The sequence below is a fragment of the Medicago sativa genome, chromosome 3 (assembly GCF_051527215.1).
Source record: "Medicago sativa cultivar Bolivia chromosome 3, Bolivia_mono, whole genome shotgun sequence".
NCBI lineage: Eukaryota > Viridiplantae > Streptophyta > Magnoliopsida > Fabales > Fabaceae > Medicago > Medicago sativa.
Window position 1 is genome coordinate 11,032,077 of NC_140751.1, and position 137,924 is coordinate 11,170,000.

The 137,924-nt window shown below is 35.7% G+C and overlaps 8 protein-coding genes, 6 long non-coding RNA genes, 1 other non-coding gene and 1 pseudogene across 18 annotated transcripts; 8 read left to right on the top strand and 8 right to left on the bottom strand.

Annotated features, from left to right (window-relative positions):
* Nucleotides 1-23,267: 23,267 nt before the first annotated feature.
* On the bottom strand, nt 23,268-24,035 carry LOC146935678 (uncharacterized). The gene is made up of 2 exons (XR_015030323.1): nt 23,841-24,035; nt 23,268-23,737 (listed from the first exon to the last, which is right to left on the bottom strand). It is a non-coding gene; the product is annotated as an uncharacterized LOC146935678 (long non-coding RNA).
* A 1,859-nt stretch (nt 24,036-25,894) lies between these two features.
* LOC146935679 (two-component response regulator ARR9-like) lies at nt 25,895-28,180 on the top strand. The gene is made up of 5 exons (XM_085750791.1): nt 25,895-26,243; nt 26,709-26,812; nt 26,931-27,008; nt 27,554-27,624; nt 27,746-28,180. The coding sequence occupies exons 1-5, from the start codon at nt 26,156-26,158 to the stop codon at nt 27,906-27,908; spliced, it is 504 nt and encodes a 167-aa protein (XP_085606917.1). The 5' UTR covers nt 25,895-26,155; the 3' UTR covers nt 27,909-28,180.
* Nucleotides 28,181-30,494: 2,314 nt separating this feature from the next.
* Nucleotides 30,495-37,345, top strand: LOC146935680 (disease resistance protein RGA2-like). 3 transcript variants are annotated; one of them, XM_085750797.1, is made up of 5 exons: nt 30,495-30,597; nt 32,169-32,280; nt 33,113-35,602; nt 36,304-36,393; nt 36,894-37,345. In XM_085750797.1, exons 3-4 carry the CDS (start codon nt 33,114-33,116, stop codon nt 36,365-36,367), a joined length of 2,553 nt encoding a protein of 850 aa, XP_085606923.1. In that variant the 5' UTR covers nt 30,495-30,597; nt 32,169-32,280; nt 33,113; the 3' UTR covers nt 36,368-36,393; nt 36,894-37,345. The 3 variants fall into 3 exon arrangements, with proteins under 3 accessions (XP_085606923.1, XP_085606922.1, XP_085606924.1); XM_085750796.1 differs by having other exon boundaries at nt 32,182-32,280; XM_085750798.1 differs by having other exon boundaries at nt 32,196-32,280.
* Nucleotides 37,346-42,413: 5,068 nt separating this feature from the next.
* Nucleotides 42,414-49,578, top strand: LOC146935681 (putative disease resistance protein RGA4). Its single transcript, XM_085750799.1, has 5 exons — nt 42,414-42,567; nt 43,893-43,980; nt 44,315-45,873; nt 45,923-47,023; nt 47,696-49,578. The coding sequence occupies exons 3-4, from the start codon at nt 44,316-44,318 to the stop codon at nt 46,924-46,926; spliced, it is 2,562 nt and encodes an 853-aa protein (XP_085606925.1). The 5' UTR covers nt 42,414-42,567; nt 43,893-43,980; nt 44,315; the 3' UTR covers nt 46,927-47,023; nt 47,696-49,578.
* A 10,711-nt stretch (nt 49,579-60,289) lies between these two features.
* LOC146935682 (uncharacterized) lies at nt 60,290-62,668 on the bottom strand. The gene is made up of 2 exons (XR_015030325.1): nt 61,089-62,668; nt 60,290-60,572 (listed from the first exon to the last, which is right to left on the bottom strand). It is a non-coding gene; the product is annotated as an uncharacterized LOC146935682 (long non-coding RNA).
* A 50-nt stretch (nt 62,669-62,718) lies between these two features.
* LOC146935683 (uncharacterized) lies at nt 62,719-65,005 on the top strand. The gene is made up of 2 exons (XR_015030326.1): nt 62,719-62,837; nt 62,917-65,005. It is a non-coding gene; the product is annotated as an uncharacterized LOC146935683 (long non-coding RNA).
* Nucleotides 65,006-65,815: 810 nt separating this feature from the next.
* LOC146935684 (uncharacterized) lies at nt 65,816-68,214 on the top strand (annotated as a pseudogene). The gene is made up of 2 exons (XR_015030324.1): nt 65,816-65,961; nt 66,517-68,214. The product of XR_015030324.1 is annotated as an uncharacterized LOC146935684 (transcript).
* Nucleotides 68,215-73,871: 5,657 nt separating this feature from the next.
* LOC146935685 (uncharacterized) lies at nt 73,872-74,372 on the bottom strand. The gene has a single exon (XM_085750800.1). The coding sequence runs from the start codon at nt 74,334-74,336 to the stop codon at nt 74,055-74,057; it is 282 nt and encodes a 93-aa protein (XP_085606926.1). The 5' UTR covers nt 74,337-74,372; the 3' UTR covers nt 73,872-74,054.
* A 6,120-nt stretch (nt 74,373-80,492) lies between these two features.
* On the top strand, nt 80,493-81,716 carry LOC146935686 (uncharacterized). Its single transcript, XR_015030316.1, has 2 exons — nt 80,493-80,923; nt 81,034-81,716. It is a non-coding gene; the product is annotated as an uncharacterized LOC146935686 (long non-coding RNA).
* An 810-nt stretch (nt 81,717-82,526) lies between these two features.
* Nucleotides 82,527-83,364, bottom strand: LOC146935687 (uncharacterized). The gene has a single exon (XM_085750792.1). The coding sequence runs from the start codon at nt 83,360-83,362 to the stop codon at nt 82,712-82,714; it is 651 nt and encodes a 216-aa protein (XP_085606918.1). The 5' UTR covers nt 83,363-83,364; the 3' UTR covers nt 82,527-82,711.
* A 3,634-nt stretch (nt 83,365-86,998) lies between these two features.
* Nucleotides 86,999-87,783, top strand: LOC146935688 (uncharacterized). Its single transcript, XR_015033099.1, has 2 exons — nt 86,999-87,266; nt 87,362-87,783. It is a non-coding gene; the product is annotated as an uncharacterized LOC146935688 (long non-coding RNA).
* An 18,363-nt stretch (nt 87,784-106,146) lies between these two features.
* Nucleotides 106,147-111,068, bottom strand: LOC146935689 (serpin-ZXA-like). Its single transcript, XM_085749081.1, has 3 exons — nt 110,917-111,068; nt 107,977-108,601; nt 106,147-107,252 (listed from the first exon to the last, which is right to left on the bottom strand). The coding sequence occupies exons 1-3, from the start codon at nt 111,066-111,068 to the stop codon at nt 106,503-106,505; spliced, it is 1,527 nt and encodes a 508-aa protein (XP_085605207.1). The 3' UTR covers nt 106,147-106,502.
* Nucleotides 111,069-114,243: 3,175 nt separating this feature from the next.
* LOC146935690 (uncharacterized) lies at nt 114,244-115,784 on the bottom strand. The gene is made up of 2 exons (XR_015030327.1): nt 114,704-115,784; nt 114,244-114,550 (listed from the first exon to the last, which is right to left on the bottom strand). It is a non-coding gene; the product is annotated as an uncharacterized LOC146935690 (long non-coding RNA).
* Nucleotides 115,785-116,007: 223 nt separating this feature from the next.
* LOC146935691 (serpin-ZX-like) lies at nt 116,008-117,791 on the bottom strand. The gene is made up of 2 exons (XM_085750801.1): nt 117,372-117,791; nt 116,008-116,877 (listed from the first exon to the last, which is right to left on the bottom strand). The coding sequence occupies exons 1-2, from the start codon at nt 117,789-117,791 to the stop codon at nt 116,095-116,097; spliced, it is 1,203 nt and encodes a 400-aa protein (XP_085606927.1). The 3' UTR covers nt 116,008-116,094.
* Nucleotides 117,792-120,188: 2,397 nt separating this feature from the next.
* On the bottom strand, nt 120,189-120,716 carry LOC146935692 (uncharacterized). Its single transcript, XM_085749082.1, has one exon. The coding sequence runs from the start codon at nt 120,714-120,716 to the stop codon at nt 120,189-120,191; it is 528 nt and encodes a 175-aa protein (XP_085605208.1).
* Nucleotides 120,717-137,251: 16,535 nt separating this feature from the next.
* On the top strand, nt 137,252-137,358 carry LOC146935693 (small nucleolar RNA R71). Its single transcript, XR_015033743.1, has one exon. It is a non-coding gene; the product is annotated as a small nucleolar RNA R71 (small nucleolar RNA).
* The last annotated feature ends 566 nt before the right edge of the window (nt 137,359-137,924 follow it).

The window sequence follows — 137,924 nt, forward strand, 5'->3', positions numbered from 1 at the left end:
TGAGCCGTCACAAAAACCCTAGTTTCTTCTCCATCATCCACCAAAGAGGGGTGATTTAGGGTCAATTTTTGACCCAAATCACCCCTCTAACTCGTTTTTCTATTTCCCTTTTATTGAAACAAGTGATTTTCACATCTATTTCGTTTTATTTTCTGATTTCGTCGTCTTCGTGCGACATTGGTTGTTCGTCGTCTTTGTGCGACGTTGTTTGTTTTTCTTGTTTCTCTCAAGTATTTGATCGCTTCAGATTGTCAGATCAGCTTCGATCCAGTGCAGATTCAATCAATGACTTCAAGAATCATAGGATAATTCAATGGGTTCATTGAGATAAGATTTGTTATGATATGGAAGTTAGAAGCTACGAGGATTAAGGAATTTAATTTGACGTTATTGAGAAACGATATTGCAGGTTGCATGTTGATCATAGAGGATTGTTGTACAAAGTGTCGGTGGTGAAATATGGGGTCGAGGGTAGTCACATTAAAGGAGGAGGGAGTAAGGTTTCTGGATGGTGGAAAGATTTGTGTGGTGTCAGGGAGGGTGCATGTGTGAAAAATGGCGGGTGGTTTGAGCCAAGTTTGTTTTGAAGAGTCGGCAATGAAAAAGTACTTCCTTTTAGAATTATTTGCGGCTAGAATTAGGTTTTTGACGGTTAAGGTTTAGTCACCTATTTGATTTGTTTTAATAATAGTATTTTTGTAGTTGAAATGGAAAGGTTAGGGTATGGGTTGAGGGTCAGGGGTGGAGGAGGAGGAGACTCTTTGTGTGGGAGGAAAAACAGGTAACCGAGTATGTTTCTTTGTCGAATAACTTTGTTGTGCAGGTTAATGTTGAAGACATGTGGATTTGGAATTTTGATCGTAAGAAAGTCTATTCGATAAAAGGAGTTTACTATATTTTAAAATATCATAATTTGCGTTGAGAACTCTAAACAAGAGGATCCCAACAAAAGATAATCTCGTGGGTCATTCAAGCTCTTTGGTGTGCTTAGGTGGATGTGTGAATGATAAATCTATTAATCATCTTTTCTTGGATTGTGATTTCTTTGGTCACATTTGGTTCCATGTTCTACGGTGGTTGGGAATTTCAGGTGGTCATCAGTCGGATATTTGCATGCATGTCTTACAATTTGATGTTCTTATTTATTTCAGAAAGACATTCCACATTGTTCCTAGACGAACTAGTTGGCATTCAACATTGTATCTAGGTCTGTCATACCCTAATTTTGGACCTAAAAATACTAACTCAATTCTTCTTTTCTTGCATTACAAGCCATTTGAACTGTCTCTGATCAATTGCATCTTTCACTGCATTTTATTTCAATACTATTTGCAAAATTCACATAGAAGGGTATTTTAGTCTTTTTCTATGTCAAAATTTCTTTCAGTCTTTTAAAAGTTTGTTTGAGTCTTTTTACTTGGTTTGAATAAGTCTCTGTTTCATTCTATATCAAAATCCATTTCAAAAATTGCCTTTTAAGTCATTTTGAGTCAGTTTTGCCCCTGGGGGCATTTTAGTCTTTTCATGTGTCAAAACTCTGTCTAAACTCTTAAGATTGTCTCTGAGTCTTTTAACTTTGCTTGTATAAGTTTTGCTTTAATCCCTTGTTAAAAATCAATTTTTAAAATTTGCATCTGAGTCATTTTTAGTCGTTTTAGCCCCAGGGGCATTTTGGTCATTTCACACGAAATTTTGGCAGAGAGAGGTTACTTTAAAGTACCTCATTTATGCCATTGGTTCATTTTAGTCCGTTTTGTCAATTTTAATCGTTTCACTTTACGTTATTTTCCACTTTACGAATTTTAATTCAATTTTATTTTAAATTTCATTTTAGTCCTAAAGTTTCTAAAATTGCATTTTGGCCCTTTACGTCATTTTATGTTAAGACTTTTTTTTTTATTATTATTATTTTTAGGTCAACTTTTCGTTTAAGTCCTTTCTTGGTCAATTACACTTTAGTCCCCAAAGTTCCAAATATTGCAAAATGGTCCTTTTTGTCCAGGTCATTTTTTTAGGTCCTTTTTTATTTTATTTTGCAGGTCAGTCCCTTAAATTCTCAAAATTGCAAAAAGGTCCCAAAGTTCAGAAACAGTCCAAGGCCGAGCCATTTCAAGTCCAAAATCCAGGTGTCAAATTCCTATTGGTCCAGTAGTACACTTGGCAGCCTATAAAAGGCCCCAATCATTGCCATGCCACTCAGAATCACACAACTCAGCAAAAAATCATCACAAACACAAAACAGATTCTCTCTCTTCTCCAAACAAATCAAAATCGTAACCGTTTTCCCAAATTCCCCAAGAACACGAAGAACACAATGAAGAACCCTAATTTTCCAGAACAAGGAATTGAATCAAATTGAAGCCAATCCACTACAATTCTCAGAGATTCGCATTCGAATCTTCATCATCGAATTGGTAGAACTGCAATTCAAGCACAAACCCGAAGGAATTGTGCGATCACAGTTCGAAGGAGAGAGAAGAAGAGAAATTGAGGCAAGATCAAATCAGTTCGAAGAAGAAGAGGATCAAAACACCGATTTATTTTCGGTTTCGAAGCTTACCAGGAGAAGCAGAAGCTTACTCAAGGATCTCACGTTCGAATCTCCAAACAAATCCAGGTATATTCAAAAAACCTTCTCGTTTTGCTCATAATCATCATCGAAGGTTTGAATTCGAAGATAAATGGTGAATCGAAGAAAGATTTTGAAAAGATTCGAAGAAGTTCAAACGAAGCCCTAGAAATGTAAATCGTCCGAGATTCACCGTTTATCTAGGTTCAAGTCCATAATCAGTGAAGAAAGTAGTTCAAATTAGGGTTTTATTTCAAGAAATTTCGAAAAGAAAGTTGAAACCCTAGAAAACCGTAAAGATCCAAAATCAAACCTGTGCAAAACATGTAGATCGAAACGTTTTGAACGTTCTTCTTCAAAGGACACGTAGATCGAAACGTTTCGAACTCTTTTTCTCCAAAAACATCAAGGTCGAACGGTTTGAACAACTTTCTTCAGAAAATAGCAAAGATCGAAGTGTTTCGTGTCCGTTCTACGTTAATTTGTGGATTGATTCATAGTTTACGGTTTGAAAATCATGATTGTTGTAAGAAGAACGATGAGAGAAGACAAGAGAGAACGAGAGAGTCTGAAGAGAAGAAAGAGAAACCTAGGTTTAGAATGAAAGTGGACCGGTCTCCACGTTTTTATAAGAGCATGAACCAGACCGGTTCACCTGAACCAGTCCGGTTCACCTTCAGACCAGTCTCTCTTTCATTTTTCAACGTTAGATGCTAGCAGTGATGACGTGGACGGTGTGGATGTATTGTTATTGTGGTCTTGATGTGCCTTATTGTGTGCCTTGCGTCCCTGGCCTTTAGATCTAGGGTTTCTTAGGAGTTGGATCAATCCAACGCCTCTGAGGCTGTTGGAGGATCCAAGATCCACCAAGAACCTTGGGCCTGGGTCCCTTCTTACTGGATTCTTCGTTTTTTCGCTATTTCTTGCTATGTGCACCACTGGATCTTATTTTTACACCCCTTGTTCATTCAAAATTTCTTTAAAAAATTCCAAATAAATCTTCATGAGTTCCTGATGATTTCTTGATGTTTTTATAACATTTTTGCATTTTAAAATTGATAAAAAAAAATAATGTGTTAATTTTCTTGCCATTTTGTGATGTCTTGTGTTAAAAATTGATGAAAATTTGCTTGATTCCAATTCCAATTTCTTGATGAATGCTTGTGATCTATACCACTTGATTTTGTGAAGTTTTAGCTACTGTTTGTGTTTGATATTGCTGTATGAGTATGAATCTTGATTGGTTACTTAGCTTACAAGTCACTTGTGTAAATAAATAATGCAAACATGCTTAAGTTTGCTTTAAAAAATGTCAAGTTAACCATGTTACCTTAATTCCCATTCCAAAATCTGATTCTAAACCTTTAAAAGTGTGTTGGAATGTGAGAATTATAGGTCACATGAGTCTTGCACCTTATGAGCAAATTTTAGTCATGCTTTGCACTCTTTTTTGCCTTTATTTTGGGTTATTTCCTATGCTTTGTGTTGTAGTATTTCTCTTGCTTTATTTCTTTTGATATTACCATGTGTCACTAACCATTTCATTTCATGTCCCATATATTTCATAAGCATCCCCATTTCATCTCATGTTCATCTCTATTTTTCTTGCAATTTAATTTGTACCAAGGCTTAGAATGTAAAGACTTAGGAGCTTTTGTAATATTTTACTTCATGCAATTTTTAATTTCTTGCAAGACCATAGAATGTATCTAGGGTATGATGTAATAAGGACAATGGACTCTAATGATGTACACCGACACAAGCACCGACACATGCACACACATCACTTTAGGTATATAGCTAGAATATGCATGTTTAGATGTATGTTTAGGATTGTATGTTTAGATGAATGTTTAGGCTTTATACTTAGAAAAAATCAATTTTCCAAAAAAAATATATGAATAGCATCACTCAAATCTTTTTCCTAAAAAAAACCTTGGGATCAAAATCCCATTGATTTTCCTTTCTATTTTCTCAATCAAATCTCAATGAATCTTAATCAAACTTAGAGTTCTTTTGCAAATGACTAATTCAACCTCACATTTTTACAATCTCATGCCCTTGAGGCCTCTCTATCTCATTCTTCAAATTCCAATTTTCAAACTTAAAATCAATCAACAAAAACAAAAACATTTTTGGAAGAGAACTACGGTGGATTTGATCCCTTAAACGGGTACGTAGGCAAGGAACAAAATTCCTTCAATTCAAATAAAATAAAAATCCAAAAACATTCTTCTCCCTCCAATTCTTCACTTAGAATACCTTTAGGCTTAATAAACACTTTCAAATAGCATTTAAAAAAATAAAATAAAGCGCGCGCGTAGAAATTAAAGACGGTTCCTATAGGATACTATAGTCGTTATGGGTGCCTAACACCTTCCCGTAGCGAAAACAACTCCCGGACCTCGATTCTCAAGGGTTTTGCTTACTTTTTCCCTTCCCAAGAAAAAATAAGATATCACCGGTTAAAAAGGTTCAAACATAATCAATGTTTGACACCCGAAAACCAAGATAAAACAGCTGGCGACTTCACTGGGGAGATCCGAGAGTTACGCCTAGTCTTTATTTCCACGCTTGCGCTCTTTTTACTTGTTTCTTTTACTTGTTTTCCTATGTGAATAAATGTTTAAATTCTTGCAAACGTGTGGGGTGAGAATATCAAAAGTCCTGCACCCGGGCTGAGTGAACTTAGGATTTAGGAGGGATATAGTCGACAATTCATTCCGGGGGTTGCCTCGTGTTTTGGATTATGCGATCAATCCCACATAGTTGAGGCATTTTAGGGGTGATGTTGTCGGCGCGTGTTGGCGCGTTTAGGCACTTTACTTCTAATTGTTCTATGACGCTATGAACCGTAGATAACCAAACCCATCCTTGGCCATTTTCTAGGACGTAGTGCGGAGGCTAAACCGAGTGTTGTCTCGAGTTTTAGTCGTCACGCGATACTACACTCAAGTTAGACCTTCCACGGATAATCATGGAGCGAGTGTTTGTCTCGTGACACCGTGATATACGTCGGAGAGGTTGCAACTTGGGAACCTTTTTAGAACCCGGTTACTATTTCCTAAAGCCCTAGATTCACCGGACACCGTGTCCACCCGTGACTCCATGACTTTGAACTTTAACCCACCATGTTTTCTCCGAACTTGAACATAATCATGCATTCATGCATACATGCATACATGCATACATGCATAAACTTTTTCCATGCATTGTTATCGAAGGGCTTAGACAAGTTGAATTTGTAAACATTGTAGGAATGAAGAAAACTAAGTCCTACAAGTTCAAGGAAGTGGATTTGGCTAGTTTGAGGGATTTGGCACTCAAGATCGAGGATCCGACTGGTTTCCGACATCGTTACGGGGCTTTACTTACTATTCTCCAGACTAATGTGGATGAGAAGCTTGTGCACACTCTAGTGCAATTCTATGATCAGGAGTATCGGTGCTTTACTTTCCCCGACTTTCATTTGGTGCCTACTCTAGAGGCTTATTCTTCCTTGATGGGTCTATCTATTGCTAAGGGGGTACCTTTCTCAGGACCTGAAAACCCTCCTACTCCATTGGTTATTGCTAAAGATCTCTATCTCAAGACCATCGATGTCTCCAAGAATCTTGTCACTAAGGCACACATCCGAGGGTTCACTTCAGAGTATCTTCTTGGGAAAGCCAACCTCAATACCACTTGTCAGGACACTCTTGAAGCTATTCTTGCACTTCTCATCTATGGGCTTATTCTTTTTCCAAATCTTGATGACTTCGTGGACATGAATGCTATTATGATCTTCCACTCCAAGAATCCGGTTCCTACTCTGCTAGCTGACACATACCATGCTATTCACGATCGTTCCGGCAAAGGTCGTGGATATATTCTTTGTTGTGTGCCTCTCCTCTATAGGTGGTTTATTTCGCACCTTCCGGAGTCTTTCCACGACAATCCAGAGAATTGGTCTATTTCACAGAGGATTATGGCTCTCACTCCTAATGAAGTGGTTTGGCTCACTCCCGCTTCTAGAGTCAAGGAAATTATCTTTGGTGGGGGGGAGTTTCTTAATGTACCTCTTCTTGGTACCCGGGGAGGAATCAATTATAACCCAGAGCTCGCCTTGCGACAATTTGGTTTCCCGATGAAAGAAAAACCCATCAATCTCGCTACAGCTCCTTACTTCTTTCACTACTCCAATGCTCCCACGGGAATTAGAGAGGATTTCATGGATGCTTGGTCCAAGCTTCGGAAGAAAGAGGTGAAGCACATGGGTGTAAGGTCCGGCGTTGCTCATGAGGCCTATACACAGTGGGTGATAAACCAAGCTGTGGAGATTGGTATGCCTTACCCCTCTATGATATATGTGTCTGCATCTATTCCCACCATGCCTTTGCCTCTACTCCCACCTACCCAGGAGATGTATCAGGAGCATCTAGCTATGGAGAGTCGGGAGAAGCATCAGTGGAGGGCTAGATACTATGAGGCTGAGAACTTGATCATGACTTTGGATGAAAAGGATGAGCAGCAGACTCATGAGGTCTTGACATTGAAGAAAGAGTTAGCTAAGGCTAAGAGAGAGATTGAAGAAAAAGATAGGTTGCTTATGAGGGACTCCAAGAGGGCTAGGGGTGCCCGTGACTTCTATGCACGATACTGCAGTTATGAGTCGGAGTCTGAGGATGATACTTCCACTTCCTATGCTTGAGGATTTCTTTTTTCCTGTTGTTATTTCCAGTTGTTTATGTTGTTTTACGTTTCAAAGTCTATCCCTTGGCTCCTGTAAAACTATATGTTGGTTGTTAATTGTTGTTTAGTAATGTTTACAAGTTTTTAGTTTGTCTAAAACCCTTCGATAACACATAAAAAGAGTCTTTTGCATATGCATTAACACATTTCATGCATCATATGCATTCATTGGTCACAAAAAACTTCTCTCGTGCTCATTGCCTCCTGGTTTTGTCCGCCGCAGTCTGAAAAGTGGCTCGTGTTCGCAAAGTTTATCAATCAGATAGAGTTCATCAAACAAGATTTCACAAGAGAAGAATTATGGCTAACTTTGAAGAAGAAAATGCTCAGCTCCGTGCCGAATTGGCTGCTATGAAAGAAGACTTGGCTAAGGCTCATGACGCTATGTCCGCTATGATGGCTGCACAGGAACAACCAGCCACATCTATCCCAGTTTCTACTGAAGCAATTCCATCTATCCCACTGTCTACTGTGGCTACCGATGCTCGGTTTGTTATGCCCAATGGGCGTCCTTATGGACTCTCAGCTTACTATTCTCCTAATACTGCTGCTGGTGTCTCTGGTGTTGCCGGTCAGGGACAGATTCCCGTATCCACTGCTATGCCTCAAGTAACTGCTGTTGTTACCGACCCTATTGTACACACTGTGCAACAGGTGATTGATGTCGATACTCCGCGTGGACAAAATCCTGCAATGGAAGCCATGAAAAGACAGTTAAGGGAGTTGGCTGGAAAACTCCGTGAGGTCAAGGCTAGCCGGGGAAACAATGGTGTTCCTGCTAAAGCTCGTGACCTATGCTTGGTATCCCGATTTGAGGTTCCTAAGAAATTCAAAGAGCCAGAATTTGACAAATACAATGGAACTTCTTGTCCACACAACCATGTCATCCGGTACGTCCGAAAGATGGCAAACTACGCAGATAATGACGCACTAATGATCCACTGCTTCCAGAGTAGCTTGGCAGATGATGCAGCAGATTGGTACACTAGTTTGAGCAAAGACAACATCCATACTTTTGAGGAACTCGTTGCTGCTTTTGAAAGTCATTATGAGTTCAACACTCGTCTGAAGCCAAATAGGGACTCCCTTAAGTCCTTGTCTCAGAAGTCAGATGAAATCTTCCGTGAGTATGCCCAGAGATGGAGAGGGGCAACTGCCCGTGTTTCTCCTCGACTTGATGAGGAAGAGTTAACACAGACATTCCTGAAGACCCTGAAGAAGGAATATAAGGAAAGAATGATAGTCTCTGCTCCGAACAACTTCTCCGACATGGTTACTATGGGAACTCGTCTAGAGGAGGCAGTCAGAGAGGGTATCATTGTTCTTGAGAAGGGTGAATCCTCAACTAGCGCACCAAAGAAGTACGGTAATGGCCACCATAAGAGGAAAGAATCTGAAGTAGGGATGGTATCTGGTAACCCATCTGCAGCTGCTACACAATTACCTCTGCCTTACCAATACATGCAATACTCTCAACATCCTTTCTTCCCGCCATTCTATCAGCAATATCCCCTGCCACCGGGTCAACCACCAGTGCCCGTCAATGCCATTGCTCAACAAGTGCAACACCAGCCTCCTGTTCAGCAACAACAACAGCAGCAGCAGGGTCCCCGACCCAGACCTTGTTTTCCACCAATACCTATGCGGTATGCTGAGCTGCTCCCAACTTTACTTGCTAAGGGACACTGTGTCACTAGACCAGGCAAGCCTCCGCCTAACCCATTGCCTCCCAGGTTCCGACGTGATCTTACATGCGAATTCCATCAGGGTGCTCAAGGCCATGATATTGAAGGTTGATATGCTCTGAAATATATTGTGAAAGACCTGATAGAAAAAGGACGGTTAACTTTCAAAAACAGTGTTCCTCATGTTCTTGACAATCCACTTCCAAACCATGCTGCTGTTAACATGATCGAGGCTTTCGAAAGAATCCCCGGTCCTCAAGAGGATCCCATGTTGGATGTCCGCAATGTTGTTACTCCTTTGGTGCCGCTACATGCCAAACTTTGCCGAGCTTCTTTGTTCAATCATGATCATGCTTCTTGTTCAGAATGTCTCCAAAATCCTATGGGCTGTTGTGTGGTGAAAGATGATATCCAGAGTCTGATGGATGACAAACACTTGATCGTCAGTGATGTATGTGTGATTGTGCCAGTGTTTCATGATTCCCCTACCAGAAGTGCATCCCAAACAAGGAATGTTGAACCTTTGGTGATCAGGTTACCTGGTCCGGTATCATATACCTCTACAAAAGCAATTCCTTACAAATACAATGCAACCATGATTGAGAATGGAGTGGAAGTGCCTCTGGTATCCCCAGCTACAGTTGATAATGTTGCTAGTGAAATTACAGGCCTGAGAAGCGGGAAAGTCCGTCCACCCTTGTTTCAAAAGAAGGTGGTTACACCTATTGCCACAATAACTCCACCAGTTGCTCCTCCTATTGACAAGAACACTGGCCCATCAGGCCAATCTATTGAAGAGTCTAATCTAGACGAAATTCTGAGGCTTATTAAGAAGAGTGACTATAAGATTGTTGACCAGCTGCTGCAAACTCCGTCAAAGATATCCATCTTGTCTTTGCTTATGAGCTCAGAGGCTCACAGGAAGGTGTTGATGAAGATACTGGAGCAAGCTTATGTTGATCATGAAGTCTCTGTGGATCAGTTTGATGGGATAGTGAGTAATATTACTGCCTGCAACAACTTGGGGTTTGGTGACGATGAACTCCCCGAAGCAGGGAAACACCACAACTTGGCTCTGCATATCTCGGTACACTGCAAGTCTGACATGATATCCAATGTGTTGGTGGACACTGGATCATCCTTAAATGTAATGCCTGAATCTACACTAAGGCAGTTGAGTCATCATGGAATTTCTCTGAGGGGAAGTAGCTATTTGGTTAATGCTTTTGACGGATCTCGCAAAGATGTTCTTGGGGAAGTAGACTTGCCAATCACCATTGGTCCTGAGACATTTCAGATTACTTTCCAGGTCATGGACATCAATGCTTCTTACAGCTGTCTCCTCGGAAGACCGTGGATTCATGACGCTGGTGCAGTAACTTCTACCTTGCATCAAAAGCTCAAATTTGTGAAGAACGGTAAGATTGTCACTGTGCATGGTGAAGAAGCATATCTGGTTAGCCAAGTGTCATCTTTCTCTTGTGTTGAAGCAGGGTCCGCTGAAGGGACGTCATTTCAAGGCTTGACTGTTGAGGGTGCAGAACCCCGAAGAGCTAGTGCTAGCATGGCTTCATTGAAAGACGCCCAGAAAGCTGTTCAAGAAGGGCAGGCTGCCGGCTGGGGCAAAGTGATTCAGATTTTGGAAAACAAGCGTAAAGAAGGCCTTGGATTCTCCCCGACCTCAAGTGTTTCAACAGGAACTTTCTACAGTGCTGGGTTCATCAATGCTATTGCTGAAGATACTACTGGAAGTAGTTACGTGCCCACATTTTTTGTACCAGGAGGCACTGTGAGAAATTGGGAGGCCATTGATGTTCCCTTAGTCATGCATGCTTCCATGTAATGTGTCTTGTTGCTTATGTTTTTTTTTTTGTTTTCAAAATAACAATCCTTTCGCTCTGCCCAAGGCGAAAGTGATATCATTGTAAGGGCATGTTTGTTTCGGCATTGCCGTTATCAATAAAAGTTGTCGTCTTTCTCACGACTCTTTGTTTTTTTTTTACTCTTTAGTGCCTTTTTCTTGGAAATAATGGTAATGCCAAAAAAAACCAAAACATTGATATTTTCTTATTAATTTCAAAAATCTGCATGAAAAACTTTTTCTAAAATCATTCCAATCATATTATGCAGATTGAACCACAATAAACCCATTGAACACAGTGACCCTATGGTTCCTCCAAATTTTGAATTCCCTGTATCTGAAGCTGAAGATGAGGAAGATGATGAAGAGATACCGTATGAGATTACCCGACTGCTTGAGCAAGAAAGGAGAGCCATTCAGCCTCACCAGGAAGAGATTGAACTCGTCAACCTGGGTACTGAAGAAAACAAGCGAGAGATCAAGATCGGTGCTGCACTAGAGCCAGAAGTGAAAAGGAAGATTATTCAGCTCCTCCATGGTTATCCAGATGTCTTTGCATGGTCCTATGAAGATATGCCGGGTCTAGACCCCAAGATTGTGGAACATCGGATACCGACAAGACCTAAATGTCCTCCTGTCAAGCAGAAATTGAGAAGGTCTCGTCCAGACATGGCTCTTAAGATCAAGGCTGAAGTACAGAAGCAAATTGATGCGGGTTTCCTCATGACAGCTGAATATCCTGAGTGGATTGCCAACATTGTACCAGTGCCAAAGAAAGACGGGAAAGTTCGAATGTGTGTTGATTACAGAGATTTGAATAAAGCCAGTCCAAAAGATAACTTCCCATTGCGTCATATTGATGTGCTTGTTGACAGTACTGCTCAATCCAAGGTGTTCTCTTTCATGGATGGTTTCTCTGGCTATAACCAAATACGAATGTCACCTGAAGATAGAGAAAAGACGTCTTTCATTACTCCATGGGGAACATTCTGTTCTAAAGTAATGCCGTTTGGCTTGATAAATGCTGGTGCTACCTATCAAAGAGGTATGACAACTCTATTTCATGATATGATTCACAAAGAGATTGAAGTATATGTTGACGATATGATTGTGAAGTCAAGTGATGAAGAGCAGCATGTTGTGTATTTGAAAAAGATGTTTGAAAGACTGAGAAAGTACAAGCTGCGGTTGAATCCTAACAAGTGTACATTCGGTGTAAGATCTGGAAAGTTGCTAGGCTTCATTGTCAGTCAAAGAGGCATTGAAGTTGATCCTGACAAAGTCCGAGCCATCAGAGAGATGCCAGCCCCTCAAACTGAGAAGCAAGTCAGAGGTTTCTTCGGGCGTCTGAATTATATTTCAAGATTCATATCTCACATGACTACTACTTGTGGACCAATTTTCAAATTGCTCAGAAAGAATCAGCCTGTTGTATGGAATGATGAATGCCAGGAAGCTTTTGATAGCATTAAAGAATACCTGTTAGAACCACCTATCCTTGTCCCGCCAGTGGAAGGAAGGCCTTTGATTATGTATCTGTCAGTGTTAGATGATTCAGTGGGTTGTGTTCTCGGTCAACAAGACGAGACTGGTAAGAAAGAGCATGCTATCTACTATCTGAGCAAGAAGTTCACCGACTGTGAGACTCGGTATACAATACTTGAAAAGACTTGTTGTGCTTTAGCATGGGCTGCCAAACGCCTGCGTCATTATATGGTGAATCATACAACTTGGTTGATATCCCGAATGGATCCAATCAAATACATCTTTGAAAAGCCTGCTGTTACTGGAAAGATTGCACGTTGGCAAATGTTGTTGTCTGAATATGATATTGTGTACAAAGCTCAGAAAGCAATCAAAGGAAGTATCCTTGCTGAGCATCTTGCTTGTCCACCTCTTGATGATTACCAGCCAATTAAGTTTGATTTCCCTGATGAAGAGATTATGTATCTGAAAGCAAAAGACTGTGAAGAACCACTGATCAATGAAGGGCCAGACCCCAATAGCAAGTGGGGATTAGTGTTTGATGGTGCTGTCAATGCTTATGGTAATGGGATTGGAGCCATCATTGTAACTCCACAGGGGCATTACATTCCTTTCACCGCTCGAATAACTTTTGAATGCACAAACAATATAGCTGAATATGAAGCATGTATCTTGGGCATTGAAGAAGCCCTGGATCTGAGAATTAAGCACCTTGATATCTATGGAGATTCTGCACTTGTTATTAATCAGATAAAGGGTGAATGGGAGACTCATCATGAGAAGCTGATCCCTTACCGTGACTATGCAAGACGTCTGTTGACATATTTTACCAAGGTTGAGCTGCACCACATCCCTCGGGATGAGAATCAGATGGCTGATGCTCTTGCTACTTTGTCTTCCATGTTTCGTGTCAATCACTGGAATGATGTGCCCGTAATCAAAGTACAACGTCTTGATAGACTCGCTCATGTGTTTACTATTGAAAATATGCCAGATCAGGCTGAGGAAGATGTGAATGATAAAAAGCCTTGGTATTATAACATCAAACAATTCTTGCAGAATCATGAATATCCACCTGGTGCTTCCAACAGGGATAAAAAGACTTTGAGACGATGGGCTAGCAAATTCCTTCTGGATGGAGAAATCCTATACAAGAGCAACTATGACATGGTCTTGTTGAGATGTGTTGACAAACAAGAAGCTGAGAAATTGATGCATGATGTACATGATGGCACTTTTGGGACCCATGCTTCGGGCCACACCATGTCAAGAAAACTGTTAAGAGCCGGCTATTACTGGATAACTATGGAGCGTGACTGCCACAAACATGCTAAGAGATGTCACTAATGTCAAATTTATGCTGACAAGATTCATGTGCCTCCACATGCTCTCAATGTTATCTCTTCCCCATGGCCATTCTCTATGTGGGGCATTGACATGATCGGAAGAATTGAACCAAAGGCTTCCAATGGACACCGTTTCATTCTAGTGGCAATTGACTACTTCACCAAGTGGGTTGAGGCTGCCTCCTATGCAAATGTGACCAAGCAAGTGGTTGTCAGGTTTATCAAAAATAACATCATCTGTCGATATGGTGTTCCTAACAAGATCATCACTGACAATGGTTCCAATCTGAACAATAGCATGATGCAAGCTTTATGTGAAGAATTCAAAATTGAGCATCACAACTCTTCTCCTTATAGACCTCAGATGAATGGTACAGTTGAGGCCGCTAATGATGTAAGATTTTCCTACATGTCATATAACTATGTACACGTGAGTATATATAGGATCGTTTCCACAGGGAGTTACGTTAATCATAAGCATTTTCACAATAGTTCACGTTAAGGGTTTGGATATAATTTGTTTGTTTGTAACACTATATCCATAGATGACACTAAAGTAAAAACGAGAGGGGATCGAACTATTTCGCTTGCGGTATAAGATAACGAGCAAGCATAACAGCAGCAATCTCTCGATCGATTAACAGACTCTAGCTTTATAACCAATAATATTACAATCATTTCTACAATATCCTTCGTGTCCAAAGCGACATCGTTATTTCCAAGTTAGCGTTTAAACATTCGTGTCCAAATTCCTTAAACGATAACAAAGTCGATCGGATAACTTAATCGACCGTGTCCAGCCTGATTAAGTATCCGAAAGCATTAAAATCTTGATTAAAAGTAATTATCAAAGGTTTACAAACTTGTCAAGAGTGATATAACATAAGATAGATTGTTATTCTAGTTCTAGATTCAAGAGTTTGTGTCCAAATCATCTTGAATCTCTTTGAAAGCATTAAAAGCAAGAATAACAACAATATTGAATCATTAAGCTAGAACCTTATGTATTAAAAGATCAAAAGATTACATAATAGCTTGATTGTTACCTCAATACTACAAAGAAGGTGATAGTTACATATAGACATGTAAACTAATGCAAGGAATGAAGGAAAGATGAAGATTCCATGCCAAGATCCTTGATGTCTCAATGAATCTAGGGTTGAATCTACTCCTTAATCACTTGCTTTGTGTTTCTCTCTATGAAATAGCTCTAACCTCTCTCTAGAAATGTATAAAATGTTTCAATTAAATAGTGAATAGTGTTAGAGAGAGGGAAAAGTTATATTTAAATGGGCTGAAAACGTGACAACTCGCGTAAGCGAGCAACATCTCGCGCAAGCGAATTGCATAAATATCAAGCTCTGACCAATGAAGTCTTGCCACGTAGCCCTTAGCCTTGATGAACTTGCATCTCGCGTAAGCGACATTAACTCGCGTAAGCGAATATGCTTCAATCTTTAAACCGCCTTTGAGCTTAGCTTGAGCGAACTAAAAGCGAGATGAGAAGCGACATGATTAGTTGCTCCCTGGAACTTTCTCGCGTAAGCGACTCATACTCGCGTAAGCGACATGCCAATTTCCATGAGCGATATGAAAGCGAACTGGAAGCGAAATGATAAGATGCTCCCTGGAACTTTCTCGCTTAAGCGAAATGTTCTCGCTTAAGCGAGTTTTGCTTGGCTTAGAAACTTGAGTTTTGGTCCTTGCTTGTCATTTCCTGCATAAATTGAGTAGAATCAGGCATGTAAAGCATAAATGGTATAAATACACAATTGAAAGCTTTTCCGTAGATAACTTGCATAACAAGTCACTAAAAATGCCTCTTTTAACGCAAGAAATATATTACTTTTGAGCACTTATCAGCTAACAAGAACATCAAGAAGATTGTTCAGAAGATGGTCACTACTTACAAAGACTGGCATGAAATGCTACCTTTTGCCTTGCATGGTTACCGTACTACAGTGCGCAGTTCAACCGGAGCAACCCCTTTCTCTTTGGTGTATGGTATGGAAGCAGTTCTCCCTCTGGAAGTGGAGATTCCATCTCTTCGAGTAATCATGGAAGAAAAATTAACTGAGGCTGAATGGTGTCAAAGTCGTTATGATCAATTGAATTTGATTGAAGAGAAACGTATGGATGCTATGGCTCATGGACAGTTGTATCAAGTGCGAATGAAGAATGCTTTTGACAAGAAAGTCCGACCTCGAGAATTCAAGGAAGGCGAACTTGTATTGAAAAGAAGGATAAGTCAGCAACCAGACCCAAGGGGCAAGTGGACACCTAACTACGAAGGTCCTTATGTTGTCAAGAAGGCTTTCTCTGGTGGTGCTTTGATTCTTACACACATGGATGGTGTTGAGCTTCCAAATCCTGTTAATGCCGATATAGTCAAGAAATACTTTGTCTAGAAAGAAAAGAACAGCGTGGTAGGTCGAAAACCCGAAAGGCTGGCCTAGGCACAAATGCGCTTCCCGGTGGATCGAAAACCCGAAAGGGCGATCCAGGCAAAAGTTAGGGACAAAAAAAAATGAGTATGAAAAAGCTCGCTGAGATTGTACGCAACTCAGGCAAAAATGAGCGCCTCGATGAGCCGAAAACCCGAAAAGGCGGTTCATGCAAAAATGAGGTTGATAAAAGACAAGTAACTGTATCTGGAAAATCACCATCACCCCTTGGGGCATCTGCAACTGTCAATGATCGTCTTCATCAGAAGCTTCTGTACTTGTGAATTCAAAATTTCTATGAAATGTAGCGGTCATCGTGTTCAATGTATCACTAACCAATAAAATTACCATTTTCCAAGCTTTGTAAATCTGTGGAGTCATGCCTTTAGCTAACTTTCACTCTTTTACATCAATTTGAGCCTGTGCTATTTGTTTGAAACTCTACTTTTCTTTCTACTTTCAATGTTATATACAAAATACTTTCTTTCTATTTGATGATGTTAATGTCTGAAACAAACATCTTTGAAAATTGAAAAATATTTTTTGAAAACAAACCTGAGCAATAGGGTACATTTCAATGAAACATGCATGAATAAATGAATGTCAATGTCTATTTCAATACATGTTACAAGCAGGTTACTCCCCAGGATGATCTGTGGTCAATGGCAAGAATGAAAAAACAGAATGAAAATGAAAAGAAAAATGAAAAATGGAAATGAAAAGCTCGCTAAGTTGAAAACCCGAAAGGGCGGCTTAGGCAATAATGAGCACCCCGCTGATTGACAACCTATGAAGGCAATTCAGGCAAAAATGGGGCAATGAAAAGAATTTATTCCCCGGTGAATCGAAAACCCGAAAGGGCGGTTCAGGCAAAAATGGGATTGAAAAATGAAAAGAATAATGAAAAGCATTGACCACAGATGCGAACATCCAAAGTTTACCCAGCACTGACACGCCTAGCAACGGCGACCTGTATCCAAGGACTTTCCAAGGGTCCCTCCTTTACAAATTTTATTGCCCTCAGCCATCGTTTTGATACGTCTCCGCGACGGTCTCTCCAAAGAGGATTTCCATGTGAATATGTTGCAGCACGAGCCACTACGTGCCCAATCTTCCAACGTTTTGTCTGCCTTTGTGAAACTTCTCTGTCAAACCACAAACCAATCATGCATTTCAAGCATTCATACATGCATAATCATGCATTTTATGTGCTCATACATTCAATAATCTTGTTATACCATACATACATGTTGCATTTCCAATTTCAATTTTCAATCTAAATCAGTTTCCACTTCCAATTCTAATTTCAAGTCAATTCCAATCTCAATTCCAATCCAAATTGCAACTGTCAAACTCAATTTCAATTTCAATTCCAATTCCAACTGTCAAATTCAAATTCAACTGTCAAATTCGATGCAATCTCCAATCTCAATTTCAAATCATTTTCAACTGTCAAATTCGATGCAATCTCAACTCTCAAATTCCAATTTCAATTCAATCTCAATTCGAAGCAACCTCAATTTCAGTATTCAACTCAATCCCAATTTCAATTGTCAAATTCAATCCAATTTCAACTTTCAATTTCAAATGTCAAATTCGAAGCAATGTCAATTTCAATTTTCAATTCAATTCCAATCCAATCTCAATGTCAATGTCAATTTCAATTTCCAATTCAATTCCAATCCAATCTCAATGTCAATTTCAACTCTCCAATCCAATGTCTATGTCTATGTCTCTGCTCAATCCCAATTCTCAACCTCTCTTTCAATCTTAAACTTTCAATTCAATTCAAATCAATGTCAATTCACTCTCAATTTGCTTTTGGGCCAACAAAAATGGTCATGTCTATCTTCAAACCAAGTCAATGACAGTTTACCCTCAATAGGTATCTTGTCAAATCAGACTCCCAACATGTCTTGTTACCGGTCAAGTGACTAGTTCGATCCAAAGAACAACTTGTACCTGCTTATATACCTATACTTCCGGACAAACGACAAGTTCGATCCAAAGAACAGTTTGTATCCAGCTTATGCTTTGTTATCGGTCAAACGACAAGTTCGATATGAAGAACAGTTTGCACCTACCTACATGATGTGGTGATAATCCAACGGCAAGTTCGATCCAAAGAACAGTTTGTATCTACCCCTTTGTCTATATCTCCAGCCCAAACATCCAGTTCGACCCAAAGAACAGTTTGTGCCTACCTATCTGTTTGTATTTTCAATCAAGTGTCAAGTTCGATCCAAAGAACAGCTTGTATCTGCCTATATGTCTATGCTTCCGGTCAAGTGCCAAGTTCGATCCCAAGAACAACTTGTACCTACCTCTTGTTTTGTATTCCTTGGTCAAGTGACTAGTTCGATCCAAAGAACAACTTGTACCTTATTTTCTATTCCCTGGGTTGTCTACCCTGTCAATGTCCACCTGAATCCCCAGTGACATGACATGTTCCATAGACTCCAGTCGTTTGTCTTGCATTCATAATCAAGATGCTGCATGGCATTCATATTTTTTTTAAAAAAAACTCTGAAGACGTATTTTTATGTCCAAAAACAGTGCAAATGTTAATATTTAAGTATCTTCGTCCCGTCAACTCTAAGACTTCGTCTCTTGACTCTCCGGACAAAGAAACTTAAATAGGGGCAGCTGTCATACCCTAATTTTGGACCTAAAAATACTAACTCAATTCTTCTTTTCTTGCATTACAAGCCATTTGAACTGTCTCTGATCAATTGCATCTTTCACTGCATTTTATTTTAATACTATTTGCAAAATTCACATAGAAGGGTATTTTAGTCTTTTCCTATGTCAAAATTTCTTTCAGTATTTTAAAAGTTTGTTTGAGTCTTTTTACTTGGTTTGAATAAGTCTATGTTTCATTCTATATCAAAATCCATTTCAAAAATTGCCTTTTAAGTCATTTTGAGTCAATTTTGCCCCTGGGGGCATTTTAGTCTTTTCATGTGTCAAAACTCTGTCTAAACTCTTAAGATTGTCTCTGAGTCTTTTAACTTTGCTTGTATAAGTTTTGCTTTAATCCCTTGTTAAAAATCCATTTTAAAAATTTGCATCTGAGTCATTTTTAGTCGTTTTAGCCCCAGGGGCATTTTGGTCATTTCACACGAAATTTTGGCAGAGAGAGGTTACTTTAAAGTACCTCATCTAAGCCATTGGTTCATTTTAGTCCGTTTTGTCAATTTTAATCGTTTCACTTTACGTTATTTTCCACTTTACCAATTTTAATTCAATTTTATTTTAAATTTCATTTTAGTCCTAAAGTTTCTAAAATTGCATTTTGGCCCTTTACGTCATTTTATGTTAAGACTTTTTTTTTATTATTATTATTTTTAGGTCAACTTTTCGTTTAAGTCCTTTCTTGGTCAATTACACTTTAGTCCCCAAAGTTCCAAATATTGCAAAATGGTCCTTTTTGTCCAGGTCATTTTTTTAGATCCTTTTTTATTTTATTTTGCAGGTCAGTCCCTTAAATTCTCAAAATTGCAAAAAGGTCCCAAAGTTCAGAAACAGTCCAAGGCCGAGCCATTTCAAGTCCAAAATCCAGGTGTCAAATTCCTATTGGTCCAGTAGTACACTTGGCAGCCTATAAAAGGCCCCAATCATTGCCCTGCCACTCAGAATCACACAACTCAGCAAAAAATCATCACAAACACAAAACAGATTCTCTCTCTTCTCCAAACAAATCAAAATCGTAACCGTTTTCCCAAATTCCCCAAGAACACGAAGAACACAATGAAGAACCCTAATTTTCCAGAACAAAGAATTGAATCAAATTGAAGCCAATCCACTACAATTCTCAGAGATTCGCATTCGAATCTTCATCATCGAATTGGTAGAACTGCAATTCAAGCACAAACCCGAAGGAATTGTGCGATCACAGTTCGAAGGAGAGAGAAGAAGAGAAATTGAGACAAGATCAAATCAGTTCGAAGAAGAAGAGGATCAAAACACCGATTTATTTTCGGTTTCGAAGCTTACCAGGAGAAGCAGAAGCTTACTCAAGGATCTCACGTTCGAATCTCCAAACAAATCCAGGTATATTCAAAAAACCTTCTCGTTTTGCTCATAATCATCATCGAAGGTTTGAATTCGAAGATAAACGGTGAATCGAAGAAAGATTTTGAAAAGATTCGAAGAAGTTCAAACGAAGCCCTAGAAATGTAAATCGTCCGAGATTCACCGTTTATCTAGGTTCAAGTCCATAATCAGTGAAGAAAGTAGTTCAAATTAGGGTTTTATTTCAAGAAATTTCGAAAAGAAAGTTGAAACCCTAGAAAACCGTAAAGATCCAAAATCAAACCTGTGCAAAACATGTAGATCGAAACGTTTTGAACGTTCTTCTTCAAAGGACACGTAGATCGAAACGTTTCGAACTCTTTTTCTCCAAAAACATCAAGGTCGAACGGTTTGAACAACTTTCTTCAGAAAATAGCAAAGATCGAAGTGTTTCGTGTCCGTTCTACGTTAATTTGTGGATTGATTCATAGTTTACGGTTTGAAAATCATGATTGTTGTAAGAAGAACGATGAGAGAAGACAAGAGAGAACGAGAGAGTCTGAAGAGAAGAAAGAGAAACCTAGGTTTAGAATGAAAGTGGACCGGTCTCCACGTTTTTATAAGAGCATGAACCAGGCCGGTTCACCTGAACCAGTCCGGTTCACCTTCAGACCAGTCTCTCTTTCATTTTTCAACGTTAGATGCTAGCAGTGATGACGTGGACGGTGTGGATGTATTGTTATTGTGGTCTTGATGTGCCTTATTGTGTGCCTTGCGTCCCTGGCCTTTAGATCTAGGGTTTCTTAGGAGTTGGATCAATCCAACGCCTCTGAGGCTGTTGGAGGATCCAAGATCCACCAAGAACCTTGGGCCTGGGTCCCTTCTTACTGGATTCTTCGTTTTTTCGCTATTTCTTGCTATGTGCACCACTGGATCTTGTTTTTACACCCCTTGTTCATTCAAAATTTCTTTAAAAAATTCCAAATAAATCTCCATGAGTTCCTGATGATTTCTTGATGTTTTTATAACATTTTTGCATTTTAAAATTGATAAAAAAAATAATGTGTTAATTTTCTTGCCATTTTGTGATGTCTTGTGTTAAAAATTGATGAAAATTTGCTTGATTCCAATTCCAATTTCTTGATGAATGCTTGTGATCTATACCACTTGATTTTGTGAAGTTTTAGCTACTGTTTGTGTTTGATATTGTTGTATGAGTATGAATCTTGATTGGTTACTTAGCTTACAAGTCACTTGTGTAAATAAATAATGCAAACATGCTTAAGTTTGCTTTAAAAAATGTCAAGTTAACCATGTTACCTTAATTCCCATTCCAAAATCTGATTCTAAACCTTTAAAAGTGTGTTGGAATGTGAGAATTATAGGTCACATGAGTCTTGCACCTTATGAGCAAATTTTAGTCATGCTTTGCACTCTTTTTTGCCTTTATTTTGGGTTATTTCCTATGCTTTGTGTTGTAGTATTTCTCTTGCTTTATTTCTTTTGATATTACCATGTGTCACTAACCATTTCATTTCATGTCCCATATATTTCATAAGCATCCCCATTTCATCTCATGTTCATCTCTATTTTTCTTGCAATTTAATTTGTACCAAGGCTTAAAATGTAAAGACTTAGGAGCTTTTGTAATATTTTACTTCATGCAATTTTTAATTTCTTGCAAGACCATAGAATGTATCTAGGGTATGATGTAATAAGGACAATGGACTCTAATGATGTACACCGACACAAGCACCGACACATGCACACACATCACTTTAGGTATATAGCTAGAATATGCATGTTTAGATGTATGTTTAGGATTGTATGTTTAGATGAATGTTTAGGCTTTATACTTAGAAAAAATCAATTTTCCAAAAAAAATATATGAATAGCATCACTCAAATCTTTTTCCTAAAAAAAACCTTGGGATCAAAATCCCATTGATTTTCCTTTCTATTTTCTCAATCAAATCTCAATGAATCTTAATCAAACTTAGAGTTCTTTTGCAAATGACTAATTCAACCTCACATTTTTACAATCTCATGCCCTTGATGCCTCTCTCTCTCATTCTTCAAATTCCAATTTTCAAACTTAAAATCAACCAACAAAAACAAAAACATTTTTGGAAGAGAACTACGGTGGATTTGATCCCTTAAACGGGTACGTAGGCAAGGAACAAAATTCCTTCAATTCAAATAAAATAAAAATCCAAAAACATTCTTCTCCCTCCAATTCTTCACTTAGAATACCTTTAGGCTTAATAAACACTTTCAAATAGCATTTAAAAAAAATAAAAAAATAAAGCGCGCGCGTAGAAATTAAAGACGGTTCCTATAGGATACTATAGTCGTTATGGGTGCCTAACACCTTCCCGTAGCGAAAACAACTCCCGGACCTCGATTCTCAAGGGTTTTGCTTACTTTTTCCCTTCCCAAGAAAAAATAAGATATCACCGGTTAAAAAGGTTCAAACGTAATCAATGTTTGACACCCGAAAACCAAGATAAAACAAGGTCGTGTGGAAGGAACGTAACTCACATTTTTTTTTGTGCAACAAAGCTTTGAATCTCAATCAGCTTCTTGACCCTGTTAAACTTTTTTCATGGTGGTTGGTGAAATCTCACAAACCAAATTCCTTTTTTTACTTTCATTTTTGGTGGTCTAGTCGGTTATCCGGTATTGGTTATATGCCACCATGTAATGTTGTTGATGGTTTTGCTTTGGACTATATTTCGCGTATCGTGTAACTTTGTCTGGTTCCCGTTTAAGCACGTCTTGTGTTTGATTGAAATTTTTATTAATTAATATATTGTTTTTAACCTCTTAGCAAATAATTTTAATGCTGAATTAATCATATTTAAACCACAACTGTGTTTCTTATAATTTTTAATTACAATTTAGTAATTCACTCCATCTTTTTATTAAAAAATTGAATATTTCCATAGTTTCCAACTACATGTATTCGATTGAAAATTATCGTATTTCTTATTCAGACCGACATAGATTTCCCAAATTAATTTGAGTTGATAATTAATCATCAACCAATTCGTTTTGAGAGGATTTAATCATTTTTCCTGAAGCTAAAATGGAGTATATTAACTCAATAGCCTATATTTTCCAACACAAGAAGTGCCAAAAATTAAGCAAAGAAAGTATCAAATTACATCAACAATCAAAGAGAAAAAGGGGAGGAAAAAGAGGTTAAAGTAACCTCATTACAAAATGATTCTCAAACAAGTTAAATGGTTAAGCCACCACAAGCGACATGTAAAAGCAAAATTAAGGCGATTCGCTTTCAGCCACCAATATGATTGAAACTTAATTTTGTCGAGAAAATGTTGTAATGATGCCTATTTTTGACGAAACACCCAAGCATTTCTTCCACACCAAATCACTCACACGCAAGAGAGCCAAACGAGATTAAAGACTAAGCAGGTACTTTTTGGAAAACTGCCTAAAGTTCCAAATTGAAGAAAGTGATCTGACACATGTTCATGATGCACAGTGATGAAACCGAACCGGTTAGAGATACCATACCAAAGTTTCCCGAAGAAGTCCCAAGAAAGGAATAGGTGATCAATATCCTCCGTCATGCCACATCTACCCATACAAACCTAAACATTAGACTGAAGAATGTGTCTCTTAATTAAATTGTCCGTTGTAGGCAAATGATTACGCAGCAAACGCCAAACAAAATACTGACCTTAAGGGGAACCTCCTTATTCCAAATTGCATTTATGTGATAAGTTGCTGAGACATTAATCTACGATAGCATGTAATTATAAGCACTGGTAACATTGTATTTTTCGGAAGCATGTAAATGTCGAATTAAAATCTCACTGCACAACCTGCACTCCCTAACTTGATCCTCCTCCCAAGCTAATGACCTACGCCTCCACTTTCACGCATCACCATCCCCCCCCCCCCCCCCCCCCCCCCCCCCCAACCGACGTTATCATCAACCACCGACCGACTCACACACCAGCCCCATCTCTAATACTAATCAAATTATTATACCAAACTGAATTAAATCTGCCCCCATCCACACTCCTACCTCTTTGTATCTCACAACTAAAATTTATACCACAAACTCCTAGTCTCAACCCTTATCCTTCAACACCATTTACCAGTTTGTTAGCATAATTTACTCTATGTATTCCACTTTGCTTCAAAGTATAATTTACTTTAAACGAAAAGATTAAATATATCGTAAAGAATTTATTCAGTGACCCTTTTGAGTTCTTGAATCTACCATGTATGATGTATGGAATGGAAGAACTTGCAGCAAAACGTATCTACTATATTTAACTCACTGGCCAAGATAAAAAGAATTTGGGCCTAATTGCCAAATAATATATCATTTTATTTTAGTTCATAAAAGATTTTAATTTATTCACACCGATTTGCATCGAAAAATCGAGATCAAAATGTGAAATATTTTCAAATGTTTAATAACTCGTGAATCATTTCCAACTATAACTTCATTATTTAAAAATGTAAACCTTATTAACCCCTCAGGAAAACAATAAGATGAAAGATTTTTTTGAGAGGAAGATGAGATCAAAGAGTTGAAAATTCAATTATATAACCATGATGAGCCATTATAAAATAGTGCATATTTTTAGGCAGAGAGAATGAGGTTCGTGCTACCATATCATTTCTGTTTAAAATCATTGAAAGTCTAATTATTTTATAATTATGCTCATGCATCAATCAAAAAATGAATAGAAACTAGAAAGAAATAAAATCGGGACATTGAATAAAAAATAAGATAATATTGTCAAATGATCACTGGCTTGTGACCTTTAAATTTTTTATATGGTTTTTGGTCAACTTTGGCTCTTAAATCTAGACAAAAGACAAACATTACATTAATTAAAAAAATAAAATTTGGTATGTACTACTTCTTTCTGTCATTGTTATAAGAAAAAAAAATTCATTTTTCATATTCATTGCATAATAATATATTTTATTCATTTATAAATCAGATATATCGATTATTTAAAAAATATAAAAAATGAAATATTTTTTTATAACAATAACCGGAGAAAGTATGTTACTTGATACTAAGTGTTTTTTTAGGGAACTTGGTACTAAGTGTTGTCTAAGGTTATTGTTTTACAAATCTAAACATGTAATTCTCATTTTTATTATATATTCTTATATCTTATATGAATAATATATATATCCTTAAAAATGTTCGTAGCTGAATTTGTTTTACAAATTTATCTTTTTTTTTTTTTAAAGATACAAATTTATCTTTTTAAAGTGTGAATTACTTTATAGTTTTATAATATTTAGTACACATTGCTGAATAAGGCAAGGCGGTGGTGGTAGTAACTAGTTTCAATGGGGGGCGCCATGGTCCTAAAGTGGTAATGCACATGCATGAAATAGAATTGGGACCACACACTTGACAAACTATTGGGGTAAAGAGAACAGTGTATTGCACACCCCAGGTGAAAGTGTCAAATACAATACTATTAAAATAAGAAAAAACTAATCGGTGTTTCAGGGACATTGGTTAAACAATCAAAATAAATAAATTTTTATAAAAAGTAGCGTAATTATTATTTTATTAAAAGTAAAAATTTATATTTTTAAGGCAAAATTTTTATTTTATGATTTCTTAAACAGTTCTTCAAAGACACTGGTTAGTAAGACACGCGGAAATAGAATAGTAATAATTTAATAATATGTGACAAGTAAGAAATGAATTGAAGTTTGGTACAATAAGAGGACCATCTTTGCTTGTATATCAATTCAAAAATCAACAAAGAAAATCCGGCAGATTCTGCAATGAAATCTGTCAGGATCTTGCTTTCCAAACTGTCAGATTTCCTAGGAGGATTTTGTATCTCCTTGAATATGATGTCCACCCTATTAAAATGTGACATCCTCTCTCATTCATCTTTATCTTCATAAGTCATAACACTCTTCTATTTCCCTTCCCTTATTATCCTCAAACATTCTTAACTTCTTTTTTGTCTTGTACTTTAAACATTTACTGTCCAAATTATGGCACAGTTTCATATTTTGGCTGTTGATGACAGTGTTATTGACAGAATGTTGATTGAAAGGCTGCTCAAAACCTCTTCATTTCATGGTAATTTTTTTCTCTCATATTTTTTAGAGGTTTTATTCTGTCTATAGACCTTTTACATCAAAATTCAAATAATTTTGTGAATTGGTATGAAATGCAATTTTTTGCGAAATTTTGATAACGTCTTTTTTCTATAGACCAGTTTGTTCTTTACAAAATTTAAATTTATTCATAAAAAAAAGTTTTCTTAAAAAATTTAGAAAATATGGACAGATTGCTATGCTAATGCTGCTATATGATAACAAAAATAATATGATTATGTGGTTTGTTTGGTTGTCTATGATTCAATTTTGAACAATTTTTTTTGGTAATATGTAATGTTTATTTGGAACCGCAGTGGAAATCCTTAGAGGAGATGTTCCAAGTTATTACTTGGAACACACTTCATACAGATGGATCTGCACTGCGGTTTCAAAAATATTATTGATTTGAAGTCTAATTCTACTTGTTTATGTTTTGTAATTTCAGTTACTGTGGTTGATTCTGGTACTAAGGCTTTGAAGTTTCTTGGTTTGGTTGAAGATGAGGTGAGGAATGAAAAGCCTCAAACTATTGCTGCAGAAACAGATCAGGTACAATTCTGTTCCTAAATGATTAGACTAATACATATGGTTTAACTTTAACCCTTTATTAATGTTAAAAATTTGGAATGATGATGATGTTAATCCTTTTGGTTAATTGTTTTTGCAGGTTGTAGAAGTGAATCTGATCATAACTGATTACTGTATGCCAGGAATGACAGGCTATGATCTGCTGAGAAAAATCAAGGTAAATTCATTGGCTATTTGAAAATAGTTTGTGTTGGATCTTTATGTAGTTGATTTAGTTTTATTGCTTTCTTACAAAAAATTCCATTATTGTCTTGTCAATTTCAAATTTTGGATCATCAGAATTTGAAATGATGGGATCTGATTTTAAAATTTAATGTCATATATTTTTGAACACATTTTAAATAATAATTTATGACCAAGATTTTAAATTGTGGTTTTGCCGCGATTTTTCCAAACCACAAATTTTTTATTTTCACCAAAAAAGTAAAATTGCGGTTTTGTCGCAATCCTTAGTATTGCATATAATCGAGATCATTTGCGATTGATAGAGTTTTTTTCCTTGTTGTCAATCAAAATCGAGGTCGTAGACCTTTTTTCCTTTTTGGATATCCCGGTTATGACATCCCAATTGGGATAGTTATAATCTAAAATGTTCAATATAACAATTTCAAACCAATTTTTTGATAGTATTCATAACATTCAATTGCTTGTATCATCTCTTGTTTAATGCTAGAAAACTAAGAAAATATATTTGATTTGCAGGAATCAAATTCTCTTAAAGACATACCAGTGGTGATTATGTCCTCAGAGAATGTTCCATCAAGGATCAACAGGTAAACTTAATAATATCATGAAATTAATTTTTGTGAAATTTCAAATTCAAAACTTTAGAATCATCACATGAATTGAACTTGAAATTTAACAAGTACTATTTTTCCTTTTTTATTTAATCAGATGCTTAGAAGAAGGAGCGGAAGAATTCTTTTTGAAACCAGTTCAACAATCAGATGTAAACAAGCTGAAACCACATTTGTTGAAGACAAAAGTTAAGAATGAAGATGACCAAATCAACAACAAAAGAAGGATACAAAACAATGCAATTCCATTGAAAAACTAGGCAAAAAATGTAACCTATAAAAGTGGTTACCTTAAAAATTGATGATGCATAGGCTAGTACTTGACATTTAACTCTTCTTTGCCTCACCAACAAATTAGTGAGAAGAGCATGCTGATGAATAGGTCATTGATTGATAGTAGGTTAACTGAACATGAAGAATTTGATTCAATTTTTGTCTCATAAATGGTACTGGTTTTAGTTTAATGTTTCTTTTTATCTTGTGTCATATGATTGACATTAAAAGTCTATAATGATTAACAATTCCAGCCCAAGAGTTATCCGTCCAATATGTAATTCATGCATTAACTCCATGGACCAATCACATGAAAATTCTTGACTCCAACAAATGATGTGATTCTTCCAAATTTTTCCATTTTGTTTGTGGCTCAGTCTAGGGTGGGAGAGCTTGATAGGTCTCCCACCGTGAGCAAGTTTAATGTATGGTTAGATTGTGAGGTTCCACAAATATTATGAAGCACCACCAACACCTTATACATTCCCTCTATCTTCCTGCTGCTGAATTCCTTACCTGTTTCTGTTTCCTGTGTTTTCTTCTACCATTCCCCAACTACTTTTCCGAATTTATCCCAGTCCCACTTTCTTTGATTTATCTTTCAACCTTCTCAGTTTCTTCTCAAAATCCATTCCCCAATCTGAACTTTTCATTCCTCTCTTTCATCAATTTTAAAAACTATAATCCCAATTTGAAGTTCAAATTTTTCTTCCCATAGATTTAAATCACTCATTTCGGAAATTTTCTCTATATAACCCATCTGGGTTTCGTAATTCACTTCAAAAGTTTTTAAATTGAAGGGAAACAAATTCAATTTTCTAATTTTCACAATTGGGTTTCTGAGCATTTTGTTGAAAAAAGGGGTAATATTATGAAGTTTGTTTTGATTCTCTAAAAATGTATTCTTTAATATGATTTGAAGAATATCAAGGTTCTTCAACTCTGAATATAAGTGTCACTCAAGTCCACTCAATAGAAAATTCAATCTTAAAAAAATAGCTTAATCTGTTTCATAAAATGTAACTGATACGTTCAGTGAATTATGTTTTAAATGATGATTTGTTAACTCTTGGCTTCTAGGTACACTCCTTTGTTGCCAAGACGAATTCTGAATGATTCTTCATAGTCTATAAATTAGTTTCAAGCTTTTAGGTTTCATCATATGATATAAAATTAGAAAGAATAGATTTTTATTTCTGGGATTTAAGTCCACATAAAAAAAAAACTCTTTTCAAGAGCAATCTAAAATTCTGGATTTTACCAAGTTCATATAAGATATGGGTGGTGGTGGAGTAGTTGTAGAAGAACGCAGGAAAGGATCAGGAAGGAGAAGAGAGAGAAAGGGATGTGTAAGATGTGGGTGGTGCATCATAAAATTTGTGGAACATTATAATCTAACCGTACATCAAACTCACCCACGGTGGGAGACCTATCAGGCTCTCCCGCCCTAGACAGCGAACTCCTATTTGAAACTGATATGTGACTTCAAAATCACTATTTTAGAAAATCTCACGGACTACTTGTTGGATGTTAGAATAACAAAATATTATCACGCAACTATAATAAGAGACGAGAAAAGAGGATCTGATTACACAATATTTAGTGGAAACCCCACACAAACAAGGGAAAAAGGCATGGGACAGGAGTAGACAACTTTTAATAAGTGGAAGAAACTACTTGACCTCTTTCAAAATGTAAGAAGAGTACAATTACTATTGTAAATAGAAGAATAACAACTAAGCAGGAGAAACCTCATAGAAGAAACTATTTATTCTCTCTATATTTTTCCTCTCTAACTCTACAAGAACAAACACACAATTGTTGTTTTACTTTGTTTTAGGATGTGTCTCCCATTAAATCAATATCCATACAGAATATCTATCACATAGAAATCCATGCAAATGCAAGAGTATTTTTCAAATATCAAAACTTACAAAGTGCAACTTTAAAGATAATAAAATGAAAGTTGATGTAACAAAATAATTATCCGCTTATAACAAAATAGTTAACTACAGTTGACGTGCATGTCAGAGCAAAAAAAAAGCCGAAAAATCAATCTAATGTAAACGAGTTTAACGTTGCAATACCTGTTTTTTTATATATATTGTGCGTAGAAATGTCTTAGCAATCCATCAGCAATGATTTGGAAGCAAGATTTTGACACAAAATTCTTGAAATGTGGATTTTTTGAGGTATGGTATGGAGATGATGTAAGGTGATGATTGAAGGGTTTTCTGATGTTTTTTTTTTTGGGCGGGGGGGAACGTAGTGGCTGTTAACTACCGCTGCCGAGTTTAACTGCTGCCGATTACTTGAACGGTACTTAACTGCCGATGGAGGTATTTCAGTATTTTACTTGTGTTTTTAAAAAGTTTTAAATGTAAAAAAAAACCAATTTTCTACGTGAGTTAACTTTTTGGCCCAATATGCTATATTAGATCAGATAAAGTTTGGATAAGGAAATGCCTCCAAATCTAAATACCTGTCGCCATTTTATTGATTAATATAAAGTTTATATAAAGTTTGGCCTGGAAATTATTGCTTCTTATTTTCCCATGTTGACCGTAGAGAGTAGACCTCACTTTTCTTTTTCTGGCAATGCTTTATTATCTCGCTGGCCACGGTCCAATACAATACAACTGTTGATTCTGTTTCTTGGTCCTATTTCTAAACCAAGTAATCTATCTCTGGAACTTGTGTATTTTTAACCACTTCTAAGTTCTAACTCGTACTCACATCATATCTCTTTATTCCTTTTTATATTTAAGTTGCTTAATTAATTATGAGAAAATAAATTTTGTGTCTATTTTTTAAAAACTTGTCAGTTGTGTAGAATTGATTCTCAAATGTTTGGTTGTTTCTGAGTATAATTGATTTTGCCTCGAATTGATTCAACTTAAAACTAGAATTTGTAGCTTTTGATTTTAAAATTGATTTCTACAAACAAATTTATGGCTCAACTCATTTTTACATGAATATATCTATACATATGTTACTATACTTTCAACTCAGAATTGATTCTTGCCACATAATGAGACGTATAAGCGATAGAGATAAAACATGCATGCTGTCACTTTGAATGTCTGTTATTTTGATGTTCAAATGACATAATTGATTAAAGGCATGCTTGGATTGGCTTATTTGAGCTTGACTATTGGCATAGTTTTGTGAGATTGTTTGATAGAATTCTGGAAAACAGCTTATGACAATTTTCATAAGCTGTTTTTAACTTATTTTCATAAGTTCTCCAATATAACTTATCAAAACAACTTATAGCATATACGAAAACAATTTAGCGTTATTTTACCTTTTGATATAAAAAAAAGCTTATGCAAACTTATACATAAGTACTTATAATAATAAGTGTTTGTGCTATAAGCTGTTTATCCAAACAAGCCATAAATATTGGGAAAACATCCAATTAATTTCCTTCATTATCAATATTTCAAAATGATATATGGAAATACAAAATATTAATCAAATTAGTCCCTGATATCAAGAGTGTCACTTACATTATTCAATGAGTATCAAATTTATCCCTGATATGATCAAACTTAATGTCGTTCTAGTACCTATAAATAACAACAGAGAGGAAAATTTTATTAAAGTTTTGCAATTTTGGTGATCATGTTGGCATGTCGATAATGTGAGGCACTATATAGTCCTATAATTTCAAGGTCAAATTTGTGTATTTACAACTTAATTCTAATCCTATAGTCTGTGAAGAAAATTATGAATGAAAAGCTTGTAGGATTCTGTTCCAAATCAGTGCTTCTTTTAATATCCCAACCTTTAAGTAAGTAGAGACGTCGAGAAAGATCGTTCCTCTCCCAGCAAGATGATGTATAAACCCTCCAAGTCAAGCGCATCAGCGCACTTTTCTGCGGCTTTCTCTAATAGAAGCTCGAACACCGGTGCTTGTTTAGGTTGAGTAGTTTCAAATTAATGTCATCGTCTTTTTAAAGTATATGATATCAATCCCTAGAATTCATGGTCTTTCTCTAATGAGTGTCATGGTCTTTTTTATATACTTGAGACTACTTACCATTTTCATTACTTGGTAGGATAGACAGTGATATTTGATGAGCTAAATTCAGGGTTTATTGCTAATTATTCTTTTTATAATCTGCTTACAAGTCTACGTGATAAAAACATAGAGTTTGACGGAGATTGGACATTATAGATTATAACCTTTTAGTGAATAGGATTCAAAGCACAAACTTGAGTTTGAGTCATATGATTTTCAGCTATTGGTTTCAGGTTGCTAACTGCAGTGAGTGGGTGATTCTTTCACTTCTCAACACAAAGCATTCCAATACAGCTATTGATTCTGTTTCTTGATTCATATTTCGAAACCAGGTAACTCTTTAAATTTCTATTTTTCCTTTGTAGAGAGACACATTGAACTTCATGATAATTAAAACCTGCAACCTGTATTTTACTTTGCTTGCTCATTTCCAACACACATACTGCCATCAAATTTTCTTTATTCAGTTCTAAATTAGGTTGCTTAATTAATTGTTCTTGTTTTAATCTTCTAAAAAGTACTAATGTGCTTTTTATGTGTAGGTTTAATATTATCAATAATATTTTTTTGAAAATATAACTTAACTTCTTCATGTGATATCCTGTTTATTATATCATTTCACTTATTTCACTCTATGACATAATAAGACAATTATTGACAAATGAATGGAGGTAGTACATGTAATAAACATTATAACACATGTTTTACTGGTCATACATTACTAATGCAGCTTAGCTAGCTCTATTAGTTTTATCGACAATTAAATTTGGATTATGTTCCTTTTCTTGTATTCAAGTAGGATATGATCCCGGTGGGGAATGAGAGGCCATTTTATAGATGTATATATATTTTCTTAAAGGCACCTTTCTTCGTATATGGACTCATTTAGTCACCGCAGTCAGCTAATTAGGACCATCAGATGGAGATTCAACAATTTGCATTCTGACTTTAGTGAATAGGATTCAAAACGCAAACATTGAGTTTGAGTCATCTGTTTTTCATATCACAGTTTAAATTTGCTAACTGCATGATTTTTAGACCATATAATCTTTCTCCATCACTGAGTATTTATTAATTTAAAAGAAGAGACCATTTTAATCCATTATATACATGTGACCGTGTGATTAGTTTTACTCATGCTTGTGTTAACTTCATTTGCCAAAGGATGGAAGCCCTTGCTGTTACAGTCTTGGAAAAGTTGAGCTCTGCAGCGTACAAAGAGCTTGAAATCATTCAGAATCTCAAAGACGATATCGAACGAATGAAGAAGACAGTCTCCATGATAAAAGCTGTTCTCCTCGATGCAGAGGCCAAGGCTAATAACCATCAAGTTAGTAATTGGTTGGAGGAGCTGAAAGATGTACTTTATGATGCAGATGATTTGCTAGATGATTTTTACGTTGAAAATTTGAGAAGAAAAGTGATGGATGGAAACAACATAGTAAAACAGACACGATTTTTCTTCTCAAAATCAAACAAAGTAGCCTACGGTCTTAAAGTGGGCCATAAAATGAAAGAAATCCAAAAGAGGCTAGATGACATTGCTAAAACTAAGCATGCACTGCAGTTGAATGACCGCCCTATGGAGAATCCAATTGAATATAGGGAACAAAGACAAACTTACTCTTTTGTAAGTACAGATGAAGTTATTGGAAGAGACGAGGAAAAGAAATGTATTAAAAGTTATCTACTGGATGTCAATGCAACAAATAATGTTTCTATAATTCCCATAGTTGGGATTGGAGGATTAGGTAAGACTGCACTTGCTCAACTAGTCTACAATGATAATGATGTTCAAAGGCATTTTGAGCTAAAAATGTGGGTGTATGTCTCGGATGAATTTGATATAAAGAAAATATCTCGGGATATCATTGGGGATGAAAAGAATAGTCAGATGGAGCAAGTACAACAGCGACTTAGAAACAAAATTGAAGGGAAAAAGTTTTTGCTTGTGTTAGATGACATGTGGAACGAGGATCATGAGTTGTGGCTTAAATTGAAGAGCTTATTCATGGAAGGAGGAAAAGGAAGTATGATAATTGTTACAACTCGTAGTCAGACTGTGGCAAAAATAACGGGCACACATCCACCCCTTTTCTTAAAAGGTTTGGATTCAGAAAAATCACAGGAGCTATTCTCTCGAGTGGCTTTCAGCGAATTGAAAGAACAAAATGATGCTCAGTTGTTAGATATAGGAAGGGACATTGTTAAGAAATGTGCTGGCATTCCCCTTGCCATAAGAACTATTGGCAGCCTTTTGTTTTCTCGAAATTTGGGCAGGAGTGATTGGCAATATTTCAAGGATGCTGAGTTTTCAAAGATAGACCAACACAAGGACAAAATCTTTTCAATCCTTAAACTGAGTTATGATCATCTTCCGTCGTTTCTAAAAAAGTGCTTTGCCTATTGTTCTCTGTTTCCAAAAGGTTTTATGTTTGAAAAGAAGACACTCATTCAGTTATGGGTAGCTGAGGGGTTCATTCAACAATCAAATGATATTAGATGTGTAGAAGATATTGGTCATGAGTACTTCATGAGTTTGCTGTCAATGTCTTTCTTTCAAGATGTTACTATAGACGATTGTGGTGGAATACGTACCTGTAAATTGCATGACATTATGCATGATCTAGCGCAACTAGTGACCGGGAATGAATATGTCGTGGTTGAAGGAGAAGAACTAACCATAGGAAACAGAACACGTTATTTGTCATCTCATAGGGGTATACAGCTATCACCAACATCATCATCTCCCTACAAGTTAAGGACATTTCACGTGGTCCGTCCACGGATGAATGCAAGCAAACGTTTGCTTTTGTTAGATGTTCTTTTCTTCTCAGGCTTAAAGTTCTTGCGTGTGTTGACACTTTGTGGGTTGAATATTGAAGAAATCCCAAATAGTATTGAAGAAATGAAGCATTTAAGATATATTGATCTATCATGGAGCAATGTACTTAAAAATCTTCCTCCGGCCATTACTAGCCTACAGAACTTGCAAACTCTAAAACTTTCTTATTGTTCTAAGCTTGAAGTATTACCAGAAAATCTCAATAGAAGTCTCAGGCATCTTGAGTTAAATGGTTGCGAGAGATTGAGATGTATGCCACGGGGGCTAGGACAGTTGGCTGATCTTCAAACACTAACACATTTTGTACTGAACTCTAGAAATACAAGTGTAAATGAGTTGGGTGAGCTAAACAACCTGAGAGGGAGATTAGAATTAAATGGGTTAGTTTTCCTGCGAAATAATACTGCAGAGATTGAATCTGCAAAAGTACTTCTTGAGAAGCGACACCTTCAACAATTGGAATTGCGATGGAATCATGTCGCCAAGGATCCTTCTGAGGGATATCCACCATGGCCTGCAAACCAAAATTCTGTGGAAGATGCGATCATTTTACAAGGCCTGCAGCCACACCACTCACTTCAAAAACTAGTTATAGATGGGTTTTGCGGCAGCAGGTTACCAGACTGGATATGGAATCTCTCTTCGCTCTTGACTCTTGAGATCAACAATTGCAATAGTTTGACATCACTGCCTGAAGAAATGTGTAACCTTGTATCTTTGCGGACACTTTGCATTTCAAAATGCCTATCATTAAAATTGAGTAATATCTCACGCATCCGAGCAATCAAGATCATCCGGGACGGAACCAGGTATTGTTGTTTGCACCTGCACACCATGGGTTTTTGCTATTTGCACAAATAATATTACTTTAATGTTATTTGCACATGATTTTAGTTTTGCTCCTCCTCACCCAAGAGGCCAAGACTAAATCACACTCACGCGTCTCATATTGACTGGTGACATTTGGCTTTTAAAATTCAATGCTATTAATTTTCTCATAAAAGGACTTTTAGTGCTGTTATTTTCTTGGGTAGTAGACTTTTATTTCCATAAAAGCCAAAATGCATAACATTGAGTTCATACACCACACCACCAAATCATATGCATTTGTTATTTACTTGGAGATCAATTGTAATCCATTCGTCAAAAATAACTGAGTTATTTATATAAAAAAAAAAAAAATTGTCCTAAAGACACTCTAATTAATATTAATTTTATCACTCTTAATTCAATATATTATACTAAGAAAATATATGACATACATCCACTGATGTTTTCTACGTCAATTGATGAATATGACAACACATTTGTTTTCAACCATAAAAAATGATGTGGCAACATATCATTAGATGCATGTATAAAACCACGTTACGTCATTCCACATGGTAATTAAATACTAAGAAAAATGACTCGATCAAAATTTAATAACCTGTGTGTGTGTATGTATATATAAATTTAATATTATTAATAATAATAATTAATAAAGTTAAAATTTTGCACCCTAACGCAGGGTTCTGAATACGCCAATGAAGTTCATTCCCGGGAGTCCATCATTACTCAAGTATTTTACTTGAGTCAAAATCTTTCCTCAATCATGGAGGTATTTCTGAATCAACTCTCTTATATGCTTCAACTTTTTATGACATTTGTAGATGGTACATTTTGCAATTATTGAGTTAGCTTTCTCTTGACCTTTATGCCTATCTTTTGCTTTGATGTTCTGCATTTGTTTTGATATTTAATTTTTCATCACTTGGATCATTTTGGTTTTGATATTTGGCTGGACTATACATACATCTGTTTAGATAAATGGATTCCATGGTTTTATTTATTATAACATCATGTGTCTATTTTCTGATTTTGAATTAATTTTTTTGTTTCTCCAAAAACTAGTAGCTTTTTGGTTTGCAGTTATTTTAGCTACTATGTTGTTTTTTCGGAAACTATTTAAACTTGAAAAAACTAGTTTCCCCCAATATTCCTTGTTTATAACGTTACCTCGGTGACATAGAAAATGTGTACCTGATTATTAGAAGCAATATTCGTTTATTATTGCTTTCTCTTTTTTGATGATTAAATGTTGGCCAATAACTACTGCAGGAACAAGGGAGTTGCTAAACTGTTCTAAGGAGCAAAATGGTGGTCAATAAATTGGTAACTCTTTCACATCATCCATGACTTTGGTAATCTCACCAAATGTACTTTGGGTAATACTATCCATGACTTCACTGTTTTATTAAAATGTGTCCATTGTTCCTTGGAAGATCATCAATAATTGGAAGAACTCTATCTCTCTCGCTAAGATTATGCATTTTAGAGTACCTCATATTAGGTGCATGGGATTTGTTAAATTCTTGTATTAGTGAAGACCTCTTCCGTAATAGGAATATTATTCCTAGTTATAGGTTTTGTTGACTTTTTCTAGAGTTTGATTTGGTCCCCTTTGGTTCTTTATGTATTTTTTTTTGTGTGATTAATATGATATTATAGTTGTTGCAAGAGATTGGTTTTTCCTTTGATGTCAACTTAGTTGGGATCATTGGTTTGGACAATGATGCATTTTCATTCCTTCATTTTTATAAACATAAATCTTGGTGGGCTACGTAAATTTGGCATAACTAAACCAGCAAAACAACCTATCATTAACATGTTGTGAACGGATTGCCATCATTGGATTCATATTTCACAGCATTCATTTCTTACCAGGAGCAATTAATATATGAAGAAGACACATTGACCACTAAAACTGTTTGAAAAATAGCAGCTCATTTCCAGTGTAATGGAAGTGGGTACACATGGGTAGGAACTTTGTCTATATATACATTGTTGTAAATGCCTTAAAATCTCGTTTCTGAAAGTGTTCAGGGTTTGCCTGCTGCACGATGCGCATGTAGGCGTTTGTTAAGTTGCACATTACTGTGCTATATGTGATACACATAGATTCATGTGTGGCGCGCAAGTGCACCGACAGGGTGCAGATCCTCTCCATTTTATGAGGAAATGGCAATCTCAATTTCCAATCATAAAAACAAGACATGTGGAAGGTAAGATATCAATGGCTCTAATTTATTCCTCGCACATAATCCTATCAATTATTTATTTCAGAAATAAAAAAAAAATATAATCCTCCTCCCGCAACACTTCCTTGCTTTGTCAAGCCCACTGCACGCTTCACCGTCGGCACTGTTACCTTCACCGGCTTCTGTTGACCACCGCATGCTTTCTAGCTTGCCGCCACTTTATGTTGTGTTTACCGTCTAATGCCTCAATTTAATCTTATCTCATGATTTCTGTTTTTGGGCTAGATTATTAATAAATCGTAAACAATTTGAATTGATTATGGGTTAAACTTGAGATGAGACATAAACAAACAAATTGACACTCATATCTTATTTAACTAACATAAAAGAGCATTCAGCGACGACAACAGGAAGAGTCACAACCCCCTACAACTGCGACGGCGACCGCGTCATGATAACGACTTGAAACAGCGACATCAACACGCAGACGAGTAAGAACAGTGCCGACAACCTCATGCTTGACAAAACGACTATGGCAACGGTATGACCGAGTCATGAGGTGTGGTCGGCGACGACAGTGGCGTTGCATTGCAGACGAGATGGCCATTTCCTCACCAAATGGAGAGGATCTGCACCCACGGACAAGTCTATATATTCACATTTTGAGAACTGTTTTGAGAGAAAAAGGTGCGACGCAAACCAAGGGTTGATCAAAGGGGATTCTTAAGGTTTCTAAAGCTAAGAGAAAGTCCTTCTTGGTCACATTCTAGGGTTAAGAAACAATGAAAGCACCTTGGTGAAGGAAATCATTGAGTCTCTTAGCCACATTAAGAGATTCGGGGTAAGGGTAGAAATTAAGGTTTATCATCATAAGCTAATTTCATGTAATCCGTATATCTCTTTGGAAAGAAACTCTTTGATAGTAAATTGGAGAGGTGTTCAACGTTTGAAGTAGAGTTATGAAATGGAGTGGTTTAGAACACAAACACAAAGAGAATGAGAGAAAGAGAGAGAGACACAAAGAAATTTATACTAGTTCATCTCACAAACCGAGAATAGTCTAGTCCCCTTGTACTTTCAAGGGATTTTCACTATAATCACTAAAGATTACAATTGATCAAGCATACAAGCAAGAGACTTCAAATGCTCAATCGCACAAGAAAGAGACTTCTAATGCTCAAACGCACAAGTAAGAGACTTCAAATAAAAGATTGTTTGTGATTTACCCTTAATATACAATCAAAGGTGTAAGCAATACAAAACAGAATGCATTCTTAAGACTTAAGAATTTCTAAGAAATAAGCTTGTAAGAAATTCCAAATGCGCTTTTGATTTCTTTAAGTCTTCAGCTTCTTATATAGAGGAAAATCTTAGAGACGTTGGAGAGGTGTCAATGCATTACTTTGAGTCCTTGAGAAACTTGATCATAGACGTTGGAATTTTTCTTGATTTGGTTAATGCCGTTTAAAAATATTGAAATTCCTTGGCATCAAAAGAAATTATATGTTTCATTCCAATTGTCCTTGAAGTTCTTTGTATGTTTCTGCACGTAATCAAAATAGGATAAATTGTACTATCTGAGTCTGATATTGACCTCTTCAAATTTCAAATGCTCTTATATATGTTCCTTCAGTATCAAAACTTTATTTAATACATTGAATTTCAAACTATGATCATGTACACTTGAACATAAATTAGCATATCCAGTTGACCTTTTAATACCTTGTTATCATCAAAACTTTAGATACATTGTACAAAACCCATTTTAGTTCAACAAAGATGGTGGAGCGCATCAGCGCTCTAGTAGGAACGAGGTGGTAGAATGTTTTTATCTTGACTTGTACATCATTTCGAGATGATATGCATGCGCTACACCATGTAGCCTAAAGAGACAGTCACATTGATAGACTTTGACTTGAATCATGTTTTTAACGAGCTTTGTTATTGGGTGATCCAAAGGATAATTGGGTCGGGTCTTTTAAGCTTGTTCCATTACAATATAATGAATATATAAGTTACAATCACTTATATAAGTGACTTTATATATAGACTATTACTTTTTTCGCCCTATCAATTTCCTACGCACCTTTTTTTTTTACGAAAAAATGTCCATGAGATTTTTGGATTCTATAATTTGAAATGAGTTTTCCCCCTGTTTTGGGGTGGAAAAATGAGTTTTTCACTAATTCGGATTTTATAATCCAAACACCCTAAAAAATATGGCACGTTCTTTGGTTTTTTTTAGCACTTTAGAATTCGAACACCCCCTAAACACCCCTTTTGTGCCAATAATTCAGGGGAAAAACAGTTCAGATTAATCCAAACCGTATCAGCACAAATACTCAACCTGTTTGTAACACTGACAACCAGTTTAAGGACCATACTAATCTTCCTAAACTCATCCTTGTGTTTTAGTCTGCTTTGGATTATATAATCCGAAATGTGTCAAACACTCCATAAAAAGTCAACATTTGAAAAAAATAGGCTAAAGTGCACTTTTTCCCCCCTAATTTTCAAAAACTTGCAATTTTGGCCCCCTAAGTATTAAAATTACAATTTTAGCCCCCTAAGATTTAGCCCCTTTGTATCTTTGGTCCTTTTGGTCAATTTTGACTTGGTCAACGCTTATTTGGCATGCCACGTGTGTAATTAACCATTTAAAAAAATAAAAATGTCAGATTTTAAATTGTTGAATTAAAAAATTGGAAAATAAAATAAAAAGAAAAGGAAAAAGGTGAGGCACGTGTGGTTCAACAAAAACCCAACAACATCATTGATCTCCTTCATCTTCTTAACAACTTCTTCATTCAACATTCATCAATCTTCATCATCTTAAAAAAAATCTAATTTTTTTTCTTTCAAAAACAAATTATTACATAATTTTTGATTTCCTTTTTTTTCTTTTCTTGAAAAGTAATTTCTACCAACAACACTTTCAATTCATCAGTACAGAAACAAAATTAAAAGACATGAGAAACCCATTTGAAACCATCACCACAACCCATACAATACTGCACATGAATACCTCCATGGATCGGAAATTAGAGAGGAGAGCAAGGCAATCAATTGTTCATAATTTAGACCTGAAATCAACCAGTTCATAAAAGATATACTAGATTCTAACCAGGTAAGGCAGTAGTCACAAACAGTTCATCATTTTAATGTGTCTTACACAACCAGGTTTTACATATGCGACAAACTACTAACCAAATTTCAATATTACATTACATTAGACCAATTCTCCTCCGTTTCTAAAGACTGCAGCGATTTGGCAAGCCTACACGCATCAAACAACACGGACTTGCTTCTATCACCTTTAACCTCTGATGGTAGAATATATGTATTCACTCTATCCGGCGCGGTGGCCGTCGGAGCAAGGTCATCCAATCATGATTTTTTTTGTGGTGTTTGTAGGGGATATGAAGGAGAGTACATATATGGTGGTGGTTTGCTGAAAAACCCTTTGTGGTGATCAAGATCTAACACAATGTGGCGGTTTTGAAACTTAAAAAATGTCTCAGATCTAAAAATAAATTTTAGGAGGACATAGAGAATGAAGAGAAGATGAATAATATGTGTTTGGTTTGTCAAAGGGTGGCCGAAATCACAACGGTGGGTGGCCGGAAAGGATGCTGAAGAAGGAGAATTTTGTTTGGTTCACATGAAAACCTGTACAATGAGGAACACAAATTCTCTCACGTGCTTTTCCTTCTTCCTTTCCTTTTTAATTTTTTTTCATTTTTTTAATTCAACAATTTAATAGGTTGCATTTTTATTTTTCAAAAATGGTTAATTACACACATGGCATGCCAAATCAGCGTTGACTTGGTCAAAATTGGCCAAAAGGACCAAAGATGCAAATGGGCTAAATCTTAGGGGGCCAAAATTGTAGTTTTAATACTTAGGGGTCAAAATTGCAAGTTTTTGAAAGTTAGGGGGGGAAAAGTGCACTTTAGCCAAAAAAATATCGAACATATTTGCTTGCATGCAGAGGAAATCAGGACTAACCTTCACTTTGTTGTTTGAGCAAAAACATTCTAAGATTGGATCAATTTGTGTGGTTTGGATTTTAAGATAAGGGAGAGAGAAAGTAAAAAGTTAAAAGTAAAACTGTAAAATGGGGAGAGTGACTGAATTTGAGTTTATATATCAAAATGGTTCAGATTATATAATTCGAAGGACATTTTCGGAATTAAAATAGGGCGCATGAGTACTTCATAGAGTGAGAAAAGTAATAAAATCATACTTTTTAGTTCATGTGACATTTTCCTTTAGCATTTTAGGGACCGAAAATGCTGACGTAAAATTTTTATAGGGATTAAAAATGTTGATGAAAAATTTACAGAGACTAAAAATGCTGACAAAATTTTTTACAAGGACTAAAAAGTGCGATTTTATTTTATAAGGATTAAAAATGAAATTCTAAATATTTATAGGGATCATTTACTTAATTAACCCTTCTGTGTACACGATTGTCTCTCTTTTAATTTTGGATCGAATGACGTAATAAATAGTTGTTAGATTAATATTTATATTTACATTTACCTGTTGGTATGGTTTGGTTTGACAATACGACCCACTCGTAGTCATGTTGATTTATTTGCATGGAAATTTCTTGCTCCTTATTTTCCCATGTTTGACCGGAGTTGACTTCTCTTTTCTTTTTTCTGGTAATGATTTATTATATCTCGCTAGCCACGCTACAATACAATACAACTCTTGATTCTGTTTCTTGATTCCTATTTCTAAACAAGGTAATCTCTTTTTCTGAAATTTTTGAATTTTAACACTTCCAATGCATGTAGTGACATCAAATTTTTTTCATTCCTTTTACATTTCGGTTGCTTAATTAATTATGCGAAAATGATTTTTGTGTCTATTTATGAAAAACTTGTAAGTTGTAGTTGGTTCAACTTCTAGAAGGATCAAAATTGATCATGAAGGTATAGAATTGATTCTCACATGTGTGACTGATTGCTTCTGAGTAAAATTGATTTTGTCTTAAATTGATTCTATTTGTACCTATAATTTGTAACTTTTGATTTTAAAATTGATTTTTACACACAAATTTATAGTTCAACACACTTTTACATAAATGTCTCAAAACATGCACGGTGTCATTTGTATGTTTGTTATTTTGATGTTCAAATGACATAATTGATTAAGGGCATATTTGAATTGGCTTTTTTCAGCTTGTCTACTAGCATAAGTTTGATGGGGTTGTTTGGTAGAATTTTGGAAAACAGCTTTTCATTAGCTGTTTTTAAGTTATTTTCATAAGTTCTTCAAAATAACTTATAAAAACAACTTATAGCATATGCAAGAGTCAGTGTGTTTGGATTTGTTATCAAGAGTGTCACTTACATTATTCAATGAGTGTCAAATTTATCCCTGATATTACCAAACTTAATGTCGTTCTAGTACCTATGACTATCAACACAGGAAAATTTGATTAAAGTTTTGCAGTTTTTGTAATCATGTTTACAGCTTATAATTTCAAGGTCCAATATGTGTATTTAGAACTTAACTCTAATCCTAAAGTATGTGAAGAAAATTGTGAATAGTCTCTAAAATATATGAAACACTTGTAGGATTATGTTCCAAGCAAGAGGATGTATAAACCCTCCGAGTCAAGCACCCCAGCACACTTTTCTGTGGCCTTTTCTAATAGAAGCTCGAACACCGGTGCTTGTTTAGGTTAAGCAGTTTGAAATTCATGTCATGGTCTTTTAAAAGTATATAATATCAATCCATGACCTTTTAGTAGCATTATTCAAACTAAATTTTATATGCTTGAGACTACTTACCATTTTCATTACTGAGTAGGATAGACAGTGATATTTGAGGAACTAAATTCAGGGTTTGTTGTTAATTATTCTTTTTATAATCTGCTTACAAGTCTATGTGATAAAAACATTAGTTCACATGTGTATGCTAGCTGCATTATTTTATTGAGGAACAAAGCACAAACTTAGTGTTTGATGGAGATTGGACTGTATAGATTATAACCTTTTATTAAATAGGATTCAAAGCACAAACATAGAGTTTAAGTCGTATGATTTTCATTTAATGGTTTCAGGTTGCTAACTGCTGATTCTTTCACTTCACAACGCAAAGCATTCCGATACAGCTATTGATTTGTTTCTTGATTCAGATTTCGAAACCAGGTAACTCTATATATTTGTTGCAATTAAAACTCATTTAGTCACTGTAGTCAGCTAATTAGGACCATCAGATGGAGATTAAACGATTTGCATTCCGACTTTAGTGAATAGGATTCAAAACGCAAACTTTGAGTTTTAGTCATCTGTTTTTCATATAACGGTTTCAATTTGCTAACTGCAGTGACTGCGTGATTTTTAAACCATAGCAAATCCATATAATCTTTTTCCATCACTGTGTATTTTATTAATTAAAAAGAAGAGACCATTTAAATCACTTACATATATGTGACAGCGTGATTAATTTTACTCATGCTTGTGTTAACTTCATTTGCTAAAGGATGGAAGCCCTTGCTGTTACAGTCTTGGAAAAGTTGAGCTCTGCAGCTTACAAAGAGCTTGAAATCATCTGGAATCTCAAAGAGGATATGGAACGAATGAAGAACACTGTCTCCATGATAAAAGCCGTGCTTCTCGATGCAGAGGCCAAAGCCAATAATCATCAAGTTAGTAATTGGTTGGAGGAGCTGAAAGATGTACTTTATGATGCAGATGATTTACTAGATGATTTTTCCGTTGAAAATTTGAGAAGAAAAGCGATGGCTGGAAACAACATAGTAAAACAGACACGATTTTTCTTCTCAAAATCAAACAAAGTAACATATGGTCTTAATGTGGGCCATAAATTGAAAGAAATCCAAAAGAGGCTAGATGGCATTGCTAAAACTAAGCATGCACTGCAGCTGAATGACCACCCTATGGAGAATCCAATCGCATATAGGGAACAGAGACAAACTTACTCTTTTGTGAGGAAAGATGAAGTTATTGGAAGAGACAAGGAAAAGAAATGCATTAAAAGTTGTCTACTAGATGTCAATGCAGCAGATAATGTTTCTATAATCCCCATAGTTGGGATTGGAGGATTAGGTAAGACTGCACTTGCTCAACTAGTCTACAATGATAATGATGTTCAAAAGCATTTTGAGCTAAAAATGTGGGTGTATGTCTCGGATGAATTTGATATAAAGAAAATATCTCGGGAGGTAATTGGGGATGAAAAGAATAGTCAAATGGAGCAAGTGCAACAACAACTCAGAAGCAAAATTGAAGGGAAAAAGTTTTTGCTTGTGTTAGATGACATGTGGAATGAGGATCGTGAGTTGTGGCTTAAATTGAAGAGCTTATTCATGGAAGGAGGAAAAGGAAGCATGATAATCGTTACAACACGTAGTCAGACTGTGGCAAAAATAACAGGCACACATCCACCCCTTTTCTTACAAGGTTTGGATTCACAAAAGTCTCGGGAGCTATTCTCTCGAGTGGCTTTCAGCGAATCGAAAGAACAGAATGATTTGGAGTTGCTAGCTATAGGAAGGGACATTGTTAAGAAATGTGCTGGCATTCCCCTTGCCATAAGAACTATTGGCAGCCTTTTATTTTCTCGAAATTTGGGCCGGAGTGATTGGCTATATTTCAAAGATGTTGAGTTTTCAAAGATAGATCAACACAAGGACAAAATCTTTGCAATCCTTAAACTGAGTTATGATCATCTTCCATCGTTTCTAAAAAAATGTTTTGCTTATTGTTCATTGTTTCCTAAAGGTTTTGTGTTTGAGAAGAAAACACTCATTCAGTTATGGGCAGCTGAGGGGTTCATTCAACGATCAAATGATGTTAGACGTGTAGAAGATGTTGGCCATGAGTACTTCATGAGTTTGCTGTCAATGTCCTTCTTTCAAGATATCATTGTAGACGATTGTGGTGACATTAGTAATTGTAAAATGCATGACCTTATGCATGATCTAGCACAGCTAATGGTTGGGAATGAATATGTCATGGCTGAAGGAGAAGAAGCAAACATTGGAAACAAAACACGTTTTTTATCATCTCAAAATGCATGAAGAAGCAAACATTGGAAACAAAACACGTTTTTTATCATCTCATAATGCATTACAGTTTGCACTGACATCATCATCTTCCTACAAGTTAAGGACATTTTTCTTATGCCCAAAAATGAATGCAAGCAACTATTTGCGTCGGTCAAATGTTCTTTCCTTTTCAGGCCTAAAGTTCTTACGCGTGTTGACACTTTGTGGGCTGAATATTGTAGCAATCCATAATGGTATTGAAGAGATGAAGCATTTGAGGTATATTGATCTTTCAAAGTGTATTGCACTTAAAGATCTTCCGCCGAGCATTACTAGCTTACAGAACCTTCAAACTCTAAAACTTTCTGATTGTTCTGAGCTCGAAATATTACCAGAAAATCTCAATAAAAGTCTTAGGCATCTTGAGTTGAATGGTTGTGCGAGATTGAGATGTATGCCACAAGGGCTAGGACAGTTGACTAATCTTCAAACACTGACACTTTTTGTACTGAACAATAGAAGTACGAACGTAAATGAGTTAGGTGAGCTAAACAACCTTAGAGGAAGATTAGAAATAAAAAGGTTGGATTTCCTGCGAAACGCTGCTGCAGAGACTGAATTTGTAAAAGTACTTCTTGAGAAGCAACACCTTCAACAATTGGAATTACGGTGGACGTATGATGAAGATTTTGCTAAGGATTTTCATTTATGGCCATCAGCGCCTAAAAGGGTCATACAAGAAAACAAAAACTGGTTGGAAGATGAGAAGATTTTAGAAGGCCTGCAGCCACACCACTCGCTTAAAAAACTAGTTATAGATGGGTTTTGCGGCAAAAAGTTACCAGACTGGATATGGAATCTCTCATCGCTCATGACTCTTGAGTTCCACAATTGCAATGGTTTGACATCACTGCCCGAAGCGATGCGTAACCTTGTATCTTTGCAGAAACTTTGCATGTATAACTGCTCATTATTAGAGGAAAGATATGCAAAACCATATGGTCAAGACTGGCGTAAAATCTCTCACATCCGAAAAGTTGAGATCCTTCCTATGAGACCATCATTGCTCAAGTATTTTACTTGAGTCAAAATCTCAGTCATGGATGTGGTTTTGAATCTACTCTCTTAAATCGATTAATATTTACGACAAAGGGATGGTGGTTCATACTGCCATGATTGAGGTAACATTTTTTTTTACCTTTATGATGCCTATCTTTTGTGTTGAAGTTCTGAATTTTTCATGGTATTTAAATTTTACATCACTTGATCATTTTGGTTTTGATACTTGGATTACATATATCTGTTTAGTAACGATAATAATGATGAATGGATGCACATATAAGATACTTTCTAAGGGTCTGTTTCGATTGATTTATTTGAGCTTATCTATTGACATAAGCCCTTGTAAGACTATTTGGTAGAAGTTATCGAAACAACTTATAACACGTTCATAAGTTGATTTTAGCTTATTTCTGTAAGCTCTCCAAAATAGCTTATGAAAATAGCTTATATGAAAACAGTTTAACTTTATTATATCTTTTATTACATAAATAACTTATACATAAGCACTTATACTATAAGCGCTTAATTAAGTTGTTTATCCAAACACAACAGAAAACTATTTGAAAAATAGCAGTTCATTACCTCGGTGAGATAGAGAATGTTCATCTTATTATTGGATGCATAAGTTTACAAATAAAGGAACTGCTTTCTTCTTTTTGATGCATAAACAGTGGTCAATAAGAAGATTATATTTTTTGGTCCTATATTGATTAGATAGTTTGTTTATATTCCTTGATATTATACTTATGTACTCTATGTAGTATTAGTATTTATAATTTGCTTTTCTGTAGGTTTCTTTTAATCACTGTATTGATCTCGCTGGAAACTCCGGCAGAATGACGTCGATGAAGGACAAGATCTCAACCTTTCCATCCTCAGATGCTCAACTTATACATTGCTCAATTTTATTTATCAAAAATCTAAATTTATATTCATTGATACTTCCCATTCATTTCTTTTGTAGTGACATTTGAATCATCAAGAAATGTTTAATCTATTGTTGAGAACTTTTTTGATTAGTTTCTCTTTTATCTATGTAATATTGTTTGTGTGACTTTTTATCTAATGTGGTTATTTGATGATTATTAGCTATAATGTTGTGTAATGGAACTAAAGGGGACTAAATGGTATATGGATTGGTCGATGACTTTATTTGGAAGAAGATAATCATATTTAAATTCCGTATGAATTACCTTATATTTTAAGTATTTTGTTTTGTGTTGAGACCCACCACTTACAACATTACAATAAAACTCTTTTCTCCGTGCAACAAAGTCTAGTTTAATAACAACTATGCCAATGTTTTTATAATTAATTTTTTTTCTTATTTATCGATGCAGATAACATTGCATATGTGCTCTGACTGACGCATTGCCAGCACTTCAACGTCCAGTCCGTGAGGAGCACGGCCCCATGTTTAACACGGGTTTGTTGTTAGTTATTATTTATTTAATAATTATAAAAACAAATCATAGTATATGAGAATATTTGTAAAATCATAGACTTTATTTAGTTGCGAATTTGGAAGACAGCACAATTTTATCTCACTGTGCCTTGCATTCACGCCACATACACGATACTCTTATAACTTGGGACAAAAGGTGCACTATATATATAAAAAGCATTGGTAACAAGGACATCATAGTAGTTATTTATACGCATGCAAAGCATGCATGTTTTATAAATGGATGTTATCTTCTGCTGTAGGCCTAGGTTGCCTACCAGAAGGAGGCCTCTTGTATGGTGGCTTAGAAACGGTTGGTGGCGGCTGTCCCCTGTATAATGGTTTCTTATCAATTGGGCGGTTGCGGATTGAAGATCTATGTTTAGGTGGTGGTTTCTTATCAACTGGGCGGTTGCGTAATGAAGATCTATATTTAGGTGGTGGTTTCTTATGTGGTGGCTTATAAATAGGTGGTGATTTTCTTCCGAAAACGTATTCAGTAGGTGGTGGTGGTGTTGGTCGTATGTAAGTGTAAACAGGTGGTTTATATGCAGGTGGTTTATTAATTGGTTGGAGGTTAATGATTGGAGGCTTGTAAGGTGAGGGATTGAGGGATGGAGGTTTATGAAAAGGTCGGAAATTGTAAATAGGAGGCTTGTAAATTGGAGATTTATATATAGGTACAAATAAATCAGCAAGCCCTTGAGGAACAAGGATGATGAGAGCAGCAAGGAACAACAATAGTAAGGATAGGAAAAAGGAAGCCATCTTAAGAACTGATTTTAGTGTTGGTGCATATAATACATGGCGAATAATCAGATTTTATAGTAGTTAGAGGAAATTTTGAAGGAGGTGTAAAGTCTCTATCAAAGACATCTATTATGTTTCAATAATCATTTTGCAAAATGTCAAATTTTGATGAAGGAGCGGGTTGGGTATAATAGAATAGGTTAGGCTTTCACATGGCCAAAAAATGTTCAAATCACAAGTAGGAGAAGTGCTGACATTTGATATCAACAATGTCGCGAATAAGATGATGATTGTAGTTGATGAAACTTATGGAAATTAAAAAACAAAGTCAATGTTTTGTTGAAATATGTGAATATTAAGCAATACCTTTAAAAACTAGATCAGTATTATTGGCGATGACAGGCCAAACTATAAGCTTGGTCTAAACAATACCTTTAAGGCCTGCCATTTCATTTTATTCTTATTCTTTAGACCTCCAAATTATTTATCTATTTTTTTTTTGTTTATTCCTGATGGTGTCTATTAGAGACTACCAAATGTTTCAGTTTTTTTTGCTTGAATTTGAGTTATCTGTTGTTCTCTTTTATGTTGGCCTTGGTATCCCTTTGCAGTTATTTACTATTTAATGCATGCGTCCCCTTTTTTGAAGGGTCGCAGGCTTTGGTATCTCTTATTTTGTGTATTATCTCATGATGGAAACTGTAAATGTTAAAGTATTGATTATATTGTGTTGGACTTAACTCGATTACGATAATCTGACTTACAGAATGTATAACTCACAAGGTACTATAGTATGGCTTGAAATAAAGTTATTGACATCTTAAAGAACAGAAACTCAGATACTTGGCATAGCATTTGATTAATTGTATTGTTTGTGTAAAAAAAAAAAAAAAAAACCAATTCCAATTAGAACCTTATCCATTTGAATTTTTCATGCTGTAATGTTGTTTTTGTTATATTCTACTTAATTTCTTCTGCCCTTTGTTATTTGCAGACGTGTTTGATCCATTTTCTCCAATGCAGAGTTTGAGTCGAAACCACTTGGGGCCAAATAGGTTATTCGTCAGGTTCATTCACTCGTATTCTCTCGCAAACGTTGCTTGGATTTTCCAGTGCTTTTATGAGTTGTTTCACTTGTCATGCTAATGCTAGTAAGAGGTCATGATGCTAATGCTAGTTAACAGTATACATTTCACTAGTGTTTTTTGAAATGAGACTTTGAAGGATGCATTACACTGCTTTTTACATGATGAATTGATATTTGTATATTTCAAGTATGTCGACATGATCACGAGGTACTTACCTGCTGGGATTTTAATAAATTCATAGTGTTCGAATATATTGATTGGAGTTGCTAATATATTTGTCATACCTCAATTTTTGACCTAACTTCCTACATTCATACATTGTCTGACCCTGAATAGTCTTTGACTTTTCAAAGGAAATTTCAGCAGAAAGGTATCTTAAAATACCTCATGTTTGGTTCCGAGTCGGGCCCTCTTCGCTCTTTATATTTTTATAATTTTAGTTTTCTTTATTTTTTTATTATTTGTTATTTACTCTTTAATTTCCATCTTTTATTTAATTTTATAATTTTAGTTTTTATTTCCAATTTTTATTTTAGCTTTTAATTAGTCATTTTTCATATTTTATTTTAGTCACTTTTATTTTATTGTCCAAGTAAAAAAAACCAAAGTGTCAATGAGTCCAAAATTAAGTGTCCAGAGGTCCAAAATATTTTTCCTCCAAGCCATGCCATAATCAGTGCAGAGTCAAAACTTTCTTCCCATTTTTCATCAGGAACGCGTTTCATCATCAATACCTCTTCTCACTTTTTTTATTTATTAGTCTTATTTTTTTAAACTTTTAGTTTTTATCTTTATCTTTCATTTTTATTCAGTCTTGATTTTTATATATATATTTTTTTTTATTTTCCATTTTGCCATTTTATTTTTATTTTTTCGTTTAATTACTTCGTTAGGTTTTTATTAACTTTTTTAATGAGTCCAAAATTGTCAAAAAATATAGTGTCAAGGTCCAATTTTTTTTTTCTTCCTTTCTCAAGTGTGCCACCAATCATGCCATTTTTACATGTCAACTCTCCCATTTGAAAATTCATTCAAATCACATTCCAAAACCATCAATCTCATTCAAATCCCCATCAAAGTGCATTAAACCAATTTTCCATTTTTCATCAACCTTAGAACCTATAAATAGAGCTCTCTTCCTTCATAATTTCACACACCAAAAGTTCTCTTGAGTTGTCAAAGAACTTTTCTCTCTTCTCCCTCATTTAGCTTGTGTTGACGAGCTATTCTTTTCTTCTCTCTCTTTTTTCTGTCCCTTCGGAATAAGTCCCTTCGGAATTTTGTCCCTTCGGTAATTTTTGTCCCTTCGGTTGTCCCTTTCTTTTATTTTCTTGCATTTTATTTCTTTTTAGAATTTTATTTTATTTCTATTTAGCATTTTAATTATTGTCATTTATTTTCCTGCAATTAGAATGTATTTAGGTTCAATGTAAATATAAATAAGAAAAGTGTGTGTGTGTGTGTGTCTTTTATTTCTTTATCGCTTTATATATATAAAAAAAATACAAAAAAATTATATTAGGGATTTTGTGGTGATCCAACGTCACTACAAAAATCCACGCGCTTTTAATTTTATTGCTCTGTTAGCTTAATTTTCATTAATTATTCAAAAATAACAAAAACATGCAAATAACCAAAAATTCAAAAATATTTTCATAATAAACCTTGATTCTCAATCAAGCGAGCGTTCTTTTTATTTTCTTTCTTAATCAAATTTCAAATCAATTTTAATCATATTTTAAGTTTATTTTCTTTCAATATAAAAAATACAAACAAATACTCATTTGCCACTTGGCTTTTTATTTTAAAACTTTTTTCAAAACTAATAAAAAACACAAAACAAATCAAACGTCAATTTTTTAACCCCGAACTACGAGGTTTTGATCCCTCACGGGTACGTAGGCAAAGGACACTCGTCCTTCCAAATCAATAAAATGTAGATAATTAGGTCTTCTTTTTTTAATCATTTCAAATTCCATTTTTTTCAAAACAAGCAAGTTATAACACATAAATTAAATGAAACCAAGAGGTTCCCGTAGAGTACTACGGACATAAAGGGTGCTAACACCTTCCCTTTATGTAACTAACCCCCGAACCCTAAATCTTTTCAATATGGGGCGGTTTGAACTTTTTTGCCCTTTTCTTAAAAAATAAAATGTTCGGTCGTGAAATAATTAGTGAGTCAAAAGCTAATCAAATAGCCTTGATCTCCGAAAAATGACGCGACATAAATGGCGACTCCGCTGGGGGCCCCTAAGAGGGTTAAGCCTAACTTGGCTTTGTTTAAAATTTTGTGCTTTAAACTTGCTTAAAAAAAATCAAAAAAAAATCAAAAAAATAAAAGATGGAAATTACGTGTATATTTGTTCTTTCTTCTTCTTTCTTCTTTCTTAAAGTGAGTGGTGAGATAAGTCCTAACCCGGGCTTGAGAGAAATGTAAGATAGAAGTGGTAGAATCATAGTGGCATACCGAGAGTATTCTCGTGTCTTGACGCATGTGATATGGCCACACTTAGCGGAGGAGCTTGAAGTGATATATGTCGGCGTGTGTTGTCACGTTTAGACTTTATTACTCTTAAGTTTCCGTTGAACGCTAAGGACCTTTAGTAACCCTTAGCCCATCTTGGCCTTTTAGGACGTAGTGCGGTGGCTAACCAAGTGTTGTCTCGGAATTAGTCGACACGCGATGCTACACTCAAACGAGACTTTCCTACGAACGTTGCTGGACCGGGTGTTGTCTCGGTATCCAATAAAATTCAGAAGGGGTTGGACTTTGGGAACTTAGTAGAACCCTTGTTACAAGTACAAATGAAACCATAGTCCTTACCAAAAGACGTTATTACCCTTGACTCCAACATTATGGACTTAAACCTTGCCATGTTTTCACCGTTCTTGTTGCATAATCATGCATACATGCATACATTCATAAACTTTTTCTCATTAAATACCGAAGGACTTCGATAAGTTTTTATAAACATTAGAGGTATGAACCTTGTAAAAGGAACACCGAGAAATACATTTTCAAAAGTCTTATCCAGACCTTAGCTTTTGTTGGGGTCTCTTTCCTTGACTTTGCTTTTGCTCTTAAGGAAACTGTTTGTAACACTTCAAATTATCAATTGAAACAATGTTCCTTATAATGTTTACAATTACTTTGACAAAGTCCTTCAATAAAAAAATGTGTCCATTTTTTGCATAAGCATAATCCATCATCATGCATTCATAGTTTCAAGTCTGTGTCTCACACGTTTGTTTTTCCTATAAAAAGGTCAACCCATTTCAAAAGTGGTCCGACTGTCCTCATCCAAAGCAAACTCACACCTACAACACTCGTGCAAACAAAGAGAGAGAACGCATCAGTTTGAACAAGAAATCCACGAGCATTCGTGAAGAGGTAACAACACTTCAGGCCGAGTTAGAGAGACTGAGTACCCTGGTGGTTTCATTGGTATCTTCACAGGATCAGTCGCGGTTCCAGCAAGGGCCCGAACGCCAACATCAACAGCAGCCTCGACAACAGGCTCCAAGGATGCAGTTTGACCCAATCCCAATGACATATGGGGAGCTGCTTCCCATTTCGCTCATGAAGAACCTTGTCCAAACTAGAGCGTCTCCTCGGGCGCCTAACGAGTTGCCGGTTTGGTATCAACCTGACCTCTCCTGTGCCTTCCATCAAGGAGCACCCGGCCATGACATCGAGCACTGTTTCTCTTTGAAGATTGAAGTCCAGAAGCTGATTGAAGCCAATATCTTGCTTCTTGAAGATTAAATTCGGACGTACAAGTTAATCCACTGCCGAATTATATTACCTAGTATTGTGACACATGGAGTGGATAGCCGCAATTGGGTCTCTTTTGATGTTCCTTCTACTACTCATCTGTTCAAATAATGTGTGTGTTTGTTGTTTGCTGCTTTTCAAAAAAAATCCTTTCGTCCCGCCTGAGATGAAAGTGAACTTGTGTAGGGATTTTTGCTTCATGTATTTTCCGTCATTAATAAAAAGGTCGTTTTGATCCCGACTTTGTTTTATTTTGTGCTTTTTCTGGAAAAATGGTAATACAAAAAAACCCAAAAAAATAATCATCTTTAAATATCTGCATAATCATAACTTATACTTACTTGTCAAAATCAATAATCAAATCATGTATTAATAAACCCGTTGAACACATTAACCTTATACTATCTTCCAACTTTGAGTTCCTTGTATCCGAAGCTCCTAATGAAATCTCTCGCATACTGGGGCATCTTAGCCGTTGAAGTTGCAAACAAAAATCAAGAAGATTGTCCAGAAGATGGCAGTCGCTTACAAAGATTGGCCCGAGATGCTATCGTCTACACTTCATGAGTATCATACTCCAGTACACATTTCAACAGGGGCAACCCCCCTCCTTCCCCAATATACGACATGGAGGTCGTGTTTCCTATGGAGGTCGAAGTCCCGTCAATAGGAGTTCTGCTGAAATCTCAGCTTGGTTGAACTTTAAATGCATGACGACCTTATAGCTTGAAACAAACTTCCAACAAGAAGGTTCGTCCCCTTGTAATTCAAGAAGGAGACTTTGTGCCCAAAAAGGTACTATCTTTTCAACCAGACTCCAGGGGCAAGTGGATGCCTAGTTACGAAGGCCCATGTGCAATGACTTTTACAAATTATGGACGGCAACAAATTCACACGTCCTATGAATGCCGGTGCAGTCAAGAAATACTCTGTCAAAATATGAGCTCGATAAGTCGCGAACCTTAAAAAGTGGCTTAGGCAAAAATGAGCGTCTTGGTGGACTGAAAACCCGAAAGGATGGTCCAGGCAAAAATTAGAGACATGAACAAAAATGATTATCCTGATAGGCTGAAACCCAAAAGGGAGATCTATGCAAAAGTTAAGGATCATGACAAAGTAACTGCATCACCCAGCACAGTCCACTTGGGGCATCCAGTCGTCAAAAGAACCTCCGATTCGAAGCATCTGCAGATCAAAGACTCGGAACTGGGGCATTCAAAGTTGTCAGAGAGTATAACGGTTATTGTGTTCAATGTACCTTCCCATATGTTTACCATTTTCCAAAATTTTCAAAGATCCGTGGAGCCACACCATTGGTAGGCCACCACTCAATTCATCAAATTTGAGCCTGTGCCATTTACTTGGAACTCTCATTTATCCTGTTTGTCAAGTTTCTTCTATTTTTGATGGAAATACTTGAAGCAAAAATTTTCAAAATGCAAAACTTTTTTTACATCTTTTGAAAAGTGTGAACAACAAACACACTCTCATTGAACTCGTGAGTAGTTGAAGCGTACATCAACATCCGCCTCGAGAACGGTTACATTCCGGAAGAGAAACATGGCTAAGCACAAATCGAGAGGACCTCTGCTTTGAGCAAGACGCAGACATAATCTAGAAACATAAAAAATTTACAACAAAAAAAAAATAGCTCGCTAAGCTGAAAACCTGAAAAGGCGGCTTAGGCAATAGAGAGCGTCCCGGTGGACTGAAAACCCGAAAGGGCGGTCCAGGCAAAAATTAGGGGCATAAAAAAGGAATATACTCTCGTTGGACTGAAAACCCGAAAGGGCGGTCCTGGCAAAAGTTAGGGATTTTCAAAAAAAAAAAAAAAACAAAATATTGCAAAAGGACATGACTGCTGAAGCATGCCGATGGAAGTACACTCTGCACCGGTTTACAAATGACGACTTCTTCCAGACCTTTGGTCAACAATGGGCTTTATCCCTAGGAGCATCAGTTGTTACCTTGTGCCAGGTTTTACCTCGTCAACAGCTCAATTTGTTCACAATAGTATCATCTCCAAGAAAGTTTGCTGAGTGTTTGTACTGCGATGTCAGTCCGCCTCCCATCTTACCTATTTTGTCTCATTTCATCAAGTCACCTATCATATACAGTTCATAGAGACTTACAAATTACATTCATACAATCATACATTCATACATTAATACTTTCACGCATTCATACACTTATGCATACACAACATAAATATGACATCATTCACACATGATTGCATTAGTCACCATAATCTTGTTTCGGTCGTGTCTCTTCAGTTCGGTCAAGCCGCAAGTTTCTACACATGAACATCTGACTTTTACCTTCTTATAATCAAAAGTGTCATCCCTAGTGTGTCTGGTCTAGAGATGTCACTCACTTTAAGCTCGGTGGATTCCGGCGAAGTCTTACAAAGCTCGGTGGATTCCGGCAATCTTTTACAAAGCCCAGTGGATTCTGGTAAACATTATCAAAAGCCGAGTGGATTCTCGCATATGTTTACCAAGCCGAGTGGATGCTCGCAAAAGCCGAGTGGATTCTAGCAAACCTTTCATCAAAAGCCGAGTGGATTCTCACAAACTTTTATCAAAAGCCGAGTGGATTCTCGCAAAACTTTTATCAAAAGCCGAGCGGATTCTTGCAAAACTCTTATGAAGCCCGGTGGATTCCGGCAATCTTTTACAAAGCCGAGTGGATTCTCGCAAAAGCCGAGTGGATTCTCGCATATGTTTACCAAGCCGAGTGGATTCTCGCAAAAGCCGAGTGGATTCTCGCAAAAGCCGAGTGGATTCTCGCATATGTTTACCAAGCCGAGTGGATTCTCGCAAACCTTATCAAAAGCGAGTGGATTCTCGCAAATGTTTATCAAAAGCCGAGTGGATTCTCGCAAATGTTTATCAAAAGCCGAGTGGATTCTCGCAAACGTTTACCTTGTTTCAAGCTGCTAGTCCTAAACAACGGACCGCTTGAGTTTACCTTTTAATCTTGTTTCAAGCCGCCAGTCCAAACAACGGACCGCTTGAGTTTACCTTTTTGTCTTGTTTCAAGCTGCCAGTCCTAAACAACGGACCGCTTGAGTTTACCTTTTTTTGTCTTGTTTCAAGCTGCTAGTCCAAAACAACGGACCGCTTGTGTCTACATTTTGTCTTGTTTCAAGCTGCTAGTCCTAAACAACGGACCGCTTGAGTTTACCTTTTGTCTTGTTTCAAGCTACCAGTCCTAAACAATGGACCGCTTGAGTTTACCTTTCGTCATGGTCAGTTCCAACCAATGAACAGTTTGAAATCACATTTTATTTTCTCCAGTGTCATCCCCAGCTTAGCTGTTCAAGTTATGTCGCTAACAATGTTTTGTTTTCATTAAGCTATCGTTCCAAACTGATACGGTAGTAGACAATCTCTTCCCCAGTGAAACTGCAATTCCCCAGCAGAGTCGGATCCCTTTCTTTAACAAATTGGGTATCCCGTTGTTTGTTTCTCGTCCCAGTCAAATCATCTTTGCCGTACTGCATTCATAATTGCATCATGAGCATTTCACAACATCTTAGGTCAAAAATTGGTGTACTTTTGTATTTAAGTCTCTTCGTCCCATCAACTCAAAGATTTCATCTTCAAATCTTCGGACGAAGAAAACTTAAATAGGGGCATCTGTCATACCCCAATTTTTGACCTAACTTCCTACATTCATACATTGTCTGACCCTGAATAGTCTTTGACTTTTCAAAGGAAATTTCAGCAGAAAGGTATCTTAAAATACCTCATGTTTGGTTCCGAGTCGGGCCCTCTTCGCTCTTTATATTTTTATAATTTTAGTTTTCTTTATTTTTTTATTATTTGTTATTTACTCTTTAATTTCCATCTTTTATTTAATTTTATAATTTTAGTTTTTATTTCCAATTTTTATTTTAGCTTTTAATTAGTCATTTTTCATATTTTATTTTAGTCACTTTTATTTTATTGTCCAAGTAAAAAAAACCAAAGTGTCAATGAGTCCAAAATTAAGTGTCCAGGGGTCCAAAATATTTTTCCTCCAAGCCATGCCATAATCAGTGCAGAGTCAAAACTTTCTTCCCATTTTTCATCAGGAACGCGTTTCATCATCAATACCTCTTCTCACTTTTTTTATTTATTAGTCTTATTTTTTTAAACTTTTAGTTTTTATTTTTATCTTTCATTTTTATTCAGTCTTGATTTTTATATATATATATTTTTTTATTTTCCATTTTGCCATTTTATTTTTATTTTTTCGTTTAATTACTTCGTTAGGTTTTTATTAACTTTTTTAATGAGTCCAAAATTGCCAAAAAATATAGTGTCAAGGTCCAATTTTTTTTTCTTCCTTTCTCAAGTGTGCCACCAATCATGCCATTTTTACATGTCAACTCTCCCATTTGAAAATTCATTCAAATCACATTCCAAAACCATCAATCTCATTCAAATCCCCATCAAAGTGCATTAAATCAATTTTCCATTTTTCATCAACCTTAGAACCTATAAATAGAGCTCTCTTCCTTCACAATTTCACACACCAAAAGTTCTCTTGAGTTGTCAAAGAACTTTTCTCTCTTCTCCCTCATTTAGCTTGTGTTGACGAGCTATTCTTTTCTTCTCTCTCTTTTTTCTGTCCCTTCGGAATAAGTCCCTTCGGAATTTTGTCCCTTCGGTAATTTTTGTCCCTTCGGTTGTCCCTTTATTTTATTTTCTTGCATTTTATTTCTTTTTAGAATTTTATTTTATTTCTATTTAGCCTTTTAATTATTGTCATTTATTTTCCTGCAATTAGAATGTATTTAGGTTCAATGTAAATATAAATAAGAAAAGTGTGTGTGTGCGTGTGTGTGTGTCTTTTATTTCTTTATCGCTTTATATATATAAAAAAAATACAAAAAAATTATATTAGGGATTTTGTGGTGATCCAACGTCACTACAAAAATCCACGCGCTTTTAATTTTATTGCTCTGTTAGCTTAATTTTCATTAATTATTCAAAAATAACAAAAACATGCAAATAACCAAAAATTCAAAAATATTTTCATAATAAACGTTGATTCTCAATCAAGCGAGCGTTCTTTTTATTTTCTTTCTTAATCAAATTTCAAATCAATTTTAATCATATTTTAAGTTTATTTTCTTTCAATATAAAAAATACAAACAAATACTCATTTGCCACTTGGCTTTTTATTTTAAAACTTTTTTCAAAACTAATAAAAAACACAAAACAAATCAAACGTCAATTTTTTAACCCCGAACTACGAGGTTTTGATCCCTCACGGGTACGTAGGCAGAGGACACTCGTCCTTCCAAATCAATAAAATGTAGATAATTAGGTCTTCTTTTTTTAATCATTTCAAATTCCATTTTTTTCAAAACAAGCAAGTTATAACACATAAATTAAATGAAACCAAGAGGTTCCCGTATAGTACTACGGACATAAAGGGTGCTAACACCTTCCCTTTATGTAACTAATCCCCGAACCCTAAATCTTTTCAATATGGGGCGGTTTGAACTTTTTTCCCCTTTTCTTAAAAAATAAAATGTTCGGTCGTGAAATAATTAGTGAGTCAAAAGCTAATCAAATAGCCTTGATCTCCGAAAAATGACGCGACAATATTCCTCTGTCAATGTTTGTAATTTGTTCTTAGTTGGTGTTCATGATGATGAGAACATTATTTACTTGAATTTTGGTGTTATCGAGATGATCCTTGAATTTCTTTTATGCAGTGTCAACTAGTATCTCTTTATTTTTTTAGTATCAACCAACTATGTTTCATTGATTCCCAAGATTATTCAACATCTCTACTCCGAAAAATGGCAGGGTGGGGGAGATAGGAAGATGGGAGTGAAACCAATGGGAGTGGGGTTTGTTGTGGTAAGGGAAGTTTTTCATTTGAGAGGAAGCACTAGCTTATGATTTAATGTTGCTGCTTGAGGGAATGGTACTGTCCGACCAATTGAATCTATTGTTATTCATCGTATTTGGAAGAGTGTTGCACCGTCCAAAGTTTGTGCTGCGTTCTTATGGCGACTACTTTTGGATCGGATTACTTCGAGAACAAATTTTTCCTGAAGGGGGATAATTGTGCAGGGAGAGTCAATGGATTACCTTACTAGTGGGTCTTGGTTTAGCTTGGCTGCCTGCCCTTTTGCATTTTTGACAAGTTAAGAGGTTTAGGATTTTCAGGTTTGTCTTAGGAGGATTATTATCCCTTTCTTTTTAGCCTTTTGCCTCTGTATTTCTGTTCACTGTTATAGTTTTATGGCTTGTTTCTTTTGTCCAACCTATGTCCAAATGGAGTGTATAATGTATTCTCTTGGCTCAAATTCTGGCATGCCTTGTGTTCGAATGGGAGTTTTTTTCTATTCAATAAATTTTTCCGGCACAAACAAATTAACAATTAACATACTAACATTGTTGTTTAAAACAAAATTGTTTCGCTTCTTTTTTAATATGTGTAGAAAAATCTTCAAAGTCGATCATTTAGAAACAATATAAGAGTGTCCTTCAGACCTATATCTCAACTTGCACTGCCAATACTATTAGGTTGGACATCTTTACGAGAGTTTGAACATGAGATCTTGTAGTTGCATGAGTTTCAGGTGGTGCTTGTCACTTCGTCTACAAACAAAAAAAATAAACAGATCAAGAAGAGTTTATATGACAATAATTAGCAACTAAAGGTAAAGGTGTTGGTTTAATTTTTTAATTTTTTTTATATAAACTGTCGTACCAATTCAGATTCTCTGAAAGGTCAAATTAGAACAAAAAGATTTATATCATACTAGTAAATTAGAATCACACACATTTTAAAATTTATGTTTTTATATGAATTTCTATCTTTATGTCGCATATTTCAAAGTAGTTGTGGTTTAATTTTTTATTTTTTTTTAAAAAACTAAACTAGCCCATTAAAATTAACACCGAAAAAAATTGAATATGAGATCTTATGAAGAGCAGAGTCCAAAAAAACCCCACCAAACTAGCACAAGAGGTTTGATTTTTTTTTTAATCATAGTTTATTATAAATAAAATTTAACTTTGCTACTCTATGAGCTCCTTATTCTATTTGAAAACTTTAATATTATGAAATAAACTTTTGAGTACAAATCTTTTAAGACTGTAAAAATGTCATACCTTACACACGTGGTAGCTTCTGAGATGGTGGTGCTTGCTTGTAGAAAGGTGGTAGCTTCTGAAATGGTGGCGGTAGCCTCTTCTTCGAAGGCTTGTAAGTTGGAGGAGCTTCGTAAATTGGAGGATTGTAAATTGGAGGACTGTTTGGAGTCTTGTAAATTGGAGCATTGTAAACTGGATTTAGAGCAAATGGTGGTACAAAATTTCTATAAGGTGGTAACTCACTATTTAGAGGCTTGTAAGTTGGAGTAAGTTTGTACGCAGCAAGCCCTTGAGGAAGAAGGATAAGAGCACCAATGAACATTAAAACTAGTGAGGACAAGAAAAAGGAAGCCATTTTAGGTGGTGGTTTTAGTGTGCATAACATATAGGGAATAGTTAGGTTTTATACTAGTTTGGGGCCTCAATGGGATTGCAATGTCTCAATCAAAACATTTATTATATCTTTATAATCACTCCACTAAATGTGAATATTATTATCAACAAAAAAAATTGTTGTAGAATATTTTCTAAAAAAACAATAATAACAGTTGCAAAATATAAATATTTCTAATGATTTGGTCTTGTGGTAAAGAGATAGATCAAGAAGGTTCTGATTGAAGTCCTATTATTGTTCTTGGAAAGGGTACACATTTGTAAACGCTCAACGAGCCCGATCATGGACTAGAACATCATCAACGCCTCACCCTAAATTTTTCTCATAAAAAATAAAATATAAAAAATTCTTAAAAAGGAAAAGATTTAAAAAAATAAATAATATTTTGATAGAATATTGTTATGTTTTTAAAAAGTTCTAACATCACATCTCAAAAGAAAAAGTTTTAATATCAAAATATCATTGCTTTTTACACCAAATCTTAATCAAATTTTATTACTACACCCAAATACATATTATTTTTTAAATAATTATACTAAATTGGAAATACTCACTAACCGTGCTCTTTCACAATCATAAGACAAAACCTACCTCTAATCTGTAACCGTCGACCAACAGCTACAATGCCATCATTATGACAACCTACAACTTTCTTAACAAAAGGATCATTTGCGGCCTCCGAGATAAGATATCGATTTACTCTAAACTCAATCTCTCTTTTTGTTCAAAGCACTGACTTGAGCGTTAGAGTGTCAGGTACACCACTCCCCTTTGTTCTAGAATTCAATTCGCAAAAAGTTCATCGCACCAGATGTTTTTCTTCTGATTGGATCAGATCAGTAAATAAACTCAATCTTAAATTGATCTGTAAATTATTGAGTTTGTTTTAGATTTAAGAACGAGTTAAGATCTTCAAAATGATTCGATCAAAATTTATAACATTGTTATAGTTGGCTAAATCTCGTCTCATGCTTAGCCTACCTTTATTTCACATAAAAAATTTGTGCAATGATTGCTCAATTAACAAGATAAAGAAATGTGAATCTGCCCCTAAGAACAATTCGAAAACATAAAATTAATAGTAATCGTTTCAGTAACCTTCTCCATCAGAATCTATCCCTTTGCAATAAAAAAAAATGAAAAAAGAAATCTAACGCTTGAACATCTCAACGGATGTTTTTTATTGCTTTTTAACTTTTCTTTTGCAACTTTCAAAAGGGCGGAAAATTATTTGATTTAAAGTTAACTTGTAAGTTTTTTTTTTCTTTTTTTCTTTTGGTAGATAGACGAGATGACAAAACCATCATAAACTCACACACACAAAGTGGAGGTACCGGGGTTCGAACCCCGGTCATGACACACAAAGTTAACTTGTAAGTTATATTTGTTCATAAATAATTTTTTTGCACTACTTACATTTTTGATGGGTTAATATTTGTACCATTATAATAGATAGTAAATGCTACTGTCCTCGTGAGCTTAGCTCAGTTGGTAAGGACAACGTATAATATATGCAAGATCCGAGGTTCAAACTCTGACCACCACAAAAAAAAAGATAGTAAATGCTACTCCTTCCGTTCCAAATTATATATTGCTTTAGAGCATGAATATCGGTAAATTTTCTAACACTCCTTCACCAAAACATTGCTATGGTTTCTTATTCTTTTTGTGCATTAAAAAATAGTATTTACAAAGCAACAAAAGACTCTTTTGATATATTGTAAGGTTTAGTGGGATCCATTTTAAAGTTTTAGAGGAGTAGTATGTATATTTAAAAAATGTAGTTGAGTGGTTTAAATAATTGAAAAGTGTGAAGTAATACTCCCTCCGTCCCGTAATAACTGAGCCATTTGTAAAAAAATATTGTCCCAGGAATCTTGACCCATTTCAATTTTCAATACAACATTATTACTTTTTTTCAATTATAACTCTAATTAATACTACTTTCACCACTTCCAATTCAATATATTCTACTCCCTCCGGTCCTTATTATTAGAAACAAAACCAAAAAACATCAAAACCAATACAATCATTGATTAAAGAAACTTTTTGAATATTTTTACAAATATACCCTCATAAAAAATTGTGAAACATTAAATACACACACTAATATTAAAAAGAGAAGCATTAAATGAAGGATATAAAAGTCTTTTAAACAATAAATACACCTTAAAAGTTGTGAAATTTTCTTATAAATTGGACCAAAATTTTTTTTGAAAATTTTCTTATAATAAGGACCGGAGGGAGTACTTTACATTTATGATAAAGAAGAATCCACCAATACTTGACAAAAACACTCAAAACGATTTTTCTCTCTCTTTCATTTATACATTTTTCTTAATTTGTGTGAAAAGTTCAACTAGCTCAGTTAAATTGGGACGGAGGGAGTATAATATATTATGTAGGACCCATTACCACTCATATGGGTGGTATAGACGTGGATGCTCTTAGAGAAAAAATTTGTCCTAAATTAAGTCATTTTAAAATATCATGAAACATTAAATACATTTCTTACTATGTGTGAAATGCTACTCCCTCAACTATTTATTACTCTCACTACTTTAAATTTTTTATTTTATCTATCCTATATCATTAATGAAGAATAGTTTTGTAAAATTATTTATAATTTATCTTTCTCATACAACATTAATTACATTTCTTACTATGTGTGAAATGACCAAAACGTCATATAACCTGGGACAGATGAAGTACTTTTTATTAACAATTTCTTTAGGACATTGTTTAGACTTGTATTTTGTTTTGAAATTACAAGTAAAACAGTTGTTATATGCAATCAATAAAAGTTACTTCTTTTTACATCTTAAACAATGTCCTAAAGACACTTGTTAATTAACATTTTCCCATAATACCTTTTCAACATTTCAAACGATGATATACTTTGATGGCTTAGCTTTTCTTTTGCAGCAAGAAAACAAAGATACTCCCTCCATCCCGTAATAACTGAGCCATTTGTAAAAAATATTGTCCCAGGAATCTTGACCCATTTCAATTTTCAATACAACATTATTACTTTTTTTCAATTATAACTCTAATTAATACTACTTTCACCACTTCCAATTCAATATATTCTACTTTACATTTATGATAAAGAAGAATCCACCAATACTTGACAAAAACACTCAAAACGATTTTTCTATCTTTTTCATTTATACATTTTTCTTAATCTGTGTGAAAAGCTCAACTAACTCAGTTAAATTGGGACGGAGGGAGTAGCAATGATTTGTTTTATTTTTATAAAAAAAAACTGATTTCGTAAATTGGTAAACTATATCAAAAGGTGTGATAGTAACTTTTATTATGAATTTATGAGAACCGTGATGATAATTGGAGGAAGGTATGGAAATTGGAGGTCGGGAGAGGATTAAGCACACTTCAGTTGCATGATAGATTGGATCGGTGGTTTTTCAAACTTTATTGGGATTTTTAGATGGTGCCTGCTAAATTTGTTTAGCAATTAAGTGTGACTATACATTGTTTCAACAATCGGTATAAAAAGATTGTATATATTGTCTCAAGCAAATGACTTGTTTGTGTAAAAAGAAAAATAAACATTACATCAAGTTACAAAGAAACCAAAAATAAAAAGTGAGGACAAAGTGATTCTCAAACAAGTTAAAGGGTAAGCCACTACAAATGATAATTAAAAACAAAAATAATTTTATTCGCTTTCAGCCATCAATAAGTTTGAAGTTTAATATTGTCTAGAAGTTGTTGTAACGATTCTTCCTTTTGATGAAAAATCCTAACATTTATTTCACACAAATCACCCACACACAAGATAACCAAATGAGTTGAAAACAGGGGCGGACCTAGACTTAGAATACCAGTGGGGAATAAATTTTTTATCAAATAATTAAATAATAGTAAATATAATAAGAAGTTATTCTAAAAATAGTTGTAGCAACCAAACTTATTAACAAATAATTTATGGACTCCAGGTATAACTGGAAAAAATTTCTTCATCCTCATTCAGTTATACAACAAAAAAATGTATTAGAATACTCCATAACAGTATGTCAAAACATGAACAAAAAACTAATCATAACCCTGCTTAATATGCAACAAATTCGCAACATGTTTGACAATTTAATCTGTGTAAAATTAATCATAACTCGAACATAAAAATGATAACCCCACACCAGGGGAGACTACACCCCCCAGCTAGCCTGGGCTAGTGCCCGGGCTCTCCTTCTACTTTGTTTGATAAAAGCCCAACCCAATAGCTCAATTCCTATTTTATTTTTTTTAAAAAAAGGGCAAAATTGTGTTATTTTTTCAGGCGCGTAGTAAAAATAAGACTCTTCTCTTTTAGTTCAAAATAGTAACTCGACTCTCCCTCTCTTCTATGTGTCTCTGTTTCACTTTCTTCTCCTTCAGTTCAGAATAGTAGTGCCTCTCCCTCTCTCAACTCTCAGTCTCAGTCATTTTCATTCCTTCTCCTCTTTCTTTTCTCCAGTCTCCACTCTCCTCCACCAGGTTTGTTCTATGTTTTTTTTTTATTTGTTCTATTTTATTGCTGCTTGTTTGTTATTTGTTAATGGATGAATCAATGAGTTGATTATTCAAATTTCAAACCACAATTTAGAATTGTTGATTATCCCCAATTTTGATTGCCCAAACCCTGATTTAGAATTGTGCATTTTGTGTGATTGAGTGGAGAGTTTATGAAAGGATACTTAGTTACTTACGGTTGTGAACTTGTGATCAATTGATTATTTGATTATAAGGTTCAAGGTTGTGATTATCACAACTTCAATTTATAATGTGTGCATTTTGTGTTAATTGTTAAATACTTTCATTTTGTGTGGTACTTATACTTATACGGTTGTGATTTTTGTTGATAGAATTGGTATCTAAATTCACAAGTACTTGATTCTCTAACCTTTATTTTTGTTAACATTCATTTTCTTCTTATTTTGCTTTGTTTTTTTTTATCAGATCAGTAGAAAATTATATGAAATGATGAGAATTAGAATTGTGATGTTTTCAAACTCTTATATGTGATATATTATCTTCTGTATAAACTTTCAGAGATGAGGAAGTTTTTGGTTAGAACAAGTAATGTGAATGTTGTGCAACCGGAAGCCGAAGTAGAAGAACCACCGCCTAATGTGACCAATGAGTTTAATCCAAATGAGATTGTACGTGATCCAGGTCGTAGGAAACAAATTCATACATATGCTCCGGCTATTCAAGACCAAGTGAGGAGGGCATATATCTTGAAGGGTCCAATGCAACCAAATTTGTCAAGTTTTTCGTCGTACTCTATTTGGGAGTCAAAGAAGAGCATTTTGTAGCTCATGGTATAAGAAGTATACATGGATTGAATACAGTGAGTTCAAGGATGCAGCTTATTGTTTCTATCGCTTTCTATTTAAGCAACCCGAGAGGGCCGAGTACTTTGGTTTCGATGTCTTCACGAAAGACGGATTTAAAGATTGGAAGCATGCATCTAAAGGCTTGAAAGATCATATTGGTAGTCATAATAGTATGCACAACTCATGTATCAAGCATTATGATGATTATAATAATCAAAGACAAAGAATAGAAAGTAAGTTAGCTAAAGCAACTAAAGAATCCGAAGAATTGTATAAGATGGGGTTCACATCATACTACGTTGCTTCGTTTGGATCAGATGTGGTCCTCCGTGTTAGTGGTGCTTAGTATGGTTCATGAAGATGGACGTGGACCATCTCAAGCGGCGGGTTTGATAGAAAAAATGGAGAGCTTTAAATTTGTTTTATTTTGAAGTTAATGTTAAAGTTGTTTGGTATCACAAACGAGCTTTCAAAAATCTTGCAAAGAAAAGATCTTAATATTGTTAGTGCCATGGAATTAATTAATGTCGTCAAAGCTCGGTTGGCCACATTGAGAGATAATAGTTGGGATAATTTATTTGTTGATGTAGAAGAAATTTGTGTTGCTAAAGGTATTCTGGTGCCAAATATGGATGAAGAAATGCCGGTTCGGGGTCGTTCAAGACAAGAAGGGAGGACTGTCACTAATCTTCACCATTACCATGCCGAGATTTTTTATGTTGCTATTGACAAAATATGTGTGGAGATGGATCATCGCTTTAGTGAAGGAAGTAACATTGTACTTGATTGCTTCTCATGTCTTGATCCCAAGAACTCTTTCTCCAAGTTTGATGTTGATAAGCTTGCTCGTCTTGCTGATATTTATCATGCAGATTTTTCTGATGATGACCGTGGAACAATAAGGGAGCAACTTGACACTTATGTACTTCAAATGAAAATGCATGCTTCCTTTTCTTCTTGTGAAGATGTTCAAAGTTTGGCTATGAAGATGGTTCAAACTGAGAAACATTTGGTATTTCCATTGGTCTACAAACTCATTGAGTTGGCTTTGATATTGCCGGTGTCGACAACTTCCGTTGAAAGAGCTTTTTCAGCAATGAAGATTATCAAGACTAAATTGCACAACAAGATCAACAATGGGTGGTTGAATGACTTGATGATATGACCGAGAGGGAGATATTCAAGTCACTTGATGATGTTGATATTATTCGAACATTCACTCGAAAGAGGTCGCGGAAAGGACATTTACCTCATGATTTTATTTAGCAGGCTATTGACAGGTTATATTTCATCTTTCTTATTTTGAATTGTACTTTTGTTGAAAAAATGACGAACCTCTTTTATTTCGATTTATGACTATTTATATACATATTATGTCACATGAAGTTGCAATAAATTTTTTGCCCAGGCTCTATGAAATTTCTGGCTCCGCCACTGCCCACAACCACTTCTTGATGAAGCATAACAATTAACTGTGTGTTATAAAATTGGTTGGAAATTAACAGCATGTGTGTTTTGCAATTTGTTTACAATTGACATTTGATGAAGCATAACAATTAACATCCTTATTTATTAATTTTATTAGGTCTGCAGCAACTTAACCTAATAATTTTCCTCTAAAATGCCGCATTAGATTAGCAACAATTTAACCTAACAAATTCCATCTAAAATGCAGCACACCAATTTAACCTAACAAATTCCCTCTAAAATGCAGCAATCCCTAATATTTCTCCTCACTGATGAGCTTTTCATTCATATCATGTTGTGTCCTCGTTTGTATATATCTATTGTTTCTATAAACTTTTTTTTAGCAAGTTGTTGTACACTTATTTAATACGTTTACAAACAGAATACCTTAATTTCCATGCAAACTCGGCTACCCTAATTTACATGTAAACTCTGCTATATATAGCAAACCCTAAACCGTGTTTTTCTAAAAAAAAAAAAATTAGACACAATAATCAAGTAGACACAATCAAAATTCTCAATATTTTTATGTCCAAGTGGCCAAGAATTTAGTTTCCTTAAGTAATATGAAGTTCAAATTATGTTAGTAAATTTTTTTTTGAAGGAAATTTATGTCAGTAAATGAAATTCTTATGTTTTACAAATGAAAAAAATAAGCACAAAATCATATGACTCAACTCAGTAATAGAAATATGGTTTGTTTTTTCTACATCAGTTACTCGTTTTGCATATAATTTTTTATTTCTTCGTAATGAATGTTGTGTTTCAGTTACTTCTTTTGCAATGCTATCTATGAAATTAAATTAATTAACTAATCTAAAATGTTTACATTACGAACTATATTAATGTCATCATGATATGACCAATCTAATACATTTTTATCATATGACTTATTTCAATCTAATAGATTTTTATCCTATGACTTATTTCACTACAACTTTTTATTATGGTATAACTTATCGGTGTTTTTTTTGGTTGGTAGACGGGTCAAAAGTCTAGCTCACCATATAAAAGTTTTGGTTGAATTAATTTCACTTTTAAAATATATATTCACGACACTAATCTTTCATTAATTACACTTTATCAGCAAACCTCTAAAATTGTCCCCCACTTCTTTTCCCAACTTTTCCACTTCCCATAGACTTTAATTTTCTCTTACTCTTATCGTTTATGGTTCTTAAATATTGGTTCGAACAATTATTTCTATGAGTTGAAATTAAATAAATAAATAGTTATTCCAGCTCATAAGACCTGTGCAGCGCACGGGTCATCAATCTAGTAAGCCTTAAAAATCACATGAACTATTGATAATTATACCTCTTAAATCTCAATCGACACATGAATAATTTTCTACCAAAGAGGAAAGAACGAAAGAACAATAGAAAGGAAAAGGAAATTAAGTGTGTTGTTATTGTTATATTATTACTACATAATAAATTTTTTTTAAATGGGCCTGGGCTGGTGTGGCACTTGCCACAGCAGGCCCAGGCCAGGTCTGCCCATGGTTGAAAAGTTGAGCGGGTGTTTCTTGAAACCCGCGTAAATTTTCAAACTAAGGAAAGTGGTATTTAACATGTTCAAGGTGCACCGTAAGAAACCTAAGCCAATTAGAGATACCATGCCAAATTTTTCCAAAAAAGTCGCATGAGAGAAATAGATGGTTAATATCCTCCATTATGCCACAATCACCCGCACAAAATTGAGCATTAGGTTGAAGAATATGCCTTATGATTAAATAAATTATCCGTTGTTGGTAATCAGTTACAAAGCAAACACCAAGCAAAGAGACTGACTTTCAGAGGGACCTCATTATTCCAATAGCATATGTGTAATTAGCTGCCAAAATATTGATCGACGGCAACATGTAATTATATGCACTTGAAATATTGTAATTGTTGAAATCAGGTAAACCAAAGCCAACCGTCAGAAATATTAAGCTGCAAAACAATATTAATCAAAATCAGCACTCCCTAACTTGATCTTCCTCCCAAGCTAGTAACTTATGCCGCCATTTCCAAGCTCAACCATCCTCCCTCCCACCCAAGAGAGTATATTTCAATCACCGTTGCCATTTATTATCAGCAAGATAAAGAAGGCAATTAAAATTACTTTTCAAAATCATGCCATCAATCCACGGATCTCGCCAAAATAAAGTTTCAGTACCATTACCAGCCTTCTGCCATAAATTATCACCAAACCAACGACCAACTCCTATACCAACTCCACTTTTAATATCAATCAAATTATTCCACAAAACTGAATTGACTCTTCCATCCTCCACTATACATCCTCCTACCTCCCATCCTCTACTATTTCAAGTTGTTTAGCATCGTTATCTCTTTCAAGCATATTGAATTAATCTCCATTAAACAAAGCATTTTCCACATTTTCCCTCTTTCAAACTTAAAAGGCTAGTATTAAAATTTAAGTGATAAAAAGCAATTTATAATTTTTTGCGTGCATAAAGAGCAATTTTCAAAATACCTATTATGGGAGCTATAATTTATAATATTTTTTTGGGTTGTACACAATTTTTTTTTTTACACAATTTTCAATACAAAAGCTTTCACATTTGCTTCCTTAACCAGTGCCCCGGGGGCACCGGTTAACATTTTCCTTTTTTTTTTACCAATACGGTTTATTGTTTTTTTTATTGGGGCAATAGTCACTTTAGTCCTTGAATGTGTAGCAAGTAGTCTCAGTAGTCCTTCAATATATTGAAAAATTAAAACAGTATTTGATTGTACACTTTGTTAGTCAAAATAGTCGTCGATGTTAAAATAGTAATTTATTATTGACATTAACTCTATTCATCTATGAACTGATATGACAATAACTAAGTATATACAATGACTGATATGACAATAAGTAAGTATATTGAGAGACTAATATAAAAATCGGTTTATTTTTTATTTTATTTTCATTTTTTTTTCTGGGTTCGTCTATGTCCTCCAATTTTTTGTTTTTCCATTTTTCTTCAATAAATTTTTAGTACTAAAAAAAGATTTATATCATGCAAATAAATTAAAGTCAGACTTTATGAAACTTACGGGTTTTCTTCCGTTTCTTTCTTTATGTCTCATATTGCGTTTATTTTTTCCGTAGTTTATTATGGATAGAGCTTAATCTTTTTTTTTTTTTTTTGAAGGAAGATAGAGCTTAATCTTTGTTAGCTTATTAGTTTTTTCTACATTAATATAAAATAAATGTTTAGGTTAATTAACATGTCATATCAAACTTTTTAAAATATGTCCTCGTGAGCTTAGGTCAGTTGGTAGGGACAATGCATAATATATGCAAGGTTCGGGGTTCAAATCTCGGTCACCACAAAAAAAAAACTTTTGAAAATATCACGGGACTTTAAAAATCTAATAAGAAAATCAAAGGCCTTGCAATCTTTTAACAGTTCATAGTTTTTTTTAAGATCACGGGAAAGTCGCTCAGAGATAATAGATCAAATCCAATTCGTGAGATGGCATTGATCTATATACTAGGAAAAAAACACTGCAGGGGAGGTTATTCTTCCTGGAGCAAAAAGGACAACGATTTGAGTTTAGTTGCAGAGTTTAGTTGCGACTTTGATATAAAAGGAAACAGACGATCTATGTCCTTGCAAAATAAGATCTCAAATGTAATTATGCTCTTGCGTATTACTAGGTTTTCAGTTAGTTTTAAGTGATGTCTTAAATTCTTAGTTGTTGTATGTGTCTCCGTATCTAGGGTATCTCTCTTGCATAAAAGTTTAAAACTTATTTTTTTTGCATATATTTTGTTCGTGGAATGATTTTGAACAATTGTGGGTTGAAAAGACAATTTAATGAAAATATGGTTTAAAAAGTCAATTTTAAAAGTTTTTTTTTTAACTATTGAATCTAATCATGATTCTATCAATTGATTCAAGAGGAATGCTAGCAACACTCTCTTTTGAACACTCTCTCCAGCACTCACTCCTTTATTGAGTGAAATCAATGTATGTCCCACCACTTTATGTGGGTTCCATTTCCAAAGTGTAGGTCCTACATTGATTTCATCCAATAAAAGAGTGCGTGCTAGAGAGAGTGTTCAAAAGAGAGTGTTGCTAGCACTCCTCTTGATTCAAACCATTCATATCATGTCAAAAACCATACTCTATTTTAAATGAATCGAATCATGAATCGATAAGATCATTTGTTCTTGATGATCATCATGTGTAAATTCAGTCTTCTTGTGAACCTAGATATCATTTTTGAACGCATATGAAACGAATGATGACTTATTGTGAATCGATTCATAGAGTGGTTGTACACAATTTTTCATCTTCTGTTAGTTCTAAACCACACCAACTACAAATACAACCCACTCAATCTTTTTCCAAAATATTGAAAACATTTTTCATTTTCTCTACTGAATATTCTTTTTGAAAACCCGTTCTTAAGAAATCATTTGTGAGCATAGAATCTTGTTTTGAGAGTGATATTATAAGAAAAGTTTTGATCCAAGGATTCCAATTGTGGATGGAAGATATAAAGACAAAAGGAAGAACTCTTTTTCCCTCGAAGAGGATTTAGGAGAATTTTTGTAAAGAATTAAATCCCACGGAATTCGAAGGAGCGTCTAAGCAGTGAAGGGATCTTGGGATAGATTGCTGAAGAAATCTCAAGAAAGCTCAAGGATTTAAAGTTTGGTGTTCAAATCATAGGGAATTAGGATTTTGGTTAGAAGAGTCTTTTCAAAAATTGGTGATTAGGAATTTCGTAGCAAATTAGTAGCTAAGTTGCTTCTATAAAACTCTGTAGCACTTTCGTGGAAGAACGAAATCATATGGATAATCCTACCGGTACTAGATTAGACCCCCTGCGAGAATGATAGAGGCTGAACTAATAAATTATGACGTTATCTTTCTTCCTTTTCTCCTTTACATTTTTTCGTAAATTCAAAAAGAAACGTGATGATTATGCATATGCTTGATAGTAGAATTTGTTGATGTGATGTCTAGAAGTCCTAGCTCAACAGTTAAATGCCAAAATTGTAAGGCCGAACATCATGACCTGAGTTCGAACCCGGGACCTCACAGTTGTGTGTGAGTTTAATTTCAATGGTTTACCACTTCATCTAAGACAAAAAAAGAATTTGTTGATGTGATTAATCTATAACAAATTGATCTTCTTAACATTTTTTCTTTAATTGTTTTGTTCAATCACATAACAAATTGCAATCATCTTGATTGCAATTTTGTCATAAATTCAATTTGTTATTGTATATATTTGTAAGTAGCGATTTGTTGTAGAAAGGTTAGGTTTGATTTGAAATTGTTGAATTATTCTAGTTAGGGAAATTAATTTTATTGTCATAGATTATTATTTCATTCAATTGAGAATTGCTTGTTCAAGATTGATTAATAACATTAATCTCCAATAAAATAGTAAATAGTAATAATCCGCTAAAAAATTTAAACCACGTTTCGGAATAACTAAACTCCTAAGAACGATTCAACACCCCACACCCCCATTCTACATCCTACAAACTAGTCATAGCAACAACCATCAAAGTCATATAATTAAATTTTTTTTTTGTTGTTTTTTTTTTAGCAATTTTTTTTTGTTGTTGTTAATTTTGAGCACATTGAACGATTTTACATTCATACGTCATATATATGCCATGCTCTTGACCTGGTAATAGATAAGGCAAGAAATAACTTGGCCTTGTTCATACATTGTACAAAAGGTATTAATAAAACAAAGCATTACTAACTAAGACTTCCTATTTTGTAGATATTAATAAGCCTTAAAGTTGTATTTTCATGCTTTAGAAATGGATGTTATCTTCTGATGGAGGATGCCTATGCGTCGGTGGTTCCTTGCGTGCTGGCTTGTGCACCGGTGGTTCCTTTTGTGGTGGCTTATTCACTGGTGGATCCTTGTGTGGTGGCTTGTGGACTGGCGGTTCCTTGTGTGGTGGCTTGTGCACCGGTGGTTCCGTTTGTGGTGGCCTATAGGCAGGATTAAGGTAATATTCAGCAAAGCCTTGAGGAACAAGGACAAGAGCAGATAAGAAAAACACTAATATGGACAGCAAAAAGGAAGCCATTTGAAGTAGTAATTTTTATGTTAATGCATATAACATATAGGGATTAGGGAGTAATCAGGTTTTATACTACTTAATTAGGGCCTCAATGGAAGTGCAATGTCTCTATCGATTTAATCGGTGATTATTATAGCTAAAAAAAATAAAATAATTAATCACTCTACGTAAAATCAAAATTGTGTGTGGAATATTATCAAAGAACATATTGGTGTGGAATATTATTTAAAAATGTAACACGGTCCATTTGGAATATTTTTTTTTTTTAAGGAAGGAAACACGGTCCATTTGGCTAAATTCAATTTTATCATTGAAAAAAAGCTTTAGGCACTACACCCGTTAGTATTATTGGTCATGGCATTCCAAACTATAAGGCTCCTTGTAAAGTAATAAATTTAGGCCTGCAATTTTTTAATTTATTTTTGTCATTTAGACCTCCAAATTTGGGTATCTAATTTTTTATAACTTAACATGAACAGTATATATATATATATTTGTTAAAAAAAGAGGGCAGAGCCCAACATGAACAGTATCTTTAAATCATAAATTATTGAAGTTCATACTTGTGGTTGCATGTACTCGGATGAAATCTGTCAACAAAAAAGTACTCCGATGGAAATTTACCCCGGCAACTATAGTTATAAAAATAAATCTTTGGTAAACTTGAAATAAACACACTCTTATATGTTTTTTGTATGATTTTTAACTAAAAATACACCTTTCTGGATATAATAACCATACGAAAACTATAGATTTGAAGACATTTTGGTCAATTTAGTTGGATAAATACACCTTAGTGAACCACATGATATCGTCTCATATCACAACACGTCTACCTCTGCACATGTCTTGCATAGTGAATGATTCATACCGTTACTTCTTGGAATGAGCATAGTGGTAGAAAATGTTTGGAGCTATAGGCATTACCTTATCTTCAACTTCAAATTATGGCATTTATTCAAATTTTCCCATTGCCTTTGCCAATTATTAACCTAAACTCTTGTTGTCATATAAATCTTCATTTGGATCCCTTGGTCGAGTGACGTTGGATCTTAGCCTCTTGAGTGCTACAAATCCATGTTCGTTCCTTACCTTGGCCATGTAACATTTATCATCTGAGAATTGGGTTTTAATTTGATCGGCAATATTGTAAGACATATAGTCAGTAGTCACTGTTTGACCTTATCACAATCTCTCCTTGCTCCACATCTATTAGTGCTTTTTCAGTTGCAAGGAACAATATCCCCAAAAGCAGTGTCCATACCTAAAAATCGATCATCTCCATTACCATAATGTCTTTTGGAAAGAAGAATTTGTCTACCCTTACTAGTACATTTTCCACTATTCCTTATACATTTGTTCATGAACAATCTGCAAGATGGACTATCGCCTTACATGGTTGTAACTTCAACCATACGGTCTTTTTGAATGTAGATAATGATATGATATGAGTTTGAAACTAGATCCCAAGTCACATAGAGCTCAATCTATTTAAAAATCACCAATGGAAACTAGAATATTGAAGCAACCAGGATCCTCTAATATTTAGGGAGGTTTCTTTTCAAAAATCGCACGACAATTCTTTGTCATGGAAAACAATTCTTCATCAAATGACATGACTTTCAACATTACGATATCTTTAAGGAATTTTACACAACATAAACTTTCTCCTAGAATTTCTTTGACCATCATTTTAATCTTATATTTTTACAAGACCTTCAATAGTTGTTGGAAATTTTCTTCTTCCACCATGCATTATCTTTCTCCTTCATATTCTCCATTTCATTCACTGATTTCTCTTTTTTTTTTTTGGCATTATTTCTCCCTTAGAATCGATTCACACCGTCATAACTGAGTCTTCCCCCTTTCTCTCTTCTTCACTTGAATATTCCTCTTCACTTTCATCCTTGATTTCATCTGTCTCCATATCCTTCTTCTCTTCGTCACTTGCAAGTCCTCCTTTCCCAATTTTATTAACCACCACATGTCTTATTTTTACCGCCCAATTTGAATACTTCACTTCTGGGGTTGTCAAGGGTAGTATCTGAGAATTTGGTTCATGACATACTAACAAGTTGTGTCGAAATCAACCCAATTTGTGATTCCAAGTTATTAATGAAAGCCTCATTGATCCTTGGGCCTCTTTATGAATCTTAGATAGACCTTGAAAGTAACCTTGCATAGTCATGTGTAAGGCGCGCAACTTGTGATGGTTGGAGGGTGTTGCTGCTTCTCCATGAGAGATTTGGATGTTCAACCCAGCCGGAGTTGTAGGCGTTGCAATAGGGATTCATTTACTGCCTTTTGAATGACCCCATGTATTTAACTTGCTCGTCCGATATCCCCTAACATTTTGGAGATAGCTTTTATTTGGATGTGTTTCTTCTTAAGAACAACTCCCTCATTGCTTTCTGAGAGGTATTTGTTCAAGGACATGTTAATTAGTTCTCACACCTGTCGAATCGTCTTGATTTTCATTGTACCTCCTACTGATGCTTTTAAGAGCATGCAAGTCTGAGCTTTCAAGACGCTAATTAATGTATGCATTGTATCCATCTCCTTGAATTTGAGACCAGGAAACCTTTTGATAAGTAGTTTGTATCTTTCTGAAGCATCATAGAGTGTGTCCCGATCTTGCTATTTTAAGCTAGAAATTTCTTTCTCCCTGTCTAAGTACTTCGTTGTTGGAAAGAAGCAGTTAAGGAATTGTCTCTTAAGTTGATCCCAAGTAGATATGGTTCCCCAAGTAAGTGCAATCATCCAATATGTTGCTTGTCTACTTAGGGAGTAGATGAGTAATCAGAAACACTTGTCGGATTCTAACATACCTGGATGGTAAATAGTTCCTCAACTTTCAAAGAAGTGTGTGAGATGAGTATCACAATCTTCAAACTCCTTTCCCGAAAACTATTTGTACTTCATAGAGTCGAGGACATAATTCTTGATGTCAAACACCATTGGATTCACTAGTTAGAACCCAATTGACATGTCATAGTTGTCAAGCCTTCAATGATCTCCAAGTGTGATGTATGAAACCTCTTCCATCTCAGATTCATCGGATGAGAAAGCATTGTACTTCGGGGGTGGGATATTAGCTGCATTGTTTGTTTCTTCTTTAGCTAGCCGGATGAATTTTCGGGTGTCCCTTACAGTTCTTTCAATTTTCAGTCAAAAAGTAAGGTACTTGAATCTGCACCATGCATGAAACAGACTTGAACAAACCTTTAGTAAAGTCGTGTGATAAAAATAAATAAAAGTTGAACAAAAACAGAAAAAAAGAATTTTTTATTTTTATTTTTATAAGATAAAATAAAACTAAAACAAATCTTTTTTTTTTTTTTGAATTTTTATTAAGAATTAGAAAAAACAACAAATAAATATAAAATACTACTAAAAAAAACTAACTAAATAAAAACCAAATTTTTTATTTGTTTTCGAAATATAATAAAGAAAAATAAAATCAAATAAAAAAACTAAAAATAAAACAAGCAAGTAAAGTGAATTGCATCGTCGAAAATATCAACAATCTTCGGCAAGAATACCAAAAACCTGATGATAAATTTGGAAAGTGCACCAAACCATTCAAGTCAGGGGCGTATCCTTTCAATGGGTAGGGGTAGCCTTGGCTACCCCAAAAAAAAAAAATCTTGTAGTAGTTGGTATCTATTTGTATCCAGCTACCTCAAATAATAAATATTGAGCTACCCCAAACAAATTCAGTTGTTGAAAATTAGAATAAATAAGAATGTAAAAGAATTATTACATGATTGATAGATTTATTTGTATCGGTTTGATACTTTCCGTCTCAATAACAATAATAGAGAACTTTTTCAACAATAAAAACTATCAAGACAATATTCATAAGTAAACATAACCTATTTGTGTACATTGGAAAATATATTATTAATCTATTTTGTAAATAGTCATTTATGGATAAAATTGGCTTCTTGAAAACATTTTGTCCAACTTTTTAAAATAGCTATTGTCAATTTTTATCATTTGTTACTGCTTTTAGTTAATTTTCATGCGTTGGTTAGTTTTTGGATTATTTAAATTTTAGTCTATACAACACTTGCAATTTTAGTCTTAAGATTTTGTTTAATTTTAGTCCTTAATTTTTTGTTATAAAGATGAAATCCAAGACTAAAAACACTTTTTTTTTGTAAAATTTTAAAAAATCGAGACAAAAATTGAATAAATTTGTTTGTAAGGACCAAACCTCAAAAATTATAATTTATAGGACTAAAAATATATTTTATCTTTAAAATTAATATATTGGTTTTAATTATTTTTTTTATAGTTGGCCCCTGCGTAAATTTTTTCCTAGCTTCGCCGCTGATTCAAGTGATATAGTAGTAAGAGTATCGTGTCCACATAAATTGTTGTTTCCAACTAGGTAATTTATTAAACTTACAATTAATCATTGTAAATTGGGGGGAGTTTGGAAAATTATTTGTTTTGCAATGAAAAGTTAATAAATTGAGTGATTCAGAGTTTTAACAGTGATTAAGATTTTTTGAATCCCCTCAACATCTTTGTTGGATTCATGCATGTTACATGCCAATTATGGCCTAAGGATTGTATAAAGGATGGTTAAACTCGTGGGAGAAAGATTCCCATCCCTCCTGATGTCATATTTCTCCATACCAAATATAACCTAATTGTCAAAAATAAAATAAAAATGGACTTATCCTCCCACATGTATCCTTCCAAAGATTTTGATGAAGATTTAAGGGAGGTGATTTTTGCTTTTGCAAGCTACCCTAAGAAATTTCATTGTGTTTCAAGATCACATTCTGGAACCTCTAGCCCATAAAGTTACATCTTCCACTTAGGAAGTTCCAACTTCATAAACTAAAACTAATGACAGCAAAGGTAAGAAGAAGTAAGGAGAAACTATTGAGGAAGAAGAAGAGGAGGAAGACACTTGTTTGGATGAGGAACAACCTTCCAAGAATAGTCCAACAAGTGAAGAAGGAAGAAATAAGGTGAAAAGCAAAAAGTCTGAGAAGAAGGCAGAAAAGAAAAAGAGAGCGTCTAGCAAGGAGGATGAGGGTCAAAGTACTGATTAGATTTAGTGAAGAAACTAAACCAGACGGGAATAGCGAGAAGAAGAAATCAAAAAAAGGCTATGGTGGAAGATTTAGTGAAGCTTACTAAAGAGCCCTATGACAGTGAGGATCACAATTAGAATTTTGAAAAAGACTTCAATAAGGATTATCTTTTAAAACATATGCAGGTTAACCATGAAGTGCTAACTCAAGTTGATGATCAAGAGCTAGAGGAAGAAAAAGATGAGCCAATGCACATATATGTTCTTGTAGAAAATTATCCATAGAAGGAAATTGAGAAAGAAGAGGAGAACAAAGATGTTGTTGTGGACACAACATTTCTAGAGAAAACTCCAGGGCCTGCTCTATTGTTGAAAATGTTAAGAAGATGCCATAAACTGAGGAAAATTGAAGTTGAAGATTCCAATGTGCAACCCATCCTGGAAGTTGTGCACATCTCTGAGTCTGAAATCCCCATGTTCCTAGTCCATGTTCCTAGTCCATCAAATGTAGCTGAGCAAGAAAGAAGGTCGAAGGAAATGAAGGATACTGATGTTGGCAAGGATTAATATGAGAAACAAAATGAAGAGCCAGGCCCAACACAGTAAACTCAGCGCACTTCTGCACGACTAAGGGACAAGGGCCAGTTCTATGTAGAGTTATTCAGAGACGTATAGCTGAACATGACAATATTTTGATCAAAAAACCTAGTTTCCTTTTCTTATGCTTCACGATAGACTTAGTATTTTATTTATGCAACTTATATTTTTAAAGTGTTATTCTATTTTGTAGCATAACCATAACTCCTGATATCAAACTTTGAATTCAATTGTTGTTTAATTACATTGCTTGATTAGTGTTTTGGGGAGGGATTAGGCCTTCCACAAGAGAGCACCCTAAATTAGGTGCTTAAATTGAATTCATATGTCCAGATCAATCATTTTACCGTAATACTTAATAAGCACCAATTTTCTCGAACCCAGTACCTTAAAAGAAATTATTAAATAAGTCTCACAAATAATTTTATATCATTACATTTCAACAAAATTTATTTATTTTATTAAGATTTATTAAATGTGACCCATGAAAAATGAAGAGAGAGAGAGAGGGTGCTTCCATAGTCACCCTTCTAACCACCCATGCATTAAACTCCACAATGGGGGTGCCTATTTAATGTGGAGTATTACTTTTCCCACCCTATAGGATTCTCGCGCGCCCTGCGTTTTTTCCAAAAATACCCTTGAGGTTTCCGGATTTCATAATTCGAAATGGTGTTTTCCTTTGTTAAAGAGTGAAAAAGTGAGTTACGGATTTTTCTGGATTTTGTAATCCGGAAATCTAAAAAAATAGGGCGCGTTACATGATTTTTTCGGATTACGTAATCCGAAAACCCCCTAATTAACACCCTTTTTTTCATGGTGCAGATGCAATCCGGATTACGTAATCCGGACAGCACCATCACCAATTCTTGTGTAAACAGAGAGTGTGATGGCTGGAGCTAAGGCGGTTGTTGTTGCTACTATTGCCACTGCCATTCCAACTGTAACCATTCCTTCCATCTATCTAATTTTCTTTGCTTCATACTTCCATCCATTATAAGAAATATACTTTTGGCATGTAGCTAACTGGAATTATATATGTTTGATATGCAGCTGGCTAGTGTAAGGATGCTACGTTGGGCAAGAGCAAACCTGAATCCCACTGCTCAAGCTCTCATAACTTCTACAAGTTAGCTGACTCATTCTTGTTGCCACAACACTGATAAGTTGAGTTTCATGTTCTAGTCATCACATATGTACTTATAATTAAAGAATGGATTGCATTTTCATAGTGAGAGAGCACTACATATGTACCAGTCAATCATATTATATTAATGCAAATTCGTAACTTCTCTTTCTGCAAAGTGAAAATGGTATATTCCATTGAACAAATAGATAATTAAGTTTCACCAGCAATCATTACATGAGCAAAACACATCTTTAAAATGGTGAAAACAGTTTCTATCTCTTGCAATTTTTTCATGGTGCTGATGCAATCCGGATTACGTAATCCGGACTACAAATGGGCATTTTTGGAAATTTTACAGGGCACGCGAGAAATCAACAAGGTGGGAAAAGTAATACTCTTTAACGTGGTGCTAAATAGGTGAAGCATCCACCATTGTGGATGGTCTTAGAAGCTGTAGGCCCAAGTATATTTCAATTCAATTATTAATTGTAGCCTTTCATCATTAATGTAGTTTTTTAATACGATGACTACTATGGTGAACAAGTAGGATCTATTAGTCCCCCCTTTCCTTTTTCTTTATTATTATAGGAGACCAAGTCATTATCATTATAGGAGATTTTATCTCTTGTTAAGAGATCTATTTTTTTTTCTTCATGTTCATTCTCACCTAAAATAGGTTGGATTGATTCCAACTCAATTAAGTGATTCTGATGTTGTCCTTTTGCATCATTGGTTGATGTCACCAAAATCTCATAAAATAAGATGTTTAATTCATGAAATTCTCACATAGCTTATATGAAAGTCTGATAATTTAATTCCTATGTTTATTTGCAAGATTAGGATTATTCTTTAGGATGATGTTTACACAGGAGCAATAAGCAATTGCACTGCACTCACACACCCACACTTTATATCAATATTGGGTGAACAATCTAAGTTGTGTTAAAGGGGGTGATTTAGATGTTTGTTGTGGAATCCTTACATGAGGACAATCCTGCTCAAAACTTATTAAATGCACAATTTATGTGTAATGCTATAAATAGGAACTGATTGATCAATACCCTTAAACTTTTGAGTATGCCACCAGATCTTGTTAGACTTTTAAAAATGTCATACCATACATGACAAACAATGATTTAATTTTTTTTAATTTTAATAGACACTATTTTGTTTTTTTAGAGGAGGATATAAATTTAATCTTGTTAATAATAATTTCCCCTTATTTATACGGGACATAGATACTCTCACATATAAAATAATCATTTATGCTATCTTTGTTTTTTTTTGGTACAATCATTTATGCTATCTTTACTTTAAAAAAATTCGACTTAATTTTTTTAATAAATAAAACGACCTAACAGATCAATCAATACTACACAATACCAAAATTATAAAATAATACTACACAATACCAAAATTATAAAATTGGAGTACATAGATGGGACAATTTTACAATCACATCACTTAACTTGGCCATACATAAGGGAAAAAATATAAATATTTTTGATGATGCTTAAAAAAAGGGAAACGAAAACTTGGCCATACATGGTACAAAAGGAATAAAACAAAGCATTGGTAAACCTTGTTGCTTGCATATACGCTTTAGAAATGGATGGTAGGTGGAGGCTGCTTACCATAAGGTGGTTTCTTGTGGGGTGGCTTATTAACAGGTGGTTTAGGCAATGGTGGTTTCTTGTGTGGTGGTGTATTAATTGGTCGTTTATGCGATGGGGGTTCCTTGTGCGGTGGCTTAGGAAGTAGTGGCTTCAGCAATGGTGGTTTCTTGTGTGGTGGTGTATTAATTGGTCGCTTACGCGATGGGGGTTCCTTGTGCGGTGGCTTAGGAAGTAGTGGCTTCAACAATGGTGGTTTCTTGTGTGGTGGTGTATTAATTGGTCGCTTAAGCGATGGCGGTTCCTTTTGCGGTGGCTTAGGAAGTGGTGGCTTTAGCAATGGTGGTTTCTTGTTTGGTGATTTATTAATTGGTTGTTTTTTAATTGGAGGCTTGTAAGTAGGAGAAGGCTTGTAAATTGGAGGATTGTAAATTGGAGTGTTAATTAGATTATTGTAAATTGGAGTCGTGTAAATTGGATTTGGAGGCATATTGCGGGATGAAGATTTATATATAGTTGGCTTTAGGGAATAATCAGCAAGCCCTAGAGGAAGAAGGGTAAGAGCAGAAAGCAACATTAACCCTAGTGAGTAAGAGAAAAAGGAAGCCATTTTAGGTATTGATATTAGTGTGCATAACATATAGGGAATACTTAGGTTTTATACTAGTTTGGGACCTCAATGGGAGTGTAAGATCTTAATACAAAACATTTTTTTTTATCTCTCTATAATCACTCCACTAAATGTTAAAAATTTAGTGGGGAATATTATTATCAACAACAAAAAAACTGTTGTGGAATAGTTTTCAAAAATGTAAAAACTTCTTACTTTTTAGAATGTATTAGGAAAATTAGGAAAACTAGATTCTTGGCTATGGCAGGCCAAACTATTAAACTGAATTTTTAACAAAGACCCATTTGTTTTATTGGCCACGCAGGTCAAACTAAAAGGCTGGTAAAAATAATAGCTTTAGGCCTGCACTTATTTTATGTTATTATGACCCTCAAATTTAGGTGTCTCATTTTTTTAATATTTATTAAAACTTAACATAAAAAACTTGACAAAAAAAAATATTAACATGAAAAATATCTTTAATCCTAGAAGTTCAAACATGTGGTTGCATAAATTAGGTGTCCTCGTGAGCTTAGCGAGTTGGTAGGGACAATGCATAATTTATGCAGAGGTAGGGGTTCGAAACCCTAACACTCAACTTCTAAACATTTAATTTTTTTTTGAACAAGCTCTAAACATTTAAAATGTGTGAGCTCTAGCTACTAACCTACTTGACAAAAAAACATGTGGTTGTAAGTACTAATATACAAATTTACATTAACAATAATAACAAGACTGAGAAAATATAAATATTTTTAAGAACTTAGAAGATGTAAGCGAAAATTTTAATTTTTTTTAATAAAATGTTATTATGTTTTTAAAAAGTTCTAACAACACACTTGCAAAAAAATCAATGGGCCTTCGGAAAAAAAAAACTAAAATAATAAATTGGGATGGCCCCCTTGTAGTAATGGCTTTCCACCATGTGCTTGTGTGTGTCTATATATATTCTACGAGAATAGTTAAGAAAGATGAAATTTCTCTCTCTAAAAATACAACTTTTGCCTTCTCTCTAAAACCAAAATTAGCCCCGCCTCCCTCTATCCAAATTTCCGCCAGTTCTAGATGTAGATGGTGGTGGTTGGTGATGTGAGGATGGATCTGCCATCCACATCGCATCTTCTCCTGGTTTGCGCCGGAAGACCAGGTTTTTGGTGGCGAAGCTCACTGCGGCCGCCGCGCTGGTTGGGTCTGTTTCGCCGGTTCTTGCTTTTCTCCTTCCGGCTTCACCTCTCTCTGTTTTCTTCCTTCTTCGTCGCGTCTCACCTCGGTTTGTCTGGAACAAGGAAGATATTGTTGGTTTAGATCTGGATCTGGAATCACGGGTCTGGATTTGTGTTTCGGTGTTGGGTCGTAGCCCGTTGATCTGAAACTGCTAATTTCAAGATGGCTGGTTTTGGATTTTGTTCGGATCTGTCGGGATGTTTCGAGCTTGTGGCGTCGTTGGAAGTCTTTGGTTCTTCGTGTTTTTGGGCTGGTCATTGTGTGTTTTCTTTCTTTTTGCAGGTTGCTGGTCTTGTTCGTGTCTGTTTGATCGTTTTCGGTGTTGTTTGTTTGTGCTGCATCCAGCTGTTTGTCTGTTGTGTTGTGGTTGTGTGTTAGGGTTGTGTTCTGTCAAGGGACTAGGGTCGAGGCTGTTTAAGGTCTCCCTCAACCCTTTGGTGGTTCACTTATCAACATTTTGGTCTGTTTTGTTTGTGCTTGTTTTGCTGTGTTTGTGTTTTAGGTGTTGTGTTCTGTCTCGGGTCTAGGGTTGAGGTTGTTTAGATCTCGCTCAGCCTCTTGGTCGTTCTCTGTTCAGCTGTCCTTCTGTTCTGTCTGTGTTTGTTTTGTTGTGTTTGTATTTTAGGTGTTGTGTTCTGTCAAGGGTCTAGGGTCGAGGCTTTCTAGATCTCCCTCAGCTTTTTGGTGGTTCACTATCTTCTCATGGTCGGTTTCTGTGTGTTGTCGGGACTGTGTTTAGTCGGTGTTGCCATTTTGTTCCTTCGGAGTCTTGCCACTGGAGGCCTCGTGCTCTTGGATAAGGATTTGGTTGCTTGGTTGTTGTTGCTCGAAAGATCTAGGTGTGCAGATGCTTCGTGTTGACGGAGTAGTCGTTTGTTGCACCTGAAGCCGTCCTAATTGCTCAATTACCGGAGGGTGCAGGTCCTTCATGATTAATCCTTCTTCTTCGCAACTCCCAGATCATTCATCGTCGTAAGGATCGTGGTGGTTTGTCGTTGTCTAGTCGAGGGTTGGGGTGTGCATCGGTCTATTCAGGTGGTGGTGATGCAGATTGTTTTGGTGGCTTGTTTTGATTTGTTTGTGTTCGAGCTGGTTCACTATGCGCAACTTTCCGCCTTTCTCTGTCTTTGGATTTTGACATCGGATTATTGTCGAGTTTTTGAATAGGTTAAGGTGTCTGCTCTGGTGGTTCGTGAGTTGAGGGCTGCCTTTTTGACTTGTGTCGGGAGTCTTGTGGGTCGATCGCTGTTGATTCGAGGTCGGGAGCAAGTTTGTGACTCAGGTCCTTTTAGGTTGTTGTGATGTCTCTTCTGATAGACCGGAACTTGATTGGTGGTCGAAGCTGAACGTTTGAAGAAAAATCACTTCGGGTGCCTAATTGATCATTGTTGGCTGTGTTGGTTCTTTGAGAAGCTGTTGTTAGGGGATTCGACATTTTGAGGGTGCTGGTGGTTTTTCTTTGGGGGGTTTTTGGTGTTAATATTTTCCCTTTTTGGTGTAATACTTGGGATTTAATCCCCTTATATATATATATATATATATATATATATATATATATAATATTTTGCCATTCAAAAAAAAAAAAACAGACACCATTTATTCAACACTTTCTTTTCTATATATTTCTGTCCTTCACATCATCAAACTATCACATCTTTCACATCATTTTATTTTTTTGGAACATGATTTGTATACACCACATTGTGGTGTATATATACCTTAAGATGAAAAGAAAATAGAGTGGTGTTATAGAAGTAATAAATTGTTGATGTGATAAGAAGAGAAACATGGATATAAAAAGGGATGTTGAATGAGTGTATGAAAAAGTGAGAATGTTCAAATATCATGCTCATTTTATCCTTTTCTTTGTTTTAAGGTGTAAACACCCTTAAAGGGGTACACAAAACACTTTCCAATTTTCTATTAATCGAACATCAAATCAAACTTCATACACTGATAATTTATTGATCTCTACTTCTTACGTATGAAAAAATTTAGTTGAAATTAGAGAATGCATCTTTCATTCTTCATAAGTTCTTCGAGAAAGATTATTCAATATTAAAACGGTGGTGGAAGTTTTCTACCAATAACGTGATAATAAAATATCAAACTCCATACTTTTTCTTTTGACAAGAATCAATTGACTCTTTGTCAAAAAGAAATATAATCAATTAACTCTTGTCTAACAAAATATATGATAATAAATGAGAATAATTTTCTTCTTAAAAAATATGAGAATGATTTTGTTGAAATGTAAGTCGTCAATCAATCACAAATTAAATAAATAAAATATGCATAACACGTTGAAATCATAAAAAAGGCATAACATGTTGATATTGCTATATCTATCTATCTTCCAACCCTAATTGTTCAAAATGACTATTTTGCCCTTCATTTTTTGCCACAAGATTACAATTTCGCCTTCCTCTTCTTATCTTATATCCGTACTTCATCACTATAAATATGAAGCTTTGGTGGTGGACATCAATTCCTTTTATTCTTCTACTCTTATCCACATTTCTACTCACAACCATACATTATAAAATCATATGTTCAATTCAGTTATGCATAGGAGTCATTAAAAGGTTTTTTCTATCTCAAGTGTTCCAGATCATGATGAGAAGAAAAATTTATATCAATCTATCATCAAAATTTCTATCATTCTATCATCAAGTCTTCGTATTCGAAGGATATTAGTTGCAACTATTTGGTAAAATTTCTATCATCAAGCAATGATTAAATATCGTTTATATCACAAAACTATGTCATAAAGCTATTATGTTTGTTTCCTGCATTTTTTTGTAGGTTTTGGACAAGACTACATCAATACGGAACAAAATGAGTCAAGCACACACGACAGAAGTCAAGTGAGAGCATCACAAAGACATTTGGGGACAAGCCCGATTCTCTAGGCGAGATGATCAAAGTAAAAGAGAGCCAAAACAGAGAGTTCCATACAGAAATGTCAAAGGTGATTTGTTGTTGGTTTTTCCTTCAAAAGAAGAAAGCTCGATGCTCTATGCCAGCCTTGCTTCTCCTAGAAAACTTAGAATTACATAACCTTAAATAGAGATGTTGCTCATTTCTTGAAGACCTAATCACTTGTAACTCAGATCACAAATAGTTCAATCATGCTGTTGCAAACATACTCGACTACTAATCATAGTGAGCACACAAATTTTTAGCTGCCCCGCAAACTTCAATCCATGCCTCCCCGCTTATCCAGATATCTTCGATTCTTGTTTTACTGTCTTTTATTACTTTTACATTGTTCAGTTGGTAATTATTAAGCAAAAAAGTTTATTCAAGCAGGAGATACTAGTTTCATAGGCAAAAGGTTAATTAAAGGAGCACAAAAGGACTAGAGTTTGATGCTGAAACATTTTTATGCTCCTATCTGATAGAAACATCAAATATAAAATTACTAAGGACCATATAAAACTACTGAAGCATTTTTATGTTCCTAATAAAATACTTCATCACAAACTAGAGGCTAGTCTCATCCCAAATAATATTCTTGCAAAGATAATATGATTCAATATTAGAGTTAACTTTCAATAGTAGTTCATATCATAGTCACATAATTCGCTAACTTGCTAGTGAACCGCGAATTGGTTCGTGCGAACCGGTTCGCAGTACTTTTGCGAACCGGTTCGTCTGATTTCCCTGTAGAATTCGCAGCAGACAGCGTACCAGATAAATGAAAGAGCGAACCAAGAAAAGATGTTGCAATTTCCGTCTTTCCGGTATCAAATTTGAACATGAAGACTTAAGAAAGATACCGAAGACGTAATTTCTGGTTGAATGAAAGATTCAGGAAGAAAAAACAAGGAGTTAATCAAAAACATGCAGGATAGAGGAAGAAAGGAGTGTGCTGTCTCTTAATGAAGATGATTACTTTTGTTGGAGACGAAAGGTTAAGCAGCAAGAGACTTCAATTTTATTTTATTTTTGAAAGAAGAAAATCATTTATTTGGTAGTGGATTTAAGCTTACTTTTTCTCTCGATGAAGGAGAGAATGAATTTAGTATTAAAAATATTTACCCGATTCATAGGGAGCTGAAACAAACAATTAATATATTGTATTGTTTTGGGAAAAGCTATTAAAAATACATTAATTGTTTTGTGAAAAATCAAGGGGAATTGCTACATTTATGATTTTCAACTACCATCGTATTTGACACATCCAGCTACAATATTCCCTTAAAAAAAATTATATTATTTGCCTCAGAAAATATATATAATGATAATAATATTTTTTAAATTTCATATAGTTATTAATATTCTACCTTTGATAGCTTACATTATAATTGATAGTATTAGTACTACAAACCGACGCGTACCGAAGCTGCATATCCCCGTACGTACCGAATTCTTTTTATAGTGCGTACCGCGAACCCGTACCCGTACCGCGAACCGAAGAGAACCGCGAATTATGTGACTATGGTTCATATCAAGGATAAAGAATCAAAGCATGACGTAATAATTAACTATTCAAAATCAAAAGTATAATATTCAAACCTTAAATCTTATCATTAGTCTCAAAAGCAGAAAAGTAAGAACGGCAAAATTTAATCCATTTGATCCACACATTATTGAGAAACTAACAGAAAATAGGAAAAGAGAGAAAAAGAGAGAAAAGAGAGTAAAAGTTGATATATTCAGTTAAAAATGAATTGTTACAAGGTGTTTGATATTTATACACATAGGCTTGCAAGACTAGACTAGCTTATTGTGCACTGCATACATCATATAACTGCTACACTTGTAACTAACTCATAAAACTGTTACAGCTGTCTTTCTCCTTCTAGGGTTTTGGTTTCTTGCGTGACAAGTAAAGCTGGTGTAGTGTGTTCCTCTTCTTTATCATTCAATAGCTTGCATTCTAAGCTTTCCACGTTGTGCTTCAATAGCCTCCCACAAGCTGGAGGGAGATAAATGTTTATCAAACCCAGCTTGGATACAAATGAAATGAACTTAGGTGGTGGCAAGGGTTTAGTTAGAAAATCTGCAAGTTGTTCATCAGTAGAAATTGGAAGCAGTCTCAATACTCCTTTCTGCACCTTTTCCCTTACCAAGTGGCAGTCTATTTCTAAATGTTTTGTTCTCTCATGGAAAACTGGATTGGAAGCTATATGTATAGCACTCTGGCTATCACAATATAAAACTGGTTGTCTGACACATTTAGTCTGCAAATCCTTTAGAAGGTAGCAGCCACTGAAGTTCACAAGTTGCAGTGGAGAGAGCCCTATACTCAGCTTCTGAGGAAGATCTAGAAACAGTTTGCTGCTTCTTTGCGCGCCAAGATATCAAAGATGAACCCAGAAAGAAAACAAAACCAGTGGTGGATCTCCTTGTGTCACTACAACCTGCCCAGTCTGCATCTACATAGCCAAGAAGTTGTAACTCTGACTTTCTAGGAAAAAACAATCCAAGACCAGGATTTTGCTTCAAATATCTGATAACCCTACATGCTGCTTTGTAGTGTAATGTGGTGGGAGCATGTAAAAACTGACTGAGTTGTTGAGTTGCTAATGTAAAATCTGGTCTGGTGGTGTTAAGGTAAAGCAGTTTGCCTATAAGCCTCCTGTAACAAGACACATCAGCAAAGGGTTTGCTATTGTCTTGATACAACTTTGTGGAAGTGTCCAAAGGAGTGTTAGCAGGTTTGGAACCAAGTAATCCAGAAGAGGCCAATAAATCCAAACAATACTTCCTTTGTGATATGGAGATCCCTTCTTTGGAATGAGCAACTTCCAATCCTAAGAAATACTTCAGAACACCCAAATCCTTAATCTTAAATTGTGCATCTAAGATGGATTTGATTCTAGCAAATTCAGTAAGAGAAGAACCTGCTAAGATAATGTCATCAACATATACTAATAGAGCAGTAAAATCACCATCTTGTTGATGTGTAAAAAGAGAGTAATCTGAAGCTGATTGTGCATAACCTTCTGCAAGTAATAAAGAAGTTAACTTCTCATACCACTTCCTGCTAGCCTGCTTGAGACCATACAAACTCTTTTGTAGCTTGCAAACTGTGTTAGGGGCACTTGTAACTCCATCAGGTATATGCATATAAACATTCTCTTCTAAATCTCCATGTAAAAAGGCATTATTCACATCCAACTGATGGAGATTCCAATTATGAATGGAAGCAATAGCAAGTAAAGTTCTCACAGTGGTAAGTTTAGCTACTGGAGAGAAGGTATCAAAAAAATCAACACCTTCAACCTGATTATAACCCTTAGCCACCAATCTGGCCTTATATCTTTCAATAGTGCCATCAGCTTTATGCTTGATCTTATAGACCCATTTGCTTCCAATTGGCTTAATATTGTTGGAACAAAATGTGTTTAACAATGAACCTTAAAGGGTTTTGATGATAACAAGGTATTAAAAAATTGTAAATTGGACTAGCTAATATTTGTTCAAGTGTACAGGACCATAATTATAAAGTTACATCATCATTGGTTCTGAATGAGCAAATAAAGAGCTATGGAAACAACAAAAATTTGAAGCTTGGACGCTCCTGAAGGCAACTTGCTACTGAAGAGAAAAAGCGCTCCTGAAGTCAAGCTGCTCCTGAAGAAATAGCGCTCCTGAAGTAAGCTGCTCCTGAAGAATAGTGCTTCTGAAGACAAGAGGTCCAGAAGCCACATCATCAGAAGCTGCGTCATCAGAAGCTGCAGAAGTCATATCATCAGAAGCTGCATCATCAGAAGCTGCCTCATCAGAAGCCATTTCACCAGAAGCTGAATATCAACTGGATTTGCAAAGAATCAAGAATTGAAGAATTATCAATGCAAAAGCTGTCTATTGGATTCGAAAACACAAACAAAGGATTAGTGGAGTTTGCAACGGTCATTTCAAAGGTGTTTGAAGGCGTGTGTTTGCAATTTGGACGAAAGCGTTGACATTGTACTTTGTACGAATTGTACAACCACGTTCTCCACTACTCTGTTTTGTGTCCGCGCTACAGGACAAGAAAACAGCTCCAGAATACGGTTTCGCCTGCATAGATGTTCCTTTGGATAAGGAATGGATTTCAAATTTGTTCTTCATAGGACAACAGCCAAATCAGGCAAAAGATTATTGGTGAAAGATCAAGCTTCAACAACGACTCTTTGGTGTGCTGGCAATTTCACAACGTCTCTCTCACACCTCTATATAAAGGAGTGAAGACCTAGAGAATTGGTAATGCATGAACTCTGAACGAAAGACTCACAAAGATTTTCACAAGTACCAAACCTCTGCTGAAATTGTTCTGCATTCACTTAGAATTTCTGTGTCTCAAAGTCATATCTTAGAAATTCTTAAGTCCATTGAGTCTGTATCTGATTTGTATTGTGAGCACCTCTGATTGTATATCAAGTGTTCAACCTTAAACAATTTTCTGTGTAATTTTGTTTAGTTAGGAAGTCTCTTGCAGTTGTGCTTGAGCAGGAAGTCTCTTGATTGTGTTCTTGAGCAAAGGAAGTCTCTTGCTTGTGTGCTTGAGCATTGGAAGTCTCTTGCTTGTGTGCTTGAGCATTGGAAGTCTCTTGCTTGTGTGCTTGAGCATTTGTAATCAGATATTACTCATAGTGAAATCTCCTTGGAAGTGCAAGGGGGACTGGACTACTTCCGGATTGTGGAAGGAACCAGTATAATTGCTTTGTGTCGTTCTTCTTCTTCTCTCTCTCTGTTTTATTCCGCTGCATTTAGATTCTGATTATCACTTCAGAAGCTGTCTCGCTTAGCTTCTGATCAGTGTGTTCAGTTTTTAGGAGAAACGAAGAATTTTTCTAAAACACAATTCAACCCCCCTTCTTGTGTTTTTCTCACCTTCAATTGGTATCTAGAGCCTTGGTCTGTTGTGTAACACTTAACCGTGCAACAGTCAAAGATCTGAGAAAAACATGTCTACTCCTACTCCTACTGGTCCTGGTGATACTAGCTATAAACATGTCTCACATGATTATAGTGATAGTAAGAAAACCAGTATTGGAAAAGTTCCAAAGTTCAATGGAGATGCTGAAGAGTTCTCTTGGTGGAAGACCAACTTTTACAGTTACATCATGAGCCTAGATGAAGAATTATGGGATATTCTGGAAGATGGTGTTGGTGATTTAGTCCTTGATGAAGAAGGAGCTGCTGTGGATAGAAAGAAACATACTCCAGAACTGAGGAAACTTTACAAGAAGCATCATATTATCAGAGGAGCTCTTGTCACTGCCATACCCAAAGCAGAATACATGAAGATGAGTGACAAATCCACTGCTAAAGCTATGTTTGCTTCTCTCTGTTCAAATTATGAAGGGAGCAAGAAGGTCAAAGAAGCAAAGGCTCTCCTGCTTGTACATCAGTATGAGTTATTCAAAATGAAGGATGATGAAACTATTGAGGAGATGTACTCAAGGTTTCAAACCTTAGTTTCTGGTCTACAGATTCTAAAGAAGAGCTATGTTGCTTCTGATCATGTAAGCAAGATACTCAGAAGCTTACCTGCCAGATGGAGACCAAAAGTGACTGCCATTGAGGAAGCTAAAGATTTAAACACTTTAAGTGTCGAAGATCTTGTTAGTTCTCTCAAAGTTCATGAGTTAAGTCTTAATGAACATGAGTCTACTAAGAAGAGTAAATCAATAGCTCTTCCATCCAAAGGCAAGTCATCAAAAGCTCTCAAAGTGGTTGAATCTGAAGAGGAAGAACAGTCAAGTTCAGACTCTGAACCAGATGCTGCAGAAATGGCCATGCTCTCAAACAGACTTCAATATCTGGCCAAGAAGAACAGAAAGTTTCTCTCCAGAAGGGGTAACTCCAGAAGCTCAAGGAAAGAAGATCAGAAGGGATGCTTCAACTGTAAGAAGCCAGGTCACTTCATTGCTGAATGCCCTGATCTTCAAAGAGAAAAGTCAAAGGACAAGTCAAAGAGGTCTACATTCAAACCAAGCAAATTCAAGAAGCAGATTAAGCAGAGTTTAATGGCAACCTGGGATGATTTGGGTAGTGAATCTGGATCTGATAAAGAGGAAGCTGATGAAGATGCAAAGGTAGCTGTTGGGTTGGTAGCAACAGCAACTTCAGAAGCTGGGTCAGATTCAGACTCAGAAGATGAAAACGAGGTATATTCCAAAATTCCCAGAGATGAACTTGTTGAGTCACTTAAAGAACTTCTTACACATTTTGAAGTAAGAACCAATGAGTTGAAGGATTTAAAAGAAAAATATGCTGATTTGGTACAACAGCAAAAATCAACTTTATTGGATCTGAAAGCTTCTGAACAAGGACTTAGGGGCTTTGACTTCATGTGTAAAACATATGAAGATCAGCTCAGGTTCTTATGTCAGAAGCTACAAGAAAAGTGTAATGAAAAACCTTTAAGTAACCATGAAATTGCTCTTGAAGATTTTATTATATCTGGCATTGACAGAAGCAGAGTGGCTTCTATGATTTATAGCATTTACAAGAACAATGGCAGAGGAATTGGTTTTCCAGAAGTGAAACTGGAGAAAACCAATCTAAAGTCTTGTTGTGAATGCATCAAGGAAGGTCTGAAAACATTCTTTGTACCAGAAGGGGCTGAGTTGGAAACTGTTGTTCAATCAGAACCTGAAGCTTCTAGTTCTAAGGCTAAGATTATTTCAAAGCCAAAGAACTCTAAGTCAAAGGCTATGATCAAATCTGATTCCAAGACTTCAAAGGTTAGGATCCTGAAAAGATCAAAACCTATTCCTCAGAGTCTGGTGAAACCAAAATCTGGGGTTCTGAAGTCTAAGTTTCAGAAGAAGACAGTTACTGCTTCTGAAGTACCAAAACCTAAGGTGATGGTTAATCAGAAGCAACCCAACTCACAGCACAAGGTACAAGAAGTGAAGAGTAAAGCCTTAAGTACTAACCTTCCAGGACCCATAGAACAATGGGTACCTAAAACTAAAAATGTCAATGATGCAGGTATGTCTAAGAGCAGTGCCAAAGCAAAGATCATGGTACCTAGACAGCGGTTGCTCAAGACACATGACAGGAGACAAGTCCATGTTCCTCAGTCTAACAATGAAAGAGGGAGGAAATGTGAAATTTGGAGGCAACCAGTCAGGCAGGATCATAGGTACAGGAACTATTGGTAATTCCTCTACCTCAATTAATAATGTATGGTTGGTAGATGGTCTTGAACATAACCTTTTGAGCATTAGTCAATTTTGTGATAATGGTTATGATGTGCTTTTTGAAAGACCCAACTGTACAGTAATCAACAAGGAAGACAAATCCATTGTGTTCAAAGGAAAGAGAGTTGACAATGTCTATAAAATCAATTTTTCTGAACTGGCTGATCAGAAGGTGGTTTGCCTACTATCAGTGAATGATAAGAAATGGATGTGGCACAGAAGGTTGGGACATGCTAACTGGAGGTTAATCTCTAAGCTTAGTAAGTTACAACTTGTGAAAGGGCTACCAGACATTGACTATCATTCAGATGCACTCTGTGGTGCATGTCAGAGAGGGAAAATTGTGAAATCATCTTTTAAATCCAAAGACATTGTTTCAACCTCAAGACCGTTAGAATTACTCCATATTGATTTATTTGGACCAGTAAGTACTGCATCCTTATATGGAAGTAGATATGGATTAGTCATTGTTGATGATTACAGCAGATGGACTTGGGTGAAATTCATAAAGAGTAAAGATGTTGCGTGTGATGTATTCAGTAGCTTCTGCACTCAAATTCAATCTGAAAAAGAATCAAAAATTTTGAAAGTCAGAAGTGATCATGGTGGAGAATTTGAAAATGAGCCATTTGAAGCTTTTTGTGAAAAACATGGAATTTTCCATGAATTCTCTTCTCCTAGAACACCACAACAAAATGGGGTTGTAGAGAGAAAGAATAGAACTTTACAAGAAATGGCCAGAACCATGATTCATGAAAACAATTTACCAAAACATTTTTGGGCAGAAGCAGTGAATACAACATGCTATGTTCAAAACAGGATCTATATTAGACCTATTTTGGAGAAAACAGCATATGAACTCTTTAAAGGAAGAAAACCCAATATCTCTTACTTTCATCAATTTGGATGTACATGTTACATTCTGAACAACAAGCTCTACCTAAAGAAATTTGATGCAAAGGCCCAAAGAGGAATCTTTTTAGGTTACTCTGAAAGGTCAAAGGCATACAGAGTGTATAATTCAGAGACACTCTGTGTTGAAGAATCTATGCACGTTAAATTTGATGACAAGGAGCTTGAAGATAAAACTTCAAAGCAAGGTGAAAGTTTTGCAGAGATACAGGTTCCTGAAGCTACTCCAGAACCTGATCAGATAGCTGAGTCTGAAGATAGTCCAGAAGCTGAACCCACATCAGAAGCACAAGATGAAGCTGCTTCTGATGAAGCACAAGATGACTCACATCAAGAAGATCCTCCCAGAAACACATTCAAACACAAGTCTTCACATCCTGAAGAGCTAATCATTGGAAACAAAGATAGTCCAAGAAGAACAAGATCACATTTCAGACAAGAAGAGTCAATGATTGGACTAATCTCAATGATTGAACCTACAACAGTTGATGAAGCACTTTCAGATGATGGATGGATCCTAGCTATGCAAGAAGAGTTGAATCAATTTCAAAGAAATGATGTGTGGGATCTGGTACCCAAACCTCAGCACAAGAACATTATTGGAACAAAATGGGTATTCAGAAACAAGCTGAATGAGCAAGGTGAAGTAACAAGAAACAAAGCCAGACTTGTTGCACAAGGGTATAGTCAACAAGAAGGCATTGATTACACTGAAACGTTTGCTCCAGTTGCAAGATTGGAAGCAATCAGGTTACTTCTTTCCTATGCAGTTAATCATGGCATAATATTATATCAGATGGATGTCAAGAGTGCATTTCTCAATGGTGTCATAGAAGAAGAAGTGTATGTTAAGCAACCTCCTGGATTTGAGGATATTAAATATCCTGACCATGTTTTTAAATTGAAGAAATCACTATATGGCTTGAAACAAGCTCCCAGAGCTTGGTATGATAGACTAAGTAATTTCTTAATCAAAAATGATTTTAAGAGAGGACAGGTTGACACTACACTCTTCAGAAGGACCCTTGGGAAAGATACTCTTGTTGTGCAAATATATGTTGATGATATAATATTTGGTTCTACTAATGCATCTCTTTGCAAGGAATTTTCTGAGTTAATGCAGGATGAATTTGAAATGAGCATGATGGGAGAGCTGAAGTTCTTCCTTGGCATTCAAATCAATCAATGCAAAGATGGAGTCTATGTTCATCAATCAAAGTACACAAAGGAGCTTCTGAAGAAGTTCAAACTTGAAGATTGTAAAGTGATGAACACTCCAATGCATCCTACGTGCAACCTGAGCAAAGAAGATGAAGGAACTAAAGTAGATCAGAAGCTGTATAGAGGTATGATTGGTTCTTTGTTATACCTCACTGCATCTAGGCCAGATATTTTATTCAGTGTATGCTTGTGTGCAAGATTCCAATCAGATCCTAGAGAATCTCATATGACTGCTGTCAAGAGAATCTTCAGGTATTTGAAAGGAACAACTAATCTTGGACTCCTTTATAGGAAATCCTTAGATTATAAGCTAATTGGATTCTGTGATGCTGATTATGCTGGTGATAGGATTGAAAGAAAGTCAACCAGTGGCAATTGTCAATTTCTGGGTGATAATCTTATATCCTGGGCTAGCAAAAGACAAACAACTATTGCTATGTCTACAGCAGAAGCAGAATACATTTCAGCTGCAAGTTGTTGTACACAACTACTTTGGATGAAACATCAGTTGGAAGATTATCAGATAACTGCTAACAGTATTCCCATTTATTGTGATAATACTGCTGCTATTTGTTTGTCTAAAAATCCAATTTTGCATTCAAGAGCTAAGCACATTGAAATCAAACACCATTTTATCAGAGATTATGTTCAAAAAGGAATTTTAGATATACAATTCATTGATACTGAAAATCAATGGGCTGATATATTTACTAAGCCTTTAACTGTTGAAAGATTTGATTTTATAAAGAAAAATTTGAACATGCACTTTGTATCTGATTAAATGCTTGCTTGCTCCTGAATAGGATTTTAGGTTCTGAAGTTAGTTCAGAAGCAGTAGTCCATCAGAAGCTCTTTATTGAGGTTCTGAGGAAAACTCGCTTCTGATGATGACGTCAGCATCTGAAGTCCAGAAGCTGGATTTGTTGCTTCTGAATAGTTGAATTAGTGGAAAGGTTGGAAGTTACCTTTTAAAAAGTAACTTCTGACCCACTAACTTGGTAGTTACTCTGTGAACTTCTTACGTGGCCTGTATGTGTTGGTGTATAACTAAAAGGGCAATGATGATTTAATAGCTTTGAAAGTACTTTTCACGCGCCCCCAATTTTGTCATTAATGTTATGTTTGTTTGTCTCTTTTGAATTGCAATCGTTTTACTTTTAACACTTTGTCAATTCACACACTACTCACTCACAACAAACACATTTGCTCTCAAACCTCTTGCGAAGTAAGCGCATTCTCTCAACCTTAGAACCCTAAAATCTTCATCTTCTTCAAATCTTCGTCAATCATCAAATGGCATCATCAAGCTCAAAAGTTTCAGAATCTACATCAAACAAGCAAAGCGTATCAGAATCTGGGTCCATCTACAAAGAGAAGACTATGGATATTCCATGGGAATCCTTAATAGTTCAAGTAGAGTCACCGGTGGATTTTGCTTCACTCAAGAAGTATGAAGTAAACATGGAAGGTTTGATAGAAACTCAGATGATGTCTGAGTATTTCAAGATGCTAAATGGGCCAACATATGTGAACTTGGTCAAGGACTTTTGGTTAAAAGCTGAAGTGTACAATGAAAAGCCTGCAAAAGTCGTAAGCAAACAAGCGGGGTCAAAGAAAGGGAAAATGGTCATGGATATGAATCCTACATCATTTGATAGCTTAGAAATAAGGTCTGAAGTGATGGGCATTCCTATAACCATCACTGAGGACGTTATAGCTAAAGCTTGTAGGATGCATGCAGAGGGAAGATTCCAAGAAATAGTCAGGAAGGAAGATGTCCTGCTAAAAGGTTACTACAACTCTCTTCTGGGTGGGAAGAAAGATGCCAAGCCTTCAGAGATGGAGATTCACAACAGAATGTTGGTGAAATTCAGTAATGATTGCTTCTTTCAAAGAGCAGGAGGGTCTGACCAACCCAACAACCAACAGAAGCTAGCAATTTATTTCATGACCAATCTTGAAAAGATAAACTTCCCCAGATATGTAATGGATCATCTCTGCTGGGCCATAAACGAAAGCACTACAAGAGGAAGAAAACAAGTACCCTATGGAAGATTGCTGTCTGAAATCTTTCATCAAGGAAGGGTGCTGGAGTTCTTAAAAAGGACAAGGAGTGCTTCTGATAAATGTTTCGAAGTCTCTACTGCTGAAAGGACTATCAGTAGCAGGAGCTTATGCTCTATGAAGTTCATCAAAGAAGCCCCTAAAGATGAAAAGTGGTTAGAGATGACAACTGCTGAAACTGAGATAATCAGGGACTTTCCTCCCATCTTTAAGGAAAGTGACTCTGATTTCCTAGTTCAATCAGTAGCTGAGTACGTCTTGGAGGAAGATGCGAGGTCTCAGGAGGAAGCTGCTCTTGCTAAAGGGAAAGGCAAGAAGGCCAAGGCAGTTGCTGTGTCAGAAGCTGCTGTTTCTGATGCACCTGAAGGGAAAAGGGCCAGAACTAGTTCTGAATCAGAAGCTGCTCCTACTAAAGGAAAGAAGGCCAGAACTAGTACTGAGTCAGAAGCTGCTAAACCTGTTTCTATCAAGGAAAAAGGAAAGATGCAGAAGGTTGGTGCTGCTTCTATTCCACAGAAGAGGAGAAAAGGTAAGGCAGACTTGGTAATCACTCAAGAGCAGCTGGATGAAGCTCTTGAAGAAATAGAGAAAGAGGAGGCTGATCCCAAGCTGAAGAAGAAGAAGGCTCCCCTTCAACTTGTGAGTCCTATGGTTGAGATGACTCGAATAAGGAAAAGGATGGCAGATGAACGTGCTTCTGAACTTATTTCAGACAACAAGTATCTAAAAGCACAATACACTCATCAAAGAGATGAAAAGCTCAAGGCCTTGGGTATGGAAGATTGTGATAGGTACTTCAAAGAGAAATTGGCTGAAGTAAGAGCCATTGCTGGTAAACCTACTGAAGACAATGAGGAAGACGATATGATGCTCGTCTTTGAAAATGCTCCAGAAGAGGGAACTTCAGAAGCAGTTTCTCAATCTGCTGATCCACAGAAGATCACTTCTGAAGCTGACCCTGCAGATCAGGTAATCCAGATTCCAGTCACCTCTATCCCCACTTCACCCTCTTCACCATCAGCACCTAAACAAATAGAAGACACTTCTGTCTTAGACAATCTTGCTCTCCACTACTCAGGTGAATTACCCATAGACAAAACTTCAGAAAAGGCCTCTGAAGCAACTCCAGAAGCAGCTGCTTCTGAAAATGTTGTTTCAGAAAACCCCCATCAACAAACACCTGAACCACAAAAACCCACAACACCCCCACAATCACCAATAGCCATCATTGACCACCAACTCAACAATCAAACAACAACTTCACTACAACAACCACCAACTGAAACTGAATTTCAACCTTTACCTGAACACTCTCCAGAACCAACTCCCATGGATGTTGACATCTCTCTAGTCAATGTTCAAGCCTCAACCTCCACCACACACTTTGCCTCTGACCAGCCTTCATCTTCAAACACACAAACACACTTTACCATTCCAGTTCCTAACCCTGTTCAAGATTTGGAAATCAATGATTCTGATCTTGAAATCCTTGAACAACCACCCACAGACATCCTGGAATCTGGATATATTAATTCTGAGCTTCTGACAATTCTGAGTCAATTGCATAATCTGGTGGATCAAAGAGGGACAATTGATCTCACAGGTGCATATGAAGACTCCTGGGCATCTCTTTAGAACCGGGCAACTGAGCTAATTGAAAGCATAAGGGCTAAGTGCATCAGAAGCAAGGAAGCTACTGTCAGGAAGTTAATGGAGCATCTGAATCAGAGTCTCAGAGTAAGAAGTTCTACACTGCTCCTGGCAAACCAGCCTTTCTTCTTTGAAACGGATTACTTGACCAGAGAAGCAAGGTTGTGTAAGCTTCTGAAGAAACAGATGGCACAGCAGCAGCAAGAAGCTAGAGAAAGGGAACAAGCTCTTCTTCAGAGGCAACAACAACTTGAAGAACTGTTGAAGAAGAAGATTGAAGAAATGGAAGAGATGAAGAAACAACAACAAACCAACCCTTAGTTGCACACCCTTGTGTTTTTCTTTGTTTGTTGTCTGTTTTAAAATTTCTTAGTCCTTGCTTCTGAAACCATCTTGTCTTATTTCTCTTGCTTCTGAATGCTTACTGATTCTGACTGTTTAGCTGCTTCTGACAATTGATATACATGTTCATATATTTTGCTCTGACTTATTTAGTTCACTTTCTTTTATACTCTCTCCTGTTTGAGTTTTTCTCATATCTTTTTGTCTTTTATGCTTAAATTTTTTTTTTTTTTTGATAATGACAAAAGGGGGAGTATATGTGACAAGTATTTAAAGGCTCTGAGCCCCATTAATGGCATTTGAAATTTTTGAAAACCTTCTATCATTTTTTTTACCTTATTGGTATAAGCTATGAACGAACGAAGGAGTATCAAAATTCAAGTAAAATTAATTGAACCATTCTTCTTATCTATAAGTTAATTCTTTCAATGATTCAATTTTGTTTTTAAGCTCTGATAATATTATTGCGCGAAAAATGAATTTAATTAACCTGGATAGAACTTAGGGGGAGCTTACAAACCTCACCTTAAAGACTATCAGACTCAGGGGGAGTTTGAGCTTACAAACCTCAGATTCTGAGCTTACAAACCTCAGAACCCCAAAGTCAACTTGTTAATTAGATTAACAACAATTGATCAATTTTAAATACTTTTGTTTGTCATCATCAAAAAGGGGGAGATTGTTGGAACAAAATGTGTTTAACAATGAACCTTAAAGGGTTTTGATGATAACAAGGTATTAAAAAATTGTAAATTGGACTAGCTAATATTTGTTCAAGTGTACAGGACCATAATTATAAAGTTACATCATCATTGGTTCTGAATGAGCAAATAAAGAGCTATGGAAACAACAAAAATTTGAAGCTTGGACGCTCCTGAAGGCAACTTGCTACTGAAGAGAAAAAGCGCTCCTGAAGTCAAGCTGCTCCTGAAGAAATAGCGCTCCTGAAGTAAGCTGCTCCTGAAGAATAGTGCTTCTGAAGACAAGAGGTCCAGAAGCCACATCATCAGAAGCTGCGTCATCAGAAGCTGCAGAAGTCATATCATCAGAAGCTGCATCATCAGAAGCTGCCTCATCAGAAGCCATTTCACCAGAAGCTGAATATCAACTGGATTTGCAAAGAATCAAGAATTGAAGAATTATCAATGCAAAAGCTGTCTATTGGATTCGAAAACACAAACAAAGGATTAGTGGAGTTTGCAACGGTCATTTCAAAGGTGTTTGAAGGCGTGTGTTTGCAATTTGGACGAAAGCGTTGACATTGTACTTTGTACGAATTGTACAACCGCGTTCTCCACTACTCTGTTTTGTGTCCGCGCTACAGGACAAGAAAACAGCTCCAGAATACGGTTTCGCCTGCATAGATGTTCCTTTGGATAAGGAATGGATTTCAAATTTGTTCTTCATAGGACAACAGCCAAATCAGGCAAAAGATTATTGGTGAAAGATCAAGCTTCAACAACGACTCTTTGGTGTGCTGGCAATTTCACAACGTCTCTCTCACACCTCTATATAAAGGAGTGAAGACCTAGAGAATTGGTAATGCATGAACTCTGAACGAAAGACTCACAAAGATTTTCACAAGTACCAAACCTCTGCTGAAATTGTTCTGCATTCACTTAGAATTTCTGTGTCTCAAAGTCATATCTTAGAAATTCTTAAGTCCATTGAGTCTGTATCTGATTTGTATTGTGAGCACCTCTGATTGTATATCAAGTGTTCAACCTTAAACAATTTTCTGTGTAATTTTGTTTAGTTAGGAAGTCTCTTGCAGTTGTGCTTGAGCAGGAAGTCTCTTGATTGTGTTCTTGAGCAAAGGAAGTCTCTTGCTTGTGTGCTTGAGCATTGGAAGTCTCTTGCTTGTGTGCTTGAGCATTGGAAGTCTCTTGCTTGTGTGCTTGAGCATTTGTAATCAGATATTACTCATAGTGAAATCTCCTTGGAAGTGCAAGGGGGACTGGACTACTTCCGGATTGTGGAAGGAACCAGTATAATTGCTTTGTGTCGTTCTTCTTCTCTCTCTCTCTGTTTTATTCCGCTGCATTTAGATTCTGATTATCACTTCAGAAGCTGTCTCGCTTAGCTTCTGATCAGTGTGTTCAGTTTTTAGGAGAAACGAAGAATTTTTCTAAAACACAATTCAACCCCCCTTCTTGTGTTTTTCTCACCTTCAAATATTAGGTGGAAGGTTAACAATTGTCCAAGTACCATTCTTAGCCAATGCATCTAACTCAGAATCCATTGCTTTTAACCAATGCTCAGACTGACAAGCCTCCTTGTAGGTTTTTGGCTCAGTACAATTGGTGACAGACATAGAAAAAGACTTATGGGAAGGTGATAAGTGTGCAAGTGAATGATATGATGCAATAGGGTAAGGAGTACCTGAAGAGAGTGGTGATGATGCAGAAGAGGAAGAATTACACACATAATCTTGCAAATAAGATGGAGGTTGTTTTGTTCTAACAGGTCTGGTAGTGATGGAAGAGTGAACATTATCACAAGGAATGGGTGATGGTGGTGGAGATGTGGGGAGTAAAATAGGAGAATCAGTGACATCATAGGAAGAAAGAGAATCAGATGATGGAGAGTTATGTGAGTAGTATTGCCAGGTAGCAGGGGATGAGAGTGGTTGATAAGGAAAAATGGTTTCATGATGAGTAACATTTCTAGAAATGAAAATTTCCTTATTGTTCATATCTAGCAAAACTACTCCTTTCATGCCAGGCTTATATCCCAAGAAAACACATTTTCTTGCTCTAGGAGCAAGTTTTGTTCTATGTGCTTGTAAAGTAGAGGAAAAAACCAGAGAACCAAACACTTTGAGAGCATGTAAATCAGGCAACTGTTTATATAAAAGAAAATAAGGAGTATTATTGTCAATAACAGGACTGGTAACCCTGTTCATGATGTAAACAGCTTGAATAGCAGCATAGGACCAATATTGTTTTGGAAGATTTGACTGAAAAAGGAGAGCTCTAACAATGTTCAATATATGTTGATGCTTTCTCTCAACCCTAGCATTTTGTTGGGGAGTTTCAACACAACTAGTTTGGTGTAAAATTCCTTTTGAATTATAAAAACTTGGCATAGAGAATTCTGGGCCATTTTCACTTCTGATGATTTTAACTTTGCATGAAAACTGATTTTCTACTAAAGTAATGAAATTGATAACATGTTGTCTAGTTTCAGCTTTAGACTTCATGAGAATTAACCAAGTAAATCTACTGAAATCATCAACAACAGTTAAGAAATAAGAATGACCATGAATGGATTTAACAGAAATAGGGCCCCAAATATCAAAATGTATTAGCTCAAAAGGCTTGTTAGCTTTATTACAACTGGGTGCAAAAGGAAGTTTCCTTTGTTTAGCAAAATGACATACATCACAAGTAGCTTTGCTATCTACATGGACAAAGGGAAATTGAGAATGTAAAGTACTCATCCTAGAAAAGGAAAGATGACCAAGTCTAAAGTGCCAAAGGGCTTTGTCTGGTAAAGGGGAAGATGTTGCATTGGCTTTACTTGCATGGCAAGCCACCTTATTTGGAAGAGTTAAGTAGTACAATTCTTCTCTTCTCTCACCAGAACCAATCATCTTCTGAGTTTTCCTTGCCTGAATGAAACACTGAGAACCATTAAAATTGACTGTGCAATCCAAAGCATCACACATTTTTGAAACAGATAGTAAATTGAATTGAAACTCAGGAACATATAACACGTGAGAAATAGAAAAATCTGGTGCAAAATTAATGGTTCCAGCATATTTAGCTATTGCAAAGTGGCCAGTAGGCAGTTTAATATGCATAGGAGCAATTTCATTGTATGAATGAAACAACTTAAGATTTCCACAAATATGATGACTTGCTCCTGAATCAATAATCCATGAGTTTAGAGCAAAATTATGACAGGTTAAATAGAAAATGAAACTTGTACTGTGCTTACCATTTGGTGTATGACCATTTGGCATAGAGAAAACCTGATTGGAGGAAGCTTGTGCAGGTGCTGAATCTTGTTTAAAAGATGAATTCTGAAGCAGACTCATCAACTTTTCATACTGCTCAGGTGTAATAGAAGTTGTAGCAACTGACCCTGATTCATGTTGAGAAGATGACTCTCCAATATCATTCTCAACAGAGGCATGATTAGCTTGTGAACCATTGTAGTTTCTTTGTAGATGTGGAGGATAACCATGCTTTTTATAGCATGTTTCTACTGTGTGATTACTTCTTCCACAGAAAGTACAAACTCTAGGTTTGTGGTAATTGAAATTAGATCCTTGATTGGTACTCTTGTTCATGTGTCCTGAGTAACCAGTCTTGGATTTTCCACCATTCACTGAGTTAATAGAAGGCAAAGGGTCTTCTGCTATGGGTGCAAAGTTACCTTGTCTTTCATGTTGCAACACCATAGAAAAGATTCTATTCATAGGAGGAAGAGGATCCATAAGGAGGATCTGAGATTTAACCATGCTAAAATTCTCATTTAATCCAGTAATAAACCTCATAGCATACAAAAGTAGATGATTCTTTCTAGCTGTACGCATTGATTCACAAGAACACTGAGTTCTGCAACTACAACTAGGTATAGGCAAGTAAATTTCGAGTTCTTCCCATAACACTTTCAATTCAGAGTAAAAAGTAGTTACAGACTTTGAATCTTGTTGTAAAGCATAAATTTCTTGCATTAACTCAGAAATCCTTACCAAATCACCCTGAGCAAAACGTTCTTTGAGGTCATTCCAAACATCCATGGCATTTTCCATGAATATGATGGACTGAGAAATTGAAGGATCCACTGAATTCAAGATCCATGAATGTACCAACATATTGCAACGATTCCACGCGCGAAATGAAGGATCAAAATCATCAGTAACTGGAGGAATCGTTCCATCAACAAATTCGAACTTCATTTTTCCACCAAGAGCTCTTCTCATGGAACGAGCCCAGGAATGGTAGTTAGAACCATTCAGCACCGGAGTAACAGTCACAGAGGAGGGTCCATCACTTGGATGAACAAAGTATGGACTTGTTTGATCCAAAGAAACTTCATAAGATGAACCTACGCCATTGTTGTTGCGAGGTGCCATAGGAATCAGGAAACAGAGAAGAAGTTGCGAAGAAGAAAACAACGAAAAAAATGAAGAAAAGCTTGGAAATCACGCATCCATGGCGGAATTGATGCGTAACTGAATCGTAACCACCTTCTCCAAAGAGAAGGCTTCTGATACCATATTGAGAAACTAACAGAAAATAGGAAAAGAGAGAAAAAGAGAGAAAAGAGAGTAAAAGTTGATATATTCAGTTAAAAATGAATTGTTACAAGGTGTTTGATATTTATACACATAGGCTTGCAAGACTAGACTAGCTTATTGTGCACTGCATACATCATATAACTGCTACACTTGTAACTAACTCATAAAACTGTTACAGCTGTCTTTCTCCTTCTAGGGTTTTGGTTTCTTGCGTGACAAGTAAAGCTGGTGTAGTGTGTTCCTCTTCTTTATCATTCAATAGCTTGCATTCTAAGCTTTCCACGTTGTGCTTCAATACACATAAATCATATCTAATTGATGAGTATTCCATTGAGTGCTTGGATGCTATTATTGGTAGTTACGATTGCCCATCAAGAGGATTGAGCACTTGCCCAGAAAAGAGTATTGTACCAGAAAAATCTTCTCTAATCAAAAACAAGAAAGGTTGATCAGCTACAAAATCTATCTTTGGAGTGTCGTCGAAGGACAAACAAAAAGCCATTACTCTAAAAGAAGTTGCCGCAGCAGCTTCAGTACCTTCTTCATTTACTTCAATGAAAGACTTGTGAAATATGTTGGAAACAAATAGATTTTGACCTTCAAGAGAGTCCACCATTTTTGTCAAACCTCCAAAGAAAGGTAAAAGCACTCCTAAATGCAATAACATGTCAGCAGTCTCAAGTCCAAAAGAAATTTTAAAACTAAGCTTCTGTTCCAAGAACTCAGAATCAGAAGCCACTTTCTCAATCAAAGCCAACAACCCATCTTTTTCATCAGGAAGAAGAATATACATAGAGAATTGACGCTTATCTTTACCTCGCTGGTAGGGAAGACGAAGAACTTTAAAACCATCGAAAACACTGACAAATTGCTTTTTCTCACTCGTCATGAAAGGAACCTTGACTGAACTGTCATTGAGTAGGTGAAAATCATAGTCTTTTGTTTTGGAAGCATCTAACGGTTGAACCCATGCTCCTTTAAAGTATAGTGCGTTAGCAAGGACTAGCCTGGTGAATCTATCAATTGACCCAGGTGAAAGAATGTGTTTAATAAGTCCCCTTGTCTCCTTATTAACCCATAAATTCACTTTTTCCATAGCTTCATCAGCCTTAACGACAACATAAAATAAAAAATTAATAATACAAAAATATCATTTAAATTTTTTTCATGAGGATTTCAATAGAAGAGTTCAACATTGTAAGGATTGTTCAGTATAGGAGAGAGAATAAAAAAAGGAAGTTGTTCACGTATGTAAACACAAATTAATTACAACAGGTGAGCTGCTCAGTGAGACGTCCTAGGTGGAGTCTCAAGAGCACTCTTAAGAAGTAAATGAATATTACACTGTTTTCACTGCTTAGAATCTGTCCCATCAAACATCCAAGTGTTCCCCCTTTTATAGTCCTCAAAGTGTTGATTTAATGGGCCTTTCTCTGATCATTCAAGGCACATTGAGTTGTGATCCAGAGCCTTCTATTGGTTGTCTGCTTTAAGTACGGCCGCGCGTGGACTAGGAAGCGACTCCTCCGTACTGGGCGCGTGGAGTTGAGTTGCGATGATCGTCCGTACGTGACACGTGGTATTAAGTTAAGAGGAGATTAGCTGGCTGGCTTGATTTGAACAATCAGACCAGTGTTGACTGAAGACGTACTGAGCTGGCTGGCTAGACTTGAACAATCAAACCAGTGTTGACTGAAGACGTACTGAGCTGGCTGGCTTGACTTGAACAATCAAACCAGTGTTGACTGAAGACGTACTGAGCTAGCTGGCTTAACTTGAACAACCAAATGGGAATGGTCTACCCATACCAGTCCAGAAATATATCTAGGTACCCTGTTTATGAAATCGAGTGATGCGACAGTGGCCTTATAATCAGTAGCAACAATTTCTTTGAAAGAAGGAGAAACAGAAAGGGTTTCTTCAACCCAAAACGAGTTTGCAGAAGATAGGCGTGGACCACCGGCAGGAGCAGCGTCGGAAAGCACATTGAGTGCGAGATGAGAGCATAAGGAGTTGAGTTCGTCCATGGATTTTGATCCAAGGAAAGAAAGTAGGTTATGTTGTGTGGGACCCTCATAGCCATCCGCGAGGATGCTGAGAGCAATTTGGAGTGACAGTGGAGAAAACACAACATTCTCTTCCTTGAATTCTGGTTTGGATAACAAGTGCTTTGTGATGGTCATGGAACCCTTGGTTAGCTCCTTGGCTAGATTTGCGATTGATTCTGATTTGTCTTGTGTTGAAAGGTGCACGACATGAGCCTTAATTGATGAGGACAACAAGAAGCTATCTTGTTTGGATTTAGGCAAAGGCAGTAAAACAGAAACCCTTCCACCAAGAAACTCAGCTGGTGGGAACTTGAGAGATTTCCTCTTTCCAGATACATCCCTAATCAAATTTCCACCAAACACTGGACAATGGCCAAGGAGTGAAGTTGCAGCAATTGAATCCACCATTCTAACAACAATAAGTATACCTTTAACCCTAACGAAATTGAATCAAATAAGTATTTCTCCTTCTTTAGATTTTTCAACGCAGCAATGGAAATTTAACAGAACGCATAAGTAACAAAGATTTATATTATACTTTTTTTTTGTTATATTGTCAGTGTCATTCAACTAGATAAACATGATTAGTTTGTTATAACTTGAAAGTAAAAGGATTTATATTTATACTTTTAATCAAATGTCAACGCAATAAAAAGAGTGAAAGTCTTTTCGCTAGTATATATAAAGAAAATAACTCTTTTAGCTCTTTTGAGCTGACTTTTCTCTTCCAAAAAATGCCCTCAATTTGAAAGAAAAAAACATTTATAGTTTTAATTTTAATCAATATTAAAACTTCACAAGAGAAATACCGTTTTTTCAAACGTTAGCGTAATAAAAAAAGCGGAAAGACTAGCACGTGACGACCCTGCCTGTCTATTCGCTAGTACTTGTATAAGAATGTTAAGTTTCTATTTGTCAAGTAAGTTAAACATGATTGAAGTAGCAGACAAAGAACAACGAAACAAATCAATGGAGAAATAAAACTAGCTATTCAATAAAAAGCGCTACTAGAAAAATCCAAATTAGAGACGGGCGAAATCAGTCTCTAAAATGCAAAAAATCTGTCTCTAAACAAATTGGAGACGGAATTAGAGATGGAAGTAGAATTGTGGTTAATTTTCTCGTCTCTAAGCTTATTAGACACGGAAAAATTCCGTCAAAGAATTATATATTCCGTCTCTGCAGATGGCCAAATTCCGTGTCTATTCAAACTCATTTCCATCTCTACAGAGACAGATTATAATTCCGTCTCTAACTTCAATTTTTTTAAAAAATAAAATAAAATAATCAACCATTATTTTGTTTTTTATGATTCACTATTTGTATAGACACAAATTTTGATCCAACATAATAATGTCATTGAAGAGAAAAGTGCTCTTAAAAATACATAAATATAGTTTGTAATTAACTTAAGTAAAAATATCCATTTCCTAAAAATAATATGATAATGAATCTCAAACTTTCCAAATCTCCAAATTGTTGTTACTATGGGGTCCTTCACTGCCATTATCATTATCTCATGCACTTGATATGTTCTTGAGCTAATTGACAAAGCTTCAGAATCACCTTTACAAGGAAAGTAATGAAAGTGAAATTGCAAGCAAAGTATTAAGGAAAACAAGTTACAGGGATTACATTTTTCCCCTTAACTACCAAACCAACAAAAATATGAAGGAAAAGTGTATGGAAAACTTACATGTGTAACATGGATTTGGAGGTGGAAAATCACCTTTACTTCTCTCTACTCAATCTTCCCCCAAGTTACCCAAACATTGTTCTAGTAAATTAATCACATTTAAGATGCATTATTGCCAAAACTTGAAGTCATATTCAAAATTAATATATGTAGTGACATGAATGCAAAGTAAGTAAAGAATTCACAATCACTCTTATCCTTGTTTAGACATAAACTTATGTTATTCTACTAACATGATGTCATGCTCAAATAACCAAACCTTAAGCAAGTAGTTGATATTGAATACCTAGGTGGGATATCCTTGCATACCAACTAAAGTCAATCAGCCTTCAAACCACAATATCCTACATAACAAAGACAGCCTTCAAATCATGTTCTAAAGTGAATACTTGACGATAAACTCATTGAAAAAATAAATAACTTGGATTGAAATTTAGAACTAGTATCTCACCATTTCAAGGACAATTAAATGGAATGCTATTAAATCAATCAAAGATAGAAAACTTCAATTAGGTAAAGATTCTACATAAAACAAAGAAAAGGTGTTAATTGTTATTATCTAAGGTTTCTAAAAGTTTAAATTTAGTATATTGAATAACGGCCCATGAGGGATTCAATCGTAAGTCTCAACTTCACAAAATACATAAATCTTCAAGTTGGGATTCTAATCGAACACACGCTAACAAACTATAAAGTTGTCACGAAAACAAACAAAACAAAAATTCTTATGAATGAGCAGCAAAAAACCAAACTAATCACTAACCTTGGTGTTGTCTAAACACTTGTGAGCGGAATTTTAATCACTTACCCTGCTGCTGCCACTAAACACACACAAATTAGTTGGTAATATAGAGCAACTAGGTGAGTTTCAAATCACTTGTAAGTTGTAATGCAATAAAATAACTAGCGAAGTTTCAACTAGCTTCACATAATCCCCATCTTGACTTACTCACATAATCCCATATGTATTTCCCTTGTAAACTAAATGTTCCTTCAGCAGCTCTAAGGATCTTTATTTGCTAAGATACCTGTTGTGTAGCAGAGACAACCTTTCTCCATCCGCTATTTCTTGGATATTCGTCATTCCTTCATTAACTAGTGAAACCTTTGGTTTTCCCTTAGAGGTAGCAGATGAAGTTGGAGATGGTATCTTGGGTTGTGGACAACATGAAGACTCCATATCTACAAAATAAAATCAAATAAGTAAGATCCAAATTAAACCATGATTGTTTCAATTACCTTGAACTTGATAATTGTTTCAATCACCTTGGAGTTCAAGTAGTAGATATAAGCAAACACAAACTACTTGTTCCATAAATAGGTTTCAAAGCTACAATTTACAATTCATACAATAGACATAAGGAAAATATAAACACAAGCACACAACCTATAAATATATTGTGTAGCAAAAATTCAGCACCTCAAAAACATATTCAACACTAACACAACTACAAATATGCGGTGCATGCACATCACGCAAAAACAACGAGATGCAAGTACAACACTCACTTGTATATACAATCACAAGTGTGTGTGTATATATATATATATATATATATATATATATATATGTGTGTGTGTGTGTGTTCTTCTATGAACCAACATACTATTTTATTTAACATTATAAATGGTACACAAACAGACCTTGACAAATTTCTCAATCAGCCAATGAAGTTACTAATCGATCAGCATCCATAAAAAATAAAGCCAATTCATTAAGTTATAAAAAACATCAATCTGAAAGTTACTGGTCTCAAACATAATAGTTGAAAAATAATCCTTAATTGTGGGTCGATAACAATGATAATGAACAAGAATATAGCTTCAGGGTCAACATAAAATCCACCCTTAAGTTTAGCTTCACACTTCAAAGTTCAACCTAATCAACTCCCTTTGTTTAATCCAGATTAAGTAAATAAGTATATAAATAAATTGTTTATCGAATTAAATTAAATTAAAAGTTAAAATAATTTTAATACCCAACATCGTATTCTTTAGCGTATTGTTTGGCTCAACTCCAAATGAGTTCCCTTGTTTCAGATCTCTTCTTCTTCAATGATTCAAGTTCCAATTTCTTCTTCAATGGGCATTCCCCATTCCTTTTTGCCTCGTCAAAATGGATTCAGGAACCCCTGCTTTGAATTCCTCTTTGGCCATTCTACAAACAATGAAATCGAATGATTCGAGAAACGAAATCATAACACAAAACTGTAATCTTAGGAAAATTAAGAAAGAAGAAGAAAAACATACCCACTCAATCGAAGTTGTTCAGATCTGATGCTAAATGGCAAGAAGAAATGAGTTAGATGAGACAAAACGCAGTCCAAAAAAGACCTCTCGCCAATATTCACAAGACTCGCTCGCAGGGGTATGATTGTGGAGAGCTTCGTGTTGTTGGTGGATTTTGCAATAGAGAGGGTTAGGGTTCGCTTGGGGGTCGAGGGTGGGTTTTCAGTCTTTCATGATGGGGGGAAATTTTTGGCTGGAGGGATTGTTTAATTTGGTGTGAAAGCTTAATTTTGGGAGCCCCATTATTTTAAATTATATTTTTGTAGAGACGGAATAATTCGGTCTCTGGACATTTTTACATGTGTTTTGATTTTAAAATAATAAATTATGTTTGTTAGAGACGGGTGTAGACACGGAAACTGTTAGTTACGGAAACAACCGTCTCTAAATTCTCTCTAATGGTAAAATCTGAACTTCCGTCTCAGCACATTAAATTCGGTCTCTAATTCCGTCGCTAATGGAGACAGATTAAAATCCGTCTCTAAATTCCGTCAGTATTTAGGATTTTTCTAGTAGTGGCGGTACCACAAAGGAATTCAAACCTAAACACATGATCTCTTTGGTTTTTGTGTGCTATTTTACGAATCTACATCGTTCAAGCGAGTTAACATCTTTAACTAAATGAAATAATAGTTGTTTTCAAAGTTGAAGATTCATTAGAAAAAATGCATCGTAGAAAAAGAGCATAACAATTCAATAGATATCGAAGTAAAAAAAGAAATAAATAAATTGACTTACAAAACTGTAGCAGATAGCTAAAAGAGGATAGAGAAAATCGGCAAGATGATGTGTGCGCCTTCTCTAACGCTTTATAGCATAAGTTTTTAAATTTGATACTAATCTTCTTTGCTACAACTAGGGTTAAGAATACATACCATTACTTGAGGCCCAAGATTGAATCTATAAATTTTAAATATTTTTTTTTGAGGGAAAATTTTTAAATATTCTTTTAATTTTTAATTTAAAAACAATTTTCACGTAAATTTTCAAGTGGCATTAATGGCCGTTACAACCGCCCCTAGAGGGATTCGAACTCAATACTGATGTTAGAAGGCTAAGCTCTTATTGTTGAGCTAACACCTCTAGTGTAGGTAAATACTTGAATTAGGTCCAGCGGCGAAGCTAGCAAAATTTTCTTGAGGTGGCCACATATAAAGCGAAATAAATATTTTTTAAAATTAATAGTAAATTTTACCAATAAGCAAAAAATTAAATCACAACAACTGTTACTTATATAAAATGTACTTCAAGCAACAATAATGGAATATAAAAGGTTATAATGTACTAATTACTTATTTTTTTAGCTATTATAAAACTTGGGGTAGCCAACTATTCATTATTAGGGGTAGCTAAGTATACAAATATACCTACTTATTCAATGGTTTTTTTCTCTTTGGGGTAGCCATAGCCACCCCTTGAGTATGAAAGCATCCACCCCTGATTAGGTCTATATACGCGTAGTAGTAGATAATAGACTTGTCAATATGGAAAGGGAGAAAGCTTTAGTGTATGAAATTTGATTGAAATGTTGAAACTTCAAATTGAGATTACTTTAACTCTTAAGACATTTTGATTGTGACGCAGTACAGAAGCGTAGGCTAACAAGCACTAAACATAGATTGAAAAGAAACAAGTTTGCAAGCGACAAACTTGTGAAAACAGGGTTCCGGAATCCACTAGAAATTAAGAAAAACTCTCTAATATATTATTGATTGAATACAAGTTAACCCTTAGGCTACAACTGTTAAGCTTAAATAGGTAAATAACAAACCCTAATGGGTCAATAATAACAAACTAAAAACAAAATAGAAAGTTCTAGAAAATTAGGTTTAAATAATAAAATACTACTAAATTACTAAGAAAACCATCCTACATCAGATTGGGTAAAATTTCTACATAATCTTGCAGAAACTTTGGTTAGACATAAGTGATAGCAGCATTGGACATATAGGATTGGCTTATTATACCAAATGAAGCAGAACTTTAATCCGCAATAGCATGTTTTGTTAATTTTTAAACTCAACTAAGTAGCAGTTCTAAACTCATAAGTTTCTTACATGAAAATATATATAAATAAGTGGCATTTTAATATTTCTTTTGCCTTTTCAGGTGGCCACAAGTTTCTTACATGGAAATATAGATAAATAAGTAAGATATTACTTCCACCTAAAATCAAACAAAGACTAGAAATAGTTAGAATAGGTATCCAAACAGTAAACCATCATCATAAAAAATAAATTCTTAATAAAAATAAAATATTCCCCACTTTATCTATGGGTGATCCTATTGACTCCATAATGGAAAGTTTAAGATCACATGTCAAGAGGATTGAGAACTTGTCCAATGAAGAGTACAGTTCCAGACAAACCTTCTCTGATCAAAAACAAGAAAGGGTGATCAGCCACAAATTCTATCTTCGGAGTGTCGTCACAGGAACAACAAAGTCTAGAAATAGTTAGAATAGGCATCCAAACAGTAAACTATCTTCATAAAAAATAAAGGGTTAAATATGTTATTGGTACTTACATTTTACGCCACTTTGAAGAATAGTCCCTACAATTCAATAAATGTTTTTAAAATGCCCACATTTTTATTCCGTTAGCATAAATAGTCCCTGCCGTTAAATTATTCTCAGTCACCAAACAGAATGGTGATGTGGCATTAAAAATTTAAATTAAAAAAAAAAACATTATTACCACCCAACACCACCGTATCCTTCTTCTTTTTCTATGTCCTCTCCACCACCACCACCATCAATCTCCTTGTCTTCCTATCCATCATCTTCACCTAACACCACTGTATCCTTCTTCTTCTTCTTCTATCTCCTCTCTACTAACATAACTAAAGTCACAACAACCACTCAAAACAAAAACAAAACAGATCCAATAACAGATACATCTCCAAGAACTTCAACAAACCTAGAACAAATTCAAAACCCGTAATTAAAACACCTAAAATTAAAAGTGAAATCCCTTCTGCTCTTCTGGTTACTGCGACCAAGACCCACCACCCTCTTTAACTCCCTCTGCCATCGGAAAATGATTGTTGGACACTGTTTTCGCGGGAACCAATTTGAACAACCCAGATCCACACCCACTCGGTATCATCATCATCATCATCGACCATGGAATACCATAACCCAACATTTACCATTAACACCACAACCTATTTTTTTTCATTTACGATTAAATCACTATCGAAGTTTCGGTCCGCAATCCTTGTGGTGTTAACAGGTTCCGACTGCCATCGATGACGACGATGGGTTGTTGCCGCCAGATGAAATTTTGGCGAGAGGATCTGTAATTAGATTTCTTTTTCAATTTTGGGTTTTGATTATTGAAGTTGAAGAAATAAATCAAAAAACTGATAGAGCATGAGGAGGTAGAAGGAGAAGAGAAGGGAGCTTGTGAAAGGGCAACAACAATAGGAAAAATTACGGGAAGTGAGGAAAAGTAAAGGTTAAAGGGGATTGAGTTTTTTTTTTCTTCTTTTTATCTTCAGTTTCAAAATAATTTTAAGTTTATAACAAATATTAAAAAAAATAGGATTCTTTTTATTTTATAATTACACATGCCAAGTTGCCAACTTTTAAAAAAAATGGGCCCTCTTGTCAAAAAAAAAAAAATGGGCCCACAATATTCCACATTAGCGTTCCGTTAACAAATAGACGGCAGGGACCAAATGTCACTAACGGAGTAAAATATAGGGATTTTAAAAACATTTATTAAATTGTAGGGACTATTCTTCAAAGTGGCGTAAAATGTAGGGACCGAAAACATATTTAACCCAAAAATAAATTCTTAATAAAAATATAAATTCTCCACTTTATCTTTTTTTTTTTTTTTTTTTTTTTTTTAGGGAAGTTCTCCACTTTATCTAATGGGTGATCCTATTGACTCCATAATTGGAAGTTAAGATTACATGACAAGAGGATTGAGAACTTGTCCAATGAAGAGTACAGTTCCAGACAGATCGTCTCTGATCAAAAACAAGAAAGGGTGATCAGCCACAAATTCTATCTTCGGAGTGTCGTCACAGGAACAACCATACTCCTCATCTTTGAAAGCAGTTGCCGCAGCAGCTTCAGTACCTGCTTCATTTACTTCAATAAAAGACTTGTGAAATATCTTGGAAACGACAAGGCTTTCACCAGCCACCGTTTTTGCCACACCTCCAATATCTAAAAAAGGTAAAACCACTCCTAGCTCCATCAGCATAGTAGAAGTTTCAAGTTCGAAAGAAATATTGAATCTTGGAATCCGGAAGGCACTAATTTGAACTTTTTGACGAGGAAGCTTGTGTTGTAAAAACTCAAATTCGGAAGCTACCTTCTCAATCAAACTTAACAATCCATCTTTTGCATCAGGAAGAAAAATGTAAAAAGAGAATTGACGTTTGTCTTCACCTTGCTCATAAGGAAGACGAAGGATCTTAAAACCATCAAAAACACTGATAAATTGCTTCTCATAATAACTGGTCATGAAGGGAACCTTGACAGAGTTGCCATTCAGAATGTGAAAATCATAGTCCTCTGTATCTGAAATATCGAACTGCTCCTCCCATGCTCCTTTAAAGTACAGTGCATTCGCACCGATGAGCACAACTAAGTCATCAACTGAGCCGGGTGGAAGTAGATTTTTTATCAAACCATTTGTCTCTTTTTCAGCCCATAAATTCACTTCTTCAAGCACTTCGGTAGCCTTTAAAACCATATAAAATACAAAAACCAGTTATGCAATTATGTTGCTAAATAAGTTGGATGCTAGAAGACAAAAAGTTAAAGAAAGTTGTATCCGTCAATTGCTTTCATAAAACTTGATATTTGATGCTCTAAAATCATTCTAGTTGAATAGTTGTATGCCAAAGGATCATCAAATTTTACTTCTAATCAGTAATATAAAACTATAAGAGGCATTTGAATAACAAAGGTTCCTCACATACATGGAATTGCTTTCATCAAGTTGTACTATCTGAATATAAAGCAATTATAAATATGAGCCTACTTTGTGATGAAATAAACAACTACTATTTTTTTTTTTATTAAAAGGAGACAACGATGACTATCTATGTTTAAAATAACATTTTCTCTAAAGAAAGTGAAACAAAATAAAAATAAAACCAATCGTTTGTGATTAGCAAGAAATCAAAGTAGGGCATGGATTGCAATGAAAAGAGGGAGATATACAATACATACCTTGTTCTTGAAATCAACAGACGACAAGGTGGCCTTATAATCATTAGATACGATTTGTTGGAAGGAAGGTTGCAGAGAACGGCTTTGATCAACCCACACTCCATTGACGAAAGAGAGGCAAGGACCACCGGAGGGAGCAGCATTGGAGAGGATGGCAGAAACGAGATGAGAAGCAAAGGAGTTGAGATGATCAGTTGATTTGGAGAGAAGGAAGTCGAGAAGCTGTTCTCTTGTGGGTCCGTCAGAGCCAGCAGCGATCATGCTGAGCGCAACTTGGAGGGAAAGTGGGGAAAACACAATGTTCTTCTCTGATTCTTTAGAGAAGAGATGTTTGGCGATTCTGAGGGAAACTTTTGTTTGGTTACTGATTGATTCAAGTATCATTCTTTTCTCTTTGGGCTTTGATTCACTGTGAGCCATGGTTCCTTTCTTTTGATTTTACAACGCAGCAACGAAAATTAAACCGAACAAATAAGTAAAAATAAATAAAAAATAGCAATTTAAGATTTCTATTTGTGAAGTAACTTAAACATGATTAAACTAGCAAACAACGAACAACATACCAAATCAAAACAACGAACAACATACCAAATCAATAGAGAGAGTGAACTAGCTATTCAATTCAATAATAATAGTTTTTGTGTGTTATTTTAACTAATCGGATTTCATATTTTAACTAATTGGATTCCATATTTTCTTGTGACATTGCTTCACTGACCTATATTAATACATTTCAGCATTGTAAATATTATTATTGTTTGTATTATTAAAATCACAGGTTATTGCATTAAAAAGACAGAAACTTAAATAACGAAAGAGTTACCATGAAGCAGAGGACGAGGAGACGCGGACGGTGTGACGGAGAGAGGAAATTAGGGTTTTGGAGAGAGAGAGAATAAGGAAATGAAGAAGAGGAAGAGACTATGAGAAATGAGTTCTTCCCGGGCTTTACTATTTATATTCCCCCGAATTGATGTATTATCCGAACCCCTAAACCGGTACCCTCGGGTCAGGTTAAACGGGTTAGCCGTTTAATTTTATACAACTTTTTTTTTTGTTCTTTCACTTCTTTGTTCATCAAAACTCCCTCCATTGATGCTTTTAGGTTTTTACATCAAATAATTATCAGTTTTTTCATCTTTCCACAATGTTTGAGTTTACTTTTTTGTAAGAATAATTATTGACAAAGCGTTATTTAATTCACTCTATACCTTCATATTAATAAGATTCATTTTTCTTAAGAATCAGAGGGTAAACAAAAAAAAATCACTCTCATGATACTTTTAGGTTTTAGAGAGTTTCTTTTTAGATTTCACAACATAAATTGAAAAAAAAAAATTCACAACAAAAATAAGGGGCTACATCGTAGAAAAAGTGCATAACTAATTTTCCCATTACTCCTCAAGAAAAATCGAAATCAGAAAATAAAGAAATAAATTGACTTACAAAACTGAAGCAGAGAACTGAAGAGGATAGCTGAGTCGGCAATAATAGGCATTCATATAACAATAAGTTTTTAAATTTTATTTGATACTACAACTAGGGTTAAGAATACATACCAAACGTGAGGCCCAAGATATCTTTGCTACAATCAGGGTTGATAAAATACAGAATTCTGCACTTCACCCAACACATTTTGCTCAAGCCCTGCAGCCGTTCCAAATTTACCCTTGCGCTAGTTAACTAACGCAAGTGTAAAACTATGCGCTAGTTAACTAACGTTGCGCAAAATAAGATGCGCAAATGTAAAACACTGCGCTAGTTAACTCACATAGTGTTAACACTTGCGCTAGTTAACTCACGCACTACTGATATATTAGTAGTGCAGTAAATGTTGTACTGATATGCATTGAATGCAATATGTGTCATCAAAGACCTGTAACCTTAAGATGCTCGTAATTGAACTGACTTACGCCAGTTTAAAAAGATTATTAGATAATACGACACAATCTATCAAAATTACACAAAAACATCGTTTTTTTTCACAATCACATAATCACACATAACGATCCAAACGGTCCAAATTACACAAATTCGCCGGTAATGACCCGTAATCATTTAAACACACTTAATGACACGTAAACGATCCAAATTACACAAATTTGTCCATAAATTTATAAAATTACATAATCTCACATAAACGGTCAAACATTACACTATTACACTTAAATAATGATTACACTTCAATGGATCGGACAAAAAGATACAAAGTATTATTCTCAACCATTACCCTAAACATGAAATCAACGTCGCTATCATCTTTGAGAAGTTGTGGATAATACACGGTCTTCCAGAAGTCCTCTTCATTATCCTCCCCCAAGTCCAGGCCTGACACATTTACGATCACATCACGTGTTATATGATTTGAACCAATTTGGATAAAGAAGGCGTCAAGTTTCGCCTTCAACTCGTCCAACTTGTGTGGGGTTTGCATTCAACCAAGCCCTTTTTTTAACATCTGCATAACGAACTTCAAGTTTAACCGGATCTTGTGCATCTTCAGACATGTTTCACTTCACAAAAATATAATGAAAAACAAATATGAGAGAAATGATATAAAATAAGTAGTTAAATAATTATTGACAAAGTAAGTAATGCGAGCAATAATTGGTGTGACATAACCGGCCACCAAAAAAATAATCCATTTCATTTAACATATATAATATTAGTTACATATTGGCCACAAATATCCAAATTACATAACCGGCCACCAAAAAATACGTCGGGGTGTAATACCACCAAAAAATATAACGAACACCGACCGACCTATAACTATCCTAACCTATAATAACCTATCTAAGAGATCTAGTGACATTCCTAAATTGTCGTCTTCTTCCATGTCTTCCGTCCATTCAAATTCTTGTTCCTTTTTTTGCGGGTGGGAGTATCAACACAAACAATTGGATTATGCTCATTTGTTGGTTTCTTTGGCGGCTTCGGCTCATTGGATATGAGTTCATTGTAAGCATTTTGTCTATCTAAAAATGCAAAATGCCAATTCTTCGCCTCACTAATCTTGTTTTTCATCCACTCCCTACAACTCGGTGGTAACAGACAACCTTCCTTCAAAATAACATGAAGATAGTGGTCAGGAATTAAGCAAAGATACATGATGTTGGAATGTGGATTAAGTGGAGGAGCACTTCGGATTGGGAAATATGTCTCACATGCACCACCCATTTCAAGCAAAGTCAATAGAACAACAGGTCTTTTGTAGCAAGAAGCAATAATGTGACCCATATCCGGAGTGGTCATCCACTTATTTACCGGCGCAACACCAATTGTACATTTTGGAGGGTATAAACCATTCAAGATTTTGTTATAACCCTCCAACTCTCTCGTCATCTTGATTTTTTTGTATTTGTGTTCAAAGACCGTTTTGTTCCTCCCAAAACTTCCTTGTATCTCACCAAATTGCACGACCAACATCTTGCAAATTTCATCCCAACATGATGCCAAATCACCCACGCTACTCCTCAAATATCTTTTCAACACTCCATGAGCCGATTCAATAATGTTGGTGGTTCTACACCCTAGATGCAAGACTTTATTCGTCCATGCCCTCACAAATTTTTCCTTAAGGTTCAAAACCGTGGTTTCAACATATTTAATGAATTCCAGAAATGGCATGCATACCTCTTTGAATTTCAATAAATTACTTGCATATGATTCCTCCGTAGGAGATTCGACCAACTCTCTCCAAGCGATCACGACTTTCTCAACAACTTTCTATTCTTCACCTTGTTCTTCTTCAATTCTTTCTTGTCAACCTTTGCACCCTTAGGAGGCTTTGGGTGAACTCTACAATCCGTGATGCACTTAGCCCTTACATTCTTCCCAATATGAAAATAACAAAGCATGGTGTATGTTTCAGGGAAAATTGTGTCAACGGCATTCATCAAAGCACCATCCCTATCGGTGACAATCACCTTAGGCATGTTGTCTTTTGAGGACAAGAGACCTTTCAACATCGTAAGTGCCCAAGCAAAGTTATCCTCTAGTTCAAAGTGAAGAAAGGCAAAACCAACGGAATACGTCATTTTTGTAGAGGTGCAACCAACTATCTCAAACAACGACATTAGTTAGTTGTTGGTTTTGTATGTAGAGTCCATGACCAAAATGGTCGGAAAGGTGTTGAGCAATTTAATTGACTCCGGATGAGCAAAAAAGATGTCTTCAAGAGTGGTTTCCTCACTATTGCATCTTGTGTAATAGACATATTTATGCTCCACCAGCTTCGAAATCAAGAATTGCAACTCCGTCGTGTCACCTCTTTCCCCCTTGCGCCATCTTGTTCGCACATTGTACACTTGCTTGATTGTTGTCACACTTTCTTCGTTATTTTGCTTCAAATTGGTGAGAATATTCCGAGGCACCGTCAAGCTCTTTGTCATTTCGATAACTTTTTCTTCTCCTCCGCACTAAGTCTACCCACAATAAGGTGTCCTTGTAACTTTTCCTCCAAGTCATGGTTGTGCATTCCACAAAGCATTGCAAGCCACCAATCATTTGTATCTTTATCAAAGAAACCTTTAAACCTAAACGGACAATTACATTTCCTTGAGTCGATGCCTTCAAGGTTCGGTTTCTTCCTTGTCTTAGGTGGCTTGTATATCCCACTCCTTTCACAGTGCATCGTCAAGTACGGTCTTTTTAAAACGGATTTATCTATACAAACACCAGATCCGGCCTTTACCCCTTGTCGACGAACCCAAGTAAGTAACTCTTCTCGCTCTCTCCATCTTGCATTTGTTGTCAAAAATGAGGCGGTGTCGCGAGCTTCACAAATAACACCGATAGGTACCGGTTTAGGTTCTTCAATTTTACCAATTCGAACTTGAATTGGAATTTGGACTTAAAACGGTTTCAAATTAACGGTTGGTTTGACATCGCTGGAACCTTCACCGGAAGCTTCATTTTTGGCCGGTTTCGGTTCAACGTCATCATACGCGACATTACTAATATCAATTACTTTATTTATCCTTAAACTTTCTGAATTCTTAAAAGATTCTGTTCAAGTATGTTTAAAATATTATGAAAAGACATTTAAAAATGTTTAGATTTTTTAATATCGGATGAATAAAATATAAATTTATAATATTAAAAAATCAAGATAAGGTATTGGAAGTTTGGAATAAAGCAACATGCTATGAAAATTTTATAGGGAAATCAAAGTTCCATTTTTTTTGGGACGGTGAACTCTCCGTTCAAAAGAAACATAAATAGCATTGTTGAAAATTCATAAGCGTAACATTATTATGATATAAAATTAAAGTTATATGTGGTAGGTCTGTAAATAGAATGTCATATTCTTAAATTAAAGGCTATGGTGAATTGTTGATAAAAAAACTAAAAACTAAATAAAAAATATTTATTGGGATCCAGGACAATAACTAAATGGTAACTATAAAGTATTTTGGCAAAATATATATTCCATATATCTTTTTGCTACTGTAAGAACTCACTCTTCCATGCATAGTGTAATTGTAATATCTTGAGTATGAGACTCATATACTATCCGTTGAGAACTCTAGTCAATTTACATATGCCATCAATGCACTCATACTTTCGAACCTCAGTATTTTCTGGGCAATCATTATCAGTTCTACAAACAACATATCCTACAGTGAAATAATATATATAATTAAATAATGTTTGCAAAATGAAATAAAGATTATATACAAACTACAAACTAAAGAAGGAAATTTGAAAAGGATGGAAAAATAATTACCCTCAACATTATTTGCAACAAGAAATAGGAAAATAAAAAAGATTATAGCATACACAAACTTATAAGTGTTGGCCATATCTTTCTCTCTTCACATGGAACAAATATAATTTATTTGATCACTTTATAGTATAAACCTCATGGTGTGTTATGAAAAATGTAAATACTTTTACCTCTTAAGCACTTTTAAAAGTCCCTCTCTAAATTTAAAATTATTATTAAATGTCTCTTAAGAAGATCAGTGTGTTATATTTGTCCATTTACTACACTTAATAAAGGTGTACCGTAAAAAGCTTGCTAATCATTAGAAATTAATATTTTGGTAATTAGCTTTATTACTTTTGATAATCAAAAGGGGAAATTTAAAAAATAATAATTGATAGACGTTTGGCAAGTGCACCAAATACTATCGAAGTAGTAAAAATATCGATCTCACAAGGACTGTTTTTAATCTCAATAATTCAATTACGTTGCACTTTAGGATGTATAAAAATTATTTTGTTTGCCACTAGGCAGTAGATTGGTTTGTTTCATAAAAATTATTTCATAAAAATAATGACAGAAAATAAAGTTGGTTTTTAAGAATAAGAGAGAGATGAGTTTAGGTCTTTCGAATCATCGATGTTCCCTTAATTGTTATGATGCACCTATTCTTATGAATGATTTTCTAATCCTACGATAGTTAACAAAATAGTCCTAATCAATCCCTTGAGTTAGGACCCTCTTCTCAAACTACATCCCCTAATTCCTTAGGTGGTCTAATAATCTTTGAAGGTTTAAGCACGTTAACCTAATATCACTAACAAACGATTATCTATTCCTAGACTAACCATGTTTATTAGAACAATTCAATAGGTCTAAGTCAAAATCTATGGTCAGTAGTCATTCGCTCTCACTAAATCATGTTTATATTTGATCAGGATATAAAAAGCATTAAGAACAATTGAATTGAATAAAGACTAGAATATCATTCACAATAAGTGGAGTTTCACAACATCATGTATCAATCAGGGTTACAAAGAATCATCTCAGACCTAACCTCTAATGGATTTAGCTACTCATAATGGTTTTTACAAATAACATAATCATTAGAGGAATTTAAACATACACAAAGTGATGGAAGGATGAAGAAATCGTCCTCCTTAGCAGTTTTGTAGTCTCAAAATCGCACTTTGCTCTCCTTGCTTCGTAACCCTTGTTTTTGGAATAGACTTCAGCTTAAATAGGCACAGAATATCGCCCAAATCGTGTCACATTTTAAGTGAATCGTGACACGATTTCACCTTGTGGAGCAAGAAACTGAATTAGGGTTTCACCAAATCGTGTCACGTTTTACCAATCGTGACACATTTCTTAAATGTCGAAACAAGTGTTCTGATGCTTCCCAAATCGTGTCACATTTTTACCAAATCATGACACGTTTTCCTTTTTGCATTTTCTTTAGTTTTTTTGCTCTTTTTGCTGCATAAGTCTCCTTGTGAACTCCATTTTGTGAACAAATTACATAAAAAATTACATAATGACAAGGTGTCATCACAACCCCAAACTTAAACCATTCCTTGTCCTCAAGGAATTTACTTGCAAAGCTGACAATCGACAGTAAAATAACAATTACCTGATCAAGCGATAGTACCCAAAAGTTCACACCTTACTAGCTAAAGATGAGCTAGTTTGACTTGTACGCATCCACCAATACACAACTCCGCGCAAAAAATTGAAAAGGGTTCACACATAGTCGACATGCGATCTACATATTACCATATGCTTGAAAAGTTTCTAAACGTCAATCAAAATCTATGTCAATACACTTTGAGGTCTTTAAGGGTTATAACGGGGCTTAGGTGAAGGTGGGATAATATTTGGATAAGTAGGCTTCGCAAAATTTGAGTTAGGCATTCCTACAGAAATTAAGCACAAAATTCAATCCAACATTCATTCACCTTATAGAACAACAATTACAAAGGTACTAGAGAATATTTATAACAGTTGGGACAATCGAGTTTGAAGTTACTCAGATTTTCAATGTTTTGTCCCTTTTTCATTATATTTTCATCATTTTTTTTATACACCATTTTTGTGTGTATTTTTCATGATAAAGTTCATTCCTTGTTCTCTTATTCTCTAGTACCCCCACCCCAAACTTAGTTGGTTGCAAATTCCAATAGCAACCTCAAACTTAATCTTTAGCAACATTCTACAATGCCTAACTCAGAAAAACAATAAGGGACAAGTCCTAAAAGTCTCTAAGCTTGTAATGTAGTTTGTCACCGAACAAAAAGTTCTAATCCTACCGGCTCAAAGTGGTTAAGAAAAGGATAAAATATAACAATTATAATCAGGGTAGGCTTCAAAAGGCTCACAGGACCAAGCACTTTTGCCTCAGTGCACTAATGACAAAGATCAATCAACAGTAGAGAAAAATCGCAAGTTCTAGAAATGTAAATGCATGGAACATTCTATATAAGTAAATTGAAAAATAAAATTTGGCCATGAATCCTTACAGTTTAGATATCTGGGAGTTGTGAATACCTACCTTTAACTGCCGTACACTTCGCCTTTGAAACACAAGTCACTCCTCCTTTTGAACTTTTGGAATACCACTTGAACAAACGTTTGTTACTAAACTGTAAAAAGTCAACTAAACAAGCAAATTCATCAATAATAAACAAGTGCTGGAATAATTACATAAACGGGGGGTACAACCGAGTTAAACTTATAAAATCAAGTAAAATTGTTCGAACATAACATTAAGAGTACATAACCAAAATGCTGAAACAAAAACAGAAAAATAACAAAAGGTGGACCATCAGTAGTCCACTCAATCCTGCATCTGGTCCTCCAGAATCCATGTGCTGGGGTTCTCCTCTGCATAAGTGTTCTCTCTAAAGTGATGTCTAGACTGGGCGCCACCAGCAGCAAAGTCATCTCTGATCTCCTACTCTCTCGCCTGAGCTCGACCTCTGGTGACTTCAAAGTAGTGGTCCATAGCCTCCTAAGACCCATCAAAGCGCTCAAAAGAGCCTGTCATCTTTCTCATGTTGAGGCAGACCGCCTCAGTGAACTCCTGACCAAACCTAGGACGGTTCCAATACTCTTGATCTGACACCTTATTCATCTAGTTGACATGGCCAAACATGTAGTCCAGCATCATAGGATGAATAGGTGCATAGGCACTCTGCTGATTGCTCCCCTCTCCAGCAAATGTCTGACTTTGAGGTGGTGGCTGAGGCTGATGTGGTGGCGGTGGCTGTGGTTGTGGCTGTCCTGCTGCTGCTGACTCGGCAACCGGAATGGCATGCATGCGCTCGTGATAATCCTTGACGAAGCCATCCATGTATGTGTCATTGATCGGCTTCATCATTGCTGCACTCAGATCATTTGCGAACAAATCGCACTCTTCCTCCTCACAAAGCCAATTGATAAGGCTCAAGTGAGGGAGGGCCTTCTTGGTACCTGATGCAAACACATAAATATTATCGGCAATTAACTCACCAACATTGATGGGTGGACCATCAAGAATAGCAGACAGCGTAAGCAAGTGGGGCAGTAGAATCTCTGAAGTACAAGAGGTGCCCTCCAAAGTTTGCACCACAAAAGATGCCCACGCCTTAGCATAGGGCTTGAAGTCAGCCCTCAACAACATGTGCGACCCTCCATGCCACTTTGCACCCTCTACATAAATCTACAACAATAACTCTTCCCACCTCTCATCATCCCAGTTCTTGCACTCCTCCATCCTCCTATTGACATCACATGCCTTTAGTGGCACAATCTTTAGCAACTGGTTGATCCTCTCCGGGCTATAGTCAATCTCTTTCCCCCTCACATAAGACACATACTTCTTCCCCATGTACCTAGCATTGGCATAAAACTCTATCCCCACCGTCTTGTTCGCCTGCTCAAAGATCATGCTTACAAGGGACTCCCACCCTCTCTCAGTAATCACTTGGTGGAACTCTGGGTTTGAGATGAGTTTAGTGAAGTCAAACGCTCTCTCTGGGATCACCCTATAGCCTCGGATGTCCTTGAAACGGTCTCGGGCAGCATTGTTGTAAAACCGGTGGTTTATGGACGGTGGTGGTGCGGTGTTAGGGTTAGGTTTAACGGGTTGTTTGCGTTTGGGGGCGGCTTTGGCTTTCTCTGATGGTTGGGTTGGTGCTTGTGATTTGCCTTTGTTGTGTGTCTCAACCATGGTTTAGGTTGGGTGGTTGCGTTGATGAAAGTTAGGGTTTGAAGGGAAAGATGAATATTATGGTTAGGGTTAGGATGGAGATGATGATTATGATGAAGTTTGGTTGTTTGTGGGTGATGATGAAGGTAGTTGATGATGGTTTGGTGATTGGAAGATGAAAAGATGAAGATTTTTGGTAGAAAAGGGTTGGAAGTTCGTAGGTTAGGGTTCTGGGAAAATTTTGGCAGAGTTTGGCTACTTTTGGAAGTGAATGGAATGAAAATCGTGTTGGGTTTATTTATAAGCTGGGCAAATCATGTCACGTTTGGCCAAAAACGTGCTATGATTTGTGTTTGTAACGGTAAAAATAGTGTCACGTTTGGGCAAAAATCGTGTCACGTTTGGGCAAAAACGTGTCACGATTGCTCTTTTTGAAAAAATTTCTTGCCCAGAAATCGTGCCACGTTTTGGCCAACGTGTCACGATTTCTTAATGTCGAAAGCCACCAGTTTGAGACTTAGAAAAATTTTGAAGTGCCAAAATCGTGTCACGATTTCAGTATCGTGACACGTTTTTCAAAATGTCGAATGGGCATAAATTTAACTTAGAAAAATTCTGTGAAGAACTTCAGAGGGAGGCAAAATCGTGTCACGATTTGCCTAAAACGTGTCACGATTTGCCCAGTATTGGACTTGAAAAATTTTTGTTCCTCTGTTTGTTTCAGCTAAAATCTTTTTGTATTTTTGATTTTTTTGAAAGCAATAAAAGTTAAAATACTACCTGAACAATAAAATGTGGGTTGCCTCCCACCAAGCGCTTTTTTACCGTCACTAGCTTGACTGTCGACGACCTTTAGAGGTCCGTCAAAATAAGCCCTACCCTTGCTTTCGGTAGGTCGCCACCCAGATATGGCTTAACTCTCTGCCCATTCACCTTGAAACTTCGATCACCTTCAGGTGTCATCAACTCAACAGCTCCATGAGGTGACACACTTTTTACCAAGAACGGTCCTGACCACTTTGACTTGAGCTTTCCAGGAAACAGCTTCAACCTGGAATTATACAACAAAACTAGTTGCCCACAGTTAATATCCCTAGACACTAAGTTTTTGTCATGATACCTTTTAGTTCTGGCTTTATAGATGAGCGCATTTTCATGCGCTCTAAGCCTCATCTCCTTAAATTCATTAAGTTTCAAGAGTCTCTTCTTACCAGCAGCTTTTTGATCAAAATTTAAGGCCTTAATGGCCCAGTATGCTTTATGTTCTAGCTCAACTGGAAGACGACATGCCTTCCCATAGACTAATTGATAGAGTGAAAGCCCTAGATGAGTCTTAAAGGCTGTCCTATATGCCCAAAGTGCGTCATCTAATTTTTTTTGACCAATCTTTCCTATTTGACGCAACTGTCTTCTCTAGTATCTGTTTTAGCTGTCGGTTTGAAACCTCTGCTTGACCACTTGTTTGTGGGTGATAGGGAGTTGCAAATTTGTGCCTTATGTTATAATTTTTGAGCACATTTTCAAGAAAATTATTGCAAAAGTGCTTCCTCCCATCATTGATCAAGACTCTAGGTGTTCCAAACCTAGTGAAAATGTTCTTATGCAGGAAGTTAACAACAGTCTTGGCATCATTAGCAATACATGGTATCGCTTCAACCCATTTTGTGACATAGTCCACACAAACAAGAATATGGAGAAAAGAATAAGAGGAAGGGAAAGGTCCCATAAAGTTGATGCCCCAACAATCGAATGGTTCAACTTCAATGATTCCTGAAAGGGGCATCTCGTTGCTCTTTTAGATGTTACCTGTCATTTGGCATTTGTCACACTGTGCAACAAAGTCGTGGCAATCCTCGAAAAGGGTGGGCCACCAGAATCCACTTTGCAGAATTTTTGCAGCGGTTCTTTCTCCACTATGGTGGCCTCCATAAGCTGAGCTATGGCAGTGCCACATGATACTATGAGCTTCCTCACTTGCAACACAACGTCTCATCAAACCGTCAGTGCCTAACTTAAACAGATAAGGGTCATCCCACACGTAGTGATTCGCATCTTTGAAGAACTTTTTCCTCTGATGATAACTCATGTCATCAGGAACTATGTTACCGGCCTTAAAGTTCGCAATGTCAGCAAATCATGGCCTTTCTCCAATAGCAAATAGTTGTTCATCAGGAAACTCGGCCTTGATGGTCTTCTCTTTCTTAGTCACCTCATCATTCTCCAACCTTGAGAGGTGATCAGCTACCACGTTCACTACTCCCTTTTTGTCACGAATCTCAAGATCAAACTCTTGCAACAAAAGGATCCACCTCAACAGCCGAGGCTTTGAATCCCCTTTGGTTAAGAGATATTTCAGAGCTGCATGATTTGTAAAAACAATGACTTTGGAGCCTATTAGATAAGAACAAAATTTTTCCAATGCAAAGATTACTGCAAGCAACTCCTTTTCAGTTGTGGAATAGTTAATTTGATTTTCATTTAAAACCTTGCTTGCATAGTAAATTGCATGGAAAAATTTGTTCTTTCGTTGGCCTAGGACTGCACCAACAGCATAATCACTTGCATCACACATAAGTTCAAAAGGTAAGTCCCAATCGGGTGCAATGATTATTGGTGCAGTTACCAACTTGGTTTTAATCAAAGAAAAAGCATCTAAACATTCAGAATCAAAATTAAACTCATTTTCTTTGACTAAGAGGTTACAGAGGGGCTTTGAAATTTTAGAAAAATCTTTTATGAAACGCCGATAGAAACCGGCATGCCCCAAGAAACTCCTAACTCCCTTAACATTAACAGGTGGGGGAAGTTTCTTGATAACCTCTATCTTAGCTTCGTCCACCTCTATACCTTTAGCACTTATTTTATGCCCCAAAACGATGCCTTCAGTTACCATGAAATGGCATTTTTCCCAGTTTAAAACAAGGTTAGTTTCGGTGCATCGTTTAAGGACAACATCTAGGTGAAACAAGCATTGATCAAAAGACTTACCAAACACAGAAAAGTCGTCCATAAATACCTCTATGTTCTTCTCTATCATGTCAGAGAAGATGGAGAGCATACACCCTTGAAAGGTCGTCAGCGCATTACACAGCCCAAAGGGCATCCTCCTATAAGCAAATATACCAAATGGACAAGTGAAGGCAGTTTTCTCTTGATCTTCCAGAGCCACCGCAATCTAATTATACCCCGAATACCCATCCAAGAAACAGTAAAAGGCTTGGCCAGCCAATCTCTCTAACATTTGATCCATAAATGGTAGTGGAAAGTGGTCTTTCCTTGTTGCGGTGTTCAACCTCCGGTAGTCTATGCACATTCTCCAACCGGTGACGGTGCGTGTGGGTATTAATTCATTCTTTTCATTAGCCACCACCGTCATTCCTCCTTTCTTAGGCACCACATGAACTGGACTTACCCATGAACTATCAAAGATAGGGTAAATCATGCATGCTTCCAGTAACTTAAGCACCTCTTTCTTCACCACTTCCTTCATTGTTGGGTTTAGTCTTCTTTGAGGTTGAACCACTAGTTTGTATTCAGCCTCCATGTGTATTTTGTGCATGCAATAGGCTGGACTAATTCCCTTTAAATCAGAAATGTTCCACCCTAAAGCTCCTTGATTGTCCCTCAACACCCTCATCAATTTTTCTTCTTGTAAAGGTGTCAAGGTGCTGCTGATAATTGCTGGTTTAGAAGCATCCTTGCTAAGGAAAACATACTTCAAGTGAGAAGGAAGTTCTTTCAATTCTGGATTTTTCTCTCCTCCTCCACTCAAAGTAGGTGCACCGGTAGAGTCTTTACCAACTAGTTCTTCAATTTTCACCGGCCCCAACTCTGGTTTGCTTGCCTCAAGTTGCTTGACACAATCACTCACCTCAAGATCTTCATCCGGCTCACAACTCTATAGAATTTACAATTGTTCTTTCCATTGGTTGTGTTGGTTGAGGTTCACGGGAATTGTCTTCAACGATTTCATCAACAACATCAATCCGGTAACACTTTGGGTTTTCATCTCGGTGTTTCATTGCTTCAAAGATATTGAACACCACTTGCTCGTTATGGAATCTCAACATTAGCTCTCTCATCTCAACATCAATCAAAGCACGACCCATTGCAAGGAAGGGTCTTCCTAGAATTAGTGGTATTTCTTCATCTTTAGCCATGTCTAAGATCACAAAATCAGCTGGAAACACTAGATCATTAACCTTAACTAGTACATCTTCAAGCACACCGAAAGGGTAAGAGATTGACCGATCAGCTAGAGTAATGGTCAGTCTTGTTGACTTTGGCTCACCACATCCAAGCTTCTTCATCATTGAAAGGGGCATCAAGTTGATACTTGCCCCTAAATCACATAAAGCTCTACCAATACCGATCAAATAGAACAAGGGATAGTAAAAGCACCAGGATCTTTTAGCTTAGGTGGTAGCTTCTTTTGAAGAATAGCACTATAATTCTTGGAAAGAGAAATGTTCTCATCATCTTTTGGCTTTCTTCTTCCCGTTAACAAATCCTTCATGAACTTGGCGTACAAAGGCATTTGATCAAGAGCTTCACCGAAAGGAATGTTCACCTGAAGTTGTGAGTTAAGTTGCATGAACTTCTTGAATTGTCCTTCCTCCTTCTTCTTCTTCTTATCGAGATGAGGATATGGAAGCTTTACATATGATGGAATAACTTGTGGTTTATCTCCATCCTTCAATATTTGACTCTTTGACTTCCTCAAGATTGAATCTTCATCTATCAATTTCTCACTTTTTTCTCCCACTCTTTTTTCCTTCTTTTCATTTTAAACTACTCCTTGATCATTCTCCTTTGCAACTACACCATGTTCACTTTCTTTTTCAACTTCACCAACCTCCCCTACTACTTCATCAACTTTCTTTGGAACTTTTGGAACTATAGAGAACCTTTTTACTCCTCAATTCAATAGCATTACATGACTCGTTCTTAGGGTTTTCTTTAGTGTTACCTGAGAATCCGCCTTTGTTTTGTTCAGCCAATTGCTTAGCTAATTGCCCCAGCTGAGTTTCAAGCATCTTCCTGGTGGCTTCGTTGTTCTTTCTCTCAGCCTCTTGACTCTTCTTCATCTCTTCAAAGTTTACTTGAGTCATCTTCATAAAGTTCATCATAGTTTCCTCGAGAGCTGAAGGCTTTCTTGGTTGTTGTTGTGGAGGATTAAACATCTGAGAGTTCAAAGCATTGTTATTTGAGTAGCTCAAGTTGGGATGCTTGTTGATGCCTGGAGTGTGATAGGGCCAAACCGCAAGTGCACGGCCTATCGAAGTAATAGTAGTAAGAAAGAGTATCGTTCTGCTAGGGAGTTGTTCAACTTAATTAACCTTTAAAGAATGATTAGAGGAGAAGAAAGTTTGATAAAAGGAGGTTTGATTGCTGAAGGTAAATAACAATAATAATAAAGAGCCTTGGGATTATTGGTTTGTCATAATAACAAATCTTTCACTAAACAAGGCTTTAACTTCTAATTCCATGGTTTACACCGTAATTTCCTAAGACCGGTTTCCCTTTAGCCCCTCACCTTTCCGATGAAAGTCCGGTGAGAGTTTACTTCTAGTAACCAAGCCTATTTCGCTGACTTGATTACTAGAAGATGCTTATAAGGATTGAAACTACTTGTGTCTCAATAATTGCAAAGACTATTTCGCTGCCTTTGCAATTATTGTCTAGATTCACTTGTTCCAACATCAAAGCTTCGCTCTCGCTTTATGAATTGATGTTTGGGATAATGGATTAACGATTATCAAACCCTCCGCTTTCGCTTCCACAGTTTGATAATTGTTAATTCATGTTAAAACGGTGAATCTAAATTAGAAATTACAGTTACATAGAATTAGGGTTAAAGCTTGGTTCGTTAGGATTATGTCATTAGACTTCCCAACAATCCCAAGACAAAGAATTCTACTCACTCATGTTCATCGTAGACATGGGGGAAGAAGAGAGAAGACAATAAAATAAATGGCGAAAGAAAGTAAATAGAAATAAAGGACTTTATTGAAATAATAGTAACTAAATAAATTCTCAATTCAAAGGTGAATGTTTATGGTGGAGAGCTACTCTATTTATAGCTTTACAATCGACTTAGAAACTAAGCAACTAAAAGGGCAAAACAGTAAAGCTGCAACAGGGTAACTTGGGCTTGAAGAAAAGCAACAAGAGTGGCTTCTAGAGGTGGCACGGCCATGCCACATGTTGGCACTGGCCGTGCCAAGCTTCTGACTTGGTGGGAACATATTTTTGTTCTGTATCTTCGTATTTTCGCACTGTATTTGCTCCAGTCCTCTTTCTGTTGCTCCAAGACACCTTCCACCATATATTCGTTCCTAAAATATAATAAAAAGCAATTTGTAGTAAATGATTCAAAAAGGAAATAAATATGCAATAAAATAAAATCAAATCTTATTAAAACTAAACTAAAAAATGCATTAAAATAGACTAATTAATGACTCATCAAACTCCCCCACACTTGAATCTTTGTTTGTCCTCAAGCAAAAGGCAATGGACATAGCAGCAACTAAAAGATTATCATGGCAATACTATTAAGAACACATGTCTCCAAGAAAGGTTTTGTTTCAAGTACACTAATCATAATTTCAAACATTCCTCATGAACCTATTCAACCCAACATCAAGTCTCAAGTGAGTGTGTGTGTGCAGTCCAACCTTTCTCTTGCTCCTTTATAAGACAGATATTATGAGGAACAGGTTCTATCCTTAATGCTAAAGTAACCGAGAAAAGTCCTTTCTTCATTTCATATAAGAGTGATAGGAGTTTAAGTTAAAATTAAATTAGATAAACAATTAAGCACAAAGGGGCTGCAGATGCTTAGGGGCTATCTATCCTCATAGGAAGTCTTCTCGGATGTAATTGTCCTTTCCCCCTAGATTCAAAATCACCCTAAGCAGTGCTGCAAAATTTTCTTTTATTTCATCTCCGCGTAGGAAGTCTTTTTGGATGTAATTGTCCTTTCCCCCTAGCATTGATGAATTTGTTTCACCTTAAGTTCAAATTAGGGAGTCACCACCACAATTAGGAAGTTAGGGATTGTCCTTTCCCACACAAACTTATACTACTTTTACTCTTAAGACTTTAAAGGGTCTAAGTTAACACTAAAGATAGAATGTGCTCCTTAAAATACCTATTCATACATTTGCTCAAAGATTGCAACCGGGTGCTTTTCTCATTGGAGATTTTTCACAATAAAACAAGATGTGGGTATAGCAAGAACACAAGAAACACAAGAAACTACTTTCATGTACAAGAAACAACCTTTTAAAGAAGAGACAAAACAAAAAAAATTATGCCATATTTTACATTAAAAACAAGCTACTAATCATGCCTTTCGCAATAAAAACAAAACAAAAGAATAAAGTTCAAGGGAGTTTGGAACACTACGACTCTAGACACTTTATTAGGCTCCCACCAGACTTAGGAGAAGCATTGTCCTCAATGATTCAAAAAGAAAGAAAAGTAGAGGAAGAGGAAAGCTCACAATTTTATTGAGGTCCATAGTGGATTTTGGAGGTGAAGGTGTTGCATCATGTTTCGGAGCATTTGATTGTTTTCTTCATTTATTCTATTTCTCCTTTGGACATTGTTCCTTTCAACACCTTATCTTTGATGCTCGGTGCTTATTTTTTTTTTTTTGAACTTTGGTTTGTATCCATGCCCGCCGTTCATCATTATAGCTTCCACCGGCTTCTTGTTCATGGTGCAAGTTTGCACCTACCTCCTCTTCATTACCATCATCATCACCATCATTATGTACCTGTGGGTTAGTACCAACATAAAGCAAATTTTCCACCTACTCCAGACTAGTTAAGTCCAGATTAGATAGAATAATCAAACAATAAGCTCTAATAATTTTTCATTCATATTGGTAATTGTGAGTAGGGTCATGGGTTCTAAGTAAGGACAAAGTAGTGAGAGTATATAAGTCTAGATAATAGTTCCACTCTACCCTCTTGATCCCTTGATTCACACTCACCCCAAACTAGCAAGAAAAATGATGATCCCACCTACCATTATATCACCCTTATCATCCGGTTTCTTTTTAACAATTGAAGAAAGATAATCTAGCAAATAATAACCAATTTTAATATGATGGTTATAAAGCATAGCCCACAACATAAACAGCTCTCATCATTCCATACCTCTTTCCTACTCTATACGGTGCAAGCCATAACCCTTTGAAGGTACCTAAGCACAGGGTTGTGTTATTCAACATCCTAATCACATATTCATCTATTTCTAGTCTATCCATAGCATTAACATCAAGGTACCTGTAAGGAGAGATAGTTCTAGAGATTAGAGATTTATACCTATTCCTTTGCTCGGGATCCTTGAATTTGATCCTATGATTGCGGGCTGTTGATTGCTTCTTGCACCACTTCCAGAGTCTTCAATCTCCTTACCTTTCCTCTTGGATGCCATTGACCTTAGTTTTGATTTTTGGTTGTTTTGGGTGAAAAGGGTTGGTTGATGATGTTTGGGTTTAAGTGAGGTTTAGAGAGTTATGGAGAAAGGATGAAAGATGGTATTTTGAATAAGGAAAAAAAAATAGAAAAAAAAAATTTTATTTTTTTTTTTCAAATTTTTTTTTTTTGCTGAAAGGTTGGCACGGCCGTGCCAAACAATTTTTTTTTTTTGATTTTTTTTTTGGTCAACAGCTTCAACTTTCTTTCACTTTTTTGCATCATATTTGGACAAATACCTACAAAAAAATTTAAAATAACACAAAACAAAAATAAAAGCAATAAAATTCATGGATTGCCTCCCACGAAGCGCTTGTTTAGAGTCACTAGCTTGACGGTTAGAAGGTGGTTTATCTATCCTATACCCAATCTCTCAGAAAGGGACAATGACATCAAACAAACATTCTCTCCCAAATCACACATGACTTTCTCAATGGTTTCAGATCCTATGACACAAGGTAGGGAAAAGCTTCCTAGATTCTTAAGTTTAGGAGGCAATTTGTTTGGAAGTATTTCAATAAAATTCATAAACTGCTCATCTAACTTGGACTCATCAAACCCTTGTGTTAATGGAATTTCTCGCTCTTGAGATGGTGAAACAAATGACTTATCATTCTCTCCCATGGCTTTCTCACCTTGAGGCTCATCACTCCCTATTTCTCCTTCATTGTTTTTAACTTTCACAACTGGGTCCTCTAATTGTTTACCACCCCTAAGAATAACATCACTTATATGGTCTTTGGGTTTGGTTTCAATATGTCTTAGAAGGACTTTGGAGGTAGGAGAGGAAGCAGCCGCTTGTTGGGCTGCTTGAGAGATTTGAGTCTCTAGCAATTTGTGGTGAGTAGAAATGGAGTCTTCTTTTGAAGTAAGTTTGGCAAGAGAGTCACTCAAAAATTCAGTTTGATTTTGAAGCTTTTGGAGCTGCTCGGATTGATTTATAATAAAATTTTCTAAAAAGATTTCCAAGCTAGATTTTTGAGGGACTCTTTGGTTATTTTCATAACTGGGTGGTGTTGTTTGTCGTCCAAAAAGATTTTGAGGGGTTTGAAAAAAAATTTGGTTGATTCTAAACCCTTGATTATATTGAGCATAGTTTACTTGCTCAGGACCTCTAACAACTCTACCTAGTTTGCAATCAATGCCAATATGGCCAAATATTCCACAAAGTTCACAAGGTGGTGAAACAGGAGTAGGTGCGACAATACTTACATTTAATTTATCAAATTTTTGAAAAAGTATGTCCACCTTAGCAGATAGATGATCAAGGGGAGAAATTTCATACATACCTGCCTCTTGTTTAGAGGGTGAAGAAGCAGTGATGGCTCTCTCGATTGTCCATTGATATTGGTTTTGTGCCATGTCCTCGATCAAAGCATATGCTCCTATGTATGTTTTATTCATCAAAGCTCCACCTGCAGCTGTATCAATATAAACTTTTGCGGTATATGAAAGACCATTATAAAAAGTGTGAATAATAAGCCAATTCTCTAAACCATGATCGGGACAAAGTCTAAGCATTTCTTTGAAACGCTCCCACGCATCGTAAAGAGATTCTCCATCTTTTTGAGTGAATTGTATGATTTGATTCCTTAATTGGACGGTTTTAAAATAGGGAAAGAATTGGGCAAGAAAAGCTTGCCTCATTTGTTGCCATGAAGTGATTGAACCAAGTTTCAGTAAATGAAACCAAGTACCAGCCCTTCCCCCTAAGGAGAAAGGAAAGTAGTGCATCCTTACGACCTCTTGGTTTGCATTTACGGTTCCACTGAGTCTTAAAAAGGTTGAAATATGAAGATTCGGATCCTCAGTGGGTGATCCGAAAAATTGATTTTGCTGCACTAAGTCAACAAGTGCAGGTTCTATTTCAAAATTGTCGTCAACCGTTGGGTACACAATAGCATCGTATGACTCATTTGAAAATGGGATTGCATACTCTTTGAGAGAACGTTCTTTAGCCATATCGTTATTATCTTCCCAAGAAGTTAAAGGCAAAAGAAGAAATAGAAAAAGAAATAAAATAAGATAAAATAAAGGAAAAGATTTTTTTTTTCTTTGGAAAGAAATACAAATATAAAATAAAATAAAATAAAGCAAAAGATTTTTTTTTTAAAGAAATATAAAAAGAAATAAAATAAGGAAAAAGATTTTTTGTTCTAATCACT

What these genes read in the sequence shown, in the direction of transcription:
- LOC146935680 (XM_085750797.1), top strand. Translation starts at nt 33,114, where the DNA reads ATGGAAGCCCTTGCTGTTACAGTCTTGGAAAAGTTGAGCTCTGCAGCG. An exon ending in ATCATCCGGGACGGAACCAG is followed by an intron (nt 35,603 to 36,303) that starts GTATTGTTGTTT and finishes ACCCTAACGCAG; the next exon opens with GGTTCTGAATACGCCAATGA.
- LOC146935681 (XM_085750799.1), top strand. Translation starts at nt 44,316, where the DNA reads ATGGAAGCCCTTGCTGTTACAGTCTTGGAAAAGTTGAGCTCTGCAGCT. An exon ending in TTTATCATCTCAAAATGCAT is followed by an intron (nt 45,874 to 45,922) that starts GAAGAAGCAAAC and finishes CATCTCATAATG; the next exon opens with CATTACAGTTTGCACTGACA.
- LOC146935692 (XM_085749082.1), bottom strand. Translation starts at nt 120,716, where the DNA reads ATGACGAGAGAGTTGGAGGGTTATAACAAAATCTTGAATGGTTTATAC.
- LOC146935685 (XM_085750800.1), bottom strand. Translation starts at nt 74,336, where the DNA reads ATGGCTTCCTTTTTGCTGTCCATATTAGTGTTTTTCTTATCTGCTCTT.
- LOC146935687 (XM_085750792.1), bottom strand. Translation starts at nt 83,362, where the DNA reads ATGTTATGCACACTAATATCAATACCTAAAATGGCTTCCTTTTTCTCT.
- LOC146935679 (XM_085750791.1), top strand. Translation starts at nt 26,156, where the DNA reads ATGGCACAGTTTCATATTTTGGCTGTTGATGACAGTGTTATTGACAGA. An exon ending in CAAAACCTCTTCATTTCATG is followed by an intron (nt 26,244 to 26,708) that starts GTAATTTTTTTC and finishes TTGTAATTTCAG; the next exon opens with TTACTGTGGTTGATTCTGGT. An exon ending in GTTCCATCAAGGATCAACAG is followed by an intron (nt 27,625 to 27,745) that starts GTAAACTTAATA and finishes TTATTTAATCAG; the next exon opens with ATGCTTAGAAGAAGGAGCGG.
- LOC146935689 (XM_085749081.1), bottom strand. Translation starts at nt 111,068, where the DNA reads ATGGAGTCTTCATGTTGTCCACAACCCAAGATACCATCTCCAACTTCA. An exon ending in TTGTCTCTGCTACACAACAG is followed by an intron (nt 108,602 to 110,916) that starts GTATCTTAGCAA and finishes TATTGTTGTTAG; the next exon opens with AATGGTGGATTCAATTGCTG. An exon ending in CACTCGATTTCATAAACAGG is followed by an intron (nt 107,253 to 107,976) that starts GTACCTAGATAT and finishes GTTGTCGTTAAG; the next exon opens with GCTGATGAAGCTATGGAAAA.
- LOC146935691 (XM_085750801.1), bottom strand. Translation starts at nt 117,791, where the DNA reads ATGGCTCACAGTGAATCAAAGCCCAAAGAGAAAAGAATGATACTTGAA. An exon ending in CTGTTGATTTCAAGAACAAG is followed by an intron (nt 116,878 to 117,371) that starts GTATGTATTGTA and finishes ATGGTTTTAAAG; the next exon opens with GCTACCGAAGTGCTTGAAGA.